We start from the raw sequence: 144,179 nt of genomic DNA, 5'->3' as shown, positions 1-144,179 counted from the left end.
ACTACAAACAAGTACCTTTCAGTAATAACTTTAAACATAAACGGACTAAATGTTCCAATCAAAAGACATCGAGTGGCTGAATGGATAATAAAACATGACCCATATATATGCTGTCTACAACAGACCCACCTCAGAACAAGGGACTCACACAGATTGAAAGTGAAGGGATGAAAAAATATTTTTCAGGCAAATGGAAATGAAAAAAAAAACTGGGGTAGCAATACTTTTATCTGACAAAATAGACCTCAAAGTGAAGGCCATAACAAGAGATAAGGAAGGCCACTACATAATACTAAAGGGATCGATACAACAACAGGATATAACCCTGATAAACATATATGCACCCAATGCAGGAGTACCCAAATACATAACAAAACTCCTGGAAGATATCAAGGGAGAGATCGACAACAATACAATCATAGTAGGGGACTTTAATACACCACTGACATCACTGGATAAATCCTCCAGACAAAAAATCAGCAAAGACGCAGCAATCCTAAGTGACTCACTAGATCAGATGGACTTAACTGACATCTTCAGAACATTGCATCCCAAAGTCACGGAATATACATTCTTCTCAAGTGCACATGGGACATTTTCAAAGATAGACCACATATTGGGTCACAAGCAAAGTCTCCCCAAATTCAAGAAGATTGAAATCATACCAAGCATCTTCTCAGACCACAATGCCATAAAATTAGAAATAAACTACAATAAAAACAATCCAAAAATCTCAAACACTTGGAAGCTGAATGGCATGCTATTAAATAATGACTGGGTTACCAATGAGATCAAAGAAGAAATTAAAAGCATCCTGGAAACTAATGACAACAAAAACACAATCCAAAATCTATGGGACACAATGAAAGCAGTCCTGGGAGGGAAGTTCATGGCTCTACAGGCCTACCTCAAAAAGCAAGAAAAAATGGTAGTAAATCATCTAACTCTACAACTCAAAGAATTAGAAAGAGAGCAACAAGAAAAGCCGAGAGAGAGCAGAAAGAAGGAGATAATAAAGATCAGAGCAGAAATAAATGACATAGAGACCAAAAAAAAAAAAAAAAAAAAAAAAACAATACAAAAGATCAATGAAACCAAAAGCTGGTTCTTTGAAAGGATAAACAAGATTGATGAACCTCTAGCCAGGCTCACCAGGAAGCAAAGAGAGAGGAATCAAATAAACAAAATCAGAAATGAGAGACGTGAAATAACAACAGACCCCACAGAAATACAAAAGATTGTTTAAAAATACTATGAACAACTCTACTCCAACAAACTAGACAACCTGAAGGAAATGGACATATTCCTAGAAAAATACAACCTTCCAAAACTCAATCAGGAAGATTCTAAAAATCTCAATAGGCCGATAACTATGGAAGAAATTGAAGCAGTCATCAAAAAGCTCCCAGCAAACAAAAGCCCGGGGCCAGATGGCTTCACAGGGGAGTTATACCAAAAATTCAAGTAAGACCTAAAACCTATCCTCCTCAGACTATTCCAAAAAATTCAAGAGGAAAGAATACTCCCAAGTTCATTCTATGAAGCCAGCATCACCCTAATACCAAAACCAGAGAAAGACAACACAATGAAAGAGAATTACAGGCCAATATCCCTCATGAACATAGATGCCAAAATCCTCAACAAAATTCTAGCAAATCGGATCCAGCAATACATCAGAAAGATCATACACCATGACCAAGTAGGATTTATCCTGGGGATGCAAGGATGGTACAATATCTGCAAATCAATAAACGTGATACATCACATAAACAAATTGATAGATAAAAATCACATAATCATTTCAATTGACGCAGAAAAAGCATTTGACAAAATCCAACACCCCTTCTTGATAAAAACTCTCAGCACGGTGGGAATAGAAGGATCATACCTCAACATAATAAAAGTCATATATGAAAAACCCACAGCCAACATCATACTCAATGAACAAAAACTAAAACCATTTCCCCTAAGAACAGGAACAAGACAGGGATGCCCACTCTCACCACTCCTGTTCAACATAGTACTGGAAGTACTAGCCATTGCAATCAGACAAGAAGAAGAAATAAAAGGCATCCAAATTGGAAAAGAAGAAGTAAAGCTGTCCTTATTTGCAGATGACATGATATTGTACATAGAAAACCCTAAAGACTCCATCAAAAAATTATTAGACTTAATAAATGAATTCAGCAATGTAGCAGGATACAAAATTAATGCCAAGAAATCTATGGCATTTCTTTACACCAATATTGAACTTATAGAAAGAGAGACTAAAAAAGCAATCCCATTTCCCATCGCACCAAAAAAATTAAGATACCTAGGAATAAACTTAACTAAGGAGGTAAAAGAACTATATGCGAAAACTACAAGACACTGAAAAAAAGAGATAGAGGAAGACATAAACAGATGAAAGAACATACCATGTTCATGGATTGGTAGAATCAACATCATGAAAATGTCCATACTACCCAAAGCAATCTATAGACTTAATGAAATCCCCATTAAAATACCAATGGCATATTTCACAGACCAAGAAAGAACTCTCCAAAAATTCATCTGGAATAAAAAAAGACCCCGAATAGCCACAGCAATCCTGAGAAAGAAGAACAAAGTAGGTGGGATCTCAATACCAGATATCAAGCTGTATTACAAAGCCACTGTTCTTAAAATAGCCTGGTACTGGAACAAGAACAGACATATAGATCAATGGAATAGAATAGAGAACCCAGAAATCGACCCAAACCACTATGCCCAATTAATATTTGACAAAGGAGGCATGAACATAAATGGAATCAAGACAGTCTCTTCAATAAATGGTGTTGGGAAAATTGGACAGATACATGCAAAAAAATGAAACTAGATCACCAACTTATACCATACACAAAAATAAACTCAAAATGGATAAAGGACTTAAACATAAGACGGGAAACCATAAAAATACTAGAGGAATCCACAGGCAGTGAAATCTCAGACATATGCCAAAGGAACTTCTTCACTGATACTGCTCCTAGGGCAATGGAAACTAAAGAGAAAATAAGCAAATGGAACTACATCAAAATAAAAAGCTTTTGCACAGCAAAAGAAACCATCAACAAAACAACAAGAAAGCCCACTGTATGGGAGAACGTATTTGCCAATGTCATCACCGATAAGGGTTTAATCTCCAACATTTACAGGGAACTCATACAACTTAACAAAGGAAGATAAACGATCCAATAAAAAAATGGGCAACAGACTTAAATAGACACTTTTCAAAGGAGGACAGAAGGAAGACCATGAGACGTATGAAAACATGCTCAAAGTCACTAATTATCCAAGAGATGCAAATCAAAACAATAATGCGGTATCATCTCACACCTGTCAAAATGGCTATCATCAACAAATCAACAAACGACAAATGCTGGTGAGGATGTGGAGAAAAAGGAACTCTTTTGCACTGCTGGTGGGAATGCAGGCTGGTGCAGCCACTGTGGAGAACAGTATGGAGTTTCCTCAAAAAACTAAAAATGGAACTCCCATTTGAACCAGTGATCCCACTTCTAGGAATATATTCCAAGAAACTAGAAATACCAATCAGAAAGGATATATGCACTCCTATGTTCATAGCAGCACAATTCACCATAGCTAAGATTTGGAAACAGCCTAAGTGCCCATCAGCAGATGAGTGGATTAAAAAACTGTGGTATGTCTACACAGTGGAATACTACGCTGTGGTAAAAAAGAAGGAGTTCCTACCATTTGCAACAGCATGGATGGAACTGGAGAGCATTATGCTAAGTGAAATAAGCCAGTCAGAGAAAGATAAATACCACATGATCTCACTCATTTGTGGAATATAATGAACAACATAAACTGATGAACTCGGACAGATCCAGAGACAGAGAAGCATCGATCAGACTGCCAAACCTCAAAGGAAAGATAGGGGAGGGTGGGGGAAAGGAGTAGAGATCAACCAAAGGACTTGTATGCATGAATATAAGCCTAACCAATGGACATGAACACCAGGGGGGTGAGGGCATGAGTGGGGGAGGGATGGGGGGGTTAATGGAGGGATGAGGACACATATGTAATACCTTAATCAATAAAGAAATTTTAAAAAAGAAAGGTATAGCCCTAGCTGGTTTGGCTCAGTGGAAAGAGCATTGCCCATGAACTGAAGGGTCCTGGGTTCATTCCAGTCAAGGGCACGTACTTTCGTTACAAGCTTGAGCCCCAGCCTTGGTCAGGGCTCATGTGGGAGGCAAATAATTGATGTGTCTCTCTCACATCTCTCTCTCTCTCTCTCTCTCTCTCTCTCACTCTCTCTCTCTCTCTCTCTCTCTTTCTCTCCTCCTCCCTTCCACTCTAAAAATCAATGGAAAAATATACTTGGGTGAGGATTAAAAAAACAAAGAACTCAAACTCAACAATAAAAAGACAACACAATTAAAAATAAATAAATAAAAAGAAAGGTACAGATGAGCATTTATAATCTGCAACCATTATTATCTGTCTTCCCATTCCTCATTGAAAAGTAGGAAAATTAGACCATATATATACTAGAGGCCCAGTGCATGAAATTCATGTACAGGTAGGGTCCCTAGTGACTGCCGGCTGCCGGCTGCCGGCCAGGACCTCCCTTCCCCTGGCTGCCTGTCATTGCCAGCTGGGGCCTCCCTTCGCACTCGCCTTGGCCTGGCACTGCCTGCTCACCTGCTCCACCATCCTGCTGCCATCCTGCTGTAATCGGGGCCCATCAGGGCCAGCAGTGCCTCCACTGCCACCCGCTGCCAGCACTGTGTCACCAATGCCCACCATGATCCGCGCCGCTCCCTGGTGGTCAGCACATGTCTAACTCCCAGCCGGTCAAAGTCCTGCCCATAGGGACAATTTGCATATTAGCCTTTTTATTATATATACTAGTATAGGAATAAAGAAACTCTGTAATAGCACATGTGAAACTAAGAAGAGTATAACAGAACCACAGTAAAAATCAAATATGAGAGGTCAGGTTCCCACTGTAAAATGTTTGGTACTATTGGACTTTTGAGCCATGAGAACGTATTTGCTAAGATTCAGTGTTAAAGGTTGGTGTGGGGGGAACATTAGAGAACACCTAGAAAAACAAAAAGTAGGGAGATACTATTTATCTTCTCAGATACATGACACTCTAAAATAGACAAAGATGACAATGACAATAAAAATTAATCATTAAAAAAAACACCCAGACGTTGTTCTTCAAAAAGTTTAATGAGACATTCATGCAAGACTAATAAATACAAGTATAAAAATAAATAAAATACAGAATCAGAAGGAATAAAAATGCAGACACAACAATATAAACATGTGTATGCTAACAAATTTGAAAACTTAGATGAAGTGGCATAATTCTAAGAAAAATAAGATATTAAAATTAAAAAGTAGGAATTTGAAGAAAATATTTACTATTTTAAAAATCCCAGGCTTGACCAGCTTTACAGTGAGTTCTACCAATTTTTCGTAGAAAGGTTCATTCCTATTTGATGCAAGTTGTCCTAAAGGTGGAAGAAAAGCTGCCCAGATCATTTTATGAGACTAATGAATCTGACTCTGAAAGTATAAGGACAAGTCAAGGAAAGAAAATTATAGACCATTTATCTTTTAATATAAACGTTACCTTCAAAATACAAGCAAAATCTGACCACCTGTTACCCCCTCAACAATGCAGGCCACCATTACCTCTCATCTGGACATTTAGCAACAGAGTAGCCACTGCCACCTATTCTCCACAGTGGCAAGAGTGTTGTTGTTGTTTTAATGTTAAGACATCATTCTTTTAGATATCTGCTCAAATATCTCTTCATAATAGAGGACTTCATCTTTTTCCACATCCCCATCACTCTTTATCCCTTACCATGTACTACCAGATATATTATATATTGCTTAGTTTATGCTTTATTGTCTGTCTCCCTAATCCAGAAATAAATTTTATGAGAGCAGGGGTTTTATTATGTCACTACTATTTCCTCTGTACTTAAAAGAGTAGTTGGCACAGAGTAGATACTCAAATATTTGCTGAAGAATAATACTTATTAGAGAGAAACCAAGATGGCAGCATAGGTAAACACCTAAACTGCTGCCTTGCACAACAATTTCAAAACTACAACTAAAAGACAAAAACAGACATCATCCAGAACCACAGGAAGGCTGGCTGAGTGGAAATTCTACAACTAGAAGGAAAGAGAAAAGCACACTGATACTCAGAGGAGCTGCAGAAGGCAGAGGTACTGAGGCATGCATGGACAGGGCTGGCAACTGAGTGTGCATCTGGCTTTCTCAAGCGGGAGGGAGACAAAAGCTTCCAACTGCGCTGAACTCCAGTTCCGGGCGAGAATCTGGGGACCCAGACTCATACGGTCTGAAACTGGACTGTCAGGAAAGAGAAAAGCACACTGAGACTCAGAGGAACTGCGGAAGGCAGAGGTACCGTGGCGCACGCGGAGAGGGTGGGCAACTGAGTACGCGGCTGGCTTTCTCAAGTGGGAGGGAGACAAAAGCTCTCAACTGCACTGAACTCCAGTTCCAGGCGAGACTCTGGGGACCCAGACTCATTCGGGGAGAAACTGGACTGTCTGGCAGCAGGCAGAACTCGAGGGCAGCTTTCTCTCAGAGGTGCTTGCAGCGATTACCACAGGACACTGAGACACAGGGTCTTATTAGGGCAGGGCTGACGGGAAACCAATGCTGTCTGCTCCGCCCTGAGACTCCGCCCCATTCAAGCTGAGCATGGAGGCTTTTGCAAGTCTTCTCCCATAAGAGTGTCTCCAGCACAGAAGTTCTCCCAGCGTAGACACAGCTGATCCTCACAGCCAATTGGTCTGGAAGTCAATTCCTCCCAGTGATACCAACAACAATCAAGGCTTAACTACAACAAGACTGTGCACACAGCCCACAAAGGGGTGCACCAAGAGTGTCCACCTCAGGTAACTGGGGAGGCTGCCCAACTGGACCCTATAGGACACCTAGCACACAAAGCCACTCTATCAACTCAGGGAAGCAGCCAAAATGCGAAGACAAAGAAACAGATTACAAATGAAGAAAATGGAGGAAAGCAAATGACTGGATATAGAGTTCAAAACCACGGTTATAAGGTTTTTCAAGAATTTCCTAGAAAAGGCCAATAAATTTAGCAAGACCCTAGAGGATATGAAAAAGAACCAACTAGAAATTAAGCATACACTGACTGAAATAAAAAATATACAAAGATCTAAGAGCAGACTAGAGGATTGCAAGAATCAAGTCAAAGATTTGAAATACAAAGAAGCAAAAAACACTCAACCAGAAAAGAAAAAAGAATCCAAAAATATGAAGATAGTGTAAGGAGCGGCTGGAACAACTTCAAGCGTACCAACATCCGAATTATGGGGGTGCCAGAGAAGAGAGAGAGCAAGATACTGAAAACCTATTTGAAGAAATAATGACCAAAAACTTTCCCCACCTGGTGAAAGAAATAGACTTACAAGTCCAGGAAGCGCACAGAACCCCAAACAAAAGGAACCCAAAGAGGACCACACCAAGACACATCATAATTAAAATGCCAAGAGCAAAAGACAAAGAGAGAATATTAAAAGCAGCAAGAGAAAAACAGTTGATACCTACCAGGGAGCACCCATACGACTGTCAGCGGATTTCCCAACAGAAACTATGCAGGCCAGACGGGAGTGGCAAGAAATATTCAAAGTGATGAATAGCAAGAACCTACAACCAAGATTACTCTACCCAGCAAAGCTATCATTCAGAATTGAAGGTCAGATAAAGAGCTTCACAGACAAGAAAAAGCTAAAGGAGTTCATCACCACCAAACCAATATTATATGAAATGCTGAAAGGTATTCTTTAAGAAGAGGAAGAAGAAGAAAAGGGTAAAGATAAAAATTATGAACAAATACATATCTATCAACAAGTGAATCTAAAAATCAAGTGAATAAAAAAAATCTGATGAACAGAATAAACTGGTGAATATAACAGAATCAGGGGCATAGAAAGGGAGTGGACTGACAATTCTCGGGGGGAAAGGGGTGTGGGGGGTGCGGGAAGAGACTGGACAAAAATCATACACCTATAGATGAGGACAGTGGAGGGGGGCGGGTAAGGGCAGAGGGTGGGGTGGGAACCGGGTGGAGGGGAGCTATGGGGGGAAAAAAGAGGAACAATTGTAATAATCTGAACAATAAAGATTTATTAAATTTAAAAAAAGAATAATACTTACTAGTATGACTACATGAAAAATATACTGTACATTGTACAGTATTCTAATATATATATAAAACCCAAAGATATGCATGAGAATGATAGCCACCAATGGCAGGAGAATGTGATCAGTACATGGGGTAATTTTTATGAGTTGAATAATAGGTACATGGGTCTTTGTTATATCACTATTTCTTTACCTTTCTTAGGTACCGGAACAGTTGATATATTAATTATCAAAAGTGTAAACTCCAGAGTTGCTTGGAACTGGGTTTGAATTTTTCTCTGCCATTTTGAAACTGTATGACTTGAAAAGTTGCACTTCACATATCTGGGCTTCAGTGTCATTCTCTGAAATGTGATAATAATAATGCCCATCATATCACTGAATATATCTCTCTATATATAAAAGCCTAAGTGACTGGAACGCCAGAACAACTGGTTGTTATGACGTGCACTGACCACCTGGGGGCAGACGCTCAATGCAGGAGCTGCCCTCTGGTAGTCAGTGCACTCCCACAGCCAACCTCCCACAGCCGGCCAACCTCCCCTGGGCTTTCCCCACTCCGGCCAACATCCCACAGTCCCTCCCCTGTCTGGCAGGCCCCAGCTGGCAGCTGGTGGCCAGCAGGAAGGCAGGGCCGGCCAGCGGGAGGGAGTATGGGAGGGAAGGCCCCGGCTGGCAGCTGGAAGGCCCTGATTGGCCCTGATCACTGGCCAGGCCTAGGGACCACACCCATGCACGAACTTCATGCACCGGGCCTCTAGTGTAAATATATTGACACATAGTGCTAGGGAAGACACTTTCTTATTTCCTACTATTGACTTCAACTCCAACAGAGGATTTTTAAGCAACAAAATAACACCAGGCCCCTTGGCATGATCCATCCTTGTATCTTAGTGAGCACAGAATAGAGGAAAGAGACATGTCTATTTTTTTTCTTTTTTTTTTAAATATATTTTATTGATATTTTACAGAGAGGAAGGGAGAGGGATAGAGAGCTAGAAACATCGATGAGAAAGAAACATCGATCAGCTGCCTCCTGCACACCCCCCACTGGGGACGTGCCCGCAACCAAGGTACATGCCCTTGACCGGAATCAAACCCGGGACCCCCCAGTCCACAGGCCGACGCTCTATCCACTGAGCCAAACCGGTTTCGGCGAGACATGTCTATTTTTAAATTTGACCATGCCATTTCCTACTTATGTGACCTTCAGCAAGTCATTTTCCTTTTGTGATCCTCAGTTACTCCTCCTGAAAATGGGAATAATAATTTACTATTTTAGCAACAAATGTTGACCAAGCATCCACTATATTAAAACACAATAGACAATCCCTAACATATAATAAGGCAGAAACTATTATTGTTGTCCAGGACAGTGCTAAGCACTGAGGAATAGAGATAACAAACACATAAACCTATTCTTAAGGAAGTATTATCCGAGTGGTGGAGACAGTGTGATACCCAGATGAATTATAATGCAATGTGAGAAGTTCAGCACTAGAAATAGCACAGAGAAGGGAGTGGTTAAAACCTGAGAGAATCCAGTGAAGTGCTCCAAAATGAACTCACTGGGGAGCCTCCTTCTCTGTGACAGGGGGAGCTGTCCAGGGAGGGATGCTACATGCTTTGTCTTTTGCGTCCTTCTTCTTTGTGTCTCTGGTGGCCTCTACTGATGAAGCTTGACATCATGCAAGCTGTCAAGGAAGAAATATCCCAATATCACAAGCATAGCAGTGAAGGGTGAATTTGAAGCAGAGAGGCAATAGATTGACTATGGTATAAACTAATGAGTCCACAATTATAATAAATGCAAGTGAACTGAGTGATCCAATGAAAAGGCAAAGATTTTCAAACAATTACAACTAGGTACTGTTTACAAGAAACACATTTAGGAAATAAGGACATGGAAGATATAAAAACAAAAGTTTACATTTCAATTACTAAAAATAAAGAAGGACATTTTATTATAGTAAAAAGTTGAATTCACAAGAAATTAAAACAAATGAAAATTTGTATGTATCTAATAATTAAGACTCAAAATATATAAAGCGAAAATTGATGAAGTTACAGTAAAAAGGACAAATCCACAATAGTATTGAAAAATTGTAACATAGATTTTTCAGTTAACTGATTAAATAAATAGATAAAAATTAGTAAGGATATAGGAAATTTATGGATTGTTGCAATGATAGGCAATAGATCAATGGAATCATAAAGAGAGCACACAAAAAGACCTACATACTGGTATATATGGACTCTCAATTTATCACAGAAGTAGCACTGGAGTGCAAAGAGGAAAAAGCTCTTTTCAGAAAATATTGTTGGGATAAAGATAAGCACTTAAAAAGATTGATACAGTGGACTATATTAAAATTATGAACTTCTGCTCATTAGTAAGAGATTACACAACAAGGTACAGACTGGGAGAAGTCATTTGCATAACATTTATAGTATTTACTAGAGGCCCAGTGCATGCAATTGTGAGAGGCTAGGGTCCCTAGGCCTAGCCTGTGATCAGACCATCTTCCGACCTCTTGCCAGTCCCCAGTCCAGCCCCACTGCTGCCACCCACCCTGGTTCCTCCGGCTATCAAAAGAAAAGCCCACTCTGCCTTAGGAGCCTTGTGCCATCAAAGGGCACCTGGCCCTTTGCTCCCTTTAAAGAAGTGAAATAAATGCCCTCTCTCTGCACCTGTCTTTTCTCTCCCTTGTGAATCCTTTCACAGCCGGCGTCACCAGCCAAAACCCTAACAATGATGTGGGAAACTCAACCAGGAAGGGCTATACCTGTGGGAGGAGATGCAGGGAACCAGGGCTGCCCCCTTGCTCCTGCCTCTCCTTCCTTCCCTCCCTCCCTCCTTCCCTCCCTCCCTCCCTCCCTCTGTCCCTGCACTGGCCCAGCTGTCTGGCTCAGCCCCTCCCCTATCACGGAACTGCTCAGCTCAGGCTCTGGCCCCACCCATCCCACAAGGAGGAGCATGCGCAGTTTCTTGCAGACCCAGAAGCAGCTGTGGAGTAGGGAGGTAGCGGTTCTTCCTGAGGAGGGTTTTGTGCTTTAAGCTGGTGTTCTCTGTCCACCTCCCAGCAGTGAAGACTGAGGGTTGCTGCAGGCGCTGAAGTCCTTGTTGAAGTCCCCACTCCAGAGCCTCGCACAGTAGTGAGTCCACATCCCAGGAGGCTGCACAGTGGAGGCGCTACATTCTTTTTGGAAGAAACTGAAGATGGATCAGAGTCTGTGGGCCAGGGGGGAGGGACCAAGAGGTCTGCCTTCCGCCCACTCACCGGTCCCCAGACCCATCCCACCACCACCCAGCCCAGTTCCCCGTGGTTCCCCATTGGCCATCCAGTCATCAGAGCCTGCCAGCTGGGAGGAGGGACCAAGAGGTGGTCAACGCACCTCATAGCAACTGGTCGATCGGTCGTTCCAGTCATTATACCGTTATGATCGCTGGCCTTTTATTATATGGGACTAGAGGGCTGGTGCACGAAATTCATGCACGGGGGGTGGGGGGTTGGGTGTCCCTCAGCCCAGCCTGCACCCTCTCCAATCTGGGATCCCTCTCATAGTCCAGGACTGCTGGCTCCCAACTGCTCGCCTGCCTTCCTGATTGGCCCTAACCGCTTCTGCCTGCCAGCCTGATCACCCCCTAACCACTCCCCTGCCAGCATGTTTGCCCCTAACTGCCCTCCGCTGCAGGTTTGGTCATCCCTAACTGCCCTCCCCTGCAGGCCTGGTCCCCCCAAACTGCTCTCCCCTGCAGGCCTGGGTCCCCACCAACTGCCCTTCCCTGCAGGCCTGGTTACCCCCAACTTCCCTCCTCTGCCGGCCTGGTCCCCCCTAACTGCCCTCCCCTGCTGGCCATCTTCTGGCGGCCATCTTGTGTCCACATGGGGGCAGCCATCTTGTGTGTTGGAGTGATGGTCAATATGCATATTACTCTTTTATTAGATAGGATAGAGGCCTGGTGCACGGGTGGGGGCCAGCTGGTTTGCCCTGAAGGGTGTCCCAGATCAGGGTGGGGGTTCCCTTGGGGCGTGGGGTGGCCTGGGCGAGGGACCTGTGGTGGTTTGCAGGCTGGCCACACCCCCTGGCGACCCAAGTGGAGGCCCTGGTATCTGGGATTTATTTATCTTCTGTAATTGAAACTTTGTAGCCTTGAGCGGAGCCAAGCCTTCTGCTTGCTCCGGGGCCACAGCCATTTTTGTTAGGATTTATTTATCTTCTATAACTGAAACTTTGTAGCCAAGGCAGGCCAGGGCTGTGGAAGCTTAGCTTCCTCCATCACCAGGAGAAACCCAAGCCTCCTGCTCTCTCCAGCTCCGTGGCTGCCGCTATTTTTGTTGGGATTTATTTATCTTCTATAATTGAAACTTTGTAGCCTTGAGTGGAGGCCTGGGCTGGCCAGGGTGTGCAGGAAGCTTGGCTTCCTCCATTGCCAGGGAAACCCAAGCCTCCTGCTTGCTCCGTGGCCGCAACCATCTTGGTTGGGTTAATTTGCATGCTCGCTCCTTATTGGCTGGTGGGCGTGGCTTGTGGGTATAGCCGAGTGATGGTTAATTAGCATATTGCTCTTTTATAAAATAGGATACTAACCAAGTGATCCTATCCAGAGCATTTGAAAAAGGCAGACAACCTAATGAAAAAAAAAAAAAGAGGGTCAAAATTTTAAACAGGCATTTTACATAAGAGGTAAGCCAAATGGCTAATAGAGGTGCTCAATCTTATCAGTAATCAGGGATGTGAGGTTTAAGCTAAAATGAGATCTACATACTCAGTGGAATAGTTAAAATGAAGAGTCTGACATTACCAAGAGTGGTAAGGAGTGGTGCAAAAGCAATTCTTACCCGAGTGTAAATTGGTGCAAACAGACACTATCTAGCAGGAGTGAGAATACATATGTCCTCTGACCCAGCAATTCTTCTAAGTATGTACTCTACAAAGATGCAGACTTAGATGTAACAAAAGACATGTATAAGAATTTTCATTGCAGCATTTTGTATGATAGCCACACAGTGGAAACAAACCAAATGTTCACCAGTGATTGAGTGATTTAAAATTGAAAATGTGATATATTTATTCAAATGAATATTATACAGAAACATATTAACAACAACTCACATTGACAATGTGGGTAATTTACAAAATAATGTGACATGTAAAAAAAGCCAGGGAGAACAGATTGTATATAAACTGCAAAACCAGCCTAAATCAAACTGTAATGTTTAGGGTGCATACTTAAGTGGTAAAAAAACAAACAAACATATAAAGAAAAGTAAAACAGTATGTGAGTGGCTACCTTTAGTAGGAGGTTGAGTTTCTGAATGGATGAAGCAAGTAGGCATTCTGGGATAATAGCAATACGTATTCTATTTCTGTATCTGGGTGACAGTTACATGAGTGTTTGCTTTTAAATAATTCATTTTGCTGAGCATAATTTTTTTTTGCACTTTTCTAAATGTGTTCTGTTTCACATCAAATACAAAAAGAGACAAACAAATAATCCTAACAGGGTAAAACATTGTGCTGGATGTTTCCTGTTTGTTCTGTCTTTTAATTCTGACAATAATACTATGAGAACAGTATTAGAGTATTATCCCTTCATTTTAGGCGTATGTATTTTATGTTAGTGCCTTTATCTTCAAAATCTAGCACCATACTTGGCATATGATATGCACCCTATATGTTTATAACCTGGGGCTCCGAGAAGTTAAATGCTTTTTTTCCAAGGCACCATAATCCATAAGGAGTGGAACCTGCTGAGTCCAACCTTCATCAAAGCACCACATCTGCCTCTCTGCATTTCTGCCGTGGCAGACAGAGGCTCTTCCAATTCTGGGCGCCAACTGCACGTGCAGCTCTCTATAAAAACCGATTTCTAACCGTGGACTGCAAATAGACTGCAAGATTAAAAACAGCTAGAGAATGAGGGTGGGAGGAGGCTTGTCTGTCCCCGAGAGGATGAAATGGGAATCGCACACCTTCAATTGCTGTGTTAAATTGACATCAGACAAGTCACCAACATCCCTTTCTCCAGGCAAGAGGCACTGGACTCTTGCCTATGCAGCATATTTGCCAGTGTCATTCTGGAAGCAGCAGAAATAATGTTAAAATTTTTATCCTAAAGCATGTTGAACTCCTCCCCCCACCCCCATAGCTCACAGTATGTTTAACAAGTTCATCATAATGTAGTCAAAAAGTACTGGTGTAAAAATTACTTGAATACAGATATACAGACTTCAGGTCTAAGTCTCTGGACATATTCACTATTGTGGAGGTAACAAAAATCTGTTTTCTACTGGTTTCTGACATACAGAAAGTATCTAAATGTTTACCAGAACAAAAAAGGTTTTACTCTGGGTACAAACAGTGACAAACTCAGCAGATTCTCGGCCAGAGAGGCAAGTTCTAGGCAGGGGTCCTCAAACTGCGGCCCGTGGGCCACACGCGGCCCGCCGAGGACATTTATCCGGCCCGCCGGGTGCCGCTGCCTGTCCTGCTTAACAGCCGACTAGTCCCGGGCCCTCAGTGCGCATAGGAATTTGTTCATAGTTTTTTTTAAAAAACTATAGTCCGGCCCTCCAACGGTCTGAGGGACAGTGAACTGGCCCCCTGTTTAAAAAGTTTGAGGACCCCTGTAGGTACTCTTTTGAGAAGGGGAGTTTTTCAACGTCAGGTTATGATTCATGAATGTCTCCCAACCATCTAGGAAAACATAAAATAAAATAGATCAGAAAACATTGGAGTGCTTTGCCTATAGTAAGAATAAGTACTGTTTTATGAAACCTTCATTTCACATTATCTGGCTGTGTGAGGATACATGCTCTTTTTTTGTTCCTGGGCCCAATCCCCATGTTAGGGGGTGAGGGCTTCCTCACATCACCAAGGAATTCTTGGCCCACCAACTGGGTGTCCTACAATTTAACTCAATTGACACTGCCTACCAGAGATAGAGTCAGATCCCACAGGGAAGTCCTACAAGATTGCTGCCCCAAACCCTTCAGACACCAATTGCAAGTCCAGGATACATCGCCTGTGCTTCTGACCAACTGGCTATAGATAACTTTCCTTGGGTTTGATTAATTTGCTCAAGTGGCTCACAGGGCCATTTTAGTTACTAGATCACAGCTTTATTATAAATGAATATACCTGGGAACAGCCAGATGGAAAAGATGAAGGAAAAGGTATGGGGAAAGGACAAGGTGCTTTCACGCCCTCTCCAGATGTGCTATTCTCGCATTTGTTCACTCATTCTTTTGTTTTTTTCTGAAGGCTTCATCACAGAGGCATGAATGGTTAACTCATGGGCCATTGGTGATGGATTCAACCTCCAGCCCCTCTCCCCTGTGTGGTTGGTAACCAAGTCACCTCATTAACGTGACAAAAGATACCTTTATTGCTCTCATTACTTAGGGAAATCCCAAGCGTTTAAGAATTTCTGTGCCAGAAACAGGGATGAAGACCACATGTCTATTACTGATTATAAATCACAATATTGCATATATATCTATATCTATATATCTAATTTGCATGTACTGAGTTGAGATATAAAATGTTTTTCTTAATACATACCATGGTAAAAATATGGCTGAAAACCACTGCTTTAGATGATATTTTTCTTCTGTACTATACAAGTTTCATGTTAAAGGCCTATAATTATGTGTTCACTTTTGTGATTGATTACAACAATTCAGATAGAAAAAAAAGAAATATTGGGGAATGGTACATCATAGCCTATGACCTAATTCATTTGGATCAGTAACTTGATGCGGCCTGAAAGCAAACGAATAGCCAGCTGACCAGCAGAGCTACAAAAATCTATAAACTGCAGCAGGGAGGATTTCTGCACTGTTGTTTTAATCTGGTCCAAAGGCAGCTCAGGGGAGCACAGCTGAGTGCAAGGTCTGTGCCCAGGCACACTGAAGACTAATCCTCTAACCACCACCAGAACCGATCTAGTGGCAGACCTTCAGCTACAGATGTTGACTAAAAAGCCAAATGAGAAAGCAGAAACTTCATCATTTCTCCTTCTTTACAATAACTCCTCTTATTTCAGTGTTTCCTGTTTGTCTTTGTCCCTAATGGGACAGGGGCTAGTTTCATTTCATATGTAAAAGAGATTATAAGTGTACTTCAACTATTTCTCTTTTTGGCATAGTGATCTTGTTTCTGTATTGAATTGTTTTGGATATATGAAAAAAGAAACTCTTTAATGTTATTAAAACAAATAAACAAACAGACCCAGGAGTATCCAGAGGTAAATCTGCCCTAAAGGACTATATGAAAAAAAAAAAGTTTGCTAAATTGAATTATTTTTCCATTGCTTTATTGCTCTAGAGCCCTGACATTTTAGCTACATGCTTCTCTGCCAGCCCTTTGTTCTCTTCAAGAAGCTAATGCTAGTCCTAACCAGTTTGGCTCAGTGGATAGAGAGGTGACCCTTGGACTGAAGGGTCCCAGGTTCGATTGTGATCAAGGGCACGTACCTTGGTTGCAGACAACCCATCAATGTGTCTCTCCCACATTGATGTTTCTGTCTCTATGACTCTCCTCCTCCCTTTCATCTCTCTTAAAAATCAATGAAAAAATATTTTTGGATGAGAATTAACAAAAAAGAAAAAAGAAGAAGCTAATGATAAAGGAATTCTGATATGAATAACCACTCCCTAAGGTATTTATTTGACACATTTAAATGTTCTTTTATTGTGATTGCTGAAAATAATGATGAAACTATATTAAATTATTACATTTTTTTGTAAGAACTTCTCTATTGGCCCAAAGATTTACTACAAGTGCAAAAGCATATATATATATGAAGAAGATTTGTGAAGTGGTCTGTTAGAGATTAGCAGGAATAAAGACATTCTGCTTGGAAACATAGATAGGCTAGGTATCTTTCTAATTTCTTAGGAGTCATGCCAGAACAAGTGATGGCCTGGCGGAATCCTGGATGGGTGTGAAACGGGCGGACACAAATTGAAAAGCAGTGAGCGCTGAACTTCGTATCTGATTCTAAGAATCAATTACCTTGGTCAGCATGACTTCTTTTCCTCAGAAGTTTCCATGGGAATGACACTCATAAAACATTTTAACTTCTGAGAATAGCTTGCTCCTTTTCTGAACTATGGGGCTGAAAACTGCTGATGGGAGGAGAATAAACATTTGGAAGGGAGATTGTCTTTTTCCAAAATACAAACACTACAGTATTTCCCCTTTTCCATGGCTTCACTGGGTGCAGTTTCAGTTACCTGTGACCAACTCTGGTCTGAAAATATTAAATGGAAAATTCCAGAAATAAACAATTCATAAGTTTTAAATTGCACGCTGTTCTAAGTAGAGTGATTACATCTCTCGCTTTTCTGCTGCATCCCTCCCGGGATGTGAATGATCCCTTTGCCCAGTGCATCCACACGGTACATGGCCCCTGGCCCTTAGTCACTTAGTTGCCTTCTGGGTTATCAGATCAACTATTGTGGTATCTAGTAACCCTATTTTATTTTAAGAATGGCCCAAGAGTAGAAATGCTTGGGATTCAGATGTGCCAAGAAAAGCCATAAAGGGCTGCCTTTAAGTGAAAAGGTGTTAATGTGTAGGAAAAAACATAGTATATACATAGGGTTTGGTTCTATCATTGGTTTCAGGCATCCACTGGGGGTCTTGGAACATATCCCCTGAGAATAAGGGGAGACTACTACTACTACTACTATGTTGCTAATTTCTCACAATCTTTCTCTCACTCTCCAGGAAGAGTGTACAGTCCTGTTTGAAGAACGCAGTCAGATTAGCACAGCATCACTATTAGTAGCCATCTCCCACAGAGGGCTCACTGATGTGCCAGATGCTGGGTAAAGTTTTGAATCCGCATATTTCCATTTTGTCTTCACAAAAGACCTATGACCTAGAGGTTGTTACTCATTAGATAAGGCTAGTTAATGCTGGGTCCTGTTTTCTAACTCATGCATTTCTACCCAACTCCAAGCGATCGCTGCATATGCTGCTAAATTTTCTCAGAAAAGCCAGAAAACAGGATCGGAAAGAGTGTTATATGTTTCATTAGGGTAAATGTTTGATTCTTCCAAGATTTATTTTTTAAGGTACTAGCAGCTCAAAGGATTGCTCAAACTAAAATTAGACATAATAGGATGACAGGACACAACCATGCCAAAGGGGAGGGGGTGTCCCCTCAGTCCAGCATGCACGCTCTCCAATCCGGGACCCCTTGGGGGATGTCCGACTGCCGGTTTAGGCCCAATCCCAGGGATCGGGCCTAAACCGGCAGTCGGACATCCCTCTCACAATCCGGGACCGCTAGTTCATAACTGCTCACCTGCCTGCCTTCCTGATCACCCCTAACTGCCCCCTCACCAGCCTGATCACCACTAACCGCCTGGCCTAGCCCCCCCTCACTGCCCCCCTCTGCCAGCCCGGTTGCCCCTCACGGCCTCCCCTGCTGGCCTGGTTGCCCCCAACTGCCCCCCTGCTGGCCTGGTCACCCCCAACTGCTTTCCCTGCTGGCCTGGTCACCCCTCACTGCCCCCCCTGCTGGCCTGGTTGCTGCCAACTGCCCCCCCTGCCAGCCTGGTCACCCCTCACAGCCTGCTGTTCGGTTATTTGGTTGCCCCTCACTGCCTCCCCCCCCACCAGCCTGGTCGCCCCACTCAGCCTGCTGTTCAGTCATTTGATCGTCCCTCACTAACCCCCCTGCCAGCCTGGTCACCCCACGCAGCTTGCTGTTCAGTCGTTACTGGGAGGGCATCCTGACCAATTTGCATATTACCCTTTTATTAGTATAGATAGTGAGTTTAAAATGTATATACTTTGGGTTCTGGGAGATCATAACATTTTCACAGCATATTCAATTAGATAGTTTATAAAATATAAATAATAAAATGGCATATTTACATGTAGTCATAAAATAACATTTATATTAATTAAATGTTTTTAATATATTTTTATTGATTTCAGAGAGGAAGGGAGAGGGAGAGAGAGATTGAAACATCAATGATGAGAGAGAATCATTGACCGGCTGCCTCCTACATGCCCCCTACTAGGGATGGAGCCCATAACCCTTGTCTGGAGTCGAACCTGGGACCCTTCAGCCTGCAGGCTGACTCTCTATCCATTGAGCCAAACCAGCTAGGGCTAATTAAATGATTAAGTAAAATAATAAGACAAGTACTTTTAAACTTTGGATATTTTATTTATAAACCAAGAAATAGTTTTCTCTCCTGACCCTGATCCAGCTCCACCTTTGGCAGTCCTACCCATGTTTTAAAACTTCTCTCTAATTCCATTTCTTTATCAACTATTTTGAAATCCATTCTCACTATGGTCAGAACTAGTCACTTCCCTCCAGTCCACATGTTGTACATTTATGTCACTTTTCATCAGCAGCCTGAGTAATAATAGCAATTTTGCCCTACATCAGAGTTTGTAAATGGCTAAGAGTTCAAATCTATCTAAATTCAAGTCCAAGTCCCTCTGCCATGCTGCATCTTATGAATTATAATAACTAGATTGGGGTCCCCAAAGGGCTGGCATGGTATTGCAACATTTAGCATAGTACCTTGTATAACCTGGGAAATCACAAATGTTTGATAATTCAAATTGTTAAATACAAAACAGCTATTCTGAATATATGTGTTCAAATTATATATGTGTTAATATATATAATAATTTCACAGGCACTTAAAATTCATATTATTCTTCAAATTTATTTTTAAGAAAAAGAATATGGAAAGGAACATGGGGAGAAAGCAAGTGGACACAATAACATACTATTCTAAAGAAAATATGTCAGAAGACAAGAGAATACAATTTAAGAGGAAATGTACTGAAAAGAAAATAAATTCATTACTTGGGATTCATTTTGCAATCTATATCTAAAAGTTTTGTTCTTCTTCAACTGTTTCCAATCCACAGTAGATGGTTAATGATGCACATTAAAAATATAAAAGGCTACAAAGGAAATTCACTGCCACATTGTAATATTTGAATACCCTTCTCAAGAATTCTAGGACATCAGAGTAGGCCATTGGAAATCCTGTTTGAGGTTTCCCAGGAAAAACGGTGAAGATTCCTTTGTCCAAACCCAAGGGAATGCTGGTGGAAGGAATTGTATGATCCTAGCAGATGCCTGAGAAAGACAGCGCATCCCTCCTGAGACAGGAGAAAGACGAGTCTGGCCTTGGGGAGCTTATCCAGCGTGGTTAGAAAAGGGCCTTTTGAGAATGGCTCTGAATAGTTTCTTAATGCCTTCCAGAATTGTTCTAAATTTCCTATAGAGAAGCTTCTAAAGCTAAAGAGTAGGGCTACTCTTTGGAGTCCAAAATAGCTGTATTTATCATTTAATATCAATTCAAGGTTTTCTAAGAAAAAAAAAAACAAACAATCCTGTAACAATTTATTAAAAGCCACGACACTTGACAGGTTAGGGAAGTTCTAAAAAAAAAAAAGTTCTGACAATCCTATATAACAAAAGAGTAATATGCAAATTAACCATCACTCTGCTACACCCACAAGCCACGCCCACCAGCCAATCAGGAGCGAATATGCAAATAAACCCAACCAAGATGGCTACGGCCACAGAGAGCAGGAGAGAGGCTTGGGTTTCCCCGGCAATGGAGGAAGCCAAGCTTTCCGCCTGCCCTTGCCGGCCTAGGCCTCCACTCAAGGCTACTAAGTTTCAATGATAGAAGATACATAAATCCAAACAGAAATGGTGGCAGCCATGGAGCTGGAAAGAGCAAGAGGCTAGGGTTGCCCCTGGTGATGGAAGAAGCCAAGCTTTCTGCACACCCTGGCCGGCCCAGGCCTCCGCTTAAGGCTACAAAGTTTCAATTATAGAAGATCATAAATCCCCCCAAAAATGGCTGCCACCACGGAGCAAGCAGAAGGCTTGGCTCCACTCTAGGCTACAAAGTTTCAATTGTAGAAGATAAATAAATCCCAGATACCAGGGCCTCCACTTAGGTTGCCAGGGGGCGTGGCCAGCCTGCAAACCACCACAGGCCCCTCGCCCAGGCTGCCTCACACCCCAAGGGAACCCCATCCTGATCCGGGACACCCTTCAGGGCAAACCAGCTGGCCCCCACCCATGCACCAGGCCTCTATCCTATCTAATAAAAGAGTAATATGCAGATTGACCATCACTCCAACACACAAGATGGATGCCCCCATGTGGTCAAAGATCCTGCCCCCATGTGGACACAAGATGGCCACCACAAGATGGCCAGCAGGGGAGGGCAGTTGGGAGGGACCAAGCCAGCAGAGGCAGGCAGTTGTGGGTGACCAGGCCTGCAGTGAAAGGCAGTTGGTGGGGGGGGACCAGGCCTGCAGGGGAGGGCAGTTAGAGGTGACCAAACCTGCAGGGGAGGGCAGTTAGGGGCAAACAGGCTGGCAGGGGAGCAGTTAGGCATCAATCTGGCTGGCAGGGGAGTGGTTAGGGGGTGATCAGGCTGGCAGGCAGAAGCGGTTAGGGGCAATCAGGAAGTCAGGCCAGCGAACAGTTTGGAGCCAGCAGTCCTGGATTGTGAGAGGGATGTCCGACTGCCCGTTTAAGCCTGATCCCAGTGGGACATCCCTTGAGGGGTCCCAGATTGTTGAGGGTGCAGGCTGGGCTGAGGGACACCCCCCAGCCCCGTGCACGAATTTCGTGCACCGGGCCTCTAGTAAAATCATAAATGACTGATATAGAAGAACACTGCTTTGAAATATCACCTGGAATATTTTCTTTTCTCAACAATTTGTCTTTATCCTCTGTAGTCCTTCAGCCCAGAAAGAGTTAGTTGTTCATGGTAGGAGACACATTGTCCATGGGAAAAGAAGACAACTTAGAACTTTGAAAGGAAAAGTCATTGTCCAGCCCTGAGACCCAAGCTTGGCTTTTAAAAATTAATAAGGAAAGAAGAGTCTTGAAAGATGGCTTTTAGAGAGAAATAAAGATTTTTCTCAACATCATCAAAGTTTGGACTTCATTCTAGAACCAAAGCTTGAAGCGTTTATCATAAGTGAATATAGAACAGAGGCAATGAGAATATGGTATGCGAAAGTTCTTGCAAAACTGAGAGGTAGTACCGAGAGAGTGGCTTTCTCTATCCCATGCCTAGAAGTCAGTTTCCCTCCCTAGAAGTGAGTTTCTGAGGAGGACACATAAATAGAAACACCCAGATATGTTTAATATCATTTAGAAGGTAAACTGTTTTGTTTCTGTATTAGTTTTCTAGGGCGGCTGTAACAAAGTACAACAAACTAGGTGACTGAAAACAACAGAAATTTATTCACACACGGTTCTGGAGGCTAGAAGTCTGAAATCAAGGTGTGGGTTGTACCGTGTTCTCTCTGAAGGCTCTAGAGCAGTGGTTCTCAACCCTTTTAATGCCGCGACCCTTTAATACAGTTCCTCATGTTGTGGTGACCCCCAACCATAAAATTATTTTTGTTGCTACTTCATAACTGTAATTTTGCTACTGTTGCTAATTTTCTGATGGTTTTAGGCGACCCTGCTAGCGGTTCTCAACCTGTGGTTCCCTATTGTCACGGCCCACAGGTTGAGAACCGCTAGCAGGGTTGCCTAAGACCATTGGAAAACATAGATATTTACATTACGATTCATAATAGTAGCAAAATTACAGTTATGAAGTAGCAACGAAAATAATTTTATGCTTGGGGGTCACCACAACATGAGGAACTGTATTAAAGGGTCGTGGCATTAAAAAGGTTGAGAACCACTGCTCTAGAGGAAAACTGTTCTATGCCTTGCTCTTAGCTTCCAAGGTTGCCAGTAATCCCTGGAGTTTCTTGAGAAGGGTATGGCAATACTATGTGGCAAGGAGTTTCCTCTGTAGGATTCTTCTGCTTCACTAACTACCTACTGTGAATTGGGAAAAGTCAAATAAGGATAAAAATGTTAGATGTAGAATATAAAATAAGCTTATTCTGCCAAGTAATGAATTTTTTTCAGTATTTTTCCACTTAAATTGTATTCTCTGTTTTTTAATATTTTTCTTTAGAGTAGTACATTATTGTAATCTACTGCTTTTCTCCCTATATTCTTTTTCCATAAAAAAACAACAAAAATATATTTAAAGAACAATATAGATTTAAGGGCCAATGAAATGATATTAAATTCTATGAGTATATATAATTTGAATACATACTGCTATATTCAGAGTAGCTGTTTTGCAATTATCAATTCAAATTAGCAAACTTTTGTGATTCCATGTTTTGTGCGGGGTGCTATGTTAGACAGTACAATACCATGAAGCTGTTTAGGGACCCCAATATAGTCATTATATTTCATAAGTACCAGACATTAGAGCTTTGCATTTTTAAAATATATTTTTATTTATTTCAGAGAGGAAAGGAGAAGGGGAGACAGATAGAAACATCAATGATGAGAGAGAATCATTGATCGGCTGCCTCCTGTATGCCCCACACCAGGGATTGAACCTGCAACCCGGGCATGTGCTCCAACTGGGAATCGAACCATGACCCCTTGGCCCATAGTTTGACGCTCAACCACTGAGCCACACTGGCTGAGCATCATTTTTTGAGGAGACATAATTCAACCCACAACAGTTCCCAATGAAAATGTGGGTTTAAGAGCTAATTCAGTTCATTTATGTGATTATTTTTATTATCATTTTTTCCTACTGATTATAATATATGGCAATACTGTGTGGCAGTGAATTTCCTCTGTAGGATTCTCCTGCTTCATTAACCATCTACTGTGAATTGGGAAAAGTCAAATAAGGACAAAAATTTTGACCCCTCTCTGACAGGCTGACAAATTAGAGAATACATGTAAATTTCATCCAACCATCTTTTTCATTTTACTAAGGTGCATCAGCTTTCAATGATTTTTAAAAAATTTTTAATGGTCTTACACAAATAAAAGAAAAAGTATTTTATAACATGTGAAATGTATATAAAATTCCAAACTAGGTATCCACGTATATAGTTTCATCAGAACACAGTCACATTTGTTTATGTATTTTCTATGGCTGCTTTTGTGCTCAGTAAACACAATGGAGATTGCAGGGCCACAAAACCTACATTTTTTACTATCTATCTCTTTGCAGAAAACGTTTTCCAACCTCTGATCTATGGTGATGAGGGGAAAAAGGGGAGAAATATAAAGTGATGAATACAAATGAATGGAGAAACCTTCGGAGAGTTCACCTTTAAAAGACTTATGCAAAAATGAGAACAGAAATATGAGGGAAAGGCACAAGAAGAAGGAGGAGGAGGAGGAGGAGGGTGGGAAGAGAAGCTAGAGGAGGAGGAGAAATATTTGGAGAAGTAGCAAGGATTATATAGAAATGATGTCAGTGAAGGTTAAAGATCAGAAGATTCTGAGGCTTGTGAAAATGATTAATAACAAGAAAAATTACTTTTATTTGTGAGTGAGGAAACAAGAATGGTATAAAAGGCTACCATTCGGGATGAATGGCACAATGTTACTGAATAAAAGAAACCAATTTGAAATACTTAATTTATTCAATACTACTAACTTCTTAGCTATATTTCTTTTCATCTTTTCTGTGAAGATCTATCATCATAAATAGTAATAAAAAAGAAAATCAAAGTCAGAAGAAGGCTGTGTGAGAGAGCCCTGGCCCTCTCCCCTGAAATGACAACAAGTTAACCAACTATAATTCAACAAAGAAATCCCTGCTCAACACAGACGCATGCCTGAGAGACCTGCACATTGAAATATCTAAAGGTGGGCAACCAGGAACAAATGGGGAGACAAGAAGGGAAGAAAGCTCAGATGGCATGCAGATGGAGCCCTAAAGCCAGGAGCTCAAGACCCAGCCAGGAGACGGAGGAAGACGGCAGTAGAAGGCACTTCCTTCAGCCAGGAGGAACAAAGAGCTGTAGGGGACAGCCAGCAGCAGGGGCGGCAAGGCAGTGAACAGTGTCTGAGACAGCAGATGTCTGTCAGAGCGAGGAGTTCTGCTGGGCAGCTCTCCACTGTCTGGCAGGATGGTGGGGTTCGGACAAAGAAATGGAACCACAAAGCTCTGCAGCTACTTGGACTCCCAAAACTTGCCTCCCATTGCCCTTGGAGTTGGGTCCAAGAGCATATTATCTGTAAACCAAGAGCTATTGCAGTAGAACCACTGTTTACCTCATGTAAAAAAAATACTGTGATTCAGTGCCATCTACTGGAAAATAGGAAAGACTTCTCCATTAATATAGACAGATATAAGTGCCTAGGCAAAGAAGAACAGCAAATACCATGAATAACCATGGTTACAAGGATGATCAAAAAGAAAATGAAAAATTCCCAGAAAGTAAGCTGGAATACATGGAAATATGTGATATAAATGACAAAGATTTCAAGATTGCATTTCTGAAAATACTCATTGAGAAACAAGAAAATATAGACAGGCAATTCAATGCATTCAGAAAATAATGAACAAAATGAGTACTTTATTTTTAAAAAAAAATTGAAACTTAAAAAAAATACCAATCACAAATCCTGGAAATGAAGCAGACAATTAAGGATATTAAGAGTGAACCAGCTCGGTGTGGCTTAGTGGCTGAGCCTCGACCTATGAACCAGAAGGTCACAGTTCCACTCCTGGTGAGGGCACATGCCCAGATTGTGGGCTTGATCCCCACTGTAGGGCATGCAAGAGGCAGCAGATCAATGATTTCTCTCTCATCACTGATGCTTCTCTCTCTCTCTTTCTCTCTCTCTCTCTCTTTCTCTCTCTCTCTTCCTCTCTGAAATCAATAAAAACATATTTTTTTTTAAAAAAAGAGTAAACTACTGAGCATGAAAAACAGAGTCAATGAGATGGAAGAAAGAATTAGTGATATCGAAGATAGGAATCTAGAAATGACCCAGAGGAAAGAAAAGAGAGACCTGAGCATAAAGAAAAATGGAAGCACTCTATAAGAACTATCTGACTCCATCAGAAAAAGCAATATTAGAATTATAGGCATTCCAAAGGAGGAGGAGACGGAGCATGGAATGGAGAGTCTATTCAAACAGTGTATCAGAACTTCCCAAATCTATGGAAAGAACTAGATCCTTGAATCCAAAAGCAGGACACCTAGCTACCTCAATCAGAAGAGGCTCTCTCCAAGGCACTTGTTATTAAAGCTGTCAAGAATTAAGGACAAAGAAAAATTCTCAAAGAAACCAAGGAAAAGAAAGAAGTGACCTACTAAAGAAAACCCAACAGAATTTCATCCAACTTCTCAGCAAAAACTCTACAAGCCAGAAGAAAGTGGAACCAAATATCCACACATCTGAAAAAGGGAAATTACCAGCCACGAATAATACATCCAGCAAAATTATCTTTAAATATGAAAGAGAATAAAGATGTTCCCAGAAATGCAGAAGCTTAGGGATCTTATCACCAGAAAACCTCCATTGCAAGAACTACTCAAGGGAGTTATTCTACCTGAAACAAAGAACATAAGGTCACAACACTACAAGTAAGATCATCAAAAAACTTACAGCATAAACAGGGATAATCTGTGACAACAAAAACATAAAAGGGGAGAAAATAAAGATCTGAACTGGCAAAGGAGGATGAAGATCAGATGCACTCAAAGGAAAAAATAACTATGCTATATGCAACTTCATTTTTTATAAACCTAATGGTAACCACACATAAAAATCCCCAAACCAGAACACACAGCTTAAAAAAGAAACAGAGGAAAGAAGTATGGAATACCACCAAATAAAAACAACAGACAGAAACACAAAGGAAAAGAACCAATGGAGACATAAGGCTACTAGAAAACAAAAGATAAAATGGCTATTGGAAATCCTCATACATCAATAATTATCCTAATTGTAAATGGTCTTATACATAAATAATTATTCTAAATGTAAGTGGTCTGAATTCACCAATAAAGAGGCACAGAGTAGCAGAGTGGTTAAACAAACAAACAAACAAACACATAACCATATTTAGCCTATACAAGACACATCAAAGCTGTAAAGACAAAGGTAGATTCAAAGTAAAAGAGTGGAAAATGATTCTCCAAGCAAGCAACATCCATAGAAAAGCAGGGGTAGCCATACTTATATCTGACAAAATAGATTTCAAGATAACAAGAGATAAAAATGGACACTTTATAATAACAAAGGGGATACTACATCAAGAAAATGTAATACTTCTTAATATATATGCACCCAACCAGGGAATACCAAAATATATAAAACAACTACTCACAGAACTAAAGAGGGAAACAGATCAAAACACAATCATAGTTGGGGACCTTAATACTCCATTGACAGCTCTAGACAGATCAACCAAACAGAAAAATAATAAAGAAATATCGGCCTCAAATGAAACACTAAACCAAATGGACATAATTAACATTTACAGAACCTTTCATCCCAGAACATCAGATTATACATTCTTCTCTGGTGCACATGGAACATTCTTAACCATAGATCATATATTGGGTCACAAAACTAGCAGCAACAAATTTAAAAAGATTGAAATTATACTAAGCATAATCTCTGACCACAATGCCTTGAAATTAGAAATAAACTGCAAAAATGAAGTAAAGAAAGTCACAAATATGTGGAGATTAAACAACATACTATTAAAAAATGACTGGGTCAAAGAAGAAATAAAAGAGGAGATCAAAAGATATATAGATACAAATGAGAATGACAATACAACATATCAAAACTTCTAGGATTCAGAGAAAGCAGTAATAAGAGGGAAGTTTATATCATTATAAGCCTATCTCCAGAAACAAGAAAAATCCCAAGTGAACAACCTAAACTTACATCCTAAAAAACTAGAAAAAGAGAAACAAAAGCAACCCAAAGTCAACAGAAGAAAGGAAATAATAAAAAATTGGAGCAGAATCAAATGAAAGAGAAAACAAAACGACTATACAAAAAGTTATTAAAACAAAGAGCTGGTCCTTTGAAAAGATTAATAAAATTAACAACCCCTTGACTAGACTAAGGAAAAAAGGGAAAAGACCCATATAAACAAAATCAGAAATGAGAGAGAAGTCACCACAGACATCATAGATATACAAAGGATCCTATTAGAATATTATGAAAGACTATATGCCACCAAATTCAATAACCTAGAAGAAGTGAATAAGTTCCTAGAAATATATAACTAAATCATGAAGAATTGGAAAATTTAAATAGACTGATCATTAGTGAGGAAATTAAAACAACCATCAAAAACCTCCCAAAAAATAAAAGTCCAGGACCTGATGGCTTCACCAGTGAATTCTACCAAATGTTCAAAGAAGATTTTAAACCTATCCTTCTCATACTCTTCCAGAGGAGAGGCAATACTTCCTAACACGTTCTATGAGGCCAATACAACCCTGATACCAAAACCTGGCAAAGATAGCACAAAAAAGAAAACTACAGAGCAATATCTCTGATGAATACAATGCAAAAATCTTAAACAAAATACTAGCAAATCAAATACAACAGTACACCCAAAAAATAACACATCATGATCAAGTGGGGTTCATTCCAGGGGCACAAGAATAGTTCAACATATGCAAATGAATCAACATAATACACCACTTTAACAAAAGAAAGGATAAAAATCAGATGATCTTATCAATGGATGCAGAAAAAGTATTTGATAAGCTATAACATCCATTTATGATTAAAACACTCAATAAAATAGGAGTAGAGGGAAAGTGTCTCAACATAATAAAGGCCATATATGATAAACTCTCCAAGAATATCATATTCAATGGTGAAAAACTGAAAGCTTTTCCTTTAACATCAGATTTCACTCTCACCACTCTTATTTAACATAGTGCTGGAAATCCTAGCCCGAGAAATAAGGAAAGAGAAAGAAATAAAAGGCATCCAAATAGGGAAGGAAGAAGTAAAACGTCATTTTTTTTTGCAGATGATATGATTCTGCATATAGAAAACCCTAAAGAACTCCACCAAAAAAATATTATAAACAACAAGCAAATAGTAAAGTTGCAGGATACAAAATCAATGTACAAAAAAATCCATTGCCTTCCTGTATATTAACAACAAAACTTCAGAAAAAGAAATGAAAATAAACAATTCCTTTTGCAATTGCAACCAAAAGAATAAAATACCTAGGAATAAACTTAGCAAAGGACATGAAAGACCTATATACTGAAAATTACAAAACATTATTAAAAGAAATTGAAAAAGACACAACAAAATGGAAAAATACCCCGTGTTCATAGATTGGAAGAATCAACATAGATAAAATGGCCATATTACCCAAAGCAATATACAGATTTAATGCAATACCCACCAAAATCCCAATGTCACTTTAAAAAGAAATAGAATGAAAAATCATCAAATCTGTATGAAACTACAAAAGAACGTGAATAGCCAAAGCAATTTTGAGAAAAAAGAATGAAGTTGGAGGTATCATGCTACCTGACTTCAAATCATACTACAGAGTTATGATAATCAAAACAACATGGTATTGGCAGAGAAACAGACACACAGATCAATGGAAAAGAATAGAGAGCCCAGCTATAAAACCACATGTATATGGAGAGATAATTTTCGACGAAGGAGCCAGAAACACACAATGGATTAAAGATAGTCTAATCTTTTCAATAAATGGAGCTGGGAAAACTGTAAAGTCACATGCAAATGAATGAAACTGGATTACAGTTTGTCCTCATGTACAAAATTAATTCAAAATGGATCAAAGACCTAAATGTAAAACCCAAAACAGTAAGTTACATAGAATAAAATATAGGTACCAAACTTATGGACCTTGTTTTTTTAAAAAAAAGAAAAAGAAAACCAACAGAGTAAAATAGTAAAGAAACATCTATCTGCCCTAGTTCATTTCCAGGCCTGGATGAAAATGTCAGGATATCAAAAAGATACCATCAGCCCTAGCCAGTTTGGCTCAGCGGGTAGAGCATCAGCCTGCAGACTGAAGGGTCCCAGGTTCATTTCCGGTCAAGGACACATGCCTGGGTTTCAGGCTCAATCTCCAGTGGGGGGCGTGCACCAGGTAGACGATGAATGAGTCTCTCTCATCATTGATGTTTCTATCTCTCTCTCCCTCTCCTTTCCTCTCTGAAATCAATAAAAATAGATTTTTTTAAAAAGATACCATCATCTCAATATATCAAAAAACTATTGACTATTACGAAGTGGCTATTGATAATCTTAAGAAATTTGGAAGAAGTGAAAAGGTGCTTAAATATAGAGTTAGTAAAATAAAGCCTCAAGTTTATAAAGAAAAAGATGCTGTAAACTATGCAAACTATGGGATTGAGAGTTTGCTATGACTACCGGTAGGATTCTAGAATGAATTGTTAAGTCTTTGAGAACTGAGAAAGGAAACTTGTGATCAGGTTTACTAAAAATTCATGCCAGATAAGCCTCATAATATTTGTGATGGGATTATAACATATATCTTGATTTTGCAAACTCCTTTGACAGGTTCTCTCATAATATCCCTTGTAGAAGATTTATAAGAAATGATGTTTGCAGATTAAGAAGTATAATTAGTGCAGTTATATGGATTTGTAAGTAGAGCACTTGATTAATGATATTCTCCAAAGGGCTGATTAATGAAATAAAGCCAAGTCATGAAGAATTCTCCAGGGTATATTACTGTCTTATTCTCTCTCTCTCTCTCTCTCTCTCTCTCTCTCTCTCTCTCTCTCTCTCTCTCATGATTTGCTTAAGGATATTGCTTGAATGATTTGCTTGAGGATATTGCTGACATATGCCTAAATTTGCAGAAACTTAGTAACAGTAAGAGGTAGCTAGCACATCTCATGGTAAAATCAACATTCAAAAATATCTTCAGAAACTGAAGCAAAATTCTACAATTAGATTACAAACAAAACAAAGCAAAACATGACCAACAAAACAAAAGGAAACAAACTGTGGGTCTCAGTTTCTCAATGCTGGTTGCACAGTAGAATTACCTGGGGAGATTTTTATTTAATTGGTCTGGGTGCGGCCTGAGCATCAATGTTTTTTAGAAGCATCTCAGTGGACTCTAAGCTCAGCTGGAGCTGAGAATTACTTGCAATACACTAACAGTGAATTTACAGGAGGGGGTGGCAAGTGGGATAACCAGGTCAAGTGCATGTACAGAAGTGTTTAGAGGATTTTGCAGGCCAAAAGATCAATGAAGCAACAGTGAGATGTGACAACTGCAAAAGCTGAAATGATCTTAAATTGTAAATATCGAATAGATAATTAGGAAATGTTCAAAGTAACTCCCATTTGTCAGGCAATTACTCTTGTATCAGACACAGTAAGAAAAGATTTCTAATTCATTATATAGTTTAATCCTCACATTATCTCTATGAGGTAGATATTATTATCCTCAAATTGTAGTGGAGAACACTGAGGCTTAGTGAGGTTAACTAATTTGCCTGAATCACTCAGCTAATAGATAGTCTGGCTAGAGTATATGGATTTACTATATGAGTAATGAATTGAAGAGGGCCTAAGAGACTAATTGTACTGGGAATTATTGGAAAGGAAAAATCTAAGTGATATTTTAATGAAGAATTGGTGTTATATAATCCTAGGGATCATTAGTATTAATCTCCTTTTAGTGAAGTTGCCCAAGAATACAGAGTAAGTGGTATAGTGAGGATTTGAACCCAGCTCTCTGTGAGTTAGAGCCTGCACTCTGAAACACCTGGCTATACAATATCACATGTTGAGTTTACAGTGACTGTGCAATATCCAAGCAGAAAAGTGCCAGCACAGTGGGAAACATGGGAGTACAGCACAGGCAACATGATTGTATTATATGTTCAAGTAATTAAGAGTTTATAACTATGCCTACCAAGTAATTTTAAATGGAGCATCAGCACATAAACATTTTTATGTGTCTAAAAATGGTTTTTGTAGATACATATGGGAAATATAGACTCTATACTCTCTTTTATGCAATTCCTGGTTCCTCCTTTCTAGTTAATATCTCTTGCTCTCCAGTAGTGACAATTCTGAGTTATTCTTTTTATGTCTTAAATCAAGCACTCTCTTTCAGGGAAAATCCATAAAAGAAAACTAAAATTTACTTTGACTCCTATTGTAACTAAGTTTGTTGTTAGCTAACTTGGCTTCTATTTTTATCATTATTTTGGCATCTTTATTGAGGCATAATTAACATCTGATAAACAGCACACATTTAAAATGTACACATTTGTGAATTGTGACACTTGTATATACCCGTGAAACCATTATCACAATTAAAATAACACTTTTCCATCAATTTCAAAATTGTTCTGCCACCAATCATAATCTGTCCTTCTCTCCATCCTCATCCCTCTGCAACCACTGGTCTGCTCTTGTCCCTGCAGATTAGTTGGCAATTTCTAAAATTATATGTAAACTAGAGGCCCGGTGCACAAAATTTGTGTGTGGAAGGGGCGTCCCTCAGCCCAGCCTGCACCCTCTCGCAATCCGGGACCAGCTGGGGAATGTCCAACGGCTGGTTTAGGCCCAATCCCGCAGGGATCCCGATCCCGCAAGAATCCTTGTGGGATCTGGCCTAAACAGGCAGTTGGACATCCCTCTCACAATCTGGTACCTCTGCCACCTAATCGCTCACCTGCCTGATCACCCCTAACCACCTCTGCCTGCCTGCCTGATCGCCCCTAACCACTCTGCTTGCCTACCTGATCACCCCTAACTGTTTGCCTGCCTGCCTGATCACCCCTAACCACTCACCTGCCTGCCTGATCAACCCTAACTGCCTCTGCCTCAGCCCCCGCCTGCCATGGTGGTCACCTCTGCCTCAGCCCCACTGCTGTGGCTTCATCTGGAAGGAAATCCGGAAGGACGCCCAGAATGATGTCCAGAAGGTCGTTCAGCTGTCCAGTCTAATTAGCATATTACACTTTTATTATTATAGATAGACTCACCAATTGTGTACTCTTTTTCTCTGATTTCTTTCATTTATATGATAACTAGAGGCCCAGTGTATGAAATTCAGCCCAGTCTTTACCCTCTCCAATCCAGGACCCCTCAGGGGATGTCCGACTGCCGGTTTAGGCTCGATCACCTGCCTGCCAGCCTGATCGTCCCTAACCACCTCTGCCTGCCAGCCTGATTGACCCTTACTGGCCCCCTGCCAGCCTGGTCAGCCCCAACTGCCCCCCCCCCTTGCCAGCCTGGTTGTCCCCAACTGGCCCCCCTGCTGGTCTGGTCGCCCCATGCAGCCTGCTGTTCAGTCATTTGGTTGTTCCTCACTAACCCCCCTGCCAGCCTGGTCGTCCCATGCAGCCTGCTGTTTGGTCGTCCATCTGGTCATTTAGGTTGTGACGGCCCCTGGCTTTTTATATATTAGGATTTTGAGCTTCATTCATGCTGGGTATGTATCAATGGTTCTCTCCTCTTTATTCTAGGAAGTATTCCCTTGAATGGATTCATCACAGTTTGTTTATCTGTTCACTTGTTGGTGGACTTTTGGATTGTTTCAGTTTGGCACTACTACAGATAAATCTGATATGAACATTTTTGCTCTTTGTCTTTGTATAGATATATGCTTTCATTTCTTTGGGGTAGATACATAGAAATGGAATGGCTGAGATATATGGTAGATGGATGTTTAGCTTTTTAAGACAGTTTTCCACCAGCAATGTAGGAGAGTTTCAGTTGTTCCATGTCCTCACCAACACTTTCTATGGTCAGCCTTTTTTATTTTAACTCTTCTAATAAGTCTGTAGTGTTGTCTCATGGTTGCTTTTTTAAACAAAATAAGTTTTTATTGATTTCAGAGAGAGGAAGAAAGAGGGAGAGAGAGAGAGAAGCATCGATTGGCTGCTTCCTGTTCGCCTCCCTACAGGGATTGAGCCCACAAGCTGGGCATGTGCCCTGACGGTGAATCAAACCTGCGACTCTTGGTGCATGGGAGGATGCTCAACCAACTGAGCCACGCATGCCCAGCTTATGGTAACTTTAATTTCTCTTTCCCAAATACTAATGATATTGAACACCTTTTCGTGTGTTTATGTATCATCCTGTAGTTTCTTTAGTGAAGTATTTGGTCAAATCTTTTGCCTATTTTAAAATAAGAAGCTGTCTTATTATTATTGTATTCTATGGAGTTCTGAATACAAGTCCTTTGTCAACTACATGTTCAGCAAATATTTTCTACTGCTTTAAGCCTTGGTTGTACTGTTAAAAGTAATAGTTTGCACCCATCAATAACCATTATTTGCTAAGTCAATTCTAGATTGTGATATATCCTAATTGTTAATAACCACATCCATTATAATAAAGCTCTCACACTTGCTAGGACTTAATGCAAAATATTTCATGTATTCACCATAAAATACAAAGAGAGTTTACCTAAATTTTTTTACTTATGTTATATAAAAATGTTTGTATTTTCCAAAGTTATAGAAATACAGTAAAAATATCTATTTCATTAAATGGCAATTTTTTTCTAGAATGTTTTTAGCACTTAACTTATTAGTATAAGTAATAATGATGGACTAATTTCATTGCATGAATATCCATTGTTGAAAAATCTCAGCATCATTTCATTATTTTCACTAAAATTACACTAAAATTACTATCTTCCCCACTTTGTTTTACTGTAATTAAAAAAAATATATATCCTTGAGCCTTAGCTAGTTTGGCTCAGTGGATAGAGCATTAGCCTGCAGACTGAAGGGTCCGGGTTTGATTCCTATCAAGGGCACATGCCCAGGTTGTGGGCTCAGTTGCCAGTAGTGGGCATGCAGGAGGCAGCCGATCAATGATTCTCTTTCATCTTGATGTTTCTATCTCTCTCTCCCTTTCCCGCCCTCTCTGAAATCAATAAAAATACATTTAAAAATATATATCCTTGATCCTGTTGGTTCATTTGCCTTTAATTACTTTTTCACACCTTTTCTCAAAAATAAAAACTTGCACCTGGTAGCAAGCAAATACTTTTATAAGCAACAGGACAAGACATCATCAGCACATCTGTATTTAAAGCAAAATGCAGCATTTGCTGAATTCTGGCACTTTATTCTGTATCCTTTTGCCAAACTGATAACCAGCTTTTACAATTATAAAGTTATTTTTAGTTGCCTGAAAATCCTGGACAATGATCTTATAAATTTATATCAGAAAATGTCATGATTTTTAAATGCCAGATGATGGTTAATCCTATATAAAAAAAAAAGCCTAATATGCAAATTGACCAAACGGCAGAATGACTGGTGAAACAACCGGTCACTATGAGGCACACTGACCACCAGGGGGCAGACGCTCAACACAGGAGCTGTCCCCAGCCCACAGGCCCCAGGCCAGCCAAGGCTGGTGCCAGCAGGGGCCCCCCTCGATTGCCCTGCCAGTTGCCCCACAGATCGCCCTTCAACACTGGCCAGGCCTAGGGACTCTACCCATGTACTAATTTCGTGCACTGGGCCTCTACTATTATTATAAAAGTCAAAAATAAGAATCGATGGTAGATAGTTTAAAGGCAATACCTTAGTAACATAAATAATCTTTGTAATTTTCTCTAATATACTGCAAATGTATTTCTAACTCTAAAAGAATGATCCCTTCATAGAATTGCAATAAAGTTTGATTTAGAGTGCCACTAAAAATTAACAAAGAGTGCCTAGCAGTTGTTTAGAAGAGAGTAGATCATAGGAAAAACTCTAGCTGTTGGGTTGTTTCCAACTAATTGAAAATAAATCTTCTTAAGATTAGTCATATATAGCATTTACTTACTTTTGCATCTAAGTTGAATTCAGTATTGACAAATGATCTGTAAAAGGAAGCATTTTATGTATTTATATTTGCATGCAAAGCACACTGAAACACAAATCAGAATTGCCCTTTTCCTTCTCTATTAACATATCAGCTTTGACATTCAACAAAGAATTGTATTTCAGAAATTATTGACTGGTTAAATAAATATAGCTCTATTTTCTTTATTTCCTTTAACTCAATTTACAACAAATGTATGAATTAAGCCCAGTCCACATTTACTTGGCAGAAGGCTGTTTTAAAATAAATGTCAAATAAACTCATTTTCTATTAAGACTTTCCTTTTTGCCATCACCCATTGAGAATTCAGTTCAGAAAAAAATAAAAATAACCAATGGAACAATGATATCCAAATCATGTTTCATGGTTCTCTGATCCCTTGAAATGGAAGCAGAACTTTAAAAAATTTCAAATGTGTCAAGGAGAGGGGAAGGAAACACAATTCAATTCATAGGGATTCTATATATATTCCTGTTATGGATTCACAAGACTTAGCATATGAAATGTTCTGAGATGTCCCACAGTTAGAAACCTATTTTCTAAACTCTTTTTCTTAACCACAACTCTACTCTCTATCACATACTTCCCCACCAAGAGTATCTGCTTCTATTGAGTTACAAGAGTATCTTATGTAACTAGTGTCAGGGACTAGTGCAGTTTGGGAAATGGTACAGTGGAGCTTCCTTGTAATAATAGTGGAGAAAGATGGAAATTGATATAAAGCCCTCAAGCATCTCTTGGGAAAATAACTTGGACTCAGTAATATTCCTCTCAAATATCTGGGGAATTATATGTTATCTATTTAGGCTTCAAGAGCTATAAAACCGACAAAGAAATTTTTCTTTGTTATATCACTCCAGACCTTTCCCTTATCTCTACAAGAGTCACTGCCATTCTAAATGTATCCCTCTTTATTGCACGACCACATTCTTAGAGGTCTCTTTCTTCACATTCCCTCCACATATGTATAAAATGAGACATTTCTTATTGTTTTAGAAGTTCCCAAGATGAAGATGTTAGGCATAAAATATCCTATTTTTAAAGAGACCCACTAGGGAGTCCAGTCTCACCTTCCAGGAGTGACTTTGTTGCCATGGTCCTACTAACACCCTTCAGTCTGTGAGATGACTACCATGGGCAGAAAGGATTTCAGAGAAATGTGACAGTAATTTGCTCACAGAGTGCTGGGTGTTGAACCGTTCCTTCCCTTCCCACTCCAAAAAAAAAAAAATCCCATATCTGACAAACAGAAAAACCCCAGCACTCAGAAGAAATGAGAATCTCTTAATTAATATTTATCTCTAAATACTTAATTCACCCCAGTCTTAACCATACTTAAACATTTTAAAGACAATTTCAGGATCTACTTCTCATTACAAATATAGAATATAATTTATTTTAATTTTATACTTATGGTAAACAATTTTCTCAATTTTGCCTAAAATTAAAAAAAAAGATATACAATTTAAGATTTGGTCAACATGATTGTTCCTCAAGGTTAAGGAACATGTCTTGCTCATCTTCGATCCCCAGTTTCTAGTACCTGCCACAGTGTAGGCACAAAATAAATGTTTATGAATTAAGCTAAACTACTGGTTGATATCTGAAGAACCTTCTAACAGCTTAAGGGACTCCATTTTTTTCTTCCTCTCTCAAATTTGTCTTAGTTTTCCACTGTGACCATTGACTAGAAAGAAACCCTTTAGAGGATAGTCTTACCTAGGCTTATTTCCTTTGCATTTAAATTAATTTAGCCTTTACAGATCCTTAAAGGAAAGGATTTCCCCACTATTTAGTAACCAGCCATGTTCAGTGACACACAAATCAAGCCTCAAAGTGGTCAAGAATACAAAATGAAATTGATTGCCTGTTATGAAGTTGTCATGGGCTAAGTACTTGAAAGAAGCAGAAGGGGTTTAAAGTTGGTAGTATATGCTCTTACGGAACTTACACTCTTACTGGAGGCTAGCATATAAACACTATGATTGATCTGAGATTTTTTAAAGGGAGATGGGGGATGTGAAAGACATCCCAGGTCGGGGGGAGCATTCCAGTATAGAGATTTGGATCATAGGTTCCTAAGCCACACTGCCTAGGCTTTAATCCTGACTGTAACTTATTGGGTGACCTTTAGTAAGTTGCTTAAACTCTCCGTGCCTCTTAAAATGTGGGTCAAATGAGTTAATGCAGCACCTGACCTATAAGTAAGTGCTTAGGAAAATAATGATGTACAAAAACTTGGTGCTGGGTCTTTGAGGGACTCAACTAAGAAATTGATGGGAGCAATTCCTATATTAGAATAGTGAGAGAAAGGTTGGAAAGAAAGGTACAGTGACGGATGAAGGGAGCCACTGACTGCCAAAACATTTGGATTTTAACATTTTGGTAATAACTTTAAAAAATATATTTTTATTGATTTCAGAGAGCAAGGGAGAGGGAGATAGAAACATCAATGATGAGAACCATTGGTTGGCTGCCTCCTGCATGCCCCCCACTGGGGATCGAGCCTGAAACCCGGGCATGTGCCCCTGACCAGAATTGAACCCAGGGCCCCTCAGTCCACAGTTCAACACTCTATGCACTGAGCCAAACCAGCCAGGGCAGTCAGGGAACTTTTAAGCCTGGCTGGCATGGCTCAGTGGTTGAGGGAAATGTTAGGACTATAAGGCATTATAATCCTTAACGGCCACCACAACAGAACAAAAGAACAGGAAAGACTTGCTGGACATCAGGAGTCAAACCATGTAAGGAATGGAAACTGTCCTAAAGACACCTGACTGCACACCTGCATTCCATCCATATTCCAAGCCCACCTGTTGTGGAGCGAACGCGAGTGAACGACCACTGGAGTCCAGACCAAATTAAAATTTGGGGAGCCTTTATTAGCCGGCCGGCGACTGCTCTGCCTTTCTCCACGCAGGGAGTGCAGAGAGCAGCCCCGACCCTTTGTGCAGGACTGCTTTTAAGCACATTTACCACATCTTGTTTTTGCAGAACAAGCAATTTAAGACAAAACAGTTTTTTTTTTAAGTAATGTCAGGGTCATATTATTGATGACCATGTTATTTACAGGGTCATCCTGTTCTTCAGAAAGCTGACAGTGTTCTATCTTGCAAGGCTATTTTATGAGGTGCAGCTGGGATTCAAGGCTAAGTCGACTAGGAGGAAGCATGCTCAAAAATTTCTACTCTCTAACATTTCCCACTAGTTTTATGTATATGAGTCAAATCACTGACTCTTTTGGGTCATTGTTGGCAAGTGAGTTATATTGACCCATGAGGACTATAAGCTTGATAGAATTAATTCTCTGCTGAATAAAGTCAGTGGGCCTGTTTATAAGATAGGGGCCCGGAATGAGGGCCAGGACTAATCTTTAGCAGGGGTCCTCAAACTACGGCCCGAGGGCCACATGCAGCCCGCCAAGGACATTTATCCGGCCCGCCGGGTGCCACTGCCTGTCCTGCTTAGCAGCCGACTCATCCCGGGCCCGCAGTGCGCATAGGAATTTGTTCAGTTTTTTTTTAAAACTGTAGTCCGGCTCTCCAATGGTCTGAGGAATAGTGAACTGGCCCCCTGTTTAAAAAGTTTGAGGACCCCTGCTTTAGAGGGTCCAAAGAGTCCTGGACTCTCTATTTTGCCTGGGCTGTCTTAAGCCAGGTGTGATGAAGCCACGTTGGGATCCCGACGACCTTGACTGCTGTGGGGGTGGTCCTTTCCAGGTAGGAGTCAGTCCTTGTGTGGCAAATTTCTTTACCCAAACAGAGTCACCAGGGTGGAAGGATGGACTGGATCAGAAGTTGTTACAGGCAGAGTACCTTGGACATGCTTCTGGACTGCTTTCTGGGTGGACTGTAAAGCCTGTAAGAACTTGAGTAAAGATTGGTTATGGATTTCAGCTTTTCAAGATTGGGTTTCCATGTAAGCTGGTGAGGTGGGTAAGTCAGGGTTTGGAAGAGTCACTAGAACAGGGGTGGGCAAACTTTTTGACTCGAGGGCCACAATGGGTTCTTAAACTGGACCGGAGGGCCGGAACAAAATCATGGATGGAGTGTTTGTGTGAACTAATATAAATTCAAAGTAAAGGAGCGGAGGGGAGAGCAAGAGTACTGAATAGAACAGCCGGATCCTGCCCGCGGGCCGTAGTTTGCCCACGGCTGCACTAGAATCTGTAGAGGCCCCACTGGTTTTAGGGCAGCCTCCTGGGCTGCTTTATCTGCAGCCTCATTCCCTCTTGCTTCTGGGGAGTCCCCTTGTCTCACATAGGTAGAGATGGAAAGACTTAATTACATCTGTTAGTGCTAGTTGGCCCATTGTCCTTGCTCGGCTCATATCTGTCTAACTGCGTAATATATTACCTCAAGGATCCTGGCTCTGAATTCTTTTAGGGAAAATGGACATGGGTGGGCTCTTCTAGCTACCTCCTGCTGAGGCGGGTCAGAGGTTTCTCTCAGAGCCAAGAGATCCTTGCTGTCTGTCAGAGGGACAATGAGGCCTGGGCACAGAAGGAGGTGGGCTTGTGACATGGCAGAGACAAACTGTAACAAATGGTCTGGTGGAAGGGAAAGAAAACCTTTCAGTTTTAATAACTTCTATTGAAATAGAATTTTTCTCCTCAAAATTACCCCCGTGTTTATCAAAAGAGCCAAATCAAGACTAATTTATCTATTGTATTTAATTTGGCCTGATTGTTTGCACAAACATAACAAGAATGGTAACTGACTACCTTTGCCAGAATTTCATGATTGAATCTTAATGTGTCCAGTAGGGCCAGGAAGCCAAGCCATCCAGCTGCCGTCAGGCCTGCCTGTAGTATCTGCTGAGTTAGGTGAAGTCCTCACCTGTAGTGGCTCTACCTGGGCCCATGCCCTAGGCTTCAAGGCCTATCTCAGCCCTCCTACTCGTCATAGCTCAGAGTGCATGGGGGTCCTGCAGGGATGCAGAGGCGCCCTTATTGCTCCCCTTGTACTCTGACCAACCCCCAGTGATGGTAGGGTATGGGCCTGATGCTCCAGCACCAGCTATTTTCAGGGCTACCAAGCAGGATACCAGATTTTCTCCATGGCACTCTTATTGGCTCTAAGTCTTCAGAGTTCAGGCAGGGCTCTTTAAAACATGATACTCCAGTCAAAGTTTCTGGTTAATAAAACCACTATTGGAAACCGGTCTTATTGAATTTATGCAATGAAATGTATTGCCATGATTTATTTATTAAGTATTGCCAAATTTCAGAGGAATTGTATAAGGAGAAAAATATACTGACCTGCTTTAAGATAGAATTTTCCTTGCCAGTCCTTTTTATGGACTTTCCAAAGTAATATTTTCTGAATGTATTATAACAGTAACTGTTATATTTCTTTTATCAGTCCCTCCCTAACTACCTTGGCATAACTATTTACCCTCTGTTTAGGGAGGCAGAATGTAAATTATTTACTCTTCCTGGCTTACTGGCCTGTATTATTTGATTTCCTTTCAACATTTCTCTTCCCCTTCTTATTACATACACAACCTTTATAAATTTTACACTTCTAAATTAGCCTTCAAACCTTCTTTCTATGTCCTTTAAAAATGCATAACCATGCCTCAGACCTTCTACTCAGTATTCCTTATTCTTTGAAACCTCAATCCTTTAATGATTCCTAAAAAGTAAACAGCCAGAATTTCTTAGATTAACATTTATGACTTAGACCTTCTGTGATAAAACTAAGAGTAGGTAAAAATATTTCTTTTGGGGAGGATCCAAGATGGCGGCGTAGGTAAACACCTAAACTGCTGCCTCGCACAACAATTTCAAAACTACAACTAAAAGACAAAACATCTATCACCCAGAACCACGGGAAAGCTGGCTGAATGGAAGTTCTACAACTAGAAGGAAAGAGAAAACAGCATTGAGAGGTGCACAAGCACTGAAAAGCTGAGGTACGGAGGCGCACGAATCGGGCTGGCGACTGGTGACTGGAAGCGCTGCTTTTTTCAACCCAAAGGGAGACAAGCTCCCAATTACTCCAAACTCCAGTTTCTGGGGAGACGCAGGGGGACCCAAACTCCTACGGGGAGAAGCTGGACTGTCTGCCATCGGGTTGGAAAGTGAGTGAGGCTTGCTTGCAGGGCTGTGCGCAGGAATAATTGTTTACTGTGCTGGGGTGTGGACGCGGAGACTCGGTTGGAGACGCAGAGCCGGCTAACTGGCAGCCATCACTGTTTGCCACGCCCTAGCCTAGTGATGCCCTGAGACCCCGCCCTGCACAATCTACAAACCCACCCAAGCTCCAAGCAGCGGCTTTAGCATATGAATGGCCTGCCCTATCGCAGCTTAACCTAGCAAACTTCAGCGTGGGTCAGATAGCTCCAAAACCTCCAAACTCCAAGCAAAGAGGAGAAAACTGTAGTTCTCGCTGTAGCTCCTGCTGGGTGGCCTCAGACAGTAGCTGACCTGCACCCCATTGGAGATCCAGAAGCCAGTGTACCTAGAGGTCAGTGTGAGACACCAGATTTCAACTCCTCACATCCATAAGTGACACATTCAAGAGGCAGACTCAGTGAGCACCAAAGCCCCACTGAAACAAGTCCTGCACCATAAGTGTGTCTCCAGCGCAGCAGTTCTTCCATTATAGACACAGTGGGTCCTCACAGCCAATTGGCCTGGAGGTCAATTCCTCGCAGTGTACCAACAGCAATCAAGGCTTAACTACACCAAGACTTTGCACTCAGCCCACAAAGGGGTGCACCAAGAGCATCCACCTCAGGTGATTGGGGAGGCTGAGCTACTGGCCCCTATAGGTCACCTACCACAGAAAGCCACTCCATAAACACAGGGAAGCAGCAAAATTCTGAGACAAAGAAACATGTCACGAATGAAAGAAGTGGAGGAAAGCAAACTACTGGACGACATAGAGTTCAGAACCACATTTATAAGGTTACTCAAGAATCTTCTAAAAACCGCCGAGAAACTTGATGAGACCTTCAAGGACCTTAATGAGAATGCCAAAAAAATGGAAAAGGACCAGTCAGAAATTAAGCATACACTGTCTGAAATAAAGAATATACAGAAACTAAACTATAGATCAACATACCCCAAGAATCAAACCAAAGATCTGAAATATGAGAAAACAAAAAACACCCAACCAGAAAAATGAAAAGAAAAAAGAATCCAAAAATATGAAGATAGTGTAAGGAGCCTCTGGGACAACTTTAAGCGTACCAACATCCGAATTTTTGGGGTGCCAGAAGAAGACTGAGAGCAAAATATTGAAAACCTATAAGAAGAAATAATGACAGAAAACTTTCCCTACCTGGTGAAAGAAATAGACTTACAAGTTCAGGAAGCTCACAGAACCCCGTACAAGAGGAATCCAAAGAGGACCACACCAAGGCACATCATAATTAAAATGCCAAGGGCAAAAGACAAAGAGAGAATCTTGAAAGCAGCAAGAGAAAAACGGTTAGTTACCTATAACGGAGCACCCATACGACTGTCAGCTGATTTCTCGGCAGAAACTATGCAGGCCAGAAGGGAGTGGCAAGAAATATTCAAAGTGATGAACAGCAAGAACCTACAACCAAGATTACTCTACCCAGCAAAGCTATCATTCAGAGTTGAAGGTCAGATAAAGAGCTTCACAGACAAGAAAAAGCTAAAGGAGTTCATCACCACCAAACCAGGATTACATGAAATGCTGAAGGGTATTCTTTAAGAAGAGGAAGAAGAAGAAAAAGGTAAAGATAAAAATTATGAACAACAAAATGACATCAAATACATACCTACCAACAAGTGAATCTAAAAATCAAGTGAATAAAAAATCTGAAGAACAGAATGGACTGGTGAATATAATAGAATCAGGGACATAGAAAGGGAGTGAGTGGACTGACAATTCTCAAGGGGAATGGGGTGTGAGGGGTTCAGGAAGAGATTGGACAAAAATCTTACACCTATGGATGAAGACAGTGGCAGGGGGGTAAGGGCAGGGGTGGGGTGGGGAATCAGGTGGAGGGGAGCTATGGGGGGAAAAAAAGAGGAACACCTGTAATAATCTGAACAATAAAGATTTATTAAAAATATTTATTTTTTGAGAGACAGAGATTTTTAAAACTTAAACTAGTTGTAACATTAAAGATATTATATCTTAAAGTTCCTTTGCAGAATATTCTACCACCACCCAAGAAGTACCCAGTAACCCCGTCCTGCCAGGCTCGGACAATGAGATTTTCTTTATGTGTATTGGAAGGGTTAAAAAGAAGAAAACGGGGCAGAGGAAGATCCACTGTGTTTTGTAGAAAGCCTTGAGTCTAGTATAGTTCAGATAAGTAAGAAACCAAGGACGCCAGCAAAGCGGGGTGTAGCCAGCAAAATCAACAAAAACCTATCTCTCCCTGCTCTCCCCACCGATGCCCCCTCCCCTTTTCTGCATTAACCATTTACTCCAGGCGTCCTCAAACTACGGCCGTGGGCCACATGCAGCACACCGAGGACATTTTTCCGGCCCACCGGGTGCCGCTGCCTGTCCTTCTTAGCAGCCGACTGGTCCCGGGCCCGCAGTGCATATAGGAATTTGTTCATAGTTTTTTTTTTAAACTATAGTCCAGCCCTCCAACGGTCTGAGGGACAGTGAACTGGCCCCCTGTTTAAAAAGTTTGAGGACCCCTGATTTACTCTCTCCTTAGCAGGGGAAATAAGGCAAGCGGTCTGAGATTCTGGACTGCTTTCTACACTTAAGGAACAGCTGCTCTCCCTCCCAGATTTTCCTTCTTTACTCCACAAATCCTCCTCCTCCTTCACCACTTCTGATATCTCTAACCATCCCCCAGATACCTCCTTAACCTGGAGTCTCTTTCCCAGTTTTTCCTTCTTCTGGGGAGGTTTTTGGCAGTCCCAGAGCCACTTGGGATTGTCAGTCAAGATGTCTATCCAAATTTGGATATAAGGAATTTGGTCCGGGTGGCCAGGATTGTTGAAAACGGCATGTTGGATGTTATATGCCAGCCCTAGATCGGTGGACCCCTCTGGGGGCCACTCACTGGGATATAGGAAAGTCGGTCATTCCCGCTCACAAAATTTCTGTAAATCAAAAGCATTAACGGAGGCTCCGTAGTCATCCGCTCGCCGCTTGAATTCCTGAAAATTTTTCAAAAAGCATTGCAGGGGAGGACAGACAGAACATGAAGCAGACTGACCTTCTAATGATAGAGACACTTAGACCACAATAACACAGAATAACAAACCAACTGAGGATCGCCAGGCACCGTCCTGTGCTGGGATCTGGTCTCAGAAGTAGTGCTGCATCCAGCCTTCCAGAGACCCTAGATGGGCGTCCACAGAACCAGAAATAAGTTTCTTACCGGTAAGAACCAGATCCAGGCGGCTCTGATCAGAGTCAATCAGGAAATTTAGCAGGTGGGGTCTCTGACCTCTACCAGTTCCCGGGGCTGAGGAACATCTCTCAGAGATATCCCCCTGGGTCGGAGAGTCTGGGGACCCCTGTGGGCTCCGGTCACAGGACCAGGCAAAGGCTGGTTATCTCGCTGGGGCCTCCAAATGTTGTGGAGTGAATGCAAGTGAACAACCACTGGAGTCCAGACCAAATTAAAATTTGGGGAGCCTTTATTAGCCAGCTGGCGACTGCTTTGCCTTTCTCCACGCAGGGAGTCCAGAGAGCAGCCCCGACCCTTTGTGCAGGACCACTTTTAAGCACATTTGCCACAACTTGTTTTTGCAGAACAAGCAATTTAAGACAAAACAGTTTTTCTTAAGTAATGTCAGGGCCATATTATTGATGACCATGTTATTTACAGGGTCATCCTGTTCTTCAGAAAGCTGACAGTGTTCTATCTTGCAAGGCTATTTTATGAGGTGCAGCTGGGATTCAAGGCTAAGTCGACTAGGAGGAAGCATGCTCAAAAATTTCTACTCTCTAACACACCGACTCACCCCCAAAACCAACTGACAACAAAAGTTTCCTGCCAGTGACTGCATCTAAGGATGAAACTCCAGCTCGTGGGTGCTGCCATCATCCACCCAATGGCCCCTTGGCTCACTGCTGTGCAGCCCTTCCTTCTGGATATGCCATTGCCCACCCCCTTCCCTTAAATAGAGTCAATTTTTCTTACATCACCGTCTGAGATGGCTGTTTAGCCTGCCCGCACACATCATCCACCATGTTAACCTTTCAAATGTGAAATACAGTATAGGGAATATAGTCAATGATATTATAACTAAATATAGTGTCAGATGGGTGATCGCTTCTTAAATTATATGTGTGTAATCACTGTGTTCTACACCTAAAACTAATATAAAACTGTATGTCAGCTGTAATTGAAAAAAAAAATTTTTTTAAGATGATTCCCTTTTGAACAGAAGAAAGGGAGGGTGGATACTGGTCAAACCAAGTCTGGTGGCATGGAGGTATGTTTTCTCTGTGAAATAAGGTGCAAAGTCATCTGATAAGAAAGAGAGGGTTGGTGTCAGAATTCGAGGTTTGACGAAATGTTTACAATAGCTTCTGGTTTCATATAGGAAAAAAAGAAGAGGCCCAGCTGGAGTGGCTCAGCCTATGAACCAGGACGTCATGGTTTGATTCCTGGTCAGGGCACATGCCCAGGTTCTGGGCTCGATCCCTGGTGTGGGACATTCAGGAGGCAGCGGATCAATGTTTCTCTCTCATAATTGATATTTCTATCTCTCCCTCTCCCTTCCTCTCTGAAATTAATAAAAAAATATTTTAAAAAAATTGGTAACAGTATTTTGAAAAACTGGCTATGTAGGATGGTTTGGGATAGGGACAAGTAAAATACAGAGAATATAATAATAATAGTCAACTTTTATTAAATGCTTATCATGACCTTTGTAAATGTGCAAAAAATATTAGTTATAAACATTATTATTAAGTTCCAGACCATGTGCTGAGTACTTTATATGCAATATATGTTATGACTGAATTGTGTTCCCCCAAATTCATATGTTGAAGCCCTAATCTCCAATGTGAAGGTATTTAGAGATAGGGCCTTCCAAGAGGTAATTAACATTAAATTAGAACTCAGTTAAGGCTAAATAAGATTAACAAGGTGGGGCCTAATCCAATAGGACTGCGTTCCTTAGGAGAAGAGAAAGAGAGACCAGGGGTGGGAGCACACAGAGAAAAAGGCTGTGTAAGAACACAAGGAGAAGGCGGTCATCTGCAAGCCTAGGCCTTAGGAGAAACCAGCTTTGCTGGCATATTGATCTTGGACTGTCAACCTCCAGAACTATGAGAAAATACATTTCTGTTGTTTAAACCACACAGTCTGTGGTATTTTGTTATGACAACCCAGTCAGACTAAGCTCATTTGACTCTTAAAACAGTCCCATGGGGTGACAGATACTCTGCATGATGATGGTCATTTTTACCCACTAAGAAACCCAGGTTTAGAGAGTTCAATGTGAATTGCCTAAGACAGCTAATAAGAGGCAATAAACAGGATTTATACTCGTTGTCTGACTGCAAATATTGTAGTTCAGTTGGAAACTGTTAAATGAAAGGATTTACACATAGTTTGGACTCAGGCTAAAAGAAAGGGTTATCACCAGATGGCAGATTTTAAGCCTTGGGGTCCACACAAGATAAATGACTGGATTATTTGTGTGTGATGTGTATGTGTATAGTTTATATTAACTGCGGGGGAAAGGTTGTTCAGATCAGAAGGGAATTGTGGCTAAAGCTCTCAGGGAACCTAGTAATGGCTGACCGGCAAAATGAGGGAAGGGATGTGGTACTACTGGGAGAAAAGCAGTATTAAAGTAAAAGGATGCATGGGGGTAAACAAGAGTAATGAGGGAAAATGTGGATTTAGATTAAGAGGTCAAAACCTGTGTCATCTGTTTAAAAAATTTTTTTAATGTTTTTATTTATTCCAGAGAGGAAAGGAGAGGGAGAGATAGAAACATCAATGAGAAGAGAATCTTTGATCAGCTGCCTCCAGCACGGCCCACCTAGGGTTGGAGCTTGCAACCCCGGCACATGCCCTGACCAGGAATTGAACCAAGACCTCCAGGTTGATAGGTCAACCTTCGAGCCACACTGGCCAGGCTGTTTTAACTTTTATTACCTATAACAATGCCTTGCTTTTATTTATTATTTTTTAATAGATTTTTTACAGAGAGGAAGGGAAAGGGATAGAGAGTTAGAAACATTGATGAGAGAGAAACATCGATCAGCTGCCTCCTGCACACCTCCTACTGGGGATGTGCCCACAACCAAGGTACGTGCCCTTGACCGGAATCAACCTGGGACCCCTCAGTCCGCAGGCCAACGCTCTATCCACTGAGCCAAACCGGTTTCGGCATGCCTTGCTTTTATTGTTTTGTTTTGTTTTTTTGTTAATCTTCACCATTGATTTTTAGGGAGAGTGGAAGAGAGGGAAAAACAGAAAGTAACATGGATGTGAGAGAAACACATCCATTGGTTGCCTCCAGTGAGCCCCGAACAGGGCAGGGACAGGGGAGGAGCCTGCAACCAAGGTAAATACCCTTGACACAGCTGTAGGATTATCAAGTCCAAAAAAACTGACTACAAAGGGTAGTCATTTAGCTAGCTGTTCTGAATAAAACGAGTAGGCCATGAAACAATCATCAGTCGTTGGCCCATTAATCTTATGGCGGTCTTTCTTGCTTTAGGGAGCTGGTTCTTAAACACATAAAGGAGTATGCCGAGCAGAGGATCGGCTGTCTTTAGAGGAGGCTACCATCACTTTTAAGTGTTAGTGGTAGAAAGTTGCTCCTAAGCCTTTGTCAAGAACACCAACTGCTCTGCAAAGAGCTTGCCCACAGGCGGCAGCCTAGCTCTGCATACATCCCTTAGCAGCAAAAGCAGAGAAAATCCGAATCAGGCGCAGAAACCCAGAGCGCGGCGATCTAAAGGTTTTCCCCACCACAGCAGCCTTGCCAGACTGCAAATCCCAGCATTCCTTCCTTCTACGGGAGCCAATAAAGGGACGTTGCTTCAGCCAATCACAGCTTGACCCACTGTAACACCCACCCACCCCCCCAACTGAATTCTGGGATTTGTGGTTTTTACGTCCCAACTGGATTCTGGGATTTGTGGTTTTCACGTGGCAACATTATACCATCGTGGTTAAAGCAATGTAGGCCACGCATCCGATTCAAAATGAAAGCTCCTTTGAGTCATTCTGTTGGTCTCCAGACTACCTCGTTCATTAGCATTATTTCCAGGCCTTATACTCGTTAAAAAATTGTAAACTTTTTCTCCGTCACACAGGGAAAAATAAATCAAGTTATTTTTAGATTAAGGCACACTGATCCCACTTGTTCCCCATCCTTTAACCGTCGCATTTAAGTCTCGCGAGAACAGCCCCTTTGGGTCGTGGTCTTGCCTCCTAAAAGGCGGTGCACGTGAAGACTGACAAAAGCCTCCTCCAACAGGATTGCCCTTCAACTAGCGTGGCTACAGCGTGCGTGGGGAGACCTCCGTGAACCCTGACCTCAGCTCGCCGTAGCGTCCCGCGTCCACCGCCCCCGCCCCCGGAGCGAAGGAGGCGGGTTTTGGCTTCTTGCCCTGGGGAGAGAGCGCGGAGGGAGTGGGAGCGAGCTGAGCCCGAGTGGAAGGTCCGGCCGTACTCCTTGCTTCCCATGAGCCCGTTCTCCGGCGAGCTGCGCCGTCGTTAGGCCGGCCTCGTAGCCTCCGCTTTCCCCAGGACAGGCCCACGCCTCGCCGGGGAGGGGGCCACCCGTCGAGGCGCCTCCTTAGTCAGCGTCGGCGTCGCGCTGCGACCCTGGAAGCGAGACCGCCGCGAGCGAGAGGAGCAGCAGCGGCGGCGGCAGCGGGCAGCAGCATCAGCGGCGCCAGCGGGCGGGATCGAGGCCGTCAACATGGCGAGCGCCTCGTACCACATTTCCAATCTGCTGGAAAAAATGACATCCAGTGACAAGGACTTCAGGTAAGGCCGAAATCCGACCCTAAGCCCACCTCGGGGTCTCCGGTTCGCGGCTCCGGCCCTCAGACAGGCCATGCCCCACCCCTTTGGCCTGAACCGGTTTCTCCCCTTTTCCGAAGTCCCCTGCCCACCCCTCGGATCCAAGATCCCGGCAGCCCCCTTTCCTCTCCCACCTGGTAACCCCCTCCCCCATTCTTTTCTCCGGGCCGTTGCCCGCCGCTGGTCCCCGGCCCTTTCTGTGTCTCCGAAAGTCCCCTTGCATTCTCGGCTGCACTTTCCCTCCCCCACACCCGACGGGATTTTCGTGTCCCAGGTAGCGAAAAGGGGCGAAATCACTCACATTGTGGAGAAGGGAGCTGCTTTAGGCGTGGAGATCCGGAGGCCGGGCCTACTCGCCGGGCCGCCGGAGGCGCTAGGCCGCTTGCTCGGTGGGGCCCAAACTCAGCCCACTCGGGGACCTAGCCGCCTCCTCCTTTCCCGCAGTTCTGAGCGGGCCTAGGTGCATTCATCTTGCACGATTTGCTTGTTTTGAGTTCTTCTCAGATTTAGTTATAAACTTTTTCTTTGGACTGTTTCTTTCGTGGGAGTGGGAAGAAGGGGGAGGGCAGCCAGGACGGAGGAAACTAGACTCGTAGGGTTTTCCCGCCAGCATCTCTTGTCATTTTCCCTTGTCAGGTAAAACCCAAGCAGGAACTCGGGGTTTCAGTTTTATTTGTTTATATCCAAAATTTACTGCCAGAAAGGTGACTTGCTGAGCCTTAAACAGCAAAGTAAGCCAAGCAAATGGATCTTATTGGAAAAGAGGAGCTTCTGATATGGGGATGGTAAATATGATAGCAGTTCTGTTCCAGAAGACTTACTGTGGGTTCCAAACCTTGGTAACATGCATATTGAAGAATTGTTATATTTTCACGGATTAACTTGATTTCTCTTTCATTTTTGCAATACGGTAAAATTTTCAATCCTTTCTTCCTGCCTCCCATCCCATCACAAACTAGCTCTGGATGTTAAAAGTATTTTTATTTCTTTGATACTCATTTTGTTCTGTAAGGTTTAGTGGTTGTATTTTGTGTGCATTTTAAAATAACATAGAGTTTTCCATTAAAATTGTGGCTGAAGAGCTTATTTATTTATTTGTGGTATGAACAGTGTGATTTAACACCTGAAATCATGTTTAAACCTTATCTACCAGGAAGAAATTTTCTGATTTGTGAAACAAGAACAATGAAAAATGTAGAATTCGTGTTCCTAAATAAATTGATGTGCTGTCATATTAAAATGGCCCATGAAATACAGTTTTATTCAAAGCCAAGTTGCTACCTAGGGAGTTTTTTAGTATCATATTTGAAAGTTTTAAAATCTAGTGTGCTAATACTAAAGATTTTAGTGTTGTGACTTTTTGGAGGAGACTTGTTTGTTTTGGGTATTTTGATATTTGGGTATTTTGATATTTAGATTTGTGTAGTTATAGTGCCAAAATCAAGATTTTTAGGGGAAATAAAAGTTTTTGGTTGTTTTTCTTTTTAAAAAGGGTTTGAATGCTCTTTACTTCCATTTGCAGCTTTGCTTGCTCCCAACTCAAGCCTTTAAAGTTTAAATAAAACTTTCAGTTACTGGAGTGTATGGTGTGATTTTTCCCTCCCCCCTTCTTCCCAGTTCTGTCAAGTTGGCTCATTCTGTAAAAGTACTAAATTTCATTTTGATTGTGTTCAATTTTACTATAAAGATAGCACTTTCACTATAATAATAGTACAATTTTGTTCAACTAGTCAGACATGTGTGGGTAATATGTTTAGAATACAGAAATCAATCATATGTGATGATTGACTGAAGCTTTCTTGAATTTCTTGTAAAGACGAAAATACACACATGCTTTTTGGTTTTTGTTTTTTAAACTGAAAGAATTAATGCTCGGATGTTAAGCTACAAGTCAGTATTGAACTTGGTAAGGATTGTTTTATCAATTTGAACTGGAATAAATCAAAACATTGCTTGGAGGATTATTCTCTGAAAAGTGTAATATTGCAATATTTCTAATAGTTCGTAGAAGATAATTTTAGGTAGGAGATATGTTTAGGAACAATAATTGACTTCTAGTAATATGGCATCATTAAGAATTTTTATTAACTGTTTTAAAGACTTGTGATATGCTCAAACCATCCAGTTAACAGACAAGACAGTCTTTGGAACTAAAGCACTATGTATATTACAGACATTTAAGAGATTAATTAAAATAGTATTTGAAGTCGAGCATTTTGAAAGTTTTTCTGTACATTTTCAGAATAGGCATTTACTTGAATACATTCTATTTTAAAATTATGCTTTCTAATTTCTCATTAGAAATTTACTTGTTTATTTTGACGTAAAAATCAGAGTTTTTCTACTACATGTTTTAAAATAACCTAGTACCAGAAGGTTGTGAGGACAAGGCTAGTTAACATTATAGAGTATCTAACATGTGCAAACCACTCTACCTTGTGCTAAGGAGAGAAGAAAAAAAAAACCACCTAAAAGGAAGAAAAAAATGTATTCTTCTCATGGTAGACTCCAAACAGAAAACCTACTAGTCTCAAGATGTGAGTTCTGGTCATGTAGGATTTTTTGTTGTGAAATATCTGTGAGATCTTGGGCAGGCTATTTAATTAGGAATTAAATTTTCACTTGAGAGACTTGTACATGGGTGATTACATAAGGTCCCTATAGGCCAGGAATTTCAGGTTTCTGTGGATAACTACTTCGTCCATCAATGCAAAGAAGGTAAAAAAGTATGTGCAGGCTTCAAAGATTTGAAATGTCATCACTTTGAAAGAATTGTTTTGTGGCACTTAAATCATAGGCTCAATTTATTGAAAAAACAGACAACCAATGCCTTTTTTTCCCGTCGTTAGTATTTTGTATTTTTTGAAGGTGGGATATATGTTAAGGTTTAGTACCAGTAGGTAGATGATTCTGTAGATACCATACTGAAAACTTCAATATGCATGAATCATGTGAATGCTCCACTTATGAATATTAATATTGACTATTCATTGGGTTGAGATAACAAAGTTCTGCTTTTATTTTTATACTAGAGGCCCGGTGCACGAAATTCATGCACTTTGGGGGTGGCCCCTCAGCCTGGCCTGCACCCTCTCGCAGTCCGGGAGCCCTTGGGGGGAATGTCCGACTGACTGCATAGGCCTGCTCCTCACTCAGTCTCAATTGGCTGGACCCTAGCAGCAAGCTGACCTACTGGTTGGAACATCTGCCCTCTAGGGGTCAGTGCACGTCATAGGGAGCGGTTGAGCGGCCTTAGCATATCATTAGCATATTAAGCTTCAATTGTTTGGAACGGAGGACCGGACACTTAGCATATTAGGCTTTTATTATATAGGATAGGACAGTGGTCAGCAAACTCATTAGTCAACAGAGCCAAATATCAACAGTACAACGATTGAAATTTCTTTTGAGAGCCAAATTTTTTAAACTTAAACTTCTTCTAACGCCACTTCTTCAAAATAGACTCACCCAGGCCATGGTATTTTGTGGAAGAGCCACACTCAAGGGGCCAAAGAGCTGCATGTGGCTTGCGAGCTGCGGTTTGCCGACCACTGGGATAGGATATTTCATCCACCACCAACTGAATTAAAGTATTCCAATGAATCAAGAGCTAAAGAAAAAATTTACCATTCTTTTATCTCTCATAATCTTATATAATAAAAGGCTAATATGCAAATAGACCAAACGGCAGAATGACTGGTCACTATGATGTGCACTGACCACCAGGGGGCAGATGCTCAATGCAGGAGCTGCTCCCTGGTGGTCAGTGTGCTCCCACAGGGGGAGTGCCACTCAGCCAGAAGCCCTGAGCTGGGCTCACGGCCGGCGAGCAGTAGCAGTGGCGGGAGCTTCTCCCTCCTCCACAGCAGTGCTAAGGATGTCCAACTGCTGGCCTAGGCCTGCTCCTATCAGTCAGACATCCCCCAAAGGCTCCCAGACTGTGAGAGGGCGCAGACCGGTCTGAGGGACTCCTTCCCTCCCCAAGTGCATGAATTTTGTGCACCAGGCCTCTAGTAGTTAATAATAATGGTTAGTGTGGGCTTTTATGCACTTGATACAGTTTGTTTGTTTATTTTTAATCTTCACCTGAGGATATATTGTTTTTCTGTTGTTTTGAATTTGTTTGTTTTTGTGGGGTTTTTTTTTTAAGGGAGAGGGAGAAAGAAAACATTGATTGGTTGCCACCCTTACATACCCTGACCTGGAATCGAACTCACCCACCTTTTGGTGAGTGCTCCAATCCAGGCCCCTCTGCCCCCCAGGGTGATCCTATTTAGTTAAGTGGATACTAACAATCTCTGTTATAGCTGAGAAAATAATGGTGATGTTAATTATTTTCCTAAAGTCAGTTTGACAGTAGTGGATCTGGGCTTTCCAGATACCCCCAGAACGTGAACACTTTATGCTACTTCTCCAGGGTTTTGACTAGGGGACATTAAGAGTAAGTCCTGCCCTGACCGGTTTGGCTCAGTGGATAGAGCATCGGCCTGTGGACTGAAGGGTCCCAGGTTCGATTCCGGTCAAGGGCATGTACCTTGGTTGCAGGCACATCACTGGTAGGAGGTGTGCAGGAGGCAGCTGATCGATGTTTCTCTCTCATCGATGTTCCTAACTTTCTATCCCTCTCCCTTCCTCTCTGTAAAAAATCAATAAAATATATTAAAAAAAAAAGTCCTTAAATTTCAGTTCTAAGTTAGACTTAAGGAATATATTGTGCTGGAAGAAGCTTTTAATAATTCCTAAGAGAGAATACAAAAAGTTGAAGATCTTGTGCTTGCCCGCAGTAATATCTACATGCTTGTTGAATGGTTAAGACACTACTGTAAAAATGATAAGTACTCCATGGCAATATGTCTTTGTAGGCTGAAGTGGCAGAGAAGATGAAAAAAGCAAGGAGATTCAGGTTGTGGAATGTCTGAGGGTCTAAGCTAGTTCTTTAAATTGTATGTAGAGAAAACTGTGTGAAAGCACATGTACAGCCCTAGCTGGTTTGGCTCAGTGGATAAAGCGTCGGCCTGTGGACCAATGGGTCCCAGGTTCAATTCCAGTCAAGGGCACATACCTCTGTTGCCGGCTCCTCCTTGGCCCCGGCCCTGGGAGGGCGCTTGCAGGAGGCAACCAATTGATATATTTCTCTCACATTGATGTTTCTGTCTTTCCCTCTCTCTAAAAATCAATGGAAAAATATTCTTGGGTGAGGATTACAAATAAATAAATAATAATTAAAAACTAAAAAAAAAAAAAAAAAAAAAAAAAGGAAAGCACATGTACTATATTTCATTGGGGAAAAGGGAGTAGATTATCTTGACTGTACTGGTACCTAGCTTGGGGTGAGTACTGTTCTGGAAACTCTCTTGAGGGTAAGGAACCTTGTCTTTCTTAACTGAATTCTTTACTCTGTCTAGTGCCTTGACCATGTAGGTTCCCAATGGCTATGTGTTTTAGTTGAATTGGATTTTAGTTCAAGTTAAGAAAAAAGCATGTAGGGATTTGGGGGAAGTTTCTTCCAGAAGCCAGTATAAAATCTACCAATCTGTTTTTTAATTTTTTTTTTTTTTAAGAGGGAGTGTGAAAGGAAGGGAGAAAGAAAGAGAAAGGGAAACAACAATGTGAGGGGCATCAATTGGTGGTTACCTTCTTCACTTGCCCTGACCGGGGTGGGGATCGAACCTGCAAACCAGGTACAGTGCCCTTGACTAGGAATCAAACCCAAGACCCTTCGTTGCTTGGGCCAACGCTCAAACCATTTTGACACACCAGCCAGGGCCAATGTATTTTTTTATATACCATTTTATACAATCTAAAATAATTGACTGCATTGTAGAATTTCCTAGCTTGATAATGGTTGTGTGTTACCCAATGTACTTGTGTTTTGGATATTGGAAATCATTTTCTCTTGAAAGCTGTTTAAATGCTAATAAAAACTTCAGTCCTGTTAAATGGAATCAGGCTTTCAGAGCTGGAAGGGACATTGGAGATCCTGTAACATAGCTGACAGTACTGTGTGGGCATTCACAGAAATGTAACAGGAAATACTAAGTGAAGTTATCTGGACTGCTTGTGCTTGAAAAAAAAGTAGGTTTAAGCAGAATTAATGGATTTGTAGAGAATAAGAAGGTGATTTGGGGGCATTTTTAAGTACTTTGCAGGTTGATGGCAGTAAGTTACTTGCTTTCACTTATGTGATTTTTCTTGATATAGTTATACTGGTAACACTGATTATATTGCAGCTCACAACTGACCTCACTGAGGGAACTGGGAAGAAGAAAGATGACAAAAAATTAGTTTTATTTACATGAACAATATTAAGACTGTCGCAAGTTAATTCTTAGGTCTAAGAGAATAAATAAGAAAAAGTTAGATTGCAGTTGGTGTGTATACAAGATCTTTGAAAAAGAATTGATTCACTGGGTGATGCAGTTGGGCCATACATTTAGATTTTTGATGCAGTTGACCACAAGGGTAAAATTGTGTTTACACATGAGGGAAAGGTTGTGGTGAGTTACTCATTGTGCAGTACAAGGTATTTATTTCTACCATTTAATGCTTCTCTGCATTGAATAATTTCTCTCTTCAAGGAATTTTCAGTTTTGTAGAATAAACCAGGTGTGGAAATTCCAGACCATGACTGTCTTGTTCATAACTGTTTGCAGGGCTTGGCACAGTTCCTAATGATAATATTCCCCCAAATATTTGTTGAATAAATGACCTGTAAGTTATATCCAAGTGGGACTCCCATGGGAGTCTAAAAGTTAACATCTTAATTTCCCCCTCTCTCACCTTAAATTACACCTTTTTTTAAAAAATTCTAATTTTGTCTTGTTACATTACCATCCACCAAATGTCCCAGTTGGAAAGCTTTCATGTCACCCTTTTACCTTTCTTCTCAAATTAGTCTCCCTGGAGGGCCTTTTTATTATTACTGCTGTTATTATTATTGTTGTTGATTTTAGAGAAGGAGGAACGGGGCGGGGTGGGGGTGGGGGCAGGCACCAATGTGAAGGATACATCAATCAGTTGCCTCCCTTACAAGACTGGGGTCAAACCCGCGACCTAGGTATGTGTCCTGACGGGGAATCAAACCCAAGACCCTTCAGTGCACGAAATGAAGCCCTGACCAACTGAGCCACACTGCCCAGGGCTCAGGCCTCTTTTTAATACAATCTGTTGGTAACTCTTCCATTAGAATTTTCTTCCTGACCTGATCATATCCTTCCCCACTAATTCCCATTGATTACAAGATAAACTTTAAACTTCTTAGCTGTTGCCCACCTAAGTTCGCTGAAATTACTCTTCCCCAAAATTCCTAATAATCTTCATGTAACTAATTTAGTGGGTATTTTCTTGACTGGTATTTGATATGTAAGCAGCTTACTACTTTTTCCTTCTTGAAACTCTTTTATATAGTTATCCCTGACACAACTTGGGTTTATTACTATTATAGAGAGAGAGCACACACCATGGGGTGTGTCTCGGCAAGATGGTTGGGACCTATTTATTTGGGTAATTTGGGAAAAGATCTAATGAAATGGAGACTTGCTTTAGATTGGATGTTGTCTGAAACTGGGGCACTTTCATCATTTGACATCTTAATATTACAGGTAGGGCAGACCAAAGCAGAGGCAGAGCTGTAATTGGTCAAGAAGTAACAGTCACTCAAGAGAGGAGGAAGTTTTTAGTATTCTATGTTGCTTAGTAACCTTGTCTGATATGGTTGTTCTGTGAGGTTGTTTATGTCTATGAAACAATATGCTTTAGCTATAAACATCAGATCAGTTTGGAGTAACATTGAGGTTTAGGTATGAGCCTCAGATCAATTCCTGGCCTTCAGGGGCTGCTGTTTCTTGTCTTTCTCAGTCTTCATTTTTGGCCAAAGGCAGATGAATTTGGGCTGCAGGACATTAATTCATGATGTTCACATCTTCACTATTGCTGATATTTTGTTGTTTCAGATCAGAAGAGTAGCCATTTATGTAGTTTGTAGTTGAGCCAGGCTTATTAATCCTTTCTTCTGTTGTAAGATGAGAGGTTGAACCATCTGATGTGACAGTGGCTATTTAATAATGTTAAAACTCTGGACAGGATACCTATTCAACTGTCACACCTGATTCCTGTGGTTTTCTTCTCTGTCCATTTCCTAATTCATGTCTTTTTATTTATTTTTAAAAATATATTTCATTGATTTTTTTTTTTTACAGAGAGGAAGGGAGAGGGATAGAGAGTTAGAAACATTGATGAGAGAGAAACATTGATCAGCTGCCTCCTGCACACTCCCTACTGGGGATGTGCCCGCAACTGAGGTACATGCCCTTGACCAGAATCAAACCTGGGACCCTTCAGTCCACAGGCCTTTGCTCTATCCCAGTGGTCGGCAAACCGCGGCTCGTGAGCCACATGCGGCTCTTTGGCCCCTTGAGTGTGGCTCTTCCACAAAATACCATGGCCTGGGTGAGTCTATTTTCCAGAAGTGGCATTAGAAGAAGTTTAAGTTTAAAAAATTTGGCTCTCAAAAGAAATTTCAATCGTTGTACTGTTGATATTTGGCTCTGTTGATTAATGAGTTTGCTGACCACTGCTCTATCCACTGAGCCAAACTGGTTAGGGCTCTAACTCATGTCTTACCATTCCCGTATCTAATAAATTTCAGAGTCCTCTTAATTTTAACCTTGTAAATCTCAGGGTTGGTTCTCATTATTCAAAGTTGCCATGAAGATTCAATTAGCTATTCTGAACCATTGCTTTTAGGGGAAATACAGGGTTTGTAACTTGGTGTTATATGTGTTTCTGTTTTAAAACACCATATTTAATATACTAGAGGCCCAGTACACGAAATTCATGTACTGAGGGAGGGGGTGTCCCTCAGCCTGGCCTGCGCCTTCTCGCAGTCCGGGACCCCTTGCTCCTTACTGCCTGCCTGCAGCGGAGGCGGGAGAGGCTCCTGCCACCACCGCTGCACTTGCCAGCTGTGAGCCTGGCTTCTGGCTGAGCAGCGCACCCTCTGTGGGAGTGCACTGACCACCAGAGGGCAGCTCCTGCATTGAGTGTCTGCCCCCTGGTGGTCAGTGGCCGTCATAGCGACTGATCATTCTGCTGTTTGGTCAATTTGCATATTAGGGATTTATTATATAGGATGTTGATTCATAATATTGAACTCAAGGCCAACAGCACTATAACTTATGCCTAAACAAATCTGGCACATGTAGTTTTTTCAAGGAGATGCATCACAGCCTTCTTGTACTTAGGAATACTAGACAGTACTTTTGCACTACTATTGGGGGTCATTTTAAATAGCAAAATTACCAACAAAAAGCACAAATGTGTATAAAACCTGATGCTAAGGAGACTGAGAAGAGATACATTAGTGCCTCTTTATCCATAGTTTCTCTACCTGCAGTTTCAGTTACCCACAGTCAAATGTGATCCAGAAGTAAATAGTTAATAAGTTTTAAATTGAGCACTGTTTTTAACTCTCTCACCACTCAACTCTGTCCACATGGGTATGAATAATCTCTGTCCAGCATATCCACACTGTATACTCTACCTGCCTTCTTGGTTATCATATCAACTTTCCACTGCACTGCTTCTTAGTGCTTTACACTGAGGTACTTATTCAGCACTACCACCTTTACCATCCACACAAAGATAAAAAATTTAAAATTCCAAACCAGCTTTCCCAATGCAAACCCCTATTAATCTTTTGAAACCCAAACTAACCATCAGTTTTTTGGAGTGATCATTGCCAAATGCCTTTAAGTATTGCTTTTAAAAAGTTGTAAGATTGAAACTTGTCTTTACTGGTCTGCCCATTATTAGATGAAAAAGTTTAAGAGAAAGAGACTGAGTCTGTGTTTATTATCCAAGCCATTAGTATCATGCCTAAAAGAGTAAATGCTGAAGAGACATTTTACCAGTTAGCTTATGAATCTGCCATAGAGAACATTCAAAATGGTCAATTTCCTTATAAGATTTTTAATACAATTTCTTACATTAAATTAACATAAGGAAGAAATATTCAGGGGTAACTCTTATTGTAACCTCATACTATATCCAATTTTTCTGATTTTTAAAAATACTAACTATTGCTAATTTTGCTGGTGCTCATTCTAACTTTTTAAAAAAATATATTTTATTGATTCTTTACAGAGAGGAAGGGAGAGGGATAGAGAGTTAGAAACATCGATGAGAGAGAAACATCGATCAGCTGCCTCCTGCACTCCTCCTACTGGGGATGTGCCCACAACCAAGGTACATGCCCTTGACTGGAATCGAACCTGGGACCTTTCAGTTTGCAGGCCGACGCTCTACCCACTGAGCCAAACCGGTTAGGCTCATTCTAACTCTTTTTTTAACCATTTCTAGTTTTTTGAAAATCAGTAGACTTCTTTATTAAAATACTAGTGTCCCGATGCACAGATTCCTGCACATTGAAAGGAAATTAATTAGAAAAAAATATTTTAATGTCACTATTCGTGTCTTGCTAATGAAAAGATAATAGGATTCTACCCAGTCTCTTATCTACCTACTCCAGGACTTCTGTGAGTATCAAAGGAGATGAGGCATGGGAAAATGCTTCACAAACATTTGGTTAAACTGTATAATGTTTGCACCTGGCTATAAAGCAAGTCAGGTTCCTGGGCTGAAGAAACTCCAAGGAGGCTAGTTGCTAGGGGGAGGAAGCGGGATTGCTACGTGATGTCATTACCGGCACCCATAGTGACCGTTTCTGGGCCGGGCTGGGCTGTAGGCTGCATTTTGTGCCATGGGGTCTTGGCAGCATTGGCTGCAATTTGGTGGGGTGTCGCTCCGGGGTGGTGGTGGGGCCTGCATCCCACTTGGGGGAAGCCGAGTGTTTGTCAGCAACAGGTCCAGGTGCCGTTTATTTTTAAACTAGAGGCCTGTTGCAGGAAGATTCCTGCAAGAATAGGGCTTCCTGCGGCCTTCTCCGCCACCCTGCCTGCTTCCCTCCCATCTCTGCAGCCCTGCCTGCTTCCCTCCCATCTCCGCCACCCCGCCTGCTTCCTGCCCCGCCTGCTTCCCTCCTCCGCAGCCCTGCCTGCTTCCCTGCCGCCCTGCTTCCTTCTCTGTAGCTTCGTTCCCTTCTGCAGTGCTTGGCTTCCTTCTACGCTGTCTTCAGTCTTCGCTCTGTGCCTGGATATGCAAATTAACTGCCATATTGGTTGGGTTAATTTGCATACTCGCTCCTGATTGGCTGGTGGGCGTAGCAGAAGTACGGTTAATTTGCATGTTTCTCTTTTATTAAATAGGATGGCCAGTGCATGTCATGGCAACTGCTGTGTTGAGTGTCTGCCCCCTGGTGGTCAGTGTGCATCATAGTTACTGGTCGACGGACACTTAGCCTTTTATAACTATCTATATATATAAAACCCTAAGCAACTGGTCGATCCTTTGATCAGCTGCCTCCTGCATGCCCCCTACTGGGGATCGAGCCCGGAACCAAAACATTTTTTTTACATTGGGCTTATCTGCTTTTTACTGATACTGATGGTCATCATGTTTTCTTTAACCAGATGATTAGCATTTCAGGGATTCTTAGAGGTGCTAACTACTATGGTTATTTAATGAATTTTATCTAAGTAAAATGGTTAAGATGCTTTTATTGTTTTATGTGTAGAAGTGCCTGCCTTCATGTGCTATTCAGTTTGTTTTATTTTACTTTCCAGAATATTGTAGTTTTAATTTACTTTTTGTCATATAAAATGGGGAGGGGCTTCCAATTAGGAGAATTATGACATGCTTAGTCCGCCAGTGTTGCTCCGTAGTTGAGTGTGACCCAGGAACCAGGATATCACAGTTCCATTCTTGGTCAGGGCACATGCCTGGTTTCAGGCTTGATCCCCAGTAGGGGGCATGCAGGAGAGAGCCAAACCACCTTTACAAAATTTGGTAAGAATTGTGCTTTCATGTAGTTTTAAACTGTGAAGTTAGCAGTAAGTGAACATACTAATTACTGGACTTATCCTTAAATTGTCTTATAATTGATGACTTGCTAAATTAATTAAGTTCTTTTGCCAAATTCTTGCCACATAATTTATTGCCTAAGTTGCCAGACTATCTGCATGGCTGTTTATCATTTTAGCTCTAATTTGTTTTTCAATCGATTTAAACATGGATCTTTGACATTTCTGAATGTAACATAAAATATTGAAGTTTTGCTCAAACTGGATCTGGTTCAAATAAAATAAAAAGGCATTAAGTAGTTATTTCTGTTAGATTCTTTGTTTAGGTAGAGGGGAGCCAAGAATTAGGGGGAAAATTCATTTGGTCTTTAAACAGATTTTTGGAGCTTTATTTCAATGGGCTTATCTGAAATTCTGAGAAATTACTTTTAAAACAATGAACTGACTGATGAGGTATAAGGGAAAAAATCTGCAAGTCTATTTACCTTATTTATATATTCTGTTCAGTCTTTTATTTAAAATTGAGATTAACAGTTGATCACTTGGGGATTTTGTCAGGCTGTTCAGTATTTAACCTTCCTTTGACAGTGGTTCTTAAGGGAGGGGCTTGGATGTCACGTGGAACAGCTTTCTAGAATCACCTCATTATCACTTTGAAAAGACACCTGATACCTAGTAGTGGGAGTTGGGATGGAGATGAGAATTTGTATTAATTTGCAATATGTAATATGTAACACACAGTATTACTTAAGAAGGTATTCTTAATGTTTGTAGTTAACACGTTAAGCACTATGTCAGTCGCCCCAATGACTGAAATGGAAAGGAAGACAAAACAGGCTTGGCGCTTAACGCGTAAAGGCCTCCTAAGTAAAACTCAAATCACATGCAAAGAAAAAGTTAAGAGGAGCTTTTCTCCCCCTAAAAGCAGTGATGCAATTAATTAGAATGAAAGATCACTCACTGTAGTTCCTGTCAGTAAATGTGAAATCAAGACTAACCTGGGAAAGATAATTTTGGGTAACGATACCTTATTGAAATTAACAAATTTTAATTTTTTGGTAGGTTTATGGCTACAAATGATTTGATGACAGAACTGCAGAAAGATTCTATCAAGTTGGATGATGATAGTGAAAGGAAAGTAGTGAAAATGATTTTGAAGTTACTGGAAGATAAAAATGGAGAGGTACAGAATTTAGCTGTCAAATGGTAAGTTGTTTTTTTACTTGCTTACTATGCTCTCTACCACATTTAAAATACTGTAATAATTGGTAAATTATCTTAGTCTTGTATTATGTCTTTCTGGATTAGGTGACTGGTGAATGTTTAGTATTTATACTTAGCATACCACATTTTCTTATAGTATCTATATTGACTAAATGTAGCCTTTTATGGTATTTTATTTCTTAAAAAGTGCATATAGGAAATTCCAGGAAGAGTGGTTCTCTCACTTGTTTGACCCAGTTTTTTTTACCTTTATTAAAAGGCCTACGTGCCTCTATCCATCTCTATATTCCAGTGTTCAAGGAAAGTACAGATGAAAATAAGACTTAAAGAATAGCAGCAGTTAAAACAACATCATTAACACAAATCAACACTGATGATAAAATAGTTACAAAGAACCTTTTTAAAAAAATATTGATTTCACAGAGGAAGGGATGGGGAGAGAGAGATAGAAACGTCAATGATGAGAGAGAATCATTGATTGGCCGCCTCTGCACGCCCCCCACTGGGGATTGAGCCTGCAACCTGGGCATGTGCCCTGACTAGGAATCTCCTGGTTCATAGGTTGATGCTCAACCACTGAGCCACACTGACGAGGCTACAAAGAACCTTTCTTTAAAATTGTGAGAATTCCCGTTGTCTTTGTGTGTACAGTACAGTAGAAGCATCACGTTAGACATGATGTTAAGAAGAAAACTTGAAAGTTGTACTTACTCTGTTAATGCATCTATTTAATTTATACATACCAAATATTAGGAATCCTTAATTTACATAGTAAGATATTAGTAAGTATAACCTGTAGTTTCATATAGAAATTAAATTATGGAATTTCATGTCATTTTATGTTATATAATATTTGATAATTTAAATGAAGTATTGTCTCATTACTATTCCTTTATTGGATTCCTTACATAGGTTTTTAATTTGTTTTGAGCTAAGCCTTTAGATACTTGCTGTAAGAGTAGGCAAAAACGTGAGACTCATAGATCAATATAGAATTTCTAGACACGCAGTACAACTTTTATATAAGTTTCTTTAACTTGGGACATTTTCATCTTTTAAGTTTTTTTTGCCTTGTGCTTAATAAACAAAGTTTTGTTCAAAATATATGCTGAACATTTTCCACCCTTTAAATACAATAAGAAAAAGTAGTCTTTGTTCTAGATTGAGGGTCATGAGGTATGTAGGTCTTTTATCACTTGAATATGAATCTTAACTTACAGGAATCTGAGGCTTTTGATTTTTGATGATCTTTTATACTTAAAATTAATGGGTTGGGGAAGAAATTACATATTAAAAAAATAAAAGAATTAAGATAAAAAAGGTAGTAAATTCGATAAAACTCAAGATCTGCTTCTTGGAAGAGGGAAAATCCCAATAGATACATAAATTACTAAAGTAGTCTGATCAAGAAATTGGGAAAATTGTCAAAGAACTTATCATCCAAAGGACAGTCAGGCCCAGAAGTCTTTCACATACTCTCTGAAACCTCAAAGAGTATATAATTCCAGTACACATAGTTCTAGTACTATTCCAGAACATAAAGTATGAAAACCATCCCGTCTTTTATTTTAGCTAAATACTGATAACAAGTTTGACGAAATAAAGATAACACTAAAAAAGAAAACTACAGACCAGTTTCATTTAAATGTTCAAAATAAAATTAGACAGTATATTAAGTGTAACATACCATGATCAAATGAGGTTCATTGCAAGAATATAGTGCAGTTCAATATTATGTGCTTTATTAATACATTTGTTTCATCAGGTTAATAGATCAGAGGAAGGAAAAAACTACCTGGTTAATTGTCAAGATACTGTGAGATTCTACCTTGATTTTGATTTAGAAAAAAAGCACACACACAAAAAAAAACAACATAACTCAACACTTAGGTTACTTTGGATAATTAGAGGAGTGAAGCACCTTCCAAAGACCAGCATCATATTTAATATGTCATTAGTGGGGAAAAACAGGTCAGGGATGCTTTATCTCACTAGAGAGAATTCATCACCAGTTTGAAGTAAAACATTTAATAATATGAATTTGATAGTATCTTTTTAACATTAAAAGTTCACAAACACACATTCACACCTCAACACAAATACCAATAAATTACCAGATACCTCCACACAAAAGTCAAGTACAAGGCAAAAATGTGTCTCTGTCCCAGCTACATTTCTTTTGAAGATATTAGCCACTGTAAGACAAGGTACATGGGAAAAATTAAGTCAATATAGAAAAAAATATTAATGTAAACAATGAGAATTCTGTGAAGTAACAATGTAAAATTAATGAACAAAAATCAATAACTTTCATATACGCAGGTAATAGCCAGTTGGAAGATAGGGAAACAAATGTCCATTTATTACAGCAACAGAAAGACAAAATGCCTCAGAGTAAATGTAACAAAATATGTTACAATGGTGACCTTGAGTATAATGGTGACCTATTGTATAATATAAGAGAAACGTAACAATTTTATCTTTTTCAAAACTTACATCAGGGAAAACTTTAAAATACTCCTAATGGATAACAAAAATGTACTTGTAACAATGGAAAGACATTCCATGTTCTTGGATCAGGATAACTCAATTTCTCTAGATTAATTTAATGCTTACCTAATTATAAAAATCAGTGCTTTTCCCCCACAAGATAGACAAGTTGATTCTAAAGTAAATTTTGGTGGGAAGGAGAAGAGGGCAGGGTGTTTGCTCAAGATAGCCAAGAAAACCCTATAAAAGTATAACAAGAGTGGGAGTGGGAGCGTTGATTAGCCTTATTTGAAAGGAAAACATGTTTCTCTAATCAAAGCAGTGAAGTAGTGAGTCATTAATAGAACAATGAAGTAAAATAGAGTGGAAAGTACAGGATGAAGGTGGCAGGTGAAAATTAGATCTTTTTTCAGAAGACTAGATAAACATTTGAAAAAGATAAAATTGTACTTTTACCTCACACAACATCCCTACTTAGGGTCACCATTGTTTTGTTCACCTTAAATTAGTTTTGCCTGTTTGTAGAACTTGATTTAAATAGAGTCATACAGTATGTGTAGGTTTGTGTCTGGCTTTTTTCACTCTCATATAATCTGTGAGAGTTATCTATGTTGGATGTATTGGTGTTTCATGAGTTTATTACTGATTAATAGTCCATAATACCACATTCTGTTATACATTTGGTTTCTTTCTAGAGTTTGGTTACTGTGAATAGAGATAAAATAAACATTCTTGTATGAGTCCTTTTTAACTTAGTTCCTGTGTCTTTATTTCTTATGGATAAATACTAAGTATGAAATTGCTGTTGTCCATTTTGATTTTTTTAAGAGGCTGCTAAATTGTTTCTTAAAATATTTGTACCATTTTACATGAAAGTACTAGTTGTACCACATTCTCACCAACACTTGGTTGTGTCACTCTTTAATTTTAGCCGTTCCCATGGGTATGCTGGTATAGTTTTAGTTTATATTTGCCTAATAACTAATGATATTCAGTGTTATTTTGTGTTTATGGCCATTTGTTTATCTTTTGCTGACTTTTCCCCCCGATTTTTATTTATTTTTTATTTTTTCCCCATATAAAAACACATTTTTTTATCAATTATGAATACCAATGATCATCACTTTATTACAATATCTTCAACAAGATAAAGCAACCCAGTATAAAAATGAGCAAAGCATGAAAAGATAGTTCACCGAAGAAATAAATACAAATGGCCAATAAACATTGAAGAACCAATTTTTAAAATTGAGTTTATCTTTTATTATCAAATTTTAGGATTTCTTCATATATTCTGGATATAAGTCCTTTGGCACTTATGTGTTTTGTAAATATTTTCTCCCAGTTTGATGAGCTTAAGTTTTTAATTTTAGATTTGAATTTAGTTTAATTTAAAAATTACTTTCAATTTTTCTTTTATGGTTATTACTGTTTCCTAAGAAATCTTTATTTATGTTAAGTTACAAAGATTTTCTCCTGTGTTTTCTTCCAAAAGCCTTATAGTTTCAGCTTTTACTTTTAGTTCTATGATCTATCTTGAAGTAAATTTTTAAAATGTTTTTACTGATTTTTAAAGAGAGAATAATGGAGAGGGAGAAACATTGATGTGAGAATGGAACATCGATTAGCTACCTCCTGCATACCCCCTAGTGGGGATTGAGCCCCAAACTGGGGAATGTGTCCTGACCAGAATTGAACTGGCAATCTCTTAAGTGCACAGGATGACACCCAGACAACTGAGCCACTGAATTAATTTTTATGAAGTAGGAAATGAGTTCATTCTCCCCCCATAAAGATATCCAGTTGTTGAAGTGCCATTTACTGAAACACCTTTTCTCCCTGCTGAATTGGCATCTTTGTCAGAAATCAGTTAACTATAAAGGTGTGGGTCTATTTCTAGACTATTCTATTCTGTTGATCTGTCTATTCTAAAACCAGTACAACACTGTTTTATTAATGTAGTCAGGCTTTTTCATTCTTGGCACTATAGATTTTTTGGGCCAGGTAATTGTTTGTTGTGAGGAGTTATTCTGTGTATTGTAGGATGTTTAGTAGCACTTTGTCCTTTACCCACTATTTGCCAATAGCATTCCTTCTTCCCCTCAATAGTTAGTGACAACCAGATGTCTACCAAAGGGTGAAAATCAACCTTGGTTGGGAAATGCTGGAATACATCTGTAAAAGTCTAAAGTAAGGTAGTGTAAGTTTTCTAGTTTTATTCTTTCTTCCCCAATTTCAGGTTCTTATATTTCCATCTAAATTATAGAATCAATTTGTCAATTTCTTTTTTTTTTAAAATAAATAAGGTAACTTAAATTTTGAGTGGGACTTTGTTGAAGCTGTAGAAATATTTGAAGAGAATATTTTAACAAGAATGAGGCTTTTAATCATGAATTGCAGTATCTTGAATTTTTTTGTTGATTCTTCAGGATTTTCTACCTAAATAATTGTCATCAGTGACTATCCCTCTTTTAATCCTGATTTTGGTAATTTGTGTTTTCTCTTTTTTCTCTTCAATTCCTCTAGGGATTTACAAACTTTACTACTTTTATCAAATAACTGATTTTATGGCTTGTTAATTTTCTCTGTTACTAATTGCCTATTTTGTTGATTTCTTATTCTTTCTTCCTTTCTAATTCTTAAACATTTATATTTTTCTCTTAAGTACTTCTTGAGCTATATCCTATAAATTTTGATGTTTTCATTATTTTTCTATTTGAAGTATTTTTAATTTCCACTGTGATTTTTTTCCTTTGATCCATGGATTATTTAGAAGCAATTTTCAAATGTTTGGAGGTTATGTAGATGTTTGTTTTTATTTTTACTGGTTTCTAATTTAATTCCATTATGGTCTGAAGACCACACACTCTTTAAGATTTAGGGTCGTTTTGTTTGTTTCTTTGTTTTTTGGTTTCCTGTTTCGTCTATTTACTGAGATTTGTTTTATGTTTCGGCTATGGTAGTAGGTCTTGGTGAATGTTACATGTACACTTAAATGAAAGTGTATTCTGTAGTTGAGTACATTATTTTAGAAATGTCAATTATGTCAGGTATATGACAGTATTGTTCAGATTTATATCTTTAGTGATTTTTTTCTTTTGTTGATATTAAATACTGAAAGAGGGATGTTAAAATTTCAGCTATGGTTGTCAATTTATCTCTTAAGTGTTTTTCTCTTAAATGTCGATTTGTTCATGTACTTTAAAGCTCAATGACTGGGTACATACACATTTACAATGATACCTTTTTGATATTTGACTTTTATGAGTATAAAATATTTCTCTTTAAATATACCACATCTTGAAATACATTTTCTCTTATGTTAAAATATCTTAACTTTTTTAAAATTAGTATTTTTATAGTATATCTCTCTATATTACTTCATTTTAATCTCTTTTATTTTTTAACTTCTGTATTTCGTAGACTTCAGATAGGTAGTCCATTGACATTTATTGTCAATCCTATATAATAAAGATGTAATATGCAAATGGTCATTATGCCGTGAAGCGTAACGACCAACCGCGTAACCACCGGATCACAGATCAGCAGGAGGGTGGGGCAGCGAGCTACAAGTGGACGGCGGAGAGCTACAGGAGGGGGCAGGGCAGCAAGCTATTGGAGGGGGGAGGTGGCGGGGGATGCTAAAAGTTTGATTTGGGGGCTCCCGGGACATCTGAGACCCTGAAAGTATAAAAACTGTTATATTAGTAATACTAAGTTGTTAGTTTCCCTTTGACTTCCTTTTCTCATAAGTGCACAATATAACTTTCCAGAGGCCACATGATATGTGATATTACAACAGATTGAATCCAGTTGTTTTAAGCCCAAACATTAATTTGTAAAAATGTAAAATTTTCACATTTTTATTTTTTGAAGAATATAATTATTTTGTCTTTAAAATATTACTTATGTGCCCTAGCTGGTTTGGCTCAGTGGATAGAGTGTTGGCCTGTGGACTGAAGAGTCCTGGGTTCGATTCCGGGCAAGGCATGTACAGTTGCAGGCTAGATCCCTGACCCTGGTTGGGACATGTGTGAAGACAGCTAATCAATGTCTCTCTCTCACATCAATGTTTGTCTCTTTCTCCCTTCCATTCTCTCTAAAAATCAATGGATAAATATCCTCAGATGAGGAATAACAACAACAAAAATAAATGCATATATTACTTATGTTGCCCGTGCAGGAGGCAGCCAATCGATGATATTTCTGTCTATCCTCAGCATCTCTAAAAAATCAATGAAAACATATTTTTTAAAATATTTATGTTAATTTATTATTGTCACTTTTAAATTTCAATATGGTAAATATTGACAGATATAGCCCATGTAAAAAAAAGTTCTTGGGGTCTTTGTTGATTTTGGAAGTGTCTATAAGGATTTATGAAACCAAAAAGTTGGGAATCACTGTATTATAATATTTAATTTTGATTTCCTCTATTGACTTTTTAGAAAGCTGTTTGCATTACTATTTTTGATATTCACTCTAGGCTAGGGATTAAAAATTGCATCTTAAATTTATCACAATTCTATCTAATAAAGAGGGAATGTGCTAATTGACCATCACGCCCTCACAAAGATGGAAGCACCCAGTCCCCTCAGTCCCGCTGGGGTGGCAGGCGTGCGTCACGGCTGGGCTCACCCCCAGAAGGGTCTGGCTGCTTCGTGCACCTGCCTCCGGAGTCCCCCAGTCTCCTCAAATATCAGCTGCCCAGCCACCCAGGGCCGCTTGAGGCTCAGGTAACCAGGGCTGGCTGAGGCTTGCGCTGCTGGCAGTGGCAGCAGCAGAGGTGTGTGATGGGGGCGTCGCCTTCCCCTGATCACAGGGTCACCTCCCACCCCTGAGGGCTCCCAGACTGTGAGAGGGGGCAGGCCGGGCTGAGGGACCCTCCCCCCTCCAGTGTATGAATTTTCATGCACTGGGCCTCAAGTCTATTAATAAAGTTAGTTATTGCCCTAGCTGGTCTGGCTCAGTGGATAGAGCGTCGGCCTGCGGACTGAGGGTCCCGGGTTCGATTCCGGTCAAGAGCACATGTCCAGGTTGCAGGCTTGATTCCTGGTGTGGGGCGTGCAGGAGGCAGCTGATCCATGATTCTCTCGCATCACTGATGTTTCTCTCTCTCCCTCTCCCTTCCTCTCTGAAATCAATAAAAATATATTAAAAAATAATAATAATAAAATTAGTATTGTACCACATGATATAAATTATAAAAGCCTTGCAATAACTTTCATCTTTCTCCTGTCTTTGTGCTATTGTAATATATGTAATTTTAAAAATATAGCCGCGCGCGCGCGCGCGCACACACACACACACACACACACACACACACATTTACCATTTCTCGTGATCTTTCTTTATTCCTTTCTGTAAATCCAAGTTATCATCTGGTTGAATTTTCCTTTAGCCTAGATAGCTAATTTTAGGTCTGGTGGCGATACATTCTCAGTTTTTAATTGAAATTGACTTAATTTATCTTCATTTTTAAAGGGTAATTTTACTGGATATGGAATTCAGGTAGTTTTAGTTCCATCAGTAGCTGGCATTTAAATTATTGTTTTCTAAAATAATAGTTTTAGAGGTTTTACATTTATTACCTGCAGTAAAGTTAGTTCAAAAAAAGCTGTTTTGTCATTAATGCAAGCTAGAACTCTTTAAATTAATTTTTTAATTCCTTTTATTTTCACTGCCAATTTTTATTGTTTCACATTAGTTCTCCATATATGCTATGTCTTTGTTGTCACTGCCATTATTTTGGATTGGGCTATTCTTGGATTTCTTTAACATTTTTGTTTATTTTTCTTCCTTCTCTTAATTTCCCAGATTTCTCTCCCTACTACTTCTCTAGTCAAGCAGCATTTATTGATTAAGCATATATATGTGAAACACTGACCAGAGTATTTATCAAATTAAACTATTTTCATTCTGCACTTATGCTTGAGAAAATTCATTGGCTCCCAGTTTTACCACAACACATTTAAATTAATTGGCCTGACATTAAAGGTTCTCCATAATGTCCCAGGGGCCTAAGTTTCCCATTATGTTTTTCATCTGCCTTTTGTATCAAACAACTTCTTTTCTCTCATTTCTTTTTCAATATGTATTCCACTTATTCTAGTCTCTGAACTTTTTATATGAAATGCTCTTTTTTTCTAGCTATATCCCATCAAAGCCCAATACCTAAAAAACTCTTTAGGTACAATCTCCTGTAAAAACTAACATTGAATTTAAAAGTCTGTTTGTTTGTTTTTACAAACATTGTGCAGCCTAGTGAATGCCTTCAGTTCATTTCTAATGTAGACATGTTAATTCCTCACCTCACCAACCAGACAGTACATTTTTGATGATAGAGGTATACTATTCACTACAGTGCTGAATACAATGGCTCCTCCTCAATGAGTAGTCATGCACTCAACATTACCTATTTTGTGTGCTAAATTCTTTAGGAAGGACGCAAAGCTATGACCTCAGCCAGTGGACCTACATGCAAACCTATAATAGTATAAAATCCTAATATGAAAAGCATATACCACAAGATGCTTTGGGAGAACAAAGCAGTACTACCTTAAGTTTCATTATACTATAATGGAAATCAGCGGGGAGGGGGGATTGGAAACTAACCGCAAGGAGTTTATGTATCAAGAATTTCTTTTATGCCCTTATTTGTATATTAATCATTTCGGCATAGTGTGTTTACTTTGTGTTGACAGGTGCTAGGCAGGAAAGTTAATGTTTCTGTTTGTTTATTTTTCTGTTTTTGTATTTATCTAGATTAAAATTTTTGGTTTTCTTTATATTACAGCCTTGGGCCTTTAGTGAGTAAAGTGAAAGAATACCAAGTAGAGACAATTGTAGATACCCTCTGCACTAACATGCTTTCTGATAAAGAACAACTTCGAGATATTTCAAGTATTGGCCTTAAAACAGTAATTGGAGAACTTCCGCCAGCTTCCAGTGGTAAGCAAGAAAGGTCACTTTTTTTTTCCTATTTCCCTTTGGAGGTATTTCTCTTCTCTTTCTCCCCCCCCCCCCCCCCACTCCTGGTCAGGGAGGGAGAGAGGTGTCCATCCTAAAAGATCTTTGGTAATCATCCCTTTGAACAACTAAGAAAAAAATACCAGAGTCTTATTTTTGATTAAAAATTCACTTTTAAATGAATTATTTTATTGGATTTAAGTATCTCATAGGAATTTAAATATCTGAATGATTCTTACATTGGAGCAAGATTTAATATTGTTGTATGTTCCATGACTATAGAATAATTATGTCATCCTATGCAATGAGGCAAAAGATAATCAAAATCATGAGTTATTTCTCATTAGCTCTTTATTTTCAATATTAACTTTGCTTTGCTTTAAAATTTATGATATAAAACATTTAACACTATTAAGACAGCTGTGAAATAGTTCAGTTTACTAGTATCTTTAGGTAAGGTTGAATCTCTTATAACTACTTGATAATTTTAAAAACCTTAAAACTCGCCCTAGCCGGTTTGGCTCAGTGGATATTGTGTCAGCCTGCAGACTGAAGGGTCCCAGGTTTGATTCTGGTCAAGGGCACATGCCTGGGTTATTGGCTCTATCCCCAGTAGGGGCATTCAGGAGGCAGCCGATCAATGATTCTCATCATTGATGTTTCTCTCTCTCCCTCCCTATCCCTTCCTCTCTGAAATCAATAAAAACATAAAATAAATTAAAAAATAAATTAAAACCTTAAAATGCAATTATTTCACCAACTCAAGTATCTTATTTATAAATGTATTAGCTATATTGATATTTTCCTTACTTTTTTTCTCATTGAAACATTTTTGTTTTTAGCTGATTTCTCGTTAACCATTCAGATTCTTTTTTGTAAAATTTTTTTCTCTCACTTTTTAAAAACCCAAATCTACTTTAAAATAGTAACCTTGATTTATGAGTTCTCTGGAACAACATTTTCACTTTGTAATGAAGTTATGGAATCTTTGGATTGGAATGGATTTTATTAGAGATTACAGTTCTCTCTCTCTCTCTCTCTCTCTCTCTCTCTTTTAAATAAACCATTTTGGTTTTTGTGTTTGATCATTAGTTTTTAAAATTCACTAAAATTTAAAAGTCTAGGTTACTGGTAAAGAAGACTTCAATAGAGAAAAATCTCATTGCTGCTTTCCAACCACTTACAGCTACTATTGACTCCGTAGTTGGCATTCATGCCATGCATAGAAATTGATGTCCAGTAGAACCTATCTGAATCGATATTGTTTTCCATGGGTCACGTACTCCTTGTGCAGTTATTATCTCATTTTGTGAATGTCTAATAAATTATTTTATTGAGAAACAACCTATTTTGAAATACATAATTTTGTGACACGGATCTCTTGAATCCGTCTCATAATCAAGTTTAAAGTTGTCGAATATTTGGCAACCTCCATGAGTATAAGGTGGAATTTAAAATACTTGCCTTGAAATTATTATCGGTTTCTTATTTATGCAGGTTCTGCATTAGCTGCTAATGTATGTAAAAAGATTACTGGACGTCTTACCAGTGCGATAGCAAAGCAGGAAGATGTCTCTGTTCAGCTGGAAGCCTTGGATATTATGGCTGATATGTTGAGCAGGTAAATGTGCCTATAATTTGTATTAGTTGTAATAAAAATATTATGTGCATTTATTAAAAACCCCTTCTGATAAGTATAATAGAACTTGGTCTAGAATTATTCATGTTTAAATTGTGGCTGTTTTATAAATATGTGTGGGTGGTTAGGAATTGGAGAAATAAATTTGTGATTTAAATATTTCAGCAAATTTTTTATGTTTTATTTTACTTTTATATCCATGAATACAATGATCTACTGAGATAAGATGTATAGGCATGGCAAATTTTTCATTTAATGTTTATAAACTTCAGTAACCAAGTTTACACTGCATGTTTTTGAGGAGGAAGGAACTTGTCTTTATACATTTGTTGCTTTTCTACTTTCCTCTGGAAGACAAATTTGGGGAGATACAAAGATCTCAACAAGTCACAGGGGAAAGTACCTTAAAAGACCTGTCAATTTCAGTTTACCCTTGATTTTCATAATCATTCTATGTCATCATTATTCTATTAGTTGTGGCTAATGCACTTCTACTGGAAAATAAATAATCAAGTGACTTAGTGTGGTACATATTGAAGAGGTATCATCCTGACACACAAAGAGCTTATACTCTACAATAGGGGATTAGAATGCAAATGGCTATAAGGCAGAATGAGACTAAATACTAACTGCAAATATAGTGTGTTTTAGGGTCTAAAATGGAAGTATTAAAAGTTTAGTTAGACTTTTTTTGTCTTCTGTGTGCTTTGATTTACTAGGATTGTTTTGGCACATAGATATTTGACTGCTATTGACTTACTGAACCACACATGTGAAATGATTTGGAAGAAAGGGTTGGACCAACAGGATAATTTAGTATATAGATGTGTAGAAGAATGACAGTAGAAAGGGGGGGTAGTCAAGAGATACTTTGAGTTGTGAACCCTGAAAGAGCTGTAATAGAGAAGAAAAAGCTATCAGTAGAGAACATTATTTTATAGATCTGGGAAAGGGAAAATTACAAAATCATATTGTGTTTTTAATTTTTAATGTACTCCTAAGTCTGTTGGTTGGATAACATAAGTCTAGATTCCAGAAGGTGGTAATTTAGGGATACAAATTTCAAAACTACATTCACTTAGCTCGAGTTTTCAGTTGGGTTGGTAGAGATAGTAAGAATTTAGTTGTCCTTTCATTCTGATTTTGGATTAGGTCATGTAAATTTTTACTCTTTGAATACATTGGGTTCAGGGACCAGACATTTCAGTAATGCTTAAACATCTTGAATTTATTTGTTTTCTTTCTTTTTTTTTAATTTTCTTTTAAGGCAAGGAGGACTTCTTGTTAATTTTCATCCTTCAATTCTGACCTGTCTACTCCCCCAGTTGACCAGTCCTAGACTTGCAGTGAGGAAAAGAACCATTATTGCTCTTGGCCATCTAGTTATGAGCTGTGGAAATATAGTTTTTGTAGATCTTATTGAACATCTTTTGTCAGAGTTGTCCAAAAATGATTCCATGTCAACAACAAGAACCTACATACAATGTATTGCTGCTATTAGTAGGCAAGCTGGTCATAGAATAGGTAAGCGATATTGAAATATTTTCAAGTTTTCTTTAATTAAAAAAAGTATTAATGAATGTTTTTAAGTACCAGTATGCTTTTCTTAGGTGAATACCTTGAGAAGATAATTCCTTTGGTGGTAAAATTTTGTAATGTAGATGATGATGAGTTAAGAGAGTACTGCATTCAAGCCTTTGAATCATTTGTGAGAAGGTAAGTTACTAAGATCTCTATTTTTTCAAATAAAATTTTTCTTTAATAAGAGCTAGATTAAGTAGGTGAGGAGAAATGGGTTATTTTACTGACAGCCTGGAGTCAGGCCAGAAATGTATAAATGTATAGTGAATTTCTTTTCAACAGTTTTTGAGGCCTGTCACATACGTTTTGCTAGGGCAGTGGTTCTCAATTTGGAAACCTTGACTCAAAAAAAAAGAAATGCAATTATGTACTAGAAGGGGCCATGTAACAGAGTTTTCCCCTCTTTGCCTAGAATTGACAGTGTAGTAGTACAGTACAGTGTCTTGACAGTACAGTGTCTTGAGACTTCTCTGGTTGTTATCTGCAGCAATCCATTGGTGCACTCAATGGTTTTAAGTAGCTTTATAGTCATATCAAATTGTTAAAATCAGAAATTGTGGGAATTGTTTTTGTCCTTTTAATTGAGAAACAAATTATTCCTTTATTTTGGGGCATTTATATGCTCTTTCTTCTTAACATACAGCTAGATAACCAAACCTAGATGAATGTACACTGACATTTTCATAAATAATCCTAATTGCTAAAGAGAGCAAGTTCATATGGGCTTAATCCTCTAATCATATGTTGAAAATATACAGCATATAGTATTCCCCCTTTATCCATGGTTTCTCTTTTCAGTTACCCACTATCAACTGGTCCAAAAATATTAAATAGAAAATTCCAAAAATAAAAGAAGTTATAAATTTTAAATTGCACCCTGTTTTGAGGAGCCTAATGAAATCTTGCACCATTCTGTGGGGATGCAAATCATCCCTTTGTCCAGCATATCCATGCTGTATATGCTACCAGACCTTTAATTAATAGCTGTTTCTGTGCTTTTTTTTTTTTTTTTTTCTTAATACAGTCATATGCTGCTTAATGACAGGGATATATTTTGAGATATTTCTTCTTAGGTGATTTCCTCCTTGTGCAAACATCAGAGGGCACTTACACAAACTTAGATGGTATAGCCTACCACATACCGAGACCATGTGGAATCTAGCCTATTGCTCTGTGGGGGAGGAAAAATAATTTTCTCTCTACCCTTCTAGGTTTTTAGTTGAAACTCATTGTAATCAGACAGATTAATAAGAAAAAAACAAAGTTTAATAACATGTATATCTCATGTCTACATGGGAGAGACCCATGAAAACTGACTGACTTATCAAAATGGCTGAAGCCACCCTTTAGATATGCCTTCTTTAGTTGAAGAGTAAAGAGGATGTTAGGTGTGAGGGCAGTCAGTCTGGGGATGTTACCAGGAAAAGCAAGATAAACAAGAATAAGTTTGTTATATAGATTTGAGTTCTGGCCTTCTTCATTGATAGCAGTTTCTCCCTGGCTAAATGCTCTTCCTGGTATAGCCAGGGAGAAACCATTACAAATAGAGATTTCCCTTATAAATGTAAATGCCTTTTACAAGGGATACTTTATAATTGGTCTTCAGAGCTTCTCTCATGTCTGTTGTTTCTTAAAATTAATCAGCTTAATATAATCCTTATGCCAAAAAGACATATTTTGGGGTGACAAATTCTGTTCCACTACAACTCCTAGGCTACAAACATATACAGCATGTTACTTTACAGAATACTGTAAGCAGTTGTAACACAGTGGTTAGTCTTTGTGAAATGCATTGCGTTAAGACAGTGATAGTTTTTCAGCTTCATTATAATCTTACTAGAGGTACAGTGCATGAAATTCGTGCACAGGTAGGGTCCCTAGCGGCTGCCAGCTAGGGCCTCCCTTCCCCTGGCTGCCTGCCACCAGCCGGGGCGGGGCGGCTGCGGGGAGGGACCGCGGGGCAGTTGGTTAGCCAGCCCCATCCCCTGGTCGAACTCCCTGTTGAGGGGACAATTTGCATATTAGCTTTTATTACATAGGATGGGACCACTGTCATCATACATAAAGTACTTTATTGCCTGAAAATGTGTTATGTAGCGCATGAATGTAATGGCCCCCAAATGTAAGAGTAGTAATGCTGGCAATTCCAATATGCCAGAGAGAAGCCATAAAAGTGTATGTATGTATGTACAGAGAAAAAACACACATATATAGGGTTCAATACTGTCTACAGTACAAACTGGGGAGGTCTTGGAACATAAACCCATGGATAAAGGAGGGACTACTGTATACATATTTCTTTCTATTCTACCCCATATTAACCTTGACATACCATTTGTTATAAAAATTATTCTGGCCTGGCTCCAGTGGTTGACCGTTGACCTATGAACCAGGAGGTCATGGTTCGATGCCCGGTCAGGCACATGTCTGGGTTGTGGGCTTGATCCCCAGTGGGGAGTGTGCAGGAGGCAGATGATCAATGATTCTCTCTCATCATTGATGTTTCTCTCTCCCTCTCCCTTCCTCTCTGAAATCAATAAAAATATATTTAAAAAAAAAAATCATTCCGACTTAAGAGATGTTAAAATGTGAAGGCTAAAGTAAATCTTTTAAAAATGAATCTAATGGAAGAAAAAGATGTAGTGTCATTGGTGTTGAAAAGTCTGGGATCCACTTTCCTGTGTTATATTAAAGGGGAAGAAAAAGTCTAGTAACAAAGCAAAACATGGCAAGTATTGAATCAAGGAGAAAAGTAGTTACTTAAGATAGTTTTTATTTCTTTCTTCAGATGTCCTAAGGAAGTATATCCTCATGTTTCTACTATTATAAATATTTGTCTTAAATATCTTACCTACGATCCGAATTATAATTATGATGATGAAGATGAAGATGAAAATGCCATGGATGCAGATGGTGGTGATGATGACGACCAAGGTATTTCAAATTAAGTAGAAGAAATTTGTTTGTTAAATTTTCATGAAAAACCAGTGTTACAGATGGAGTTGATTTCTTACCCCAAATTGCACTATTTATTTATTATTTACTAGAGGCCTGGTGCACAAAATTTGTGCACAGTTAAGGTCTGTAGGCCTGGCTGGTGATCAGGGCCGATCTGTGGGGCGACTGGTAGGGTGATCGGGGAGCCCCCACCTTGGCTGGCCTGGCACTGCCAGCCCACTGCCGATCACCTCCCTCTGATTGGGAGGCCCCTGCTGGTACCCACCTTGGCTGTCCTGGGACCTGCAGGCTGGGGGAAGCTCCTGCATTGAGCATCTGCCCCCTGGTGGTCAGTGCTTGTCATAGCTACCTGTCATTCCACAGGTCGTTCTGTGTTTGGTCGATTTGCATATTAGGCTTTCATTATATAGGATAATAATGGAAATGACCTCAATATTTAACAGTAGCACATTGATTAAGTAAATTATGGGGAAACCATGTGTTGAACTGTTATACAGTATTTTCAGAGTCATGTAGAAAAATATTTACTAAAGCAGTTAATAAGTTGAATAAAAATGTAGGTAACAGAAATTACTGTATCCCAGTTTTATTTCATTACAAAACAAACTTCAGCCCAGTAAATTTGAAGATTTAATTGGCTTTAATTAAGGGATTTATGAATCTAGCAACTAGAAGGGCTCTCTGAGAGTTGTACAAAATAGAAGGGTCTTATAGGAAGAAGGATGGGGTAAGGAAGTTATTAGCAAAAGAAAAGAAAGGATTATTTGGGGGCCTGGACTTCTTTTCTTAGGGGAAGGGTTTTCATTTATGCAGATTCCCTCTTTCCGTGGAGGATGGAGAGGACCTATGTGGCAAATTACCTTACTGGTACTTAACCAGAATATTCCATAGTAGTTGTTTAAGATTGATGTTTCAGGTTGAAACAGCAGTTAGATTAGGTGTTAAATTTAGATTTGGTATCATGGACTTTTTTTTTTTTTTTTTTTTAATATATTTTATTGATATTTTACAGAGAGGAAGGGAGAGGGATAGAGAGCTAGAAACATCGATGAGAGAGAAACATCGATCAGCTGCCTCCTGCACACCTCCCACTGGGGATGTGCCCGCAACCAAGGTACATGCCCCTGACCGGAATCGAACCCGGGACCCTTCAGTCCGCAGGCCGACGCTCTATCCACTGAGCCAAACCGGTTTCGGCGGTATCATGGACTTTTAACACCAATGATGACATTTTGGGCTTGTGGGTTGTTTTTATTTTTTTAACAATTTTTAAAAAATATACAGAAAAAAAAGTAACATTTTTCTCATGGCTAACAATTAAATTTTTGTCCTTTATTGTTCTTCAAATTTTCTACATAGTGTTTTGGTAATGAGGAAAATGAATGTTATTTTTATAGCTATACCTGTAGATATATATATTCAGAGTAGTGTGGTTGGTTTTATACATAGCTACTTTCATGAAAAATCCTAAATATTGTTTGAGGCTCTATTTAACTGTAGATTATTCATGAATAATCTAAACATTGCTGAGGCTCTTAAAATTTATGTGATGCTATTATTTAAAATTTATGTCATGTTATTTACTCTGGAAAGGAATAGCATTTAAGAACATAGGGGTGGTTCATGTTTTCTTGTTTGCTTGTATTAAAGAAAATCATAAGAGACTAGTGACCCAGTGCACGAAATTCGTGCACATTAAAAGGGGATTAATTAGAGGAAATAATTTAATATTGCTATTTGCCCTTTCTCTATAATAAAAATGTCAGAGATGAAAGAAAATTAGTAAAATGTATATGAAAACCTTCCTCCTGTCAGAGTCTGGGGCACACCACGGGACCCAGAGTCAAGTCCCCGCCCACCCACATGCACCTCAAAATCGCCTGAGGCCCTGACCGGTTTGGCTCGATGGATAGAGCGTCGGCCTGCGGACTCAAGGGTCCCAGGTTCGATTCCGGTCAAGGGCATGTACCTTGGTTGCGGGCACATACCTGGTGGGGAGTGTGCAGGAGGCAACTGATCGATGTTTCTCTCTCATCGATATTTCTGGCTCTCTATCCCTCTCCCTTCCTCTCTGTAAAAAATCAATAAAATATATTTTTAAAAAAAATTGCGTGAGACCCAGACCCGGCCGCCCCCCTCCCCCCCATTGGGCTAGATCCAGACCCGGCCAGTCCCACCCTTGTCAAGCCCTGCCGGGCAGGGGGCATAGCCTCAGGTCCCCTGGCCCGGCGCCAGGACGGGGGGGCGTGGCCTGAAGTCCCCCAGCCTAGACCGGGGCAGGGGGCGTGCCTTGAGGTCCTCCATCAAGCCCCGCCAGGTGGGGGACACAGCCTGAGATCCCCTTGTCAACCCCGCTAAGTGGGGGGCATGGCCTGAGGTCCCCCATCAAGCCCCGCCAGGTGGGGGACACAGCCTGATATCCCCTTGTCAACCCCGCTAAGTGGGGGGCATGGCCTGAGGTCCCCCGTCAAGCCCCGCCAGGTGGGGGTAGCAGCCTCAGGTCCCCTGTCAAGCCCTGCCGGGTGGGGGCGCAGCCTGAGGTCCCCTGTCAAGCCCTGCTGGGTGGGGGACGTAGCCTCAGGTCCCTGCTGATTGCTTGTTAAGGCTCCTTATGGGTACTTGGCCTCAGCTTTGGGTGCATCCATCTTTGTGATGGAGGTATGGTCAATTAGCATATTCCCTCTTTATTAGATAGGCTGTTTAAATGGATAAGTTACTAGGTATATAGGTTGGTGGATTTCCTGTTATTTTTTATAATACTTTTTCAATTGATTCTTTGAGGGAATTTACATAATGACTTTCCTCTAAAATCTGTAATTTCATTAATCTTTTAAAAACGAAACAAAAACAACTTACAAAAAAACTCCTCTAAACCCTAATTATGCTCTAGCCACTACTGCCCAGTTTTTCTCCTTTACAGCAGAACTCCTTAAAAGAAGGCTCGCCAGTTCTTTTTTTCCCCTTCTCTCTTGAATTCAGTTTTCCAGTGATGGACAAGATTGCCAGTGACCTCAAATGTTTGCCTCTGCCTATTACTCAGTCTCAGCAGCATTTCTTCTTTTTTATTTTATTTTTTACTTTTATTTATTTTTTAATTTTATTTTATTGTTTAAAGTATTATAAATAGTAGTACATATATTTCCTTTTTTCCCACATTGACCTTCCCCCAGCATCCTGGCACATGTCCCTATCCCCCCACCCCCCCACCCCCAGTGTCTTGTGTCCATTGGTTGTGCTTATATGCATGCATACAAGTCGTTCAGTTGATTTCTTTCCCCCACTCCCCAACACTCCCCAGCCTTCCTGCTTTAATTTGACAGTCTGTTTGATGCTTCACTGCCTCTGTATCTATCTTTTTATTCATCGGGTTATAATGTTCTTTATTTTCCATAAATGAGTGAAATCATGTGGTATTTTTCTTTCATTGCTTGGCTTATTTCACTTAGCACCGTGGTCGGCAAACTGCAGCTCGCGAGCCACATACGGCTCTTTGGCCCTTTGAATGGCTCTTCCACAATATACCACGGCCTGGGCGAGTCTATTTTGAAGCAGTGGCGTTAGAAGAAGTTTAAGTTTAAAAAAGTTGGCTCTCAGAAGAAATTTCAGTAGTTGTACTGTTGATATTTGACTCTGTTGACTAATGAGTTTGCCGACCACTGAGTTAGCATAATGCTCTCCAGTTCCAACCATGCTGCTGCAAATGGTAAGAATTCCTTCTTTTATACGAGCGTAGTATTCCATTGTGTAGATGTACCATAGTTTTCTAATCCACTCATCTGATGGGCATTTAGGCTGTTTCCAAATCTTAGCTATGGTGAATTGTGCTGCTATGAACATAGGGGTGCATATATCCTTTCTGATTCTAGAGGTGTTTCTAGTTTCTAGAGATATAATCCTAGAAGTGGGATTACTGGGTCAAATGGGAGCTCCATTTTTAATTTTTTGAGGAAACTCCATACTGTTCTCCACAGTGACATTCCCACCAGCAGGGCACGAGGGTTCCTTTTTCTCCGCATCTTCGCCAGCACTTGTCATATGTTGATTTGTTGATGGTTGCCATTCTGACAGGTGTGAGATGGTACCGCATTGTCGTTTTGATTTGCATCTCTCGGATAATTAGTGACTTTGAGCATGTTTACAGATGACTCTTGGCCTTCCTTCTGTCTTCTTTCAAGACCTATCTATTTAGGTCCGTTGCCCATTTTTTTATTGGATCGTTTATCTTCCTTTTGTTAAGTTGTATGAGTTAGTTCCCTGTAAAAGTTGGAGATTAAACCTTTATCAGTGATAACATTGGCAAATATGTTCTCCCATACAGTGGGCTTTCTTGTTGTTTTGTTGATGGTTTCTTTTGCTGTGCAAAAGCTTTTTATTTTGATGTAGTCCCATTTGTTTACTTTCTCTTTAGTTTCCATTGCCCTAGGAGTGGTATTGGTGAAGAAATTGCTTCAGCATATCTCTGAGATTTCACTGCCTGTGGATTGCTCTAGTATTTTTATGGTTTCCTGTCTTATGTTTAACTCTTTTATCCATTTTGAGGTTATTTTTGTGTATGGTGTAAGTTGATGGTCTAGTTTCATTTTTTTGCATGTATCTATCCAATATCCCCAACACCATTTATTGAAGAGACTGTCTTGACTCCATTGTATGTTCATGCCTCCTTTGTCAAATATTAATTGAGCATAGTAGTTTGGGTCGATATATGGGTTCTCTATTCTATTCCATTGATCTATATGTCTGTTCTTGTGCCAGTACCAGGCTGTTTTGAGAACAGTGGCTTTGTAATACAGCTTGATATCTGGTATTGAAATCCCACCTACTTTGTTCTTGTTTCTCAGGATTGCTGCAACTATTCGGGGTCTTTTTTAATTCCAGATGAATTTTTGGAGAGTTCTTTCTAGGTGTGTGAAATACTCCGTTGGTATTTTAATGGGGATTGCATTGAATCTGTAGATTGCTTTGGGTAGTATGGATATTTTGATGATGTGCCATTCCATGAACACGGTATGTTCATTCTACCAATCCATGAACACGGTATGTTCTTCCATCTGTTTATATCTTCCTCTATCTCTTTTTTCAGTGTCCTGTAGTTTTCCACATATTGGTCTTTTACCTCCTTAGTTGAGTTTATTCCTAGGTATCTTAATTTTTTTGGTGAGATGGTAAATGGGATTGCTTTTTTAGTCTCTTTTTCTATAAGTTCATTATTGGTGTATAGAAATGCCATAGATTCCTTGGCGTTAATTTTGTATCCTGCTACATTGCCAGATTCATTTATTAAGTCTAATAATTTTTTGATGGAGTCTTTAGGGGTTTTTTATGTACAATATCATGTCATCTGCGAATAGGACAGTTTTACTTCTTCTTTTCCAATTTGGATGCCTTTTATTTCTTCTTGTCTAATCACAGTGGCTAATACTTCCAGTACTATGTCGAACAGGAGTGGTGAGAGTGGGCTTCCCTGTCTTTTTCCTGTTCTTAGGAGAAATGGTTTTAGTTTTTGTCCATTGAGTATGATGTTGGCTGTGGGTTTGTCATATAGGGCTTTTTTTATGTTGAGTTATGATCCTTCTATTCCCACCTTGTTGAGAGTTTTTATCAAGAGAGGGTGTTGGATTTTGTCAAATGCTTTTTCTGCATCAATTGATATGATTATGTGGTTTTTATCTCTCACTTTATTTATGTGATGTATCACGTTTCTTGATTTGTGGATATTGTACCATCCTTGCATCCCTGGGGTAAATCCTACTTGGTCATGGTGTATAATCTTTCTGATGTAGTGCTGGATCTGATTTGCTAGAATTTTGTTGAGGATTTTGGTATCTATGTTCATGATGGATATTGGCCTGTAATTCTCTTTCATTGTGTTGTCTTTATCTGGTTTTGGTATTAGGGTGATGCTGGCTTCATAGAATGAGCTTGGAAGTGTTCCTTCCTCTTGAATTTTTTTGGAATAGTCTGGGGAGGATAGGTTTTAATTCTTCCTTGAATGTTTGTAAAACTCCCCTGTGAAGCCATCTGGCCCCTGGCTTTTGTTTGCTGGAAGCTTTTTGATGACTGCTTCAATCTTCCATAGTTATTGGCCAATTGAGAATTTTAGATTCTTCCTGATTGAGTTTTGGAAGGTTGTATTTTTCTAGGAATATGTCCATTTCCTTCAGGTTGTCCATTTGTTGGAATAGAGTTGTTCATAGTATTTTTTAACAATCCTTTGTATTTCGGTGGGGTCTGTTTTTATTTCTCCTCTTTCATTTCTGATTTTGTTTATTTGGGTCCTCTCTCTTTGCTTCTTGGTGAGCCTGGCTAGAGGTTCATCAATCTTGTTTATCCTTTCAAAGAACCAGCTCTTGGTTTTGTTGATCTTTCGTATTATTTTTTTGGTCTCCATGTCATTTATCTCTGCTCTGATCTTTATGATTTTTTTCCTTCTGCTTACACTGGGATTTTCTTGTTGCTCTCTAACTCTTTGAGTTGTAGAGTTAGGTAATTTTTTACCATTTCTTTTTCTTTTTTTTTTTTTTTTTTTTCTGCAGTAAGCTTGTAGAGCTATAAACTCCCATCTGAAGACTGCTTTCACTGTGTCCCATAGATTTTGGATTGTTGTGTTTTCATTTTCGTTTGTTGCCATGATGTTTTTTTATTTCTTCTTTGATCTCTCTGGTAACCCAGTCATTGTTTAATAGCATGCTATTTAGCCTCCAGGTGTTTGATTTTTTTGGATTGTTTTTATTGTAGTTGATTTCCAGTTTTATGCCATTGTGATCTGAGAAGATGCTTGATAAGATTTCTATCTTGAATTTGAAGAGACTTTGCCTGTGACCCAGTATATGGTCTATCTTTGAAAATGACCCACCTGCACTTGAGAAGAATGTATATTCTGTGGCTTTGGGGTGAAATGTTCTGAAGATATCAATTAATTCCATCTGGTCTAGTGAGTCATTTAGGATTGATGTTTCTTTGCTGATTTTTTTGTTTAGAGCAGTGGTTCTCCACCTTTCTAATGCCACGACCCTTTAATACAGTTCCTCATGTTGTGGTGACCCCAAACCATAAAATTATTTTCGTTGCTACTTCATAACTGTAATTTTGATACTGTTGATGAATCGTAATGTAAAGATCTGTGTTTTCCGATGGTCTTAGGCTCTACAGCAGCGGTTCTCAACCTGTGGGTCGCGACATTAGAGAACCACAGGTTGAGAACCGCTAGCAGGGTCGCCTAAAACCATCGGAAAACACAGATATTTACATTACGATTCATAACAGTAACAAAATTAGAGTTATGAAGTAGCAATGAAAATAATTTTATGGTTGGGGGTCACCACAACATGAGGAACTGTATTAAAGGGTCGTGGCATTAGAAAGGTTGAGAACCACTGGTTTAGAGGATTTGTCCAATGGTGATAGCGGGGTATTATAGTCCTCTACTATGATTGTATTGCTGTCAATCTCTCCCTTGATATCCTCCAGAAGTTTATTTTTTGTATTTGGGTGCTCCTGTATTGGGTGCGTATATGTTTACCAGAGTTATTTCTTCTTGTGGGATTGCTCCCTTTAGTATTATAAAGTGGCTTTCCTTATCTCTTTTTATGTCCTTCACTTTGACATCTAATTTGTCAGATATATGTATTACTACCTCAGCTTTTTTTTCATTTCCATTCGCCTGAAAAACCTTTTTCCATCCCTTCACCCTCAGTCTGTGTGCATCTTTTTTTCTGAGGTGGGTTTCCTGTAGACAGCAGATATATGGGTCATATTTACTTATCCATTCAGTTACCCTATGTCTTTTGATTGGGGTATTTAATCCATTTACATTTAAAGTTATTATTGATAGGTACTTGTTTGTTGCCATTTTTATTCTTTACCCCTGTGTTCCTTCTTCGCTTCCTATTTCTTTTTTTTTTTTTACAGCAGACCCTTTAGCTTTTCTTGCATTGCTGGTTTGGTGGTAATAAACTCCCTTAGTCCTTTTTTGTCTGTGAAGCTCCTGATTTCACCCTCAATTTTGATTGACAGCCTTGCTGGGTACAGTATTCTTGGATTCAGACCCTTCCTTTGCATGACTTTGTATATTTCATTCCATTCCCTTCTGGCCTGATGAGTTTCTGTTGAGAAAGCAGTCGCTAGTCTGATGGGGGATCCTTTGTAGGTAACTTTCTGTCTCTCTCTGGTCGCTTTTAAGATTCTTACTTTGTCATTGGTGTTTGCCAATTTAATTATAATGTGCCTTGGCATCGGTCTTTTGGGGTTCATTTTGTTTGGGACTCTGAGATTCTTGGATTTGTGTTTTTTCTTCCCTATCAGGGAAGTTTTCTGTCATTATTTCTTCAAACAGGTTTTCTATTCCTTGCTCAGTTTCCTGTCCTGGCACCCATATTATGCAGATGTTGTTTCGTTTGTGTTGTCCCAAAGTTCCCTAAGGCTCTCCTCCTGTTATTTAAATTTTTTTTTTCTAGATGCTGCTCTGCTTGGGTATTTTTTCCTACCTTGTCTTCTAGCTCACTGATGTAGTCCTCTGCTTCTTCTAGTCTACTCTTGATGCTTTCTATTGAGTTCTTTACAGCAGTGATGTCATTTTTCATTTCTTCTTGGTTCTTCATTTCCTCTTGGTTCTTACACATATTGTTGAATTTGTCTTTCATTCTTTTCAGCCACCTTATGACCATTTCTCTGAATTCTTTCTCTTGACAGGTTGCTTCCATTTCGTTTACTTCCTTTTCTGGTGATGCCTGCTTTTCTTTCATATGTGGGCTGTTTCTTTGTCTCTCCATGATCTCCTCTCTTGGTGTCTGGTTATGTAGTTCTCTCTCTCCTTTCCCTAGGCATAATCTGAACTTTCCTTGAGAAGATGCAGAGCTCCTCTGAGTCAGTGTATTCGTGCTGCTTGAGATCCACTGTTCCTGGGTTCGGAGTTGGTCCCTGGGTGTTCTGTTTATAGAGTCGTGAGATGTATAGGCTTCCGATAACAGCCACTCTCCCTTTCAAGATGGCGCGGTCTCCGTGGTAGAGCCTGTCATTCCGGGAGAGATTTCAGCAGCAGTGTAGGCTGCCCAGTCAGGGGAGCTCGGTCCAGCAGTCCCCAACAGTCCCTTGGAGTATACCTGACCCTCACTCACAAGTGTACAGTCCCCGTACGTCCACACACACTCCTTTCGTTCTCTCATTCACACACTATCTTGCAGTCTGCCTTCCTGTCGGCAGCCATCTTCCTCTTTTCTCAGCAGCATTTCTTTATTTAACATTCAGAATACCACCCACACTCTCTTTGTCTTAGTCCTATCAGTCTCCATATTGGTCCTTTTCATCACCCTGACCACTGAACTTTGGAGTATTCTGGGGCTCAGTCCTTGAACTTCTCTCTTATACTCTTACTAGAGGCCCGGTGCACAAAATTCGTGCATGGGGGGTGAGGGGAGTGTGTGTCCCTCAGCCCAGCCTGCACCCTCTCCAATCTGTGATCCCTCTCACAATCCAGGACTGCTGGCTCCCAAAAACTCACCTGCCTGATTGCCCCTAACTTCTGCCTGCCAGCCTGATCACCCCCTAACTGCCCTCCCTTGCTAGCCTGGTCCCCCCTAACTGCTCTCCCCTGCTGGCTTGGTTGCCCCTAACTGCCCTCCCTTGCTAGCCTGGTCCCCCCTAACTGCTCTCCCCTGCTGGCTTGGTTGCCCCTAACTGCCCTCCCTTGCAGGCCTGGTTTCTCTCAACTGCCCTCCCCTGCAGGCCTGGGTCCCCCCCAACTGTCCTCCCCTGCAGGCCTGGTTGCCCCCAACTGCCCTTCTCTGCCGGCCCAGTCACCCCTAAATGCTCTCCCCTGCTGGCCTGGTTGCCCCTAACCTCCCCTGCAGGCCTGGTTGCCCCCAACTGCCCTCTTCTGCTGGCCCCGTCACCCCTAACTGCCCTCCCTTGCCAGCCTGGTCGCCCCTAACTGCCCTCCCCTGCCAGCCTGGTCCTCCCCTCCCCCCAACTGCCCTCTACTGCAGGCCTGGTGACCCCTAACTATCCTTCCCTGCTGGCCTGGTCTCCCCTAACTTCCCTCCCTTGCTAGCCTGTAACCCCTAACTGCCCGCCTGGTCGCTCCCAACTCCCTCCCCTGCATGCCTGGCCACCCCCAACTGCCCTCCCTTGCAGACCTGGTCCCCCCCAACAGCCCTCTCCTGCAGGCCTGGTCCCCCAACTGCCCTCCCCTGCAAGCCTTGTCCCTCCCAACTGCCCTCCCCTGCATGCCTGCCCCCCCCCCCCCAACTGCCCTCCCCTGCAGGCCTGGTCCCTCCCAACTGCCCTCCCCTGCAGGCCTGGTTGCCCCTAACTGCCATCCCCTGCAGGCCTGATTGCCTCCAACTGCCCTCCTCTGCCGGACCAGTCACCCCAAACTGCCCTCCCTTGCAGGTCTGGTCCCTCCCAGCTGCCCTCTGCTGCTGGCCATCTTGTGACGGCCATCTTGTGTCCACTTGGGGTTGGCCATCATTGACTGTTGGAGTGACAGTCAATTTGCATATTACCTTTTTATTAAATAGGATGTTTTTATCTTGTCTAGTCTTCTAGCTGAAAATCCAAATTTTATCTTTATCTGAGACCTTTCTATGAATTCCAGGTTCATGTATACAGCTGTTTTGTTTGCTGCTTAGATGTCTATAAAATATCTTCTCCCCAATCCTTCTTCCATCCCCTGCCTAACCTGTTTCTTTAGACTTTTCCTTCTCAGAATGGCACCTCCATTCTTTTTTAGTTTCTCAGACCAAAAACTTTGGGGTTATACCTGATTACTTTTTCTCATTTCTCTCTCCCCTCTACACCCCATCTTAGGGCTTTTCCCTTATTTTATACTCTTATTCTCTCTTTTCAGCACTTTTCTTAAATACACTTAATCACTTTCTGACATTTTGTAATTATTTTCCACCTAGCACCATGGTCGGCAAACTGCGGCTCGCGAGCCACATATGGCTCTTTGGCCCCTTGAGTGTGGCTCTTCCACAAAATACCAAGGCCTGGGCGAGTCTATTTTGAAAAAGTGGCGTTAGAAGAAGTTTAAGTTTAAAAAATTTGGCTCTCAAAAGAAATTTCAATCGTTGTACTGTTGATATTTGGCTCTGTTGACTAATGAGTTTGCCAACCACTGACCTAGTAGGATGTCAGCTTCATGAAGGCAGAGATTTTCATTTTAGTTCCATATTGATTGCTTTATCCTAGTGCCCAGGACGGTACTTGACACACAGTAGGCACTCAATAAACGTGTTGTATTAATAAAGGGAAATTTTAGCTTCTAATAGGAATATCATTTGAAAGAAGCTGTAGCAGTATATGTTCCAGGTTTGGATTGTTGGCTTTTAGTGCACTTATATTGAAAAATAAACCAACTTCAGCTGCTTTATCGGTTTACATATTATAATTTCAGTGATTAGGATGTTTGAATTTTTATAACCTTTTTAAAAAAATAAAATACATTCTCATAGTTGAGTTGCCATGAGAAAAACTTCACTTATTTATTTGCTTTTTTTTTTTTTTTAAATATATTTTATTGATTTTTTACAGAGAGGAAGAGAGAGGGATAGAGAGTTAGAAACATCGATGAGAGAGAGACATCGATCAGCTGCCTCCTGCACGCCCCCTACTGGGGATGTGCCCGCAACCCAGGTACATGCCCTTGACCGGAATCGAACCCGGGACCCTTCAGTCCACAGGCCGACGCTCTATCCACTGAGCCAAACCGGTTAGGGCTATTTATTTGCTTTTATAAATAGTCTATTTTAATAGCACCTTGTAATTTTTATTCAAGTAGGTATTGGTGAATAAATCAAATGCCTTGGGTTTAACAGTATTTGGTTGGGTTTTCCTATAATGTGCTAAAAGGAAATTAAGTAAACTTTTAGAGATTGGACAATTCTATTATATATCCTAGGATTTTCTAAGGCTACATTTACCTTTCACTGGCTAATTGGGAAATAAGTCAATGAAGAAATGATATTTTTTCCCCCAGTGAGGAATCATTTCAGGCCTTTAGTCTTATCTAAGAATAGCAAAATTCTTGTTAGATAATTTTGGGCTGCCCTTAGAACTGTTAATATTTTTACCATCCTCCTGACTTCATGTTACCCAGCTGATTCATCAAACTGATGGTGTTAGAAGGAAATAATTTTCAGAGATTTCTCACACAAAAAAGTTATCAGGTATACATAAATGAGGTGGAATTATTAATGCTTATGGTTAGAATATTGTTTTAAGGCGTAATAGGAGTTTGGAGAAGATGATGCTCTGTTATATGGGCAGAATTTTCTTGTTATAATTGAGACAGTGTAGTTTCTTTAAACTACATTAAGACAGTATCTTGAAAGGTTGAGAATATGCATATTTGTTCCTAATAACCCCCCATTAACAAATTTAGTGAAAAGTCTTGTAATTGCAAAGAAAGCTGATGTCAGAATTCTCTTTATCCCCAGAAAATTAGTTCTACAGGATGTTCTGGGATTGATAGCCATTTTTCTTATCACATCATCTATAGCCACAAATCAAGAATCTGTATATATTAAAGCCTAAAATGCTAAGTGTCCGACCGTTCAACTGGTCGCTGTGATGCGCACTGACCACCAGGGGGCAGACACTCTGACCGGTACGTTAGCTTGCTGCTGGGGTCCAGCCGATCGGGATTGGGAGAGATGGGCCAGATACGCCCTGGAGCCCTCCTGCGATCCCTCCCCGGCCAGCCAACCTCCTGTGGTGGTGGTTGTTGTTATATCATGTTATTGTTTATTTATTAATCAATTTATACATTATTTTCATATACATTTTACTAATTTTTTTCATCTCTGACACTTCTGTTATAGAGAAAGGGCAAATAGCAATATATTAAAATTTTTTTCTTCTAATTAATTTCCTCTCAATGTGCACAAATCCATGCACTGGGCCACTAGTTATCTTATAAACTCTCCGATTGTTTGATTTTGACCTTTAATTCAAATTGTTTAAAAGATTGGGACATATATGATTTTACAAATATTTTTGTTCTAAATAAGTTTAATGTGTTATGATTTTAAAGGGTTAATAAGCAGCTCATTACTTGCTATAAATGATAAAATGTTGAACAAATTAAAAACACACTTGTGCCCTTAGCTGGTTTGGCTCAATGGATAGAGCACCTGCCTGCGCACTAAAGGGTCTTGGGTTCGATTTTGGTCAAGGGTACGTACCTTGGTTGCAGGCTTCTCCCTGGTCCAGGCCTTGATTAGGGCTCATGTAGGAGGCAATAAATTGATGTGTTTCTCTCACATTGATAGTTCTGTCTTTCCCCCACTCTCCCTAAAAAAATCAATGGAAAAATATCCTCATGTGAGGATTAACAAAAAAAACAACAACACACAATTGTGATCATTTTTATTTCGAGGTTCATTTATCAAAGTTAACTGTATCTGTTTAAGTTCTAGTTCTTTTTTATAAGCTTATCCACTCTGTATATGTTAGCAAAAGTTAGAAAACTATCTTAATTACGAACTTACTTCCTGTGTTAAACAATAAACTTTTCCTATTATTAATGGCCTAATGTTAAAACTTCTCTTTAGGGAGTGATGATGAATACAGTGATGATGATGACATGAGTTGGAAAGTGAGACGTGCAGCTGCTAAGTGCTTAGATGCTGTAGTTAGCACAAGGCATGAAATGCTTGCAGAATTCTACAAGACTGTCTCTCCTGCACTAATATCCAGATTTAAAGAGCGTGAAGAAAATGTAAAGGCAGATGTTTTTCATGCATACCTTTCTCTTTTGAAACAAACTCGTCCTGTGCAAAGTTGGCTGTGTGACCCTGATGCCATGGAACAGGGAGAAACACCTTTAACAATGCTTCAGAGTCAGGTCAGTTTAAAAGTATGGTTTTGAAAGTCATGCTAGTAAATGTGATCTTTAAAATTGTATTTTTAATGTGGAAATGTGAACTCCAGAACATCTTTAGTGAAACAAAGTTCTGGGATATGTTTTATAGTAGTTTATGTATGTTCATATTATGTTACTTATAAATAGTTTATTCTGATTGAAGTATTCTTTATTTTCCTGGATAAACAATATTAAAATAATTTTATGATTCAGTAAAGTAATTTTTATCTTTGATATTAATGGAGAAATCTTAGACAGTGGAGTCGGACTACTTGTGATACCAATTTTCTGTTCAGGTCTGAGTTCATTGTCTAGAGAAATCAAAGAATGAGTTCATGGACAAAGAGATGAGCAAAAGCAAAGTTTTATTGCAGAAAAGCTCCCTGTTGCAGGGAGGGAACCCAAACAAGTTGCCACGGAAGCTTCTTTGTCTAGGTACAGTGGTTCTCAACCTTTCTAATGCCGCGACCCTTTAATACAGTTCCTCATGTTGTGGTGACCCCCAACCATAAAATTATTTTCATTGCTACTTCATAACTAATTTTGCTACTGTTAATGAATCGTAATGTAAAGATCTGTGTTTTCCGATGGTTTTAGGTGACCCTGCTAGCGGTTCTCAACCTGTGGTTCTCTAATGTCGCGACCCACAGGTTGAGAACCGCTGCTGTAGAGCCTAAGACCATCGGAAAACACAGATCTTTACATTACGATTCATTAACAGTAGCAAAATTACAGTTATGAAGTAGCAACGAAAATAATTTTATGGTTTGGGGTCACCACAACATGAGGAACTGTATTAAAGGGTCGCGGCATTAGAAAGGTAGAGAACCACTGGTCTAGGAGTTAATGTGTCCTGCTAACTTCCCATTGGTTGGTCTGAAAAATTCAGCCCTAGCAACATCCATACACATTTTAAATTTCAGGGTTCCCGTTTACCTTCCCTGCCCTGTGTGTCCACCTCATAATCAGGGCCCTTCGTTCTTGTAATTTTACATGGGACAGGGTGAGGCTGATAAACTGGTTCCTACTCATGCCTGCAGGGGTTAGCTGCATTTCCACTTTACATTTATCTCCTCATAGTCCCGTCCCTAACTGCCTAGCGGCTTCTAACGCCTCACTTGCATTCATAACTGGCTTCATTCCTAATTTAGCTGTGTGATCTTAGATTATTTATTCTTTTTTGAAATATATTTTTATTGATTCCAGAGAGGAAGGGAAAGGAAGAGAGAGAAACATCATTGATGAGAAAGAATCATTTATTGGCTGCCTCCTGCATGGGAATCAAGCCTGCAACCTGGGCATGTGCCCTGACTGGGAATTGAACCGAGACCTCCTGGTTCATAGGTCGACACTCAACCACTGAGCCACGCTGGCCAGGCCAAATTATTTATTCATTTTATTAAACCTCACTTTTTTCATTTGTAATGAGGGTTTACTTAGAACTGTCTGCCTAAGGTAGTGAGAGAAGAAATGATCTATGTAGACATTTAATGTAGTGTCTTATACACAGTACTTGTAAATGGCAGCTCTTATGATTAATAAAATACACATTTTCACTTTAGGTCATCTTTTCTAAGATCCTAAACACTACAGCTATATAGCTCCCATTTGGTATGTGGAAGGCATTTTCCTATCATACGTGTAATCCCTGTTGCAGCCCAATGGGATGCATATTTGTCCATTTTTATAGATTATAAAACATGTGAGCCAGATTAAACAACTAAACCAGAGGATGGGATGTATATACCATATCTATCTTGTTTTTAAGTAGTACAAATTTAAAAGATTTGAGTTAAACTTTAAGGTGAACATTGAAGATTAATTATAGAAATAAGATAAAGTATATGGATGACATAAGCAATTGAATAAGTGTATAGAAATTAGGTAAAAACACAGGAAATTCTGATTATGCTGTGATGAATTAGGTGTTTTCTTTTGTCTGTAGTTCTCAGATCATTGTTTGATATGATATGTGGCTATATCCTGGCATTCATAAGATTTATTAGTAAATATCCTATTTAGGTTTTACTAACCAGAACATTAGGATAGAAAATTTAGAAGCTTACATTTTTGAATCATGCCCCTGTTACTTGTTTGATATGAGGTTGATTTCATTGTAATGGCAAACTAAAAGTAAAAAAGAGGACTCGTTTAATGGTTTCTTTTCCATAATTTGTCTTTTCTTTTCATGCTTTTCTGTGTTATTCATGTTAAAAATTTTTTTTAAATTATGCTCTCAATATTTTGGTTGAAAATTTTGTTATTTGGTTAGATTTATATTTAGTCTTGTGCATTTCTCTATCAGTATCAAGCAAATACAGTTACAAGAGAACAGAATTGATGCAGCAAAGTTCATATGTAATAGTCTTTTTAGCAGTTAGAGGAATTAGGAATTTAACAAAAAAAAGGTAAGTTCTTCCCATTCTCTTCATCCCCTGTAATTTGTGTTAAGTGTACTGAAGAAATACCAGTAGCTGAAACAGCTAATGAATGTGTGGTAATTACAGGTTCCCAACATTGTTAAAGCTCTGCACAAACAGATGAAAGAAAAAAGTGTGAAGACTCGACAGTGCTGTTTTAACATGTTAACTGAACTGGTAAATGTGTTACCTGGGGCCCTAACACAGCACATTCCTGTTCTTGTACCAGGTATGAAAGAAAGAGTTAAATCACTTTTGTAATTTAATATAGACTTTATTAAGACCTAGATAAGCTTAAATGATTCCTTCAAAAGGATAATTTTTGACAACTTGATTTGTACATAGACCTAAGCTTTGTTATAGAACCATCTAGAACACCTAAAGTTAGAAATTTGCAAGTAAAAAGTTAAATCTTATCCTTAAACTTTTTGGCTCTGACATCATAGATTGTGGAATTTCTACTACTTCAGTGATAATGTGATGAAGTAGAAACTAGCGATATTTTAGGGATTGGTTTTTAAATTTTTTTCTTGAAACTATACATAAAAATTATTGGATTTTTTTATTGTCTTTTTAGGAATCATTTTCTCATTGAATGACAAATCAAGCTCATCAAATTTGAAGATTGATGCTTTGTCGTGTCTATACGTAATCCTCTGTAACCACTCTCCTCAAGTCTTCCATCCTCATGTTCAGGCTTTGGTCCCTCCAGTAGTGGCTTGTGTTGGAGACCCATTTTACAAGATTACATCTGAAGCACTTCTTGTTACTCAACAGCTTGTCAAAGTAATTCGCCCCTTAGATCAACCTTCCTCGTTTGACGCAACTCCTTACATCAAAGATCTATTTACCTGTACCATTAAGAGGTTAAAAGCTGCTGATATTGATCAGGAAGTCAAGGAAAGGGCTATTTCCTGTATGGGACAAATTATTTGCAACCTTGGAGACAATTTGGGTTCTGACTTGCCTAATACACTTCAGATTTTCTTGGAGAGACTAAAGAATGAAATTACCCGGCTAACTACAGTGAAGGCGTTGACACTGATTGCTGGGTCACCTTTGAAGATAGATTTGAGGCCTGTCCTGGGAGAAGGGGTTCCTATCCTTGCTTCATTTCTCAGGAAAAACCAGAGAGCTTTGAAACTGGGGACTCTTTCTGCCCTAGATATTCTAATTAAGAACTACAGCGACAGCTTGACAGCTGCCATGATTGATGCAGTTCTAGATGAGCTCCCACCTCTTATCAGTGAAAGTGATATGCATGTTTCACAGATGGCTATCAGTTTTCTTACCACACTGGCAAAAGTGTATCCGTCCTCCCTTTCAAAGATAAGTGGATCCATTCTCAATGAACTTATTGGACTTGTGAGATCACCCTTATTGCAGGGGGGCGCTCTTAGCGCCATGCTGGACTTTTTCCAAGCTCTGGTTGTCACTGGAACAAATAATCTAGGATATATGGATTTGTTGCGCATGCTGACGGGTCCAGTTTATTCTCAGAGCACAGCTCTTACTCACAAGCAGTCCTATTATTCTATTGCCAAATGTGTAGCTGCCCTTACTCGAGCATGTCCTAAAGAAGGACCAGCTGTAGTAGGTCAGTTTATTCAAGATGTTAAGAACTCAAGGTCTACAGATTCTATTCGTCTTTTAGCTCTACTTTCTCTTGGAGAAGTTGGGCATCATATTGACTTAAGTGGGCAACTGGAACTGAAATCTGTAATATTAGAAGCCTTCTCATCTCCTAGTGAAGAAGTCAAATCAGCTGCATCTTATGCATTAGGCAGCATTAGTGTGGGCAACCTTCCTGAATATCTACCATTTGTCTTACAAGAAATAACCAGTCAACCCAAAAGGCAGTATCTTCTGCTTCATTCCTTGAAGGAAATTATTAGCTCTGCATCAGTGGTGGGCCTTAAACCATATGTTGAAAACATCTGGGCCTTATTGCTAAAGCACTGTGAGTGTGCAGAAGAAGGAACCAGAAATGTTGTTGCTGAATGTCTAGGCAAACTCACTCTAATTGATCCAGAAACTCTCCTTCCACGTCTTAAAGGGTACTTGATATCAGGTGAGTACCCAGGTTTTCTTATTTATTTTTTTATTGACCTCAGAGAGGGAGAGAGAAGAAACATTGATTGGTTGCCTCCTACATGCCCCTGACTAGGGATGGAACCTGCAACCTGGGTATGTGCCCTTGATCAGGAATGGAACCTTCACCTTCTGGTATACAGGACGATGCTACAATCAACTGAGCCTCACCAACCAGGGCCCTAGGTTTTCTTTATCTTTAAAAATTTTTATTATTAGCAATTGGTTGCCTTAAAGGGTGCCTAATGCATAATTTAAAATATTTCTGTATCTTGTTATATATAGAACCCATTGCCTTATGTTATAATATGGAGCCATATTTGAATAACTTTTTGTTTAAAAGGATAAAAAGAGTGTAATTAGATAATGGTTAAATAAGTCTGTTCTAATTTTCATTCTAATGTTACTCTTGTTTTAAAATGTGGCAAAGACAGGTGTCTCTTGAATTAATATATCCTGAGGAACTTGCTAGTAATAATTATAATACTAAAATTGGTGCACTTAACTTTAGTTCAATGAAAGATGCTAGAAGAATTTCCAAATTTAGTAGTGGAAATCCTTTTGAATGAAGTAGAAGGTAATAATAGCCATTTATTCTTAAAAGTTGCTTCCTTTTAAATTAAAAAATTTGAAGATATTATAAGGTATTTATAGATTTAATCAATTCCCTTTTGTGAGGGCTAGATCCTCCACTGCTACTCTCCCAGGCCTCCTCCTTCTCAAAGATATTGTTTATTTAGAAATATAATAGAACTATTATATTGGGGCCAGCACCAGTAGCGGGTGCGAGCGGGGCTGACGGTGCCGAGCGATCGGACAGCGGGTACAAGCAGGGCCGTCACCAGCAGTGGGTGTGAGTGGCGGCTGCTGGCCCTGATCGCCCCTCAGGAGCAGAGGGAGGTGGAGAAGCTCTGAGGGGCAATCGGGGCCAGCAGCCTCCGCTCACACCCGCTTATGGCACCAAGTGATTGGGGCTGGCTCGAGGTGCTGTCAGCAGGTGTGAGCACCAGGCAGGACCTCGGCACACGGGAGCAAAGAATTTTCAGTAACCACCAGAGGCTCGTCCTGATGACAGCGACTGGCACCCTGCCTTGGTCTGGTTTCCCACCCATCTGCTCCACCATTCTGCCATGGCCGACGCCCGCCATGGTCCATGCGCACTCCCTGGTGGTCAGTGCACATCATAGAGACTGGTTGGTTGTTCTGCTGTTTGGCCTATTTGCTTATTAGGGTTTTATATAGATTATGTTTCATAAGTAAACTTTGCTCATCTCTGTTAGTATTCTGATAGCAATACCCTCTCTGGCCAAAGAGAATTAAAAAAAATTGAAAACACTAGTGTTACTTGGAGTGGTTTGAAAATGATAAACATGTCCATGGATTTTAGTAGACTTACATACCAATAGACTGAAATTTATTTTTAATTAGGCTCATCATATGCCCGAAGCTCAGTGGTTACAGCTGTGAAATTTACTATTTCTGATCATCCACAACCTATTGATCCACTATTAAAGAACTGCATAGGTAAGTGGAAACAAAGATAAACATACTGATTAACTATTTAGTAGTTAATTGTCAAAAAAACAAATCATTTCAATAACTAAAAATTTCACCAAGGAACCTAAAGTGCTTTTAAGGGGCTGGTAATTGTTTCATTAGAAAGATGTTGCTAATGTATGACCTTATATACTTACATTCTGTCATCCCTTAGTTTGAAATTGTTACCAGATAATTTTGTAAATAACTGAAATTAGTAAATACACACTAAAATGTCTTTAGAGTCAACTGTACATTTGATAATCATATCCTGGGGATGGCCTAAAATAACTAGGGGCAATATTTCATCTTTCTAAATAGTCCTGAAATTTCCTCCCAGAAAAATGAATCTTAACCTGAGCTGGTAGGGCCCCAATTTTCTTTTATTACGTGTAACCCTTCAGTTCCCGAGGGGATTGTTGAAACTTCCATATGTAATAACCTAAGAATATAAAAGATAATTACCAGAAGAACTAAAAGGAGATACTCCAGAATGACTAGGGCTCTCTTATTTCTGTGAAGATAAGAATTAGCTTTGAGGATTTTTTACATGATGTCATAATTTCCCTGTGTTTTTTTCATCATCAGTTTTCCTAGAGTTGGTAGTAGTAGCTAAAAGCCCTGAAAACTCACTTTTGTGCTTTCTTGAGGACACAAGAACAGAAATAGAAGTAGAGAGGATAGAAGGACATGGGAAAGAAGCTTCCCATTGTCAGGTTATTCTACAGTGAACCAGAAAGGGGAAAAACAATTTAAAAGAACTACAGAAAGGAATTACCAATTCAGAGTAAAGAGGACCCAGGGATAAATGGGTGCTATTGCTGGAACCTATATATAATTCAAAGAAATTTTCTATCCAAAAATTCTTGACTTTGTTTCCCCTCATCCTTTCTTTTTTTATTTTTATTTTTATTTTTTTGCTTTGGTATATTTATTTACATTTGATACTGTATAAGCTAGGACAAAGAAAAAGACCTGTGCCACATCTCTAGAGACATCTTTCCAGGTTGACAACAGTCATTGTTCAACATTGGTGTAGTTATTCAATCAGGTGATTATTGTTCTAATTGAATTATGGTTGAATTCAGTATTATTTGTGATTATATGAACATCCTACAAACACCTAGGAAGCTTTTTAGAAACTGAAATTCCTAGACCAGAGTTGAGAACCACTCATCCTAGTCCATGTCACCATTTGTCCATAATAATAGCAATGTTTTATTTAGATGCTTTACTGAAAGCATTTTCATTCCAATTAGTATTCTAATTTAATGTCTTAGTAACTCTAAACCCGTGGTAGGCAAACTGCGGCTCGCAAGCCACATGCGGCTCTTTGGCCCCTTGAGTGTGGCTCTTCCACAAAATACCATGGCCTGGGCGAGTCTATTTTCCAGAAGTGGCGTTAGAAGAAGTTTAAGTTTAAAAAATTTGGCTCTCAAAAGAAATTTCAGTCGTTGTACTGTTGATATTTGGCTCTGTTGACTAATGAGTTTGCTGACCACTGCTCTAAACCAACAGGATGAAGAGGTTTAGTATGGTACATTTAAATTCTTTTTTAACCCAAGCTTATCTCCCAAGTTTTTGTAATCAGAACTTTCCTGGATGGTCAACATTGAGTTTACCAATATGTGGTGTCTGAAGTATTTCTTTCCTCCCATTTTTTTAAATTGCTGTTGTGATACATTTAAGTCTTCTGGCACTTCTCTTTTTCCTTGTGAATTCTAAAAGATTGCTGATGATAGGGTTATTACATAATGATAGCTCCATGTGAATACCAGGTGCATACTGGACACTGTATTCAATAATATACATGGTATTTTTTCTGCTCGGTAGCCCTAAAATGTTTATAATTCTCATTTTATAAACTGGCAAACCGAGACTCCTGCCTAAAGTAAATTGCCAGAAGTCATACAATTGAAAAATGAAGTGGTTTGGATCATCATCTATATGACTCCAAAGATTTTTGCACTATAATTTCTCCCCCACATTTGTTAGAAAACCAGATGTATATCTGTTGTAAAGTGCCTTAGGCGCTTTAGCTTTTTGTCCTGTTAGGTTTCAGTTTCCTCCTTTTGTATTCTTACCTTTTACCAATTTATATATTTCTCATTAAAGATACATATAAAAATAGGACTTTTGGAGGCACATTTCTCTTTGTCATCTGATAGATTGTGTACTTGTTAACAGTTTTCCATCTTTTTAAAATATATATATATTTTATTGACTTTTTACAGAGAAAAGGGTAAGGGATAGAGAGTTAAAAACATCAATGAGAGAGAAACATCGATCAGCTGCCTCCTGCACACTCCCTACTGGGGATGTGTCCACAACCAAGGTACACGTCCTTGACCAGAATTGAACCTGGGACCCTTCAGTCTACAGGCCGACGCTCTATCTACTGAGCCAAACTGGTTTGGGCAGTATTCCATCTTTATCAAGCAATGGATATGTCCTCACCTTGTTTATCTTATTTTGAACTCAGTTTTTAAAATTCTGTTTAGGTCGTTTTTAGTGTAGTAATTAATTTTGAACTCTAAGGACAGTCATTCAAGTTATTAGATTCTGTGCCTTGTGCAGAGCTCCACCACTTCTCTTTGCAACCTACCTTTTTATAAATTATCTATACAAGTAATTAAAGAATGTTCTGAATTCTCACCATGTATCCTCTGTATCAGCGGTCACCAACCTTTTGGACCTCATGGACCAGGAGTGGTCCATGAACCACTGGTTGGTGACCACTGCTTCAAAGGTTTTCTTAAACCAGTGGTCACCAACCTTTGGACCTCACGGACCACCGGTTGATGACTGCTGCTCTGTATTATAGGTGCTTGAGAGTAGATTATCAATTAAATCCACTCACATTGAGATATGATGGTTTACCTGCTGCCAAAAGAAACTAGATAGTTCACTTAGTATTTCATCATGTTCTTTCCTAACCCATATTGAAGAAATAACAATACCAACCACAATAAACTATCAGTTTAGAAAAAGGTATCACATATATTTTCTTCTAAGCTTATCTTAATTGTATGTTGCTTCTCTTATAATTTCTCAGGTGATTTCCTGAAAACGTTGGAAGACCCAGATTTGAATGTAAGAAGAGTAGCCTTGGTCACATTCAATTCAGCGGCACATAATAAGCCATCTTTAATAAGGGATCTTCTAGACACTGTTCTTCCACATCTTTACAATGAAACAAAAGTTAGAAAGGAGCTTATAAGAGAGGTAAGCTAGTTAGTTCGATTACACTTTCTCTAAGATTATCTTTTACTTTTAAGTATATGCATATACTCTTTTGTGTTTCAACAGGTAGAAATGGGTCCATTTAAGCATACAGTTGATGACGGCCTGGATATTAGAAAGGCAGCTTTTGAGTGTATGTACACACTTCTAGACAGTTGTCTTGATAGACTAGATATCTTTGAATTTCTAAATCATGTTGAAGATGGTTTGAAGGACCATTACGATATTAAGGTAAGATGTTTGCCTGTTTTTAGAATGTTTTAGAAGACTTAACTACAGTGAGTTTTATCCTTGTAATTTACTTTTGTCTATTAAGTGAGAAAAATTGTTTTGCTTTGTCAATGAACTGTAATATGCAAAAATGGTAATGGAATAATTGTAACATTAGTTGACATACAGAAAAAATCCAGAAACCTTTTCATTGAAGGAAGAGGTCAACACTTAGTGGATGGGAAATTCCAAGAAATTCTGTGCAGCTTGCTTAGCACATAGTCCTTAGGTGCTTTCCCTCCAAAGCGAACAGACAGGTTTTGTTGTTCAAAGTATACCTGTGATCTGTTTGGCATGTCTTAAAAGTGTGCTGCAGTTACTACCCATGTAGGGTATTCTGCCGTTTTACAAGATAACCATATTATTTACCTGAACGAAGGATTTTTGTTTTCCAGTCTAATATATTGGGATTAATATCAAGTATTTTTTAAAGGATAACATGTAAGAACTATTTTCAGATGCCTAAACAATCTATGTAGAAGCAACTAGAAGAGAAATCATACCACTTTTTAGGTTTAGAGAATGAACTTCACTTATAACTGTTCTTTGTTTTCCTATTTGATCATGTTCATTTCAAATGTAAACTATTAAAGGGTGAATTGAAAAATAGTAAGTGCATTGTCTCTTTTTTATTTATTTTTTTCATTCATGGCCTTTGGTCAAGCAGGCAAAAGTAGTAGTTGAGCAGTTATGCAGCCAGACTCAGAATTCCAATATTTTTGTTTCCATTTGTGGTAGTAACCTGACCCCTCCCAGATCCATTAAAAAGAGCCCCCAAGGACGTAATAGGACCTTGCTGTTGAAATCTACAGTTTATAGTCAATAGAAAAATGATTATGGGTTACCAGGCTTTCTGTGGATTAATCTGAATAACCAGTTTGTTTTTTGGTTTTTTTGTTTGTTTGTTTGTTTGTTTTTTAAAGGAAAATTTGCTAAGATAGTAGAAACTAAAAAAACCTTTCTCCTGGTTCAGTTACTTTCTTATTCAATGCTTTCCATTTTGGTGCACGTTAGCTTTTTTTTTTTTTTTTTTTTTAATATATTTTATTGATTTTTTACAGAGAGGAAGGGAGAGGGAGAGAGAGTTAGAAACATTGATGAAAGAGAAACATCAATCAGCTGCCTCCTGCACACCCCCTACTGGGGGTGTGCCCGCAACCAAGGTACATGCCCTTGACTAGAATCAAACCTGGGACCCTTGAGTCCGCAGGCTGACACTCGATCCACTGAGCCAAACCAGTTAGGGCTGCACGTGAGCTTTTGAAAAATTCTAAATCTATGGCCCTATCCTAACAGGTTAAGTAAGTCTCTGGGAATGGGGCAAAGTTCCCCAGTTCTAATGTGTGGCCAAGATTGAGAACCACTTTTCTAGTTCTTACACTAGGACCACATTACCAGGTATAAGTGAGGTCTCAGTAGTACTTATAACTGAAATTATTTCAGGTAAGGTTTACGACAACTCTTTTGAGACGGATTACATGAAAATGAAACTTCATGGTGCGTGCTAGTCATTTTCCTTTTAAAAGCTTTGTTAGAATTTGGAATTGTCTTTAGAAAAATAACAAGAGGTCTACATTTTGTCTTTCTTTATTCATAATAGATGCTAACATTTTTAATGTTGGTGAGACTCTCCACCCTTTGTCCAAGTGCAGTACTGCAGAGGTTGGACCGGCTTGTAGAGCCGTTACGTGCCACGTGTACAACTAAGGTAATCATTGGTAGCCATCAACTTAGGGTGGATTTGGTGTATTCAGGATTTCTAGTTGTCCTAATTTAACCATGCTAGCACCATATGTAGCAATAGGTTTTAAAAGTTAACCTATTGAATGTGGATGTTTTAGAATACTTAGCACTTATTTAATGCTATTCTTTAAAGTTTTTATTTTTATAATAACAATTTGATACATATTTTGAAGTATTGATATAGGATAAAGTGAAATTGTTTCACAAAAAAGGAAATGTTTAATTCTGGGGAGGTGGGATGGTAATCATAGAAGACTTCAGATGAACATGATGACATTTAAAATGGACCTTAAAACGTCAGAAATATGTTTAGATTCAGAAGGTGAAAGAGGGCTTTCCATATAAAAATAACTATATGAATTAAGGCACAGAGATGTTTAGTACATGATGTGTCTGAAGAATAATGAATAGGGTGTCTAGAGGGGTAGTTTCTTGGTGGAGGCCAAAGTAGGACTTGCTAAGCAGATAAAGCTCAGGTTTTCACTCTATCAACCATGGTTCAGGATTTTGTTTACTCACTTAAAAGGAGACAAGCTACTGCTAAAAAGAAATTTAAAAACAACTATGCTTAAAATACAACATGACTTTTGGACCTATGAAAGAGCAGCTTTGCTTTATTTACCAGAAATTTCTAGGTGCTTAAATTTTGTTTGTATGATAGTTTGTCTTTTATAGCATATAATATAAATTTACTCAATGTTACAGGTAAAGGCAAACTCAGTAAAGCAGGAGTTTGAAAAGCAAGATGAACTAAAGCGATCTGCCATGAGAGCAGTAGCAGCACTGTTGACCATTCCAGAAGCAGAGAAGAGTCCACTGATGAGTGAATTCCAGTCGCAGATCAGTTCCAACCCTGAGCTGGCAGCCATTTTTGAAAGTATCCAAAAAGATTCATCCTCCACTAACTTGGAATCAATGGACACTAGTTAGATGTTTGTTCAACATGAGGACCATGACATTGACCTTATGATGCACTGATTCGACAGGTTAATCATAAGACATGGAAAGAGAAGTATCTAAAAGCTTCAAAATGTTCCACTTTTTTTTTTTCCTTCATGGAGACAGTTTGGCTTTCTTCCATTTTTGTTTTTGTAACATTTATTTCAGAAATATGTATTTCCATAACCCAGAGGTTGTAAAACCACTAGTGTTTTAGTGGTTAGGGCAACATTTAAAATGAAAACTAAGAGTTAGGATTTATGGAATATGGAGATAGGGTCCAGGATCTACTTGCCCTGTAATGTTTAGGATTAAAATGTTAAAATTTTGTGACCATGAATTTCTTTCTTTTATAAAAATTTCTCATATTTAAAAATCAAAAATTCTGCAAGACAAAAACCATGTTTCTTTTTCTTATATAACTTTTTGTTTCAGCAACATAAATTGATTTTTAGCTGGCAGAGAAGAATATCTGTAAGATTTGTTACATTTTGGAGGATTTGGCAATTTAAAAAAGATAAGGTATCATTTTTTTTAAAGTATAGGGATTAGCAATATCCCTGTTGCGCACACTATTTTTGCATGAGCAAGTTTACAAATATGTATTGTCTGTAAAGCAGCATGTGCAGATTATTCATAATACAAAAGTTAAAACAAGTATTGTATTAGTGCAATTTGCAGATACTTATTTTTGCACAGAAAACAAATCTGGAGAGAAAGTGAGGAGTAAATTTTTGAAACTTTGGTTTTCTTAATGCCAGTGTGAATTTGCCGATGTTTTCAGCAAATCAAGTCACAATAACAATTTGCCACTCTTTTCTATTATAAATTTTCTTACACATTTAAAAGTTGAATATTTAAGTACACAGTTTTTCTCAGTTACCCATTTGTGTGTGTGTTGCCACTTAGAAATTAAATTCTTTAAGGCCAGTTTTTTTCTTTCATTCCATTTGTATCTCTATGTCCCTTTATCAAAGGATATAAATACTGTGTATGCTTTTAAATTTTAGTTTTAGGAAATTCTGAAACCGACTGCCACAGGTTTGTTAGCTAATTATAGCATTTCCTTTTAATTGAGTTAGATTTCCCCCTTCTCTTGTAGAGCTAATTTACATATTGTATTTGGTAAACATTGACTACTTTTCCTGATTAAGGGGTCTCTGCTGGGGGAAACAAAGCTTTGCAGTACTTTATACCATAGTTGAAATTTTTTGAACATATCCTTCAGTGAACTCATTTCACACTGTAGCCTCTTCCTTCAAATTTGTGGTGCTCCTGTAACAGAACTATCTTCTGAATAAAGACATCTCCTATGCTGTGCAAAACATAGTTTACATGTATTGAAGGAGGCAGTTGTTAAATTTAGTGACCAGTTTTAAGCAGTCAGATATTTGAAAACTGCACCCTTTATTTTTGAAACTGTGAATTAGAAATATTTTTTTCTGCTGTATTACCTACCTGCTTTAACATCTAAATATGCAGTGATTTGAATTGGTGACATACTGTGGTTATTAGGTTAACAGCTTAATTTTGAATATTCAGATGATAATGCATAAAACATTACATTGACATGGAATGTTACATGAAGTTGGTGCCATTTCAGAATGTGGCAGGTGGTAATCGTATACCATAATTTGCATAAAATTGTAATAGAAATTTATTTTGAGACATTAGTATATATGTACTATACATTACCGTGGTATAGATGTTGTGGATATATTTAAGTATTTGGTTACATGGTTTCACAATAAATTACAATACTGCAGGCTCTAGGACCAAATAGGAAACTGACATGCATATGTTGTGTGATGTCTTAGTCAATTATCTAAAGTTAAATTCAGATATTTTTCGTGTATTGGATTTCTCCCTTTTTTAACCTTCATATTTTTTTTAAGTTTTGAAAGATGGTTAATTTTTTTTAATATAGCTGAAATTCTGTCTTTTAATACAAAAATAGGTTCTGCTCTTTGTAGTAGTAGATATGGTTTACATATATAATGTATATTCACATACATAAAATGAGTAACAAAAGAATGCTCAGATTTTAAATTCCAAGTCATACTGATTAACCCCATACTTCTACTGGTGATGTCCTGATACTGATATGGTGGTTGCAAGGTGTGAGGTCCAGTCATAATCTGCCACTCAGACTGCTTATTGATCTCTTAAGATTTATTAGCTAATTCTGCATTTCTACACATGTAGGTTCTTTAGGAAATCTAAAAGTTAATTGTAAGAAAAGAGCTGTTTGCCGATTTTCTTGAGGATGTTTAAATTGTTTGGATTCACCTGATATCTTTTTAAAGAAAACTCAATATGGAGTTGTGTTTTGAGTTTAGGTTATTTTATGAAAATAAGGCAGAAAGGTCATTTGGTGTATAGCAAGGCCTAAACCTAAACATTTATAAAATCAGTAGCATTGAATGATAATTTTAAAATTATGGTCATATTATTCATTAATGATATCTAAAGATCCCATTGGTAATTAGAATTCTTAGAAGGTTGGAATACAATAACTTCATCAAATGTTTCAATATTTACATAATTCTTATGTAACCATAGTTAAATAACCAAATCAGTCATTTTTTTAACACTTTTGTTGGGTAAAAGGTAAAGAAATAATGTCCATGTCTAATTTAACCAATTCTAAGGGATGTTCTGATACCTTTATATCTAGCTCAATCTCAGACATCATAAAGGCATGAAGTTCAAAATAATGAGATACTAAATCCTCATTGAAAAATTTAATTACCGGTTAAGAGGCCTTGTAAGTTATACTTAACCACATGACAAAGTATATAATAATATCTCACAATTTAAGAAGTTGAACATTTATGCCCACTTTATTATTTTTTAATCTTCACCCAAGGACATGCTTTTATTGATTTTAGAGAGAGGGGAAGGGAGAGAGAGAAACATCCATCGGTTGTCTCCTGCACATACCCTGACTAGAGATCAAACCCACAACCTAGGTATGTGCCCTGACCAGAATCAAACCTGCAACCTTTCAGTGTATGGGGCAACGCTCCAACTGAGCCACCCTGGCCAGGGCCATTTCTGCTCATTTTAAATTTTACCCAAAATAAAGTGTTAAAATTAACTGCTAATCTCTAAATATAATATACCTAATAAATGTTTTGATATTAAAGAGCTTAAAATTTTAGCAAAATAATTCAGATTCTAGCTCTAAATTGAATTCTAATTTTTAAACCACTGCCACATCAGATTCATCTGTTTTTGAAATCTTATTCAATCCTCTGTGAAATGGAAAAGGGACAATACAGTGTTCATTTTACTATTTGGAAAAAGGATATTCTGGATTTAACTGACTTTTCTAGTTAATTAAAACTCCTTTGATACCTTCAGTTACAAAAATGGAACACAATGGAAGTATTTGGTGGCAAACTGCCACAAGTTCACTAGATAAGGGCGTTAAGAAAGAGGCATACTGAAATTATATAGTTCCCTTTTACAATCCAGTAAGTTGCTTTACTTTCCTATTAATACTAGAAAAGATTTGTGAACACTTAATACTGTAATTTAAGACAAGATATATTGGCAACATGTTTTTGCTCTTTGTAACTTAGAAAGTTAGCTCTAAATTCAAAATAGGATTTGTTTTTTATAACAAAAGGCAACTTCAATTAAAATTACTGAGTAGAGTATTGCAGATAATGTTAACTTTGTTAGATCATGTCAACGTGTATCGGGTTTCAGAATGATCTTTAGTAGAGGGACTCTTAATACCCCTGACCTCTTCATACCTTTTTATTCTGATCTTAATGATCAGTGGTGATTTTGGAAAATTGAATTGGTTCATTTAGGTTTTAGAAAAGAAAAAGTTTATATTCTGTGAACTGAAATTCTGGATTAGGGAGTATTGGAATTGGTGTATTTAGCCATTATCAGTAACTAATGGTTGATGCACATTGAGTGATTTTATTCTAAAATGCTCTCTCACACATAAACGTCTAAAGAATTGTACTCCAGAACTGGTTAATGTGTAATATTATGATAATTCATGTTTCACTAGCCTGTAATAATCCTATTACTCTGCAGAGCTGTTTCACTTGTTTCATATACATTTCACTTTTAATATAAACCCACTGCTTACTTAGGCAAGGGCAACGTAAATGTGTATGGTGGTAGCTTACTGTAATCTTGGCGTATTTTTAAAAGATATAAATGTGCATCTTGGTTAGAATCGTTAACCATCCATGAACTAAGTTAGGCCTTCCTAAGAAGTCTGGAAATAAACTGTTTCCTTATTCCAGAAGAAAAATCCATGCTTTCCTCCAGAATTTACACTTTAATAGAAAACTGCATGTTCTTTTTAGATCAGGATTTCTCAACCTTGGCACTGTTGACATTCTGGACTGGATAATTCTGTCATGGGGTGCTGCCCTAAGCATTGTAAGGTATTAGCTTGCCTGGCCTTGACCCACTTAGATACCACTATCCCCTTTGTGACAACCAAAATTGTCTCCAGCTATTGCCAAATGTTCCCAGAGGAGGCTGCAGTAAGGCACAGAATTGCAATTCAGAACTACTGTTTTAGAGATTTTTCTTGCTAGCAGCTACAGCTTATATACATGTAGAAGTTTCAAGATATTTTTGAGTGCCATTTCTTCAGCTTCCAAACTCAGTTTAAGTACTGCTTCTAATTAACCTCTCACCCGTTATTTAGAACTGTTATGATTTAGTAAAAGTAGATTTCTACTTTATATACTGTTACTTTCTCTGATTTAAATAGATGCTTATTAAATCATTTAGCATACTGTTTTTCTATGGGTATAAAGTGCTTTCTGGATACTATCTACACTAATAAAAGAAAGATGTAAATTGACCATACCTTCGTGACACCCACCAACCAATCAGGAGGGAGTATGCAAATTAACCCAACAAAGATGGCAGGTTAATTTGCATAGGCGCTGAGCAGCCAGGGGTGGGACGCTTTCATCATCGCAATGGCGACAACGCAGGCGTTCCACACCGCCCCAGTCGCTCTGGGCCCCTGGGCAGTGTGGGAAGGCAGAAAGGCGGCTACAGGCCGGAGCGAAGGCAGTGCCGGCGGCCAGGGGAAGAAAGGCCCATTCTTGTACGAATCTTTGTGTATCGGGCCTCTAGTGAGTTTTAAAAGGCTACTACTATACAGGGGAGTATGAGGCACTTTGAGTGCTTTGGAATCCTATCTAATAAAGAGGGAATATGCTAATTGACCCTCACACCGTTGCAAAGATGGTGGCGCCCAGCCGCCCAGGGCCGGCTGAGGCGCTGCCGGCAGTGGCAGCAGCAGAGATGTGATGGGGCGTCGCCTTCCCCTGATTGCCAGGTCGCTTCCCGCCCCTGAGAGAGGGGGAAGGCCGGGCTGAGGGATGCCCCCCTCCAGTGCATGAATTTTCATGCACTGTGTCTCTCTATATAAAAAAGCCTAAGTGACCGGTCCACGCGCACTGACCACCAGGGTGCAGACGCTCAACACAGTTGCCCCCTGGTGGTCAGTGCACTCCCACAGCAGGAGCGCTGCTTAGCTGACCAACAGGCACCAGACGTGAGGCTCACAGCTGGTGAATGCAGCTGTGGCAGCACGAGCCTTCTCACCTTCATGGCAACACCATCAAGTGGCAGAGGCGGCAGGCGCAGCGGGACCAGGATGAGTGGCATTGGGCCCAAACCAGCAGTCCGATATCCCCCGAGGGGTCCCAGATTGCAAGAGGGCACAGGCCAGGCTGAGGGATCCCACTGGTGCACCAAGCCTCTAGTATACTATATTAAAATGTCACTAACAATGGGCAACTAGTGTGTTTTCCTTGAATTCTTATAAAAAGTAAATAGATTTTCAAAATTACTCATTTACCTTCTCTTTAATAAAAGTTTGCCCATTTACTTTTTTGAACTAGTATGGGTAATTTCCTAGCCTATATAATAAAGGCTAATATGCAAATTGACCCAACGGCAGAACAACTGGTCGCTATGATGTGCACTCACCACCAGGGGCAAATGCTCAATGCAGGAGCTGCCCCCTGGTGGTCCATGCACTCCCACAGGAGGAGTGCTACTCAGCCAGAAGCCAGACTCACAGCTGGCGAGCGCAGCAGGGAGCAGGCCTAAGACATCAGTCGGACATCCGGAGTGCAGGAATTTTGTGCACCGGGCCTCTAGCAATAAAGACATACTAAATAGTGATATATTGTGTAATTCCTAAACAAGATATAATTGAACTTTGAAGGCAACTATTAAAATTAAGTTGACTATAGCAGGTTTTTGCTACATTCCAAGGATTAGATATTTGGAGACAAAATGCTTCTTTATACCCACACATGGTATACCCACATATGGATTTTAAAGACTGGTGGAAATAGCAAATGGCAGGGAAGCTACCACAAATTGCCCATTTGAAACAAGACCATTGAGTGAGTGAGTAGTCTTTCAAACTTCTGAACCATTTCAGTCCCATTTGAGAGAATTGGCGCAAACAAAAATAAGGTTTTCCCTTTACATGATGATACTGAAATATTAATGAGGCTGACTGGTCAGCAGTTTGAATAAGCTCAGAATGCTAAGTTTGAAAACTTTGAAAATCAGTCTTTAAAATCTATTTTTAAAAGATAGAGAAATTTGTTTAAGCATCAGCTGTCTGAGAGGCCCACTGTGACCTGTTCTACCATAGCCCATGCTCATAGTGCTCTGCATGGCAAGATGGATACAAAATTTATTGCCATGCTTCCATTCCTGTGCACTGGTCATCAGAGGCAAAGCTACCTAATTAGCTTTTTCCCTTCCTCCCTTGGTACCTTCTGTTTTTTAGCACTATGTGCTTAACATCAAGGACAGTGTCTGGAAAAACATACTTGATAAGTTCCATTAAATAGTGTCGAGATGGGGGAATACATGATTCTGTGTGATTTGTGGCACTGAGGTTCCTGGCCTGGGAATCAAGACAAGCCTAAGCCAAGAAGTCATGTACTCTAGCAGGGAATAGAATTGGCAAAAACCTAGGGACAAGAGGTCATGGTGTAGAAGCTGAGTATTGTAGTTTGAAATATAAGGGGCCGTGAGAGTGGATGATTATAGGAGGCCTGTAATTTGATCTAATTTCAGGGGTGATGGCAAGCCAGGCAGTCTTGTGATCAGATTTGTACTTTTGAAAGATTATCTGCAATTTAGGTAGAAAGGAAGGTAAGACATTTGCTGATGAGTTAGGACATTACTGGGGTAACACAATTGAGAGGGATGTTAGTCTGAACCAGTGTATTTTTAGAGTGGAAGTCCGGATGTCAGATAAAATTATAGAACAGTAATTGGTTAAATATTGGAATTATGTGCTATTCTGCAATACAGATAGTCCCCAAAATAGGTAGTTGAGAACAACTTACTCCCCATTGTGCCATTGGGGGTCTGCTTCCCATCTCTTGGACCGAGCTACCATTCAACTACCATTCAACTTTCGGTTGCTGTGACCAAGGGAAAGTGAACACTGAATCGACTTCTAGTGCTTTCTCCTGACAGTGACAGTCACCACTTCTGATCCTATTTTGGTGGGCCAGGAGTCATGGTTACACCTAATAGCTGAACACCATTCACAAGGCATTGGTGAGAATAGTAAGCTCAGATGAGCTGTGGAGTGATCCTTTCTTAGAGGCAGGGGAGTAGAGTAGTTACGTCACATTGCATACTTCACCACAAACAATTCAAAATTAGATGTTCCTTACAGCTTGACTGGGCAGCTCAGTTGGTTAGAGCAGTGTCTATCAGGGGTGGGCAAACTTTTTGACTCGAGGTCCACAATGGGTTCTTAAACTGTACCGGAGGGCCGGAACAAAAGCATGGATCGAGTGTTTGTGTGAACTAATATAAATCCAAAGTAAAGGAGCGGAGGGGAGAGCAAGAGAACCGGATGGAACAGCCGGATCCGGCCCGTGGGCCGTAGTTTGCCCAAGGCTGGTCTAGATTCATTGAGGTTGTGGGTTTGATCCCTGGTCAGGGCACATACAATAAGCAACCAATTACTGCATAAATAAGTGAAACAACAAATCAATGTTTCTCCCTCTCTCTGTGTCTCTTTAATAAAAAAAGGATGTTCCTACATATCCTTACAGGTTATTTTCAACCCACCCTGCTGCAAGTGCCCCATGTTGGGTGCCAGTTGCAAGTACCCTACGTCAGGCTGCCAGTTGCGAGTGTCCCCCCACATCCCGCGTGGTTCAGGGTTCAGGTTCAGGGTTCGGGCTCTGGAGGAGGCTGTACACAAATGAAAGAGACTAGAAAATATTAATTTGGAAATATTGGGGGCCAGGCGGGAGCCCAACTCAAGGGGAAGGACTCCACCCCTGCTCTGGCCTTGCTATCCCTTTTATTATGACTATGGGATACACCCATAGCCTTTAGGCAGGCAATTCCAATAATAGCCAATCAGCAAGAATTTACATAAAACTAAAAGGTAAAGTTGCTTTAGCTCCCTTTGTCTCAACTAGACAGTGGGTGGTTAGCTCTGACCTTTCACAGCTTCAAGGTTGACCAGCCTTCCGGGTTCCTTGTCCACACCTCTCTGCTAGTGAGGACAATGGGTGGCTTCCAACACCCTGCCACTGTTTCTCTCAAGCTCTTCCTCTACTCAGTGCCAGTGTCGACTCCTCTCCCTTCTTCCTTTATCTTTTCTTTCTTCCCTCCTCTGTGGCCACCCTCACCCCTTCCAGAGTAACAATCAGATTTTGTTAGCTGCTTTTTAAGCTGTGGCATCCAGAGCCATGGATCATCTACCTCAAGCATCCCACCCCCAACCCCCTTTCACATTTCAGGTGTATTTTTCCAAACAAAAACGGCAGTCTCCCTACGAGTGCCAACAATTTAAATGTCTTCTGACATATACTTATGTAGATACTCTTATTTAATATCCCAGTCCCATGATTCTTGCTTTTATCAACCTTCATGTTTACCATTTCAACCATCTACTCTGAAGGCTACAGCTTGGATGTTTTCATCCAGAGCTGTTTGAATGTGAACTCTAATATCCTACTCTAACTACAGCCTATCAAGTCCTGTCCTCACTTGCTATAAACTGATCTTAGTCCTGCAGTCTGTATTTCCCACCATTTTCTCCCAGTCTCTCCTAGCCTTCTGTCTTTATCCAATCTTGATCTGATTGATTTTATAAATGGCTTATTCATAAAGTTAATTGTCCTTTTATTGCATTTAGAGATGCTCCTTGCATCCCCTAACCTTTCCTTTAAGTCTAACACTTATCCCTTGCCAACCCAGTAGACTCACTTCAATGCAATTAAGGCCACTATTCCTGTCCTTCCACCTAAAAATCTCATGTCCATTCTCATCTTCATAGCCTCATCTCAGAGACTGAGTAGTCCTTTAGCTCAACCTCTGACCCAGGTTTCGGTTAAGCTGGTTCTCCATCTCTTCTCTTTCATTTCAGTGCCACTTCCACTGGTTCCATCTGCTAAATTGTCAAAATATGCTGAAATCTAATCTAAAAGATTTTAATTTTTTTTATTGAATCTCCCACAAGTTGCCATCTATCTGTAGAGAATTAGATTTGCATTCCCAATTTTTTGCCTTCTCACTTCTTAACCTTTTCTAATCTGGCTTTCACTCAATTGGTGATCATAGCAAAACAATTTCAGTGAAGTCTTAGATGGCAAAATGGCCTTCAGTCTTCTTCTTACTTGAACTCATTGATGCTAATACTGTAGATCACTCCCTTAATGACACTACTTTTTGTCTTGGCTTCTAGGACACCACTGTCTTCTGGAGGTTTCCTTATATCTGTGAGGCCACTGAGTCTTAGTTTTCCTTAAATATTGTTCACTGAGACCTTCAGTCCACATGTCTTCTCATTGTATATAATCCCTCCTGGGTCATCTTATTCATCTCAGATTTACCTGCTGTTGATATCTAAATCTGTGCACCTAACCCTCTCCATAACCCTGTATTACATGAAACTACTAGCTGGACACCCTGTAAAGGTATCTCATATAGCATCTGTAATGCTGAACTCGGCATCTTCCCCTGGCTTTTCCTGTCTTTATGTCCTTGCTGATGGCTTCCTCTTTCCCCAACTACTCAAGCTGAGAATCTGAGCACAAGTTTTGGGGACAGAATAGCATAAACAAGGATTCTGCTGCCAGACATCGCCTGTGTTTGAGCGTTGGCTGATTGCTCGCTGTTTGACTTGGGTAAATTATTTAGCCTCAGTTCCCACTTCTATAACATGGGAATGAAAATAGTAACTACCGCCAAAACCGGTTTGGCTCAGTGGATAGAGCGTCAGCCTGCGGACTGAAAGGTCCCGGGTTTGATTCCGGTCAAGGGCATGTACCTTGGTTGCGGGCACATCCTCAGTGGGAGGTGTGCAGGAGGCAGCTGATCGATGTTTCTCTCTCATCGATGTTTCTAGCTCTCTACCCTCTCCCTTCCTCTCTGTGAAATATCAATAAAATATAATTAAAAAAAAATAGTAACTACCTCATAGAGTTATTGTGAGGATTAAGTAGGAATACTTATAAAATAGTTAAAACTTCCTGGTACATAGTAAGTGCTATATAATTGTTAGTTCTTACTAGCATTCTGCCCATTTTGTTTCCTAAATATCTTTTCGGTTCCTCCCCACTACTTTTTTGGTTAAAGATCTCATTTCCTCTTTATGATTGGACTACAGCAAATGGCTCCTAATTGGTATTTTGTGTTCATTTAGCAATTAATTTATTAAGCATTTTGCTAGGTCTTGCAAAGGCTGCAAAGGCAGGTGAGAGAGAGTACCTGATATAAAGAAGTGTTCTGGTTACCATGAGAATGCTGACATAAGGAAACACCACAAAATTCTACCATATGAGAAATACATACAAGGGACAGAGTGGGTGAAAATGAAGGATATGATCCATTTTGCATGGACTGGGCAGGAAAGGTTTGTAAAAGAGATGAAATGTCCTAAGAGGTATTCCTTAGAAGAGTGATTTTCAAATGAGTGTGTATCATATTCATCTGGATGGCTTATTAAAACACTTTACTGGGCCCCAGCTCCAGAAGTCTGGTTCAGTAGATTGGAGTGGGGCCCAATAATTTGCATTTCTCCTAAATTTTCTGGTCTCGATGCTACTACCCCAAACAAAACTCTGGGGATCACAGCATTAGGATACCCAAAGAGCATTCATCCCCAAATCTCTCCACACAACTGCCAAAACAATGTTCTTAACCATTTCACATTCTTGCACTACATCCTTCAATGGCTCCCTTTTGCTTATAGGGGATGTACAAGCTCCAGATCTGGCTACTGTTTACATTGCTAGCCTCAGTTGCTGTCACACCTAGGACTGACCTTTATCCTCTGAGGGAACAAAATATTTCCCTCCGCCACCAGGTTGTTCCCTGCCCTCATAGCTTTGTTCAAGTTTAAGTTGTGCCTCTTGTCCAGAATATCCAGAATTCTCTTTCCTTTGTGTGTAGTTTAAGTCAAGGACTCCAGGAAGTTTTTTTCTGATGCCACATAACAAAAAGGGCATCATTTAGGAGCCAACTCCCATGTTTGGGGCCTGATTTAATATACACACATGTATGGCCCAGTTTCTTAAAAAGCACCCCTCTGGTAACATTGCATAGATACTGCTATTCCCCAGGCCATCGCAATGGCTGAGTGGAGGAAGGGAAAGGAACAAGCCAACTGGACCAACTGTTCACAGACAGCCCTTTATGTAAAACTGAATACTGCCAGCCACCCAGTCCCACCCTGTACCAAATGTTTCACAGCTTAGAGTCCTGGGATTTGGCTGGACTAAACCCCCAAAGGGCTTTGTGACTTCCTCTACTCTGATGGCCCCTGCTTTCTGTCTTCTAGAGATTGGTCAGAATTTCTGAAATACATCCTTGGGCCTTCCCATCTGCTCTATATATTGTTTGGGATTTATTCCTTTTTACAAATGTTTACTGCCATTTAAGTAGAATTTTGAGACTGAATAAGTAGCACATGAGATTTGTCTGCCATCTTCTCTAATGCTTTCATGAGAAACAGTATGACATAGTTGGTAAGAGCTCATCTCAAATCTTATTCTACCACTAATTAGTTGTGACACTTGGGGGAGATTACTAATATTTTTGGGTCTGTTTCCTCATTAGTAAAATGGAGTTATGTGTATCACCAAAGAATTGTTAAGAAGGTTAACACATATGGGAGAACTTATTTGGCAATGATACATCTGATAAAGGGTTAATATCCAAAATATATAAGGAACTCATACATCTTAACAAAAGGAAGACAAATAATCCAATTAAAAAATGGGCAAAGGACCTAAATAGACACTTCTCCAAAGAGGACATACAGACGGCCAAGAGACATATGAAAAAATGCTCAAAGTCACTAATCATCCAAGATATGCAAGTCAAAATGGCAATGAGGTGCCATCTCACACCTGTCAGAATGGTAATCATCAACAAATGACAAGTGCTGTGAGGATGTGGAGAAAAGGGAACCCTAGTTCACTGCTGGTGGGAATGCAGACTGGTGCAGCCACTATGGAAAACAGTATGGAGTTTCCTCAAAAAGTTAAATATGGAACTGCCATTTGACCCAGTGATCCCACTTCTAGGAATATATCCTAAGAAACACAAAGCACCAAACAGAAAGAATATATGCACCCCCATGTTCATAGCAGCACAATTTACAATAGCTAAGATCTGGAACCAGCCCAAGAGCCCATCAGTAGATGAGTGGATAAAAAAGCGGTGGTACATTTACACCATGGAATACTATGCAACAGTAAAAAAGAAGAATCTCTTACCATTTGAGACAGCATGGAGGGACCTGGAGAGTATCATGCTAAGTGAAATAAGTCAGTCAGAGAAAGACAGGTATCACATGATTGCACTCACATGTGAAATCTAAGTAACAAACTGATGAAGGGAGTAGATCCAGAGACATGGAAGCATGGAACAGAGTGTGGAATCTCAGAGGGAAGGCGGGGGAGGGTGGGTGGGTGGGAGATAACCAAAAACCTTTATGCATGTATGCATAATCCATGGACACAGACAATAGGGTGCTGAAGGCCTGGGGTAGGGAGGGGTGGGCTGAAGTGGGTTAATGGGGGACAAAAGGAAACATATGTAATACTTTCAACAATAAAGAATTATTTTTTAAAAAGGTTAACATACATATACACATAAAACAGCATGTGGTATGTAGTAAGCATTCAATAAATATGTTTGAAAAATATATCTATTCATACATGACTGACTATAAGAGCTTCATAGTCCACTCAGATTTTTCTGATGTTACTTTCATTACTGATTAATTGAGCTTTTTAAAGAGGGATGTTATAAAAATACTTAGAGGGAAATTTTTACCCCATATTTCGAGAATGCTAGGATGGCTCAGTATTAGGAACTATATCAGCCTAAACTATTATATTAATTAAGTGAAACAGTAAAAGTATAAAGACTAATTATCAGAAACCAATAACAAATAATATCCTAAGTGGTGAAACATAAAAACTATTTGATTTCAAGTTATGTGCTAGAGTACCAGCATTATTATATAGCATTATCTTGGGGATGTTCAAAAAAATTAAAGCAAGAAAAGATAATGAATGATATGAATTAAAAAAGAGATAAAGGGCCTGGCTGGTGTGGCTCAGTGGTTGAGTGTTGATCTATGAACCAGGAGGTCACGGTTTGATTCCAGTCAGGGCACATGCCTGGGTTGCGGGCTCGATCCCCAGTAGGAGGCATGCAGGAGGGAGCTGATCAATGATTCCCTCTCATGGATGTTTCTCTCTCTCCCTCTCCCTTCCTTTCTGAAATCAATAAAAACATAATTGAAGAGAAAGAGATAAAGGAAGACAGTCCAAGATGATAACCTAGGATCTTGAACTCGCCTCTTTCCACGAACACATGTGGAACAATTTTCTCTGAAAAAAGACCTAAAAACTAACTGAGCAAGTCCTTCACATCAGCAAATGAGCAAAGGGCCCCATCAAGGTGGGTCAGAGAGGCTGAGACAACTCACCAAAACCCCACCCCATGTGCAGCAACCCATAATCAGGAGAAACTTCTCCCTGAGGAGTGAAGGATTTGTATCCCACATTAGGCACCCCAACTTTTTTGTTTTATTTTTTGTTAATCCTCAACCGAGGATATTTTTCCATTGATTTTTAGAGAGAGTGGGAGAGAGACAGAAAGACAGAGAGAAACATCAATGTGAGAGAAACACATTGATTGGCTTCCTTCTGTATGTGCCAGGACCAGACCCTGGGCCAGGGAGGAGCCTGCAACCGAGGTACATGCCCTTGACCGGAATCGAACCTGGGACCCTTTGGGCCACAGGCCAACACTCTATACACTGAGCCAAACTGGCTAGGGCAGGCACCCCAACTTTTAAGACCTGAGCCTGAGAAATTAGCTCACAAAGCATCTGGCTTTGAAAACCAACAGGACTCATGTCCACAAGACCCAAAGGGCTGTAGCAAATTGTGAAATGCCTCTTAAAGCGTTGAAGCACAATCACTTGCCCTAGGGCAGTGGTCAGCAAACTCATTAGTCAACAGAGCCAAATATCAACAGTACAAAGACTGAAATTTCTTTTGAGAGCCAAGTTTTTTAACTTAAACTTCTTCTAACACCACTTCTTCAAAATAGACTCGCCCAGGCTGTGGTATTTTGTGGAAGAGCCACACTCAAGGGGTCAAAGAGCCGCATGTGGCTCGCAAGCCGCAGTTTGCCGACCATTACCCTAGGGGCCAGGTGGCCCAGTTGGTTGGAACATCGTCCCATACAACAAAAGGTTGCAGGTTTGATTCCTGGTCAGGGCACGTATCTATGTGTCGGTTCAATCCCTGGTGAGGGCACATATGGAAGGCAACAGATGAATGTTTCTCACTCACATTGATGTTCCTTTCTTTCTCTCACTCTCTCCCTTCTTCCTTTCTCTAAACAGGTGAAGATGAAAAAAAAGGTATTGGATGAATACATTTCTTTAAAAACCCAAGATACATCTATATGCTGCCTCCAAGAGACTCACTTTAGATGTGAGAACACACAGAGACTGAAAGTGAGGAGATGGAAAAAGATGTTCCATGCAAAGGAAAAAGAAAAGAAACATGCACTAGTTATATGCATATCAGGAAAAATAGACTCTGAAACAATGACTGTAATGAGAGACAAAGAAGAGTATTACAAAATGATCAAGAAAATATAACATATGTACATATTTATGCACCCAACTTAGGAGCACCTAAATATATAAAACAAATATTAACGGACCTAAAGGAAAAAAAAATTAGATGGCATTACAATAATAGTAAGGGACTTTAATACTTGACTTACATCAGTGGATAGACCAAGATAGAAAATAAAATAAAAAAAAAACGTTAGATTTAAATGACACATTAGACCAGATGAAATTAACAGATATTTACAGAACATTTTATCCAAAAGTAACAGAATACCTATTCTTCTCAAATACACATGGAACATTTTCCAAGATAGATAACATTAGGCCACAAAACAAGTCTTAATAAATTAAGAATATTGAAATAATATCAACAATTTTTTCATACAATAGTATGAAAATAGAAATTAATTGCATGAAGAAAACTGGAAAATTCACAAATATGTAAAGATTAAGCAACATGCTACTGAACAATGGTTCAATAAAAAATTTGAGAGAGCCCAATTGGTGTGGCTCAGTGATTGAGCATTGACTTATGAACCAGGAAGGAGGTCATGGTTTGATTTCTGGTCAGGGCACATGCCCAGGTTGTAGGCTTGATCCCCAGTAGGGAGCATGCAAGAGACAGCCAATCAAATGATTCTCTCATCATTTATGTTTTTATCTCTCTCTCTCCCTCTCCCTTCCTCTCTGAAATCAATAAAAATATGTTTTTTAAAAATTGAGAGAAATAAAAAAATACTTTGAGACAAAGAAAAATGGAAACATAACATACTAAAATTTATAAGATGCAGCAAAAGCAGTTCTAAGAGGGAAATTCATAGCAATAAACAGACACCTGAAAAAAAACACACAAAATAGCTGATTTTAACAATATATTAAGAAAATTATACACAATAATTATGTAGGATTTTTACCAGGGACACAATGGTGGTTCAACATCCACAAAACAAGTAATGTGATTCATTATATCAACAAAACCAAGGATAAAAATTATATGATCATTTCAATAGAATCAGAGGAGGAATTTGACAAAATTCAACATCCATTTATGATAATAACTCTCAACAAAGGCAATATATAACAATCCCAGAGCTAATATTATACTCAATGGTAAAAAGCTGAAAGCTTTTCATCTAAAAGCAGGAACAAGATAAAAATGTGAATTCTCACCACTGCTACTCAATGTAGTATTGGTAGTTGTAGACAAAGCAATCAAAGAAGGAGGAGGAGGAGGAGAAGAAGAAGAAGAAGAAGAAGAAGAAGAAGAAGAAGAAGAAAGACAGCCAAATTAGAAAGGAAGAAAACTGTAACTATAAACCCTAAAGAATCCACCAAAACACTAATAGAATTAATAAAAGAATTCAGTAAAGTAGCAGGATACAAAATTAATATACAGAAATCTGTTGCATTTTAATACACTGACAAATGAACAGAAGGAAAAAATAATAAAACAATCACATTTACAATTACATCAAAAAGAATAAAATCCTAGGAATAAATTTAACCAAGGAGGTGAAATACATATACTCTAAAAACTATAAAACATGGGAAAAAATTGAAGGTACAAATAAATGGAAGGATATGTGGTACTCATGAATTGGAAGGATTAATGCTGTTTAAATGACAATACCATCCAAAACAAGCTACGTATTCAAGGCAGTCCCTATCAAAATACCAATGGCATTCTTCTCAAAAGTAGAATAAATAACTCTAGAGTTTATAAGGAATCACAAAAGACCTCAAATAACTTAAGCCAGTGGTCAGCAGCTGCGGTTTGCCGCTCTGTTGACTATTGAGTTTGCCGACCACCATCATGTACTACCCTTTATCTCTTTGCTCACAATATGTCACAATTGCCTAATCCTCACAGCTTCCAACTACACGGTAACATTTAGTCTAGTCCAGTGGTCGGCAAACTCATTAGTCAACAAAGCGGCAAACCACGGCGAGCCACGGTTTGCCGACCACTGACTTAAGCAATCTTGAGAAAAAAGAACAAAGTTGGAGGTATCACACTCCCTGATTTCAAACTATAGTATAAAACTACAATAATCAAACAGTGTGTACTGGCACAAAAATAGACACAGAGGTCAATGGAACAGAATAGAGAGCCCAGAAGTAAACTCAGGCTTATATGGTCAATTAATCTATGACAAAAAAGACAAGAATATAAAATGGAAAAATGACAGTTTTTTCAACAACTGGTACAGTAAACCCTCAATTTTGCGGACCTTTACTTAATGGACTTTAGATTTAAATGGACAAAATTTTCGGTCCATATGTCATATGTGAAAATTAATACCCCGTTAATTTTAAAATGCTTTTAACCAAGATTTGCATATAATTAAATTAACAGGTCATTTTTTTGTTATTAATTCACTATTCTTTTTGACAAATTCTAGCAAATAGGCTATATATTGGAAAAAACACTGTAGTAATTTCGCTGACATAAATAAATATTACACGTCTACAACTGTAGTCTACATATTTAAATCAAGAGTACCTGCTCATAAACAATGTTCGGCAAATGATTAGCACATGATCGCACTGCATGACTCTAGTAACTGGTTCTGTTGTCGAGTGGCGTGACTTTTTGCAGCAGTTTTAACGCCGGCTGGTGATGTTCCTATGTGCACTAAGCCCCACCTCAGCTGTGTGCATTTATTTACTAGTGGTGACTGGTGAATGCTCGCATTTACCTGACCTACTTAGTATACATTTAAAATTACTGTAACATATAGAAAACTTTTCTGTGAAATTAAACTTTTCATACGTATTTAATTTTAATTACACAAACGTGTCTGCATAAGTAAAAACAGGTTAACTAATTTGTCAAATTTTTAACATAAGCATTCGGAAAACCTACTTTATTATGTAACGGACTTTCAGCTTTAATAGACACCCCCTCACCTGAATTAGTCCATTATATCAAGGTTTCACTGTACTGGGAAAATGACACAGATAGATGCAAAAAATAAAATAAAACCGGACAATTCTTTTTAACCATATAAAAAATCAACTCAAAATGGATTAATGACTTAAATGTAAGACCTGAAATCATAAAACTTCTAGAGAAAAACAAACTGATTTTTTCAGCAGAAACAAACTTTGTAGGCCAAAAGGAAGTGACACAATATATTCAAAGTGCTAAAAGAAAAAAATTGCAACTAAGAATACTATGACCTGCAGTTATCACTCAAAAGTGAAGGGGAGGGAGATAAGAGCTTTCTACACAAGCAAAAAGCTAGGGTTCATCACAGCCAAACTCACAGGAAAAGAGATCAGATTTTTGGTTACTAGAGGCAGGAGGTGGTAGGGGGTGTGTGTTGGAGGAAGGTGGTCAAAAGGTACAAACTTTCAGTTATAGGATAAATACATGAGAACTCCTAGGGATTAATGTATAGCTTGGTGATGTAGTTAATACTACTTATGATACTGGTATATAGCAAGTTGTTAAGAGAGTAGATACTAAGAATTCTCATCACAAAGATAATATTTTTTTCTTTCCCTTTTATTGTATCTACATGAGATGACAGATGTTAACTAAACCTATTGTGGTAATCGTTTCACAGTATATGCAAATCAAACACCATGCTGCACTGCTTAAACTTATACAGTGATGTGTCAATTATTACTCAATAGAACTGGGTGGCGGGGCGGTGGACGCTATTATTATTGGCTAATGCAGGGTAAGAGTCTGTCCCTGCTGCTTTTCCCCATCATCTTTTTCATTGCTCCAACTAAGTCTTACAGCTGGATTCCTCAAATTCCCTGTTTCCCACAGGGCTCTCCTGGGGAAAATTATAACTCTATGCAGGTGAATTTATGCCAGAACCCCTCTTTACAGGTTTCTGGAAACATCACCCTTTCCTTGTCCTTAGAGTCTTGGCAAGATAGTTACCAATTTGGGGGAGATCTAGCCTAAATGTGTTGCACATAGTAAGAGTTAAATGTTTTTTAAAATACATTTTTATTGATTCAGAGAGGAAGGGAGAGGGAAAGAGAGAGAAACATCAGTGATGAGAGAGAATCATTGAGTGGCTGCCTCCTGCATGCCCCACATTGGGGACTGAGCCTGCAACCCGGACATGTGCCCTGACTGGGAATCAAACCATGACCTCCTGGTTCATAGGTCTATGCTCAACCTCTGAGCCAGGCCGGCTGCGGGGTGGTGGTGGTGGTGGTGGTGGTGGTGGTGGTGGTGGTGGTGGTGTGTGTGTGTATTGAAAAAGCAAAGGAAAACACAGCACAGAACAGCAAGTCAAAGAAGGAAGAGGAGGCATATTTCAGAATGCCTCTAGTTTTCTCTGCTCCTTATCTTTGTTCCTGGCACTGCCATCCATTGGGTCAGACAGTCTGATAATCTCCTACAATCTCTCATGCCTCCATATCCAAATGCGTGTATCACTATCAGTTCTTAAGTTTACCTCCTAAAAGTACCTCTCGATTTCCCTCATAATTCTCTGCTCTGATTAGGTAACAGTATTCTAATTGGTTTCTTTCAGTTTAATGTATTTGCTTTTTCAATTACAGTTTACATTCAATATTACAGTTAATATTTCAGGTGTATGCATAGTGGTTACACAACTGTATACTTTACAAAGTAGTTCCCCCCAGTATTGCAAGGCGAGTGCTTGAAATATCAGGGTGGGGGGACCTCGTTGGTTTCTTGACTCTCACAGCAGAGGGGAGGACAGATGGGCAGAAGAAGAAATCAGTGTTGTCTTTCTAACGTAAAACACGTGATTACATGCATCCCTCATTTAAAATCTTGCAGTGATTCTTCATTGCGTATTGATAAATACAAATTTTAAGTTTTCATTGTTGTTTTTTTGTTTGTTTTCTTTGTCTTTTACAAACGTCCCCCACTCTCCTTGACCTGTCCCATTTCCTCCAATGTTATCTTCTACTTCTAATCCAGATGGTTTAGGTTTAAACATTCCCTGCTGGCCTGTGCATTTTCATAGGTTATTCCTTTTTTTTTTTTTTGAAGCCCTTCTTGCTACATCCCCAACTCCTGGTGCACCCACGCTCAGCTCACTAGCCAGCCTGTCTGAAGTGTTACCACCTCTCTGAAACTTTCCCCAACTCCCCTAGCAGTTAGTTGCTGCCTCTACTGTTTTTCTAAAAACAGGTTCTGTTATAGGCACCCCAGAAACACCAGAAAGGGTGTTGTAGCACAGTTCCCTGAGTTAGAGGGAGAGGCAAGCAAATTTATCAAAACACATTTGGCCTATACGGTGCAGACGGACTCTCTCAGCTAACCTGAAAAGCGAGTGTGGTGGGGGTTTGGCAGTTAAGTACGTTTTTGTCTATAGGTTTTAAAATTCCTCTGCCGATTATCTTGTACAGATGAACTCTTAACATCTCCCCTTTTACTTTGTTATGGCTTTCCTAGAATTTATGAGAAGTACCTGGTGATTTTATCTTGATAAGCCCCGAGATTGCTGGCTTCACTGTTTAAACAGTGAGATTAAAATTGTACTTTCTTCCTCCCCCTTCTCTCCTGTTGTTTTAGCAATTCCGGGGTGATTTATGCTATGAATTCTCAGGTGAGAGAGAAGGGGCATTAAGATTCCCCCCTCCTCCCTTCCCTTCTCCCTCCTTTCCTGCAGGCTTTGGTTAACCCTTTGTTCTCAAGATAAGATCCTGAGGCAAAATGGTTGTGAATTGGACTTGTTTAATTTTCTTGTCTGTTTTCCTATTCCTCCTGCTCTAGAAGTTTCCTAGCTTCTTACTATATCCTATAACAGCTCTTCATTCATACGTACTTATTGAGCCCTTAAAATGTTTAAGGCATTAAGGTGCCAAGATGAAAAAGATATAGTCCCTGCCCTCAAAGATCTGTCTAGTGGGGATGCTTAAGCTGAGTCTTAAAAAAATTAATATAGTAGATCACTGTGTTTCAGTAAGATACAGGCATAACTCATTTCATTGCACAACAGAGATGTTGCTTTTTTTTTTTTTTTACAAATTAAAGACAAAAAAAAAAAATTAAAGACAAGACTCTCCAGCAAAAAGATTTATGACTCACTTTATTGTGATACTTGCTTTATTGTGGCGGTCTGGCACTGAACCCATGATATTGTTAGGTAGGCAGTTAGACATGAGCGGCTGGGGTGGGGCCTGTCCTGGGGTCCTGAACATGGGTCGTGCCAACACTGCCTACAGACTGCCTATCTATGGGCAACCCAGTAGCCAGCAGACCAGCCAGTTTGGACCCCTAATCTTTCATATGGCTAGTCAGAGGGTTTAGATACCTTGACCTTTTCCTCCCTAAAGCTAGCATCTAGGCCTCAGTTGTATTTCAGCTCCAGGCCCAGAAAAAGCAGCAAAACCAGACAAGTAATCCATGGCTGCTTCAGGACCAGCTGCATTGACTAATGACCCCTTCCCTGGCACTGACCAATCAGTAGAGATGATGACCCTGAAAGAGCACACCTGGAAAGCTGATGAATATTCTATTAAGACCCTCCCCTGGTATCTCCCCTAAGATTTCCACCTGCAAGAGAGAGAAATATGCTCAGGACAAAGGAGCCAGCTCACACTCTCCCTACAAGGAGCATGCCCGTGCCATTCCACTACAGGCACGTGTCTCCCCACGTCTATGGGACCCCAGGAGACTTGCACCCAGGGGAGTAATGGGCAGTGGCAGCTCGGCCTGGGCTAACCCCTGATCCTGTCTCCAAGGCCCCCTGTTCTCTGACTTCCCAGTGAGCCAAAGCAGCCCAGCCTAGGTCTCCTGTTGCTTCTTCTATGCCCTTCCTTGTTTCACTCTCCTAAGTATATTTTTGCTGTGGTCAATAAATTCTTGCCTGCTTTACTTTCATTTTCGTTGGCCTTAAAATCTTTTCTGCATCGAGGAGGTTACCCAGCTGGTAACCCCAATCGGTAACAATAGCTCTGAGGTATGCCTGCATCCTCTCATCCTAGCTGGACTTGAACCTCAACAATATGAGGTTGGAATTATCATGGCCACTTGCCACTGCAATAACACTGAGAATTAAATCAACACATGTCAAAAAGCAGGGGATAAGCAGAGAGATAAACAGTCTCAGGGACATATTTTGATCCATGAATCAAGTTAGTCCCAAAGCCAGCTTACCTTGGAAATTCAGCTCCATGCGTCAATCAATTTCCTTAAGCCAGCTTGAGTTGTCTTTTCTCCCATTTGCAACCACTAGAATCTTAACTCATACAATAAAATTTTGTCAGGTAGAAAATGGAAGTAATGAAAAATGAAAATAGCCTATACAGGAGCATGGAGGACTAAAAGAAAAGCTAAATTGCAGAATGTGGAAAGAGAGAAAAGAGACTATAGGGGAGCAAGGGCCTCCAGTCAGGATCAATTTTAGTAGACCAGATGAAAGCTGACAAGTAAGAAGCTAAGCACAATGAAGAACCAACAGCTTTTCTGGGAACTGCAGGAGAGGGGAGGACTAGGGCAAAGCGCTCCCCTACGGTTGCTGAGACAGTCAGGCACACACAGGGTGTCACAACTTACCGGAGCAGGGACGAGTGGAACCCGCCTGGGAACCAGCGCTGGGGTAGGAAACCTGAGCTGAAATTGATGAATTGCTGGAGGCTCAGTCAGTGTGGACTGACTGAGAGTAAAAACTTCAGGAGGACTCAGTTTAAAACTCAATTTTGTGAGTTTTACCTCCAGGAGCTCATATGGGAGGAGACTCTCCTCATGCTTCCAGCAGGGTGAGGAGAAAAAGACATTTTGAAGCCCCCCAGGCACTCTGTTCTTAATAAGACCTGCCCTCAGGGAAACTAATTGCCCAGGGCCTCACCTGCTGGGTATCAGAGCCTAACTGGCCTGGGGGAAAGGAAACACTGAACTTTGGCTCCATCTAGCCATCCTGTCCTAGCTGAGGGGGAGAGAAACAAAGCACATGTGACGTTCACAGTCCAGAGCAAGTATGTCAAACTCGTGGCCCACAATGAATATTTTTGAGGCCCACCAATATAACGGTATGTAAAAAATGTTTTAATAAAAATTTCATAACTTAATTTTTACAATATTCTGTTATACATAATTATTAATAATGAACTACAACGTTCGCTAATGACTGATTACTATAATCGTGTTGCATTCATTTCCCTAATGTGCCTTACGTGCAGGCACACCATTTCTCTCCACTAATACTAGCAGCGGATATTTTAGCAGCTGATTGCATGTCATTAGTCTTGGACTGACTTGTTTAGTGTGCGCAACAGGAAATATTTCGCTTTCGGAGAAAGAGAAAAATAGGTTTATTTGTGTTACGCTTCTTAATTTGTGCAGTTATTCAGTGTCTGGTAAGTTAATGTTCAAGAAAAAAATTAATTTTTATTAAAATGTTCTATTATTTTATGTTAACGATGACTCATTTATGTCAGCCCTTTGTATTCAGCATGTCTCTATTGAAATAAACCTACATTTCTATGAAAATTGAAGCTTTTGTTTTTTTGCGGCCCACATAGACTTACACCTTGTTTATTTGGCCCGTGTCAGCCTTTGAGTTTGACATGCTTGGTCCAGAGGCACAGGCTCCCTGAGACTGAGTCCTAACCCCAGGGCTGTGGAGCACTCCCTCCCCCGCACAGCTACCTTGCTACAGGCCTGCTTACAGCAGTTCAATCCACCTGGTCCATGCTCACGAGCAAGAAAAATTCACAAGGCATACCACAAGGCAAAAAGTTCAACTTGAAGAGACAGGGCAAACATCAGAACCAGACAAGGCAGGGATGTTTGAATTACCAGACAGGGGATTTGAAACAACTGTGACTAATATGTTAGGAGCTCTAATGGATAGTAGCCAGCATGCAAGAAGAGATGGGCAATGTAAGCAGAGAGGGAAATCCTAAGAAAGAATGAAAAAGAACCAAAAACACGGTAACAGAAATGAAGAATGACTTCGATGGGCTTATTAGTAGACTGGACTCAGCTGAGGAAAGAATCTCTGAGCTTGAGACAATTTGAGGTGAATCGAAACCTCCCAAACTTAAAAGCCAAGAGAACAAAGTTTGAAAAGAACAGAGTAAAATACCCAAGGTCTGTGAGACAACCACAAAAGGTATAACCTATGGATGCGCTTGTGGGAATACTACAAGGAAAAGAGAGGGAGAGAAGGAACAGGAGAAATATTTGAACAATAATGACTGAGAATTTCCCCCAAGTTAGACCACCAACCACAGTTCCAGGAAGCTCTAAATCACCAAGCACCATAAATATCAAAGCAAAAACAAAACAAAACAAAAAACTATAACTAGGCATATCATTTTCAAACTAAATAGGCATGTCATTTCCAAATTAAATAAAATAAAAAAATAAAGAAAAATCCTGAAGAAAATGAGAGGAAACAACATCTTACCTGGAACAAAGGTAAGAAGTATATTGAATTCTACTCAATTCATGCAAGCAAGAAGACAGTGGAGTAAAATATTTAAAGTGTTCAGAGAAAAACCCACCATCCTACAAATGTGTATCCTGGGAAATTAAACAACTTGATTTTTAAAATTGGCCAAAGACCATAATAAGCATCACATTAAAGACGTACAGATGGAAAATAGGCACATGAAAAGATGCTCCACATCAAATGCCATCAGGGAAATGCAAAGTAAAACAACGAGATACCACTGTACAACTATTTGGCCAAAATCCAGAACACCGATAACACCAAATGCTGGTGAGAATCTGGGGCAATAGGAACTCTCATTAATTGCTGTTGGGAATGCAAAATGTACAAACACGTTGGAAGATACTTAGGTAGTTTCTTACAAAATTAACAAGCCTTAACATAAGATCTAGCAAGCATGTTCTTTGGTATTTACCCAAAAGAGCTGAAAATTTATGTCCACACAAAAAACCAGCATGTGGATATTTATAGCAGCTTTATTCATAGTTGCTAAAACTTGTAAGCAACCAAGAAGTCCTTTAGTAGGTGAATGGATAAATAAACTGTGGGACATCCAGACAATGGAATATTATTCAGTGCTCAAAATAAATGAGCTATCAAACCATGAAAAGACACAGAGGAACCTTAAATGCATATTAGTAAGTGAAAGAAGCCAATCTAAAAGTATATTTACAAAAGTATGATTACAAGTGCATGGTATTCTGGAAAAAACAAAATTATTTAGTCAGGAATAATATTGGTGTTTGCCAGGGCTTGTGCTGTGTGAGAAATGATGAATAGAGAGAGACAGAGCACAGAGAATTTTTAGGGCAGTGAAAATACTCTTTATAATACTCCTAGAGGCCTGGTGCACAAATTCATGTACGGGTGGGGTCCGGCTGGCCCCGATTGGGGCTGATCAGGGCTGGGCCAGCTGGGGGGAGGGGCTGCAGGTGGTTGGCCGGCCAGCCCCACCCCCGATCAGGGTGGCAGGGGGCTATCGGGGCTACAGTAAGCATCAAAGCAACCAGTCATTCTGGTTGTTCCAGTCATTCCAGTTGTTCTGGCGTTCGGGTTGCTTGGCTTTTATATATATAGATATTGATGAATAGGCATCATCAGACATTTGTCCAACCCTCTAGAATGTACAACACTGAGTGAACCCCAACATAAACTATGGACTTAGGGTGTTGATGATGTGCCAGTATAGGTTCATTACTTGTGAAAAATGTACCATTTTGGTGGACGCTGTTGATAACGAGGGAGTCTATGCATGTGTGGGGGTAGGCAGTATATGAGGAATGTCTGTACCTTCCTCTCACTTTTGCTGTGAAACTAAAACTGCTTAAAAAAAGTCTTAAAAATATGACAAGAGCCTGAACTAGAATTATATTAGTAGGCCTTGAGATGGGAGGACATACGTCAGAACTATTTAGAAGGTGGCCTAGTGCCTTATAGGGGGAAATGGGTCAGCATTGCTTTAGAGGCTGAATCTCAAGTTTCAAGCATGAATAAAGAGATGAATGGTAGTGTCTGGGAGGAGAATGCAGGGGCAGGTTTTGCATGTAAACACACTTGATGTGTTTGTGGGACATACAGTCAGGTCTGTAGGGATTTGGAGAGAAAACATTAGAAGTCACCTATGTCCACCCCTGAATCTCCAGAGGCAATAACTTTCACCACCTTTATCCCTTTCTTCTAATGTTTTATTCCAGGTTTCTCATTAATGTGCATAAACTGCAATCTTCTGATTATCCAATGTTAGTCATTCTTTATCAACTTCTTATTAGACAAAATGTGGATTTAGCATTTTTAGGCTACCCCTTTCTCTCACTTTCCTTACCATTGTGTCTTCCCCAAAAGTTACATCACAACTTTGGTTGAATTAATGTTCTGTGTTTATTTTTACTATGATATGTAAATATATTCACTTCTGAACCCTGAAGTGCTCTTCGGTTACATTCATTTTCTGACAAACATTGGTTTTCATTGGATTTAATAATCTCTTAGTTCCTGGTGTTTAGATTTCTTTGTACCTATCATTCTTAGAATTGTAGAACCACTTTCAATACAGTGGAACCCATCAAATCATCCATTTGTCCTATCCATACCCTGAGCTCTTATTGAATTTAGCTCTGCAGGAGGCAGCCAATCCATGATGTTTCTCTCTCATGGATGTTTCTATCTTTCTATCTCTCTCCCTTCCTCTCTCTCTAAAAATCAATAACAAATATTAAATATATCTATATATATAAAAGCCAAGCGACCCGAACGCCAGAACGACCGGAATGACTGGAAGGACCAGAACAACCGGTTGCTTTGATGTGCACTGTGGCCCCGATAGCCTCCTTCCACCCCGATTGGGTCTAGGGCCGGCCAGCTGACCTCCCACATCCCCTCCCCCTGGCCAGCCTGGCCCCAATCGGCCCCAATCGGGGCCAGCCAGACCCCATCCCACAAATTTGTGCACTGGGCCTCTAGTATACATATATATACCGTATATATTTGTTGATTTCAGAGAGGAAAGGAGAGGGAGAGATAGAAATATCAATGATGAGAGAGAATCATTGGAGAATCACTGATCAGCTGCCTCCTGCATGCTCCCTACTGGGGACTGAGCCCGCAACTTAGGCATGTGCCCTGACCAGGAGTCAAACTGTGAAATCCTGGTTCATAGATCCATGCTCAACCAGTGAGCCACACTGGCCAGGATATTTCTCAGTTTCTATCTTCATTTTAAAATAATGTAATTTTTTAGACCACTACAGAAAAAGTAAATCTGTGAATTCTGTTCTATAATTGCAGTCTTTGATTTTAGATTGTGGTGGGCAGAATTCTAAGGTGGCCCCAAGATTTCTGTCCCTTGTGTACACACCCTATGTAATCCCCTCCTCTTGATTGTGGGCAGGAGCTGCGAATAAGATGGATGTTGTGGATGTCCATGATTAGGTTATATTGCATGCCAAAGGTGAAGGGATTTTTACAGATGTAATTAAGCTTCCTAATCAGTTGATTTTGAGTTAGTCAAAAGGGAGATTATCCAGGATGATCTGACCTAATCAGATGAGCTTTTTAAAAGAGGATCTAGAGGTCAGAGACCTTCCAAGCAGCATACATTCATGTGAACTGTTCCTGGAGGGGCTATGTGGCAGGGACCTGGGTGGCTTCTAGTAACTGAGAGCAATTCACATTATTAAAAATAAAATGGTGGACAGTAATATTCTTGCTTCTCACATACACAGTTTTGACTGCTCACAAGCAGCCTTGCAGGCTCGTGCAATTTTGCTGTAATGTAGTTTCATGCCATTTAAATTTGGGAGAGTGGATTAACAGGTAGTTCTCAGCCAATGGCATTGTGTGTTCTGACACCCATTAAGAAACCCAAGGGATCATTTAAGTTTATATGTTTTCTTTTATACTATAGGGAAATTATATGATACTAGAGGCCTGGTGCATGGATTCATGCACTGGTGGGGTCCTTCAGCCTGGCCTGCGCCCTCTTGCAATCCTGGACCCCTCAGGGAATGTCAGACTGCCAGTTTCAGCCTGATCCCCAAACTGGCAGTCTGACATCCCCCAAGGAGTCTAGTAGTGCGCGAAGAGGCAGGCGACTGGGGAGGAGCTTCTGCAGTGCTCCTGCTCATCCTGGCCTCACTGTGCCTGCCACTGCTGCCACTTGGTAGTGCTGCAGCAGAGGTGGGAGAGGCTTGTGCCGCCGCAGCTGCGCTGGCCAGCTGTGAGCCCGGTGTCTTGTGCCCTTTGGTCAGCTGAGTGGCGCTTCCACTGTGGGAGCGCACTGACCACCACGGGGCAGTTCCTGCATTGAGTGTCTTTCCCCTGATGGTCAGTGCACATCATAGCAAATGGTCAACTGGTCGTTCAGTTGTTTGGTTGTTCAGTTACTTAGGCTTATATACACTGAGTGGCGAGATTATTATGATCTCTGAATGCATAATAATCTGGCCACTCAGAGAGTGTGTGTGTGTGTGTGTGTGTGTGTGTGTGTGTGTGTGTGTATGTATTAGAGGCCCGGTGCATGAATTCATGCATGGGTGGGGTCCAGCCAGCCTGGCCAGGGGGAGGGGACATGGGCGATTGGCCGGATGCCTGCTGGTCAAACTCCTGGTCAATGGGACAATTTGCATATTAGCCTTTTATCATATAGGATATACACTGAGTGGCCAGATTATTATGTGTTCAGGGATCATAATAATCTGGCCACTCAGTGTATATATATAGACTAGAAGCCCGGTGCATGAATTCATGCATGGGTGAGGGTCCGGCCAGCCGACAGGAGGGGACGCAGGTGGTTGGCCGGCCAGCCCCGACCCCTAGTCCAACTCATGGTCGAGGGGACAATTTGCATATTAGCCTTTTATTATATAGGATAGTGAAGTAAACTGCAGAGTTTTACTAGTATTTGGCAAGAGGGACTCAGAAAAGCCTGAGGGAAACAGACAGAAGGACCAATAGCTGATGGAAAACAGAGGGGTCACTAGTGATTGGGGAGAGAGGAGACTCGGCCAATACCCCATGGTGTACATGAAGAGAGCTCTTGGCTTACATTTGAGGCCTTCTTGGGACTTCTTAGCTCCCCCTCAGGCCTACATCCACAGTTTGGAATCTTACCTCTGTCTGGCTTCCTGGTAGAGAAACTTTTATTGGTGACTACAAGTCCAGGCATGTGATGGAAGAGAGTGAGATTGCTGGGTCCCAGGGGCAGCTTGGACTCAGGGACTATTCCTGCTGTAGATGAGAAACAGGAGCTAAAGATTGGCACAGGGCAAATGGCTATTCAAAACATATTAGTAAACATGTCCAACTGATTATCTTGGATTCTGATTAATCAGATTAGCCCCTCCTCCTTCCTTGAGAGTAGCTAGGATGGCGTACACATTCCTCCTCTTACAAGGGCAGTTATGGACTTGGGGATGTGAGGGGTTTAGAAGCATCTCTGTTCTATACTACTGATGGGCCGATGTATGCCCAGCAATGAAAAGTAGCTGAAGACACTTGTTTAAACTTAAGAACAAGATAGACACATCCATTCCTTCCTTTGCTTATGTTTGCTTTATAACTCCTAAGTCTATGGGCATGGTGATGCAAATAAACAAAGGAGATAACTTTATGGTTAAAACAAAGATAAAAATAAAAGCCTTTATAATCTCATCCAGATTCAGATGTGGAGCGTGATTCGACTTCTAAACTAAAGGGAAAAAATCATGAGTATGGACTCAGGAGGCAGTTTTATTTTAAGATGAATTCTCCAGCCTGTATACCCACATTATAACTTTTATTATGGGAGTGCCTTTTTTTTTTTTTTTTTTTTTTTGCAACCACAGTTACATCCTAGTTAAAATTTAAAGTTGGAAACAGGAGAGCTTTTGAAAACTATGATTAACTTTGAATTTCTTAAAAACAACGAAAGCCTATCCCCTTTTATTACTGCATGAAAAATATTTTAGTGCATTACAATATTTTAAAATCTTGTTCCAGACCTAGGCTTAATTGCCTAGCTAGGCTTTTGAGATTAATTATAAGTCCAGAACTGTCATTACATCTTTTTTTTTTTTTTTTTTTTTTTTTTTTTTTTTTTTTTTTTTTTTTTTATATATATTTTATTGATTTTTTACAGAGAGGAAGGGAGAGGGATAGAGAGTTAGAAACATCGATGAGAGAGAAACATCGATCAGCTGCCTCCTGCACACTCCCCACTGGGGATGTGCCCGCAACCAAGGTACATGCCCTTGACCGGAATCGAACCCGGGACCCTTCAGTCCGCAGGCCGACGCTCTATCCACTGAGCCAAACCGGTTTCGGCAAGAACTGTCATTACATCTTGACTGGTTTCCCTGGTCAGGCGTGGTCTGCCTTGTTGTGATCTGGACTATCTGGTTTAAAAGGTTTTGAAATTCTGCAGGAAATCTGTACTGCTTCCTCCCAGGTGAGCTCATCTCCTTCTGGTTTATTATGAAGAGGGCCACATGGGGTGAGTATATTGGATGTATGGCCCCAGAACCTATGGTTTCATTGTTTATATGCTCAAAGACAAAAATACTGAAACAGTTTAGGTGGAAAGAACTTTAGAGGCAGAATATAGCAGCAATTTGAATTCATTCAATCCACAAAGATGTACTGAGTGCTTCCTGTGTGCCTGGCACCGCTGTGGACCTTGGGGACACAGGAGCAGACCACACAACTCCTGCTCTCAAGGTGCTTATGTTCTAATAGGGGCAAGGGAGATGATGACCACAGATTAACAAATGTCTATAACATGTCAAAGGGTGGTACCTGCAAAAAGAAATAAAGTAGAGGGAGGAGCTAGGGAGTGCTGTTTCATATAGGATGCCGAAGAAAGGCCTCTTTGACAAGGTGACATATGAAGGAAGTTAGGGAGCCTGTGAGGATAAAGAGCATTTCAGTCAGAGGAAGCAGCAAATGCAAAGGCCCTGGGGTGTATGAGTAAGGGTGTTCAAAGAACAGCAAGGATGCCTGTGAGGCTGGGACAGAGGGAGGGAGGGGAAGAGTAGTGGGAGATTAAGTCAGAGATGAAGAGTCAGGTCTGAAGATTGTAAGCTATGGTGATAACTTCAGACTTTAGGGCTTCTGATGGGGAGCCTTTGGAGACATATGAGTTTCATTTGTTGCTATGACAAATTGCCACTCACTTATTGGCTTAGAGCAGCACAAGTTGATTATCTTATAGTGCTGGAGGTCAGACACTCGAAATGGCTCTAATGGAATATATTAGTTGGCTATGGCTGCCATCATAAAGTACCACAAGTGGGTGACTTAAACAGAGAATTATTGTCTTACATTTATGGAGGTTAAAAATCTGAGATCAAGGTGTTGGCAGGCGTGGCTCCTTCCAAGGGCTGTAAGGAAGAATCTGTCCCATTCCTCTCCCCTCGCTTCTGGGGGTTTGCTGGCGATCTCTGGAATTCCTTGGTTTGCTGAGGTACCACCATGATCTCTGCCTTCATCTTCACCTGGTGTTCTCTCTCTGTGCGTGTCTGTGCCCAAATGTCCCCTTTTTGTATACACGCCAGTCATATTAAAATAGGACCTACCCTAATGACATCATTTTACCTTAATTACCTCTATAAAGACTATCTCCAAATAAGGTCATATTCTGAAGTACTGGGGATTAGGATTCCAACATATTTTGGGGGAGACACAATTCAACCTGTAACGTGGGGCTAAAATCAAAGTGATGGCAGGGCTGCTTTCCTTCTTGGGACTTTCGGGGAGAATCTGTTCCCAGACTTACCCACCTTTTGGAGGTTGCCTGCATCGTTTGGCCCTTTGCCAACAATGGCACTACTCAGCCCTCTCCTTCTGTGTCACATCTCCTCTGACTCTGCACTCTTGCCTCTCTTCTAAGGACCCTTGTGATTACATCTGGAAAGTCAAGGGTAATCTCCCCTTTATAAATCTCAAAATCCTTAATTTAACCACATCTGCAAAGACCATTTTGCAGTAGAAGGGAACTTATTCATAGGTGCTAGGGATTAGAACAACTTTGAGGGGTCAATATTTCGCCTATCTTAGAGAATTTTAAGCAGAGGAGTAATATGATCTGCACTGTATTTTAAAAGAATCACTGTCTGCCTGAGCCGGTTTGGTTCAATGGATAGAGCGTTGGCCTGCAAACTGAAGGGTCCCAGGTTCGATTCCAGTCAAGGGCACATGCCCAGATTGTGGGCTCCATCCCTAGGGGTGGGGGAGGTGTACAGGAGGCAGCCGATCGAAGATTCTCTCTCATCATTGATGTTTCTATCTCTCTCCTTTCCTCTCTGAAATCAATAAAAATATATTAAAGAATGACTGTCTGCTGTGTGCAGGAAAATGTGAAGCAGGATACCTATTAGAAGAATGTGGCAATGGTCCCAGTGTGAGACAATGGTCTCTCAGACCAGGGCGGAGGTGCTGAGAAGTGATCAAATTCTGGACTTATTGTGAAGAGCGACTTGCCAATGAAGCACAAGAGGTGTAAGATAATAAAGAACTCCACGTTTCTTTTTCAGAATAACTTATTTTTTTGTTTGTTTTTCAGAATAACTTATTTTTAACGTAAGCTGTAAATATAACTAACATTTGTTTACCAATTTAAAAATTTCAACATGATTTTTCATTAATTTTCTCATTGGAAGTTCCTAAAACCTTATTATATATCATTATTTTTTAAAAATATATTTTTATTGATTTCAGGGAGGAAGGGAGAGGGAGAGAGAGATGGAAACATCAATGATGAGAGAGAATCTTTGATTGGCTGCCTCCTGCATGCCCCCTACTGGGGATCGAGCCTGCAACCCAGGCATGTGCCCTTGATGGGAATCTAACCAGGACCCTTCAGTCTGCAGGCCAATGCTCTATCCACTGAGCCAAACCAGGTAGAGTACATATCATTATTTTTATCCTTATTTTATATATGAGAGAGTTGAAAATTATGGAGATGACTTCTGGTGATTCAGTTTTTAGTTCATTGGAATTATTTTCTGAAATTGACTACTTCAATGCTTTGATGATTAGTTAAGTTTATATTGGTGATAAACGGAAACAGATGTTATTTGATGTCTCCAGTATATTATAAATAAATTCACTAATCCCAAGGCCAGGGAGAGTTCCATATTTAGTTTTGGTGAGGATTAATGAGTTAATACACACACACACACACACACACACACACACACACAAAGAGTCTAGAACATCGTCTGGTATATGTAAGCCCTATATAATGTTAGCAATCATTATATTATTATTTATGATTTACATTCAGTACTTCCAAAAGATATTCAAAATGACAATTTAGAAAAAAAAAGGCAAAACAAAAGTAGAGGAAATTTTTGTATTGCAAGTAGTTAGAAAAAAATAATTGCTACAGCCAAACATTTAATTTAGTTCTGAGCATCTAGAGAACTACATCAAAACACCCCACCACATTACGTAATAGAGTTCTTGTTGATTTGTAATTGAAATAAAATTAGGTTGTCTGAAGAAACAGAACTTTTCATGGAATGCTAATCGCACTTCAACGTGCAGATCTTCACACGAGGGCTTTGAAACATGATTTTGTTGGTCTTCTGTAAAAGCCAAGGGCATGACATTAAATCTGAGTACAGTTAAGTCCTCCATGCACGTGCTAACCCACATATCCCAGAGCTTACTTTGCACAGCGGCCACCCTCCCTTGTTGCCAAAGTCACTTTTAAAAATGCAAACCTGATCATGTTACTCCCCTGCTTAAAACTCATTCCTGACACTGCCCTGAGCAGTGTTTTTCAAGCTTATTTTTAGCGAGAGAACCAGTTCTTCACATTAGAGCTTACATGGAAATCCAGTGGACAAACAGAAGCTGGGCTGCTCTGGATGAAGTGTGGGTGGGCGACTGACACCAGGCCTATCTGGCCCACTTGTTTTCTGCTGTTGTACCCTGTCCCGTTCTCTGAACTGTTAGGACATAATCATAACTCTCACCAGGCCCATGGCATCCTTTCCATCCTCAGATGTTGCCATACAATCTGGACTTTGGCTGAGCTTAATTAAGAATCAAATTAGTCAACCGAGTTATTATTTTAAAAAATACATATCTTCATTGATTTCAGAGAGGAAGGGAGAGGGAGAGATAGAAACATCAATGATGAGAATCACTGACCGGCTGCCCCCCACACGCCCCCTACTGGGGATGGAACCAGAAACCCGGGCATGTGCCCTGTCCAGGAATCGAACCTGCAACCTCTGGGTTCATGGGTCAATGCTCAATCACTGAGCCATATCAGCTGGGCAACCAAGTTATTTTTGAGAATAAGAGTTGTTAAAAAGAATTAAAGTCACCTGATTTTTTTTCATATTTACTTACTGGTCAACAAACTAGTTTTATGTTATTGTTGGACACTTAAAATGATTCCATTAAAATTGTTTTAAAGCCTCTTTAAAAATATTAAAGCAGATAATCTGAATGTTTAAAAAAATAACACAAGCATAATAATTATTCTTGAACCATATTACTGTATTTTAATTAGTTTCTTAGTTGGATCTGTCCCTACGTCTATGACTGTGTTTCTCCTCTCTCTTTTGAGTAAATAATGCATTTTTTCAACATGTCCTAAAGTTTTCATGAAATTGCTTATAATATTCAAAATTATATTTTATGGTATATAAATTGGAAACATTTGACATTTAATTGCATTTTCTCTGAGGGCCCTATTTTATTTATTTATTTGTAATCCTCGCCTGAAAATATTTTTCCATTTTTAGAGAGTGGAAGGGAGGGGGAGAGACAGAGAGAGAAACAAGGATGTGAAGAGAGACACATGATTGATTGCCTCCTACATGCCCTTGACCAGAATCAAACCCAGGACCCTTCTGTTATGTGGGCCAAGGCTCTATCCACTGAGCCAAACTGGCCAGGGCTATTTTATTTATTTTTGAAGATGTTTAAAATTGACTTTTAGAGAGAGTGGAAGGAAAGGGGAGAGAAACATGTGAAAGCTGAAGATCATGGATTGACTGCTTCCTGCATGCTCCCCACGGGGATCCTGACCGCAAACTGGGCGTGTGCCCAGACGGGGAATCGAACCAACAACCTTTCCGCACGGGAGGACGCCCAACCAACTGAGCCAGACCCCAGGGCATTTACTTATTTCAGTCGCTCAGTTTTATTTGCTGCAGTGACAAACTCTTAAGCATCAAACAAAATAACGGAACCCCAAGTGCCCAAGGAACAGTACAGGCAAAAGATCCGGGCCCCATGCTAAGTGGAACTCCTGCAGGAATCACGGTGGTAGGAAGGATCCACTGCCCAGGACCGGACACGAGGCTGGGCCTCCGCCCCCTTTTCCCAGCTCTGGCTCAGCGGGAAAGGGGGGCCCCGAAGCGCTGCATGGTGTGCACCACCAGGGAAAGCTGGCTGAGGAAGCTGAGGATGGAGGTCCGCAGGAGGCGAGGGTCTTCGGCCCCCCAGCTGACCGCCAGGACGCAGCCACGCACCGCGAGCTCCTTCCCAATGGCCCCCTCGGCGAGGCTCCGGGTCTGGGGCCAGGGACCCGCCGCGATGTCTGCCTCCCAGGAGGACGGGAAAGGCACCCTGAGGGAGAATGTATGCAGCCCATTTCCAGGTGCTCGGCCCGTGAGTACGTCTCCGCCCTGCCCAGCAGTCGCTGGGCTCACACAAAGCTCCGAGCTCTGCTGGCCTAGGCACGTGGTCGGCAAACTGCAGCTCGCGAGCCACATGCGGCTCTTTGGCCCCTTGAGTGTGGCTCTTCCGCAAAATACCACGGCCTGGGCGAGTCTATTTTGAAGAAGTGGTGTTAGAAGAAGTTTAAGTTTAAAAAGTTTGGCTCTCAAAAGAAATTTCAATCATTGTACTGTTGATATTTGGCTCTGTTGACTAATGAGTTTGCCGACCACCGGCCTAGGCCATCCAGGCACCCGCCAGGACTCGGGTGAGGCCTGTGTCTGCCCCTCACGTGTCCGCTGAGCTCCGCCTTCAACCCCGCCCCCAACCGGATCCCACCACCTGCGCTTTCCACGGCCAATGAGGAGCTGTGGTTTCTTCTGAAGCTCCGCCCCTTCGCACTGACCCACCCGGGGGGCCTGTGCCAGTGGTGTGGTTGGTTCCTTCAAGCTCTGGGGGCCTCAGTTTAAAGACAATATATCCTCTTAAAGTACTTCAAAATCTCAGAGCAAACTCTAAGTGGAGGATATTTTTAATTCTATTTTTTATATTTTCAAAGGAGAAACAATTTTAGCCCACATATTTTTTCTTTGACCAGTTTACCTTTCTTTGATATGTAGTTTTGTAAGACAAAGTCATCAAGAAAGTTGTGTTTTTTTATGTTTAAAACATTTCACCAAATTTAAATGTTATAAAAGCGTAGGCTTCTTGAGTAAACCACTCTATTCGGGAACAGCATGCCTATTTATCCAATTAAAATAGGAGTTCCATCAAAAGATTTTTCCCAAGTGGAGATATTTCAGAGTGTAATTATAGGATTTCAAAATTCTGTATATCACTTTTTAAACTATTGTTACATTTGTTCACTTCCCTGCTTTCATAGGGACACATTTCATTGCTTCTCTGTTTATAAGCTTTATTCAATAACCTTAATTCCCTGAAACTTTTCACAAGCTGAAGTTTTTTGGTCCTCCATTTGTTGAATGTCTTGATTAAAGATTCCAATACTTTTTAATAAAATGCAACCAAATATAGATAATTTGTTTACCAAAAAAAGTTATTCTACAATGACATCCCACCTCACACCTATCAGAATGGCTATCTTTATATATAAAAGCCCAGTGACCAGAACGGCAGAAAGACCAGAATGACCGTTGGCTATGACATGCACTGCGGCAGCCAACCAGCCTGATCTGGGCCCTGATCGGCTCTCCCACCCCTCCCCTCCAACCGGCCCAGTCCGATGGACCCTCATCAGGCTGGGCCAGCTGGACCCCCACCTGTGCACGAATTCGTGCACCCGGCCTCTACTCATCAATAAATCCACAAACAATAAGTGTTGGCAAGGATGTGGAGAAAAGGGAATCCCAGTGCACTGTTGATGGGAATGCAGATTGGTGCAGCCACTATGGAAAACAGTGTGGAGGTTCCTAAAAAAATTAAAAATGGAGCTGCCTTATGACCCAGTGATTCCACTTCTGGCAATTTATCTGAAGAAGCCCAAAACACTAATTGGAAAGACTATATGTACCCCTATGTTCATTAGGCCGTTATTTACAATAGCCAAGATATGGAAGCCACCCAAGTGCCCATCAATAGATGAGTGGATAAAAGAGCTGTGCCTTTCCCCACCCCTTTCCCCAGGCGAGTTTTCCTTGCCTTCTCTCTCCTAAGCTCCAAGGGCCCTTCTTTTGCCTCTGTAACTTGTTTCCTGAGCCTGTTTCTTCTGCTGCTCACTTCTACCTCTGTGACTTTCTAAAGAAGCTTTCTATTACCGTTTGAAAGCAACAACAGCAACAACAAAAAGCTGTGGTGCTACACAATGGAATACTATCCAGCCATAAAAAAGAATGAGACCTTATCTTTTGTGACATCATGGATGGACCCAGAGGATATTACACTTAGTGAAATAAGCCAAAGATGAATACCATGTGATTTCACTTACATGTGGAATCTGAAGAACAAAATAAACAAAATAGAAACAGACTCATAGATACAGAGAACAGACCTATGGTTTTCAGAGGTGGGGGGTGGGGAGGGACTTAGGGGAAGGCCATGTGAAAAAGGTGAAGGGTTAGGGAGTACAAATTGGTAGTTAAGAATAGTCACAGAGATGTAGATTACAGCATCGGGAATAAAGTCAATGATATTGGGATAACTAGGTAGGGGGCCAGGTGGGTACTTGAAGCAGCAGGGGGAGCACTCTGTAAAGTACACGATTTTCTAACCACTTTGCTGTACTCCTGAAACTAATACAGAATAATGTTGAATGTAAATTATAATTGAAAATTTAAAAAAGTCTAATACCATTGTTGGCGGCTTAAGTTGATTTAAAAAGTAATTTATTTAAAGAATTAAGCATTTTTTATACATTATTATTTTTAAAAAATATATTTTTATTGATTTCAAAGAGGAAGGGAGAGGGAGAGAGAGATAGAAACATCTGTGATGAGAGAGAACCATTGATTGGCTGCTTCCTGCACGCCCCCCACTGGGGATCGAGCCTGAAACCCGGGCATGTGCCCTTGACAGAATCGAACCAGGGACCCTTCAGTCTGCAAGCTGACACTCTATCCACTGAGCCAAACTGGTCAGGGCAAGAGTTGGGCATTTTATTTTATTTTTTATTTTTTTTTTAAATATATTTTATTGATATTTTACAGAGAGGAAGGGAGAGGGATAGAGAGCTAGAAACATCGATGAGAGAGAAACATCGATCAGTTGCCTCCTGCACACCTCCCACTGGGGATGTGCCCGCAACCAAGGTACATGCCCTTGACCAGAATCGAACCCGGGACCCTTCAGTCTGCAGGCCAACGCTCTATCCACTGAGCCAAACCGGTTTCAGCAAGGGTTAGGCATTTTAAAAGTCCAATTGATAATAGGCAGCAAAGAGAAACAGTGCTTGGCTGAAATACTGTTTTTATTGAGCAGCAGCTTTATTGCAACAATTTTCTAGTTCAGATATTTTGATTATGTACCTATATAAAATATGTGAAAATCACTCTATTTTGATTGGCAGATTATTAAACCTTATTTTGGACAGATTTATATGTTATGTGTGAATTGCATATGCCCCATGGATTTCTTAATTTAGTAAACATTGACTTCAGATTTTTGGCCTCTAGAACTGACAGAGAATAAATTTCTGTTGTCTTAGGTCACTAAATTTGTGGTAATTTGTTACAGCAGCCCCAGGAAACAAATACATATACCTTTGCAATAGTGCTTGTCACATGTAGCCAAAGGGTCTCCTGCACTAAACCATGCACTTCTTAATGACAGCTTATTTGTCTTTCTAGTTCTAGCTTTCAGCAAAGTGCTTGGAATAGACCTTCAGTTTTTGGTTGAATGAATAAATGGTGTTAATGCTTTAGGTTTTCATTTTTATAGAGTAAGGACTTGGAAAAGTATAAATATGTACTTAAACAAGTATAAATCTATTTCATTGAATTAAAATCAATGCCAGTCGCAAGCCTCTGTTTTTACTGGATAATGGAAAACTCAGACTTTCCAATTCAAGGTTACTTAGTGTGCTCTGGTGTAAGACTCTGTCTTTTTCAGAATTCTCTGCCCTTTCCCTCAGAGGTACCTCAGGTGGCACAAGTCCTTAGAGGATTGCTATAGACATTATGTCTGTGTCTCCACAAAATTCGTATGTTGAAATCTAATTCCCAAT

General features: G+C 39.9%; 1 protein-coding gene across 2 annotated transcripts; it reads left to right on the top strand.

Annotated features, from left to right (window-relative positions):
• The first annotated feature begins 49,410 nt into the window (after positions 1-49,410).
• CAND1 (cullin associated and neddylation dissociated 1) lies at positions 49,411-105,101 on the top strand. Of its 2 annotated transcripts, XM_080660534.1 has the most exons (15): positions 49,411-49,855; positions 62,872-63,015; positions 72,320-72,474; positions 73,990-74,113; positions 75,399-75,655; positions 75,742-75,847; positions 78,501-78,646; positions 92,221-92,513; positions 95,039-95,180; positions 95,529-97,022; positions 98,471-98,566; positions 101,634-101,803; positions 101,888-102,052; positions 103,692-103,799; positions 104,540-105,101. In XM_080660534.1, exons 1-15 carry the CDS (start codon positions 49,788-49,790, stop codon positions 104,762-104,764), a joined length of 3,693 nt encoding a protein of 1,230 aa, XP_080516660.1. In that variant the 5' UTR covers positions 49,411-49,787; the 3' UTR covers positions 104,765-105,101. The 2 variants fall into 2 exon arrangements, with proteins under 2 accessions (XP_080516660.1, XP_080516661.1); XM_080660535.1 differs by lacking the exons at positions 49,411-49,855; positions 62,872-63,015 and adding an exon at positions 67,634-67,718.
• Positions 105,102-144,179: the final 39,078 nt, after the last annotated feature.

This window comes from Plecotus auritus, assembly GCF_963455305.1.
Source record: "Plecotus auritus genome assembly, chromosome: 3".
NCBI classification, from domain to species: Eukaryota; Metazoa; Chordata; class Mammalia; order Chiroptera; family Vespertilionidae; genus Plecotus; species Plecotus auritus.
This window is presented reverse-complemented; position numbering and strand designations above follow the sequence as displayed.

Coding starts and splice junctions, on each gene's coding strand:
- CAND1 (XM_080660534.1), top strand. CDS start 49,788: ATGGCGAGCGCCTCGTACCACATTTCCAATCTGCTGGAAAAAATGACA. Junction 63,016..72,319: donor CAGAATTTAGCTGTCAAATG/GTAAGTTGTTTT, acceptor TTTATATTACAG/CCTTGGGCCTTTAGTGAGTA. Junction 95,181..95,528: donor CATTCCTGTTCTTGTACCAG/GTATGAAAGAAA, acceptor TTGTCTTTTTAG/GAATCATTTTCTCATTGAAT.